Source organism: Drosophila elegans, unplaced genomic scaffold (genome assembly GCF_018152505.1).
Source record: "Drosophila elegans isolate 14027-0461.03 unplaced genomic scaffold, ASM1815250v1 contig_476, whole genome shotgun sequence".
Taxonomy (NCBI): domain Eukaryota; kingdom Metazoa; phylum Arthropoda; class Insecta; order Diptera; family Drosophilidae; genus Drosophila; species Drosophila elegans.
This window is the reverse complement of record NW_024545863.1, coordinates 20,715,416-20,848,633: the sequence shown is the minus strand read 5'-3', so window position 1 is coordinate 20,848,633 and position 133,218 is coordinate 20,715,416. Positions and strand designations below refer to the sequence as shown.

At 40.6% G+C, this 133,218-nt stretch overlaps 8 protein-coding genes and 1 non-coding gene across 10 annotated transcripts in view; 2 read left to right on the top strand and 7 right to left on the bottom strand.

The window, feature by feature from the left end:
• Nucleotides 1-2,804: 2,804 nt before the first annotated feature.
• Nucleotides 2,805-6,648, bottom strand: LOC108147108. Its single transcript, XM_017273397.2, has 3 exons — nucleotides 6,632-6,648; nucleotides 4,555-5,207; nucleotides 2,805-4,273 (listed from the first exon to the last, which is right to left on the bottom strand). The coding sequence occupies exon 3, from the start codon at nucleotides 4,266-4,268 to the stop codon at nucleotides 3,069-3,071; it is 1,200 nt and encodes a 399-aa protein (XP_017128886.1). The 5' UTR covers nucleotides 4,269-4,273; nucleotides 4,555-5,207; nucleotides 6,632-6,648; the 3' UTR covers nucleotides 2,805-3,068.
• Nucleotides 6,649-14,710: 8,062 nt separating this feature from the next.
• On the top strand, nucleotides 14,711-27,974 carry LOC108147296. The gene is made up of 6 exons (XM_017273718.2): nucleotides 14,711-15,133; nucleotides 20,651-21,348; nucleotides 22,249-22,384; nucleotides 23,928-24,061; nucleotides 26,479-26,707; nucleotides 26,764-27,974. Exons 1-6 carry the CDS (start codon nucleotides 15,079-15,081, stop codon nucleotides 26,868-26,870), a joined length of 1,359 nt encoding a protein of 452 aa, XP_017129207.1. The 5' UTR covers nucleotides 14,711-15,078; the 3' UTR covers nucleotides 26,871-27,974.
• A 7,302-nt stretch (nucleotides 27,975-35,276) lies between these two features.
• LOC108147114 (nose resistant to fluoxetine protein 6) lies at nucleotides 35,277-37,901 on the bottom strand. Its single transcript, XM_017273404.2, has 9 exons — nucleotides 37,611-37,901; nucleotides 37,191-37,554; nucleotides 37,065-37,138; nucleotides 36,802-37,004; nucleotides 36,637-36,749; nucleotides 36,356-36,566; nucleotides 36,117-36,298; nucleotides 35,585-36,050; nucleotides 35,277-35,525 (listed from the first exon to the last, which is right to left on the bottom strand). The coding sequence occupies exons 1-9, from the start codon at nucleotides 37,858-37,860 to the stop codon at nucleotides 35,313-35,315; spliced, it is 2,076 nt and encodes a 691-aa protein (XP_017128893.1). The 5' UTR covers nucleotides 37,861-37,901; the 3' UTR covers nucleotides 35,277-35,312.
• Nucleotides 37,902-38,802: 901 nt separating this feature from the next.
• On the bottom strand, nucleotides 38,803-41,703 carry LOC108147302 (nose resistant to fluoxetine protein 6). The gene is made up of 9 exons (XM_017273725.2): nucleotides 41,423-41,703; nucleotides 41,003-41,360; nucleotides 40,876-40,949; nucleotides 40,622-40,824; nucleotides 40,452-40,564; nucleotides 40,179-40,389; nucleotides 39,938-40,116; nucleotides 39,205-39,667; nucleotides 38,803-39,151 (listed from the first exon to the last, which is right to left on the bottom strand). Exons 1-9 carry the CDS (start codon nucleotides 41,691-41,693, stop codon nucleotides 38,909-38,911), a joined length of 2,115 nt encoding a protein of 704 aa, XP_017129214.1. The 5' UTR covers nucleotides 41,694-41,703; the 3' UTR covers nucleotides 38,803-38,908.
• Nucleotides 41,704-44,321: 2,618 nt separating this feature from the next.
• Nucleotides 44,322-47,090, bottom strand: LOC108147306 (nose resistant to fluoxetine protein 6-like). The gene is made up of 9 exons (XM_017273730.2): nucleotides 46,820-47,090; nucleotides 46,431-46,758; nucleotides 46,305-46,378; nucleotides 46,045-46,247; nucleotides 45,893-45,984; nucleotides 45,624-45,837; nucleotides 45,252-45,433; nucleotides 44,706-45,180; nucleotides 44,322-44,645 (listed from the first exon to the last, which is right to left on the bottom strand). The coding sequence occupies exons 1-9, from the start codon at nucleotides 47,088-47,090 to the stop codon at nucleotides 44,409-44,411; spliced, it is 2,076 nt and encodes a 691-aa protein (XP_017129219.1). The 3' UTR covers nucleotides 44,322-44,408.
• A 3,337-nt stretch (nucleotides 47,091-50,427) lies between these two features.
• On the bottom strand, nucleotides 50,428-50,548 carry Trnal-caa. Its single transcript has 2 exons — nucleotides 50,511-50,548; nucleotides 50,428-50,472 (listed from the first exon to the last, which is right to left on the bottom strand). It is a non-coding gene; the product is annotated as a tRNA-Leu (tRNA).
• A 1,051-nt stretch (nucleotides 50,549-51,599) lies between these two features.
• LOC108147100 (probable low-specificity L-threonine aldolase 2) lies at nucleotides 51,600-54,943 on the bottom strand. 2 transcript variants are annotated; one of them, XM_017273387.2, is made up of 6 exons: nucleotides 54,852-54,943; nucleotides 54,253-54,463; nucleotides 53,176-53,250; nucleotides 52,698-53,106; nucleotides 52,078-52,214; nucleotides 51,600-52,018 (listed from the first exon to the last, which is right to left on the bottom strand). In XM_017273387.2, the coding sequence occupies exons 2-6, from the start codon at nucleotides 54,458-54,460 to the stop codon at nucleotides 51,699-51,701; spliced, it is 1,149 nt and encodes a 382-aa protein (XP_017128876.1). In that variant the 5' UTR covers nucleotides 54,461-54,463; nucleotides 54,852-54,943; the 3' UTR covers nucleotides 51,600-51,698. The 2 variants fall into 2 exon arrangements, with proteins under 2 accessions (XP_017128876.1, XP_041565554.1); XM_041709620.1 differs by lacking the exon at nucleotides 54,852-54,943 and having other exon boundaries at nucleotides 54,253-54,759.
• Nucleotides 54,944-55,156: 213 nt separating this feature from the next.
• Nucleotides 55,157-123,219, bottom strand: LOC108147175 (extracellular serine/threonine protein CG31145). The gene is given in 17 exon segments (XM_041709111.1): nucleotides 55,157-56,391; nucleotides 57,166-57,306; nucleotides 58,008-58,120; nucleotides 58,343-58,423; nucleotides 62,471-62,714; nucleotides 64,952-65,044; nucleotides 65,690-65,768; nucleotides 66,737-66,861; nucleotides 73,504-73,782; nucleotides 78,465-78,535; nucleotides 78,537-79,293; nucleotides 83,237-83,913; nucleotides 84,210-84,377; nucleotides 86,874-86,914; nucleotides 106,344-106,373; nucleotides 121,596-121,724; nucleotides 123,158-123,219. Coding segments are annotated over 13 exon segments (2,883 nt in total). The 5' UTR covers nucleotides 84,234-84,377; nucleotides 86,874-86,914; nucleotides 106,344-106,373; nucleotides 121,596-121,724; nucleotides 123,158-123,219; the 3' UTR covers nucleotides 55,157-56,192.
• Nucleotides 123,220-132,472: 9,253 nt separating this feature from the next.
• LOC108147176 (GILT-like protein 3) overlaps nucleotides 132,473-133,218 on the top strand; it is a 1,775-nt gene continuing 1,029 nt past the window's right edge. Inside the window, exon 1 of the mRNA XM_017273515.2 lies at nucleotides 132,473-132,832. Within this exon, the coding sequence (XP_017129004.1) occupies nucleotides 132,548-132,832 (285 nt within the window). The 5' untranslated portion in view covers nucleotides 132,473-132,547. The remainder of the gene's footprint in view (nucleotides 132,833-133,218) is intronic.

The following is a 133,218-nucleotide window of genomic DNA, read 5'->3' as shown; positions in this document are numbered from 1 at the left end:
GCCACTATCGCAATGATAATAAATTTTATTAATCTGGCCGTCGCCCACACGCGGAGTGAAATGGATGGAGGAAGCGCCCACGCCCGACACTCGCTGATCAAGTGCTCAACTAGTCGAAGGCATTTGTAAGGACGAAGGCGTCCTGCCACTTATTTCCATTTACATTTCGTGGCAGTTGCCGCCGGAAGACACCACAAGCCGATGTTGCAGCTGCAGCTGGGTTGGCGAATTTATTATGTAATTATTGTTGTGCACTCTAATTGCGTGGCGCATCTATTTGGCTTTCATTTCGCCCGCTCGAGGGAGCTTCTTGCAAATTAGCTGAGCGCCAATTAGCGACGCTGTAAATTGGTAAGTACATGTTCCGATTATCTCTTCAGCTGAGTTTTCTATAATTTAATTTGAATTTGTAAAAAATTTAAAACATTTATTTGGTACAGCCAATTAATATTTATGTTATTAATTTTGATATTTAAAACAATTGAACTAGTGCATTGATAAGAATGAGTATAGGGGTCATTGTTTATTTCAGGGTTGATAAGGGTTAGTTTCATTCCCTATTGTTTTTGTTTGATAAATGTTTTAAAAAGTTGTACTGTAAAATTTTGTTTTAAAATAATAGTAAGAAATACATTCTTCAACCAACTGTTTTAGAAACAAGATAATTAAAACTGTTCTTAATTTAACAAAAAGAGACTTTAGGATATTGCTAAACGGGCCTAATAAAGGGACCTCATTTTTCTTCCATTTACTCTGAACTTAGCTAGTGCAATCTAGGCTACCAAACTAATCAGCCCACTTTCAAAGCGGCCACTAGAAAAACAAAGTACCACCGCCCGGAGCTCAACTTAATCCCAGAGAAATCTGCTCGTTCAGAAAACCAGAGTGGAGTATATATATTGTGGCTCGGCGAAATTCGTGCAAAAGCGGAACCAACTGGCTAATCAAAAATTTATTTAATTTCTTGGCCGCTCAAAGGCTGTCCGCAGTGAAAGTGCGTCCGCAGCCTGGCAGTCCAGTATCCAGTATTTCAGTATCCCAGTGTCCCAGCAACCGGGCATCCTGGCACTCAAGCCCCCGGAGACGGGGGGCCAGTGGATGTCGGGCATCAAATTTGATGATGTCAACCATGAGCCGCTGCGATGTCCATGTCCTGTTTTGCAGCCACTCTGACTGCGGGAAATGCAGTCTAAAATCCAACAAATGCCGGAAATGCGCCGCTGCAGCTGCAGCGGCAGCCGCAGCCATTGCGATTAAACTTTCCGCATTAAATATTTTTCCCGGACTCGGACCCGGACTCGGCAACGATGTTGGCTTGCTGGCCAAGTGGAATTGGGACGCCAGGCGGATGTTGCGGCTGCCTTTTCGCCAAATCTAATTGCAAATTTCATGTAGCCACGGCCCAGAGCCACGCCCACGCCCACGTCCCCGCCAACCCCGACAACTATATAAACATTGTGGCCACTGGCAACTGTCATTTTTTCCTTGTCCACGCTTCCCGTATGGCTGCAGTAAATCATGAAATTTATTTAGCAACATGCGCGCGCTTTGAGAAGCGCCGCAAAAAACTGGCTAAATAAATTGCACAAATGTTGTCCGCACTTCGAGTGGCAAATGGCATGAGGCAAGTGGAAGGTGGAACGTGGGGCGGCGGCAACTTCCTTTCGGTCGTTCGGCCAGCTAAACAATATTTCGGCTTCCCCCGGGGCGAAGTGTCATTAATTTTGATGTGTTTTTAATTCGGTTTAGTTGAACAAACTCATTGACAAAGCCTCGAAAACAACACACACGCCTCAGAGAGTGCAGCATGGAAATGCTGTTTGGGATTTAATTAAAACTAATGAAAACTTTTCGCCCACTTTCCCCACTTTCTCGCCCATGTAGCCAGCAGTCAATCTTGCAATTTGCGCCCAACGACAAATGACAAGAGGCAGGACTGTTTTTAAGGTCCTGCAGCAGGACAGCAGGACAAGAGGCAGGACTGCCTACCAACTGGGCCGACATTTCACCAAATCCGGTCGAAAGGGGGGTGTGAGTGGGACGAACTTCAGATTCGACCTCGGGCCGAAACGACAGAGGAAAGTTGAAAAACACTTTGGCCACAATTGCGCAAACCGAACAAAATGAGCAGCAACCACGCACTCGTGGGCACCCCGGAAATGAGCAATGAAAGTGCGTGGCCATGCAATTAGACAACTCCTCCAGAGATGCAACTTTTATGCCAGGAAGCGGGATCCAAAGGTGCACGAGTTGGGTCAGCAGTTAGCTCTTAAACGTATTAAAATCTGTTTAATTGCAAAAATGTAAATTCCAATAAAAACGTAATTGTGAGTGCCATAATTATGGCGCTTTTTGTGATTAATTTAAATTGCAAATAAATAACAAACTACTTCAATGTTTGTCCTGAACAAAGAGTAAAAACAAACAGCAATTGAGCTATGCAAGTTAATGTTTAATAACTCAATTGTATGTATAATATATTGATGAAGTGTGAACGAAAACAAAACATTGATCTTAACATAATTGAAACGCAGCTTGCAGTTTGTGAATGCATTTTTAATAATTCAATTTGGCATTGCATTAATTAAAGTTTTTACGATAAAGTTAAAGCTTGCCGATATATGAACTTTACCAGTTCTTAGGCCCTATTTATATATCAGAAATAAATAAAATAACTATTGATTTTATTTCAGGTTTATATTTAATTAATTAATTAATATAAAAATATAATTTTATCACAGAGTATTTCATATGATTGCATTAAAATCAAATATTTTTAGCTATGAATGCCATTCGATTGCAAATTTTAGGACGAATTTATTTTTTACTCAGTTAAGAGGTCCTTTTTTATCAAATATTTTAAATTTTTGGCTAATCTTTAACTATTTTCTTACACTTAGTGAACCATCCTTCCGTTTGTTGCTTTTGATGCCTACAATGGCATCATCACTGGATCAACCAACATTTATTAGCGTAAGGCTCAAAAAATATATATTTTTATTTAACTTTGAATACCTTTCAAATAAATGTAATACCCGGTTACTGAAGTCCTGTTGATAGATCCCATGTTAATCTCTTTTCATACCGTGGCAATAACTAGCCGGGGTAGGCACTTTTAGGTAGGGGCTTGGCCTTTTACGCTGTAATGGCGCCTTGAGTCGCGTGGATGGGGATTCGGGACGGGACATTGGAAGCAAAAGGTTCTCATTTACGTAACTGGAGCTCAAGCGTAACTCAGAAGTTCCATTAGCAGGAGAGAAAATATTGATGGATTGTTGGCTTATTCGGGGCTGCACAGTCGCCTTCATTTGGCGGGGTTTTAGATCTGTTAATGCATGCACGGAACAATTGGAGGCCCCGTCGGCCGGTTTGATGGTCACCATGTAAGAGTACGAAGATCCCTCATCCAGATTTGAACAGCCGCCGCGTTGAATCTGCAATTTCATGAGGAGGTCGCCAATCTGGCTGATGATTTGCTGAGTTCCTGAAGAAATCTTAGCTCCTTCCCTTTTTCTCGGAGCGTCGCAGCTGGGCGTTTTGGCCATTAAAGTGGACTTTACCTTTTCTCGACGAGTATTTGACAGTGCTCGACTTAGTGACCGCGTTGTTTGAACTTTACAAACTGGCTGGTCGCCTTTTTTCTCTCCCTCGCGCTTGATGTCGAAGGTACCCTGCCGACAAATGCTTGGACGTTCGGGAACTGGGGATGGGGCCACCACCTGCGGTGGATTGGATTCCGCCGACAAGATCTGCTCCTGCAAGTCCCTCAGCTGCTCAAGTTTACTGCGAATCTGGTCCAGATTGTAGGTGGTCTGCAATAGAAGCTTGCCCTCATTCAGTGCCAGTTCGGATATGGCTTTGGTGGCGTTAGAGGTGACTTTCTCATCCTCTTCCCTCCCAAAAATGCTGAGTTTCCGCAGATCCTCCTGGAAACGGCGCTCATCCTCTGCAGCTTTCAGCCTAGCCAGTTCCCTGGAGCCCAGGTTGATGGGCATATTCAGTTCTGGAGGTGGCTGCACATCGTCCAGCTGAGGTACATGCTGGCCGTCAATATCCTCCTCCACCTTCTCCATCCTCTCTCGCTCCACTTGGCTGAGAGCTGCATCCAGATCGGAGCGATCTGCTAGGGGTATGCAATCCACCAAGATGAAGGGCACTGCCTGATCATCGCTTTCCGATTGGACATCCTCCGTGTCGACCACACTCGAGGATCCAGGTTGATCCGGCCCAGGCAGGGAAACTGCGCGGATTTTCTTTTTTTCCTTCATGACGGCTGGATCAAAAAAAATAGCAATGTTTGAACTAAGCTAATTAACTTTTAAATAATATATTTATAAAATAAAAATTTTGCCTATTACGTAAAACTAAAAATTAAACGATAAAATTTGAATTGAAAAAAAATAATCAAAATATTGCTTTTATCAAGCAATCTAATGTACTTTTTAACCAAAATCGCAAGTCAAATTGGCCGTCGAAATCGCATTGTGCTGCGTTCGATTGTGGCCAAGTCGGCAAAGTCGGCAAAGTCGTGATTAGGCCAACAAAAGTACTCACCTAGTCGCCAGCAAGTCGATGTGGCCGCTCCCACGGTTGTTTCGTTGTTGTCCCTGCAGCAAAAAGAAATTTAAATCCCTCAAAAGAACTCGGCAAGAAAAAGGAAATTGAAAAGGATAAAAGTTCTGCGTGGCCCGGAATCAACAGGGACGAGCCTTCAGCCCCTGATCCAGCTCCTGCTCCAGCTCCTGTTCCAACTTCTGACTTGCTCCTGCTCCTGGGCACTTGTGGCTGCCTCTGACCAAATAATGGGTTAGGGCGGCAGGCAGGCAGAAACACAATCCGTAAACCAAAACTTTATTTTGTGCTGATAAAAACTTAAATGTTGCTGCGCTGCCGCAGCCACGCAATCGTAAATGTTTGATATCCCCAAAGGTTAACAATTTCCGTTGGCGCTTGGCTCTGCTTTGCTCTGCTCTGCTTTGCTTTGCTTTGGCCCAAGTTAGTTCTCGTTGTTTTCTTTATTTGGTTTTGCAAGAATTTTGCGGTTGGCCAACTAAACCGCATATATAGGAATCTACACGCACACGCCCTCCTTCTGGAGGGGGAGGGGGTGTCTTTGGGCTGTCTGTTCGACTGCTGGGAATGGCTTTCGGTTGTGTCTGGATATGGGACGGGACGGGATCCGGATCTGGATTCGGCGACGGCCACTGCTACTTGGGGAAAGGCGTACTCAGTTCAATTTGGACATTGGTGGGGAACCGGAAGAAAGGAATCCGGGAGCTGGTGATTCCAAATTTTGATGTTTAAAAGTTGTTTTTCGAAAGCCACTGCGCCTGACAAATCAGGCAATGCTTCTGGGTAAAAAATAAACGTGACTGGACTCAAAGCTCTTCCCAATGCTCTTATTGTTAAAAGAATATTATTTATTTTTTTTTCTGAAACATTGTATCAGCATTTCACCAACTGCATTTTAACTTTCTATTTGGCGTAAAAAAATTGTATTTTTTCAAAACTCAATACTTAATGCAATGCTTTTTATTTTTCCATTTATCGAGCCATAAAAAAAAAAAACTAGGGCAATAACCGCTACTTTTACTAATTAAATTCAGCGCTTAACTCCTTTTAATACTTTTTAAAGTGTTAACCCGAAAAAACAACCCCAATAAGGTCAAGCAAAAGGTTGCAGCTTGCCAAATCGAATTCAAGAATAAAGCATTTATCCTGTCAGGGAATGCATTCCTGTTTTTTTTTGCGGGGGAAGCAAAGAGGGGAAGATGTTCTCTCTCTTAAGCTTACGATATTCGCCACCTTGCTCAGTGGACTAAAAAGCTCTCGTTCTCTCTGTGGCCCCGTCCACTAAGCTCCGAGGACTCGGCACGAAGGACTCACGACGGGGCATAAACAAACCACGCTGATGCCGTCCGTAGCCACTCAGTTGAAATCGTTGCGAGCTGGCAAAAGGACGTGCCAAGCGGTCGGTGGGCAAACTAAATAGCAATCACATCGAGTGGCAATCGAAGTCGTAGGTCGAAGTTCGTGTGTCGGAGTTTTTTCTCAAAGACTGGGAAGGCGAAGGCGCGAAAACACATTTGCGGCGAGTGGGACTTTTCCGTGTTTTTCTCCACCCAACCCCTTAACGAGTGCGGGCAATTAAAGTTCCGGGCGGCCCACTGACTGATGGCTGCGCAAATGGCCATTTCAAATTGCATGTCGTGGCCGCAAAGTGCATGTCGCAGTATGACAGCGAGCTCCAATTGCATGTGCGCCAGCCGAAGAGGGCAGAAAGTGTTTTTTGGCCAACTCTTGTTCGCCTAAGTGGAAATAGCCGAAGGGAAGACTAGCCGCATATAAAGCCGGGCTAATGAAAGCCCCATCAAAGGCAAGTGCTAATTAATCCCAGGAAATGGACAAGAATAATAATTAAAATAGATATGCAGGAAATATTTGCAAACCGGAGGTGAAACCTAGAAATAGCATTTGTTTGACCAAAACTAACCCCAACCACAAACCAAAGAGAATTCGCATGCATGTCGAACTTATGAAAGGTATCCTACCATCCCTGCAAAAGTTTGCGTGTGTGTGTGTATGTGTCCTGGCCAGGACTCAAATTTATTTATTTGTTTTCTTTACTTACTGGGCAGAAACCAGAAACGACAGCAAAAAGTACAGCTACTACGCTTGTTGGGGGAACTTAGATAAAAACAAATGTTAGACTATCAGCTGGTGGCAATTTAAATTGCTGAAATATTATATTTTCACTCATATCAAAAAGAGAGCCACCCAGAAATATGTGCAAATAACTAAATATTTTTATATATTGTAAACAGAATGGTGTGGTGAGAGCTTAAACTCCAAATTTGTGAGCTAGACAGCATAACATACATAAATAAATCAGTTTACTGCAATCTTAAATTTTAAGGTCTCCAGAAGGGCAAAAACTTGCAAACTTTTGCAAGCTTTGATTTATTAAAGGTTTTCCTTTTTTTATTGTTTTATATGGCTTTGTATCTCATTGATAGAGAGATTAATATGAATACATATTTCTGAAATGCAAATATCTAAAAAAGTACATACAATCTTTCTAGACCAACATTAAAGTAATGGTTATTATTGAACATCCTTAAACAGGATTCGATCCCCGACACCGCTGGACAGAGGCCCCCTGGGTGGTCGCACAATGCGTGTGCTGGAGTTGGGCGCAAACAATGCATATTCTAATATGCTAAATGGTTGCCATTGTGAGCACCCCACCACCACCTCCTCCCGGGCACCCTCTGACCACAACTGAAATTATTGCCGGGCCGCGCAAACAAAGCACTACGGTTAGGAAAACAATGCTTCTGTGCGACCCAATTGAGCCCGGCTCCGTGGAACTGGGAGTCGTCATAATTTCAATTAAAATTCAATTGAAATTATATGCAAAAACAAACAATGGTGTAAATTGTTGGGCTTGCCGGCGCACCCATAAAAGTCAATTAAATTATGCATTCGGCGATATTTATCAATCTGGGCAGCCAGCCCTTACCCCTTTTACCCCTTTTTGTGCTGTTCTTTTTCCATTTCGATTGCGGTATTGATTGGCTGGGGAAAGGTAATCGACATTCCAATAACTCCATAAATAGTTAAGTAACTACCCACTCTCATCTGACCCTGTTTCCTCTATTCCGCCCATTTACCAAGTTTTTATTTTCGTATTTTTTTTCAATTTAGTTCACGCCACTTGAACGAACTTAAATATTTCTTCACACTTTGCCTTGTCGCCATCGCCTTTTACCGAAAGTTTTCCAATTATATGTCGCCTTTTTTTTGCCAAACATTTTTTCCGGGCTTCATATTTGCTTTTCCGCCCCCCTCCAGTTTTCTCTATTTTCCGCTCTAGCGCTGGAGGAAGTTTTTATCGTCGAGCAGAAAAAATTATGCTGGCATTGCCTTCTCTCATATGATTGGCATCGCGGCGGCCCGAATGTTTTCCCCTCCGGCAAATCGTTATCATAAGCGAAATCGCAGCACAACTGACGTTGATTTTTCCGAAATGGGAAATTCAGCTCAAACTATGTAGTTTGAATAAATGTCACTGTCTGGAGCTGGAAATAAAGTTCAATATAGGCCTAGCTAAAAGTCAGGTACAAATTTGCATGGGACTTGTTGATATTTTTTTTTTTTGCCCGATGTCAAGCTAACGGTATTTGCATTTGCCACTGTATCTGTATCTCCAAGTCTAGAGATGAGTATCTGTATCTTTGTATGTGTATCAGTGTTTACTGCCATCCGCATGTTTCAAGATATGGCGTACACGTTATTTCACTTTAGTACATTAGGGCAGACTTCCTCCTGCCGGTGCGCTTAATTTCCGGCGCAGTCAACAATACGAATCGGTGTCCCCGGAGAGGGAGTTGGATGGCTCTGGGATTAGGTACTGGTCGGTCCTCGCTCCTTGTTTTATTTTCTCGTCATGTCTTCGAGGGAAGCGGTGGGGAGAAAGAAGGAATTCAAACTGAGATAACAATAATAGAAAGTTGAAGCACCTTACCTTACATTTAAATGAAGGACTTTTGCTAAGAATATACCCTCTCCACCAACCACATTCGTTTGGGAGCCTACACATGTCACAGGCGACCCTTTTCGCCTTTGTTCAATTAAGGGGCTTAAGTGGTTTGCTCATAATTAGGTTATCCGCATAGCTGGCGCGCTTTTGTCTCCTCAAATATTTATGCTCTCTCCCACTTCATTTATTAAAATGCAATTTAATTATTTCAATATTTATAGTACCCCCCAGGAAAACATTCTTCCCTCAGGAGGTCCAATCAATTTTGAGTTCATTCGCGGCACATGTAACATTTATTTTTCTCTTTGCGCAGACAGTGTCGGTGTGTGGATGCACGTGTCCTTGTGCGTATCACTCATACGCTCCGGTGCCCAGATCCTGCAGGTTAATGCCGAGACCTCTTGGGTGCCACATTCGCAGCCAACAAATCCTGCGTATAGCATTTAATTTTTTAACTTCTCTCGCGGCTCACGCGCCAGTATTTGTGGGTGCTCTGGTTGAGGGGCACATTGTGGGCGTGGGCCCTCACGCTGGAAACGCTTCAAATGGGTGGTGAGTGGGCGTTCAAGCAGTAGGCGTGGTTGCGGCTACCATTCCGTGGGCCTTAAGGTACTCGGTGGCTGTAGCCACAATGTTGCCTTGGTAATGCTTGAATTGTTGTTGAGGAATGTGTAAACTGTGAGAAATTGAGTCGTAATAGTTGGAAAACGTTTGAATAAACTTTTAAAATTATTAAATGCCAGATTTATATATTTGTATAAATATATTTATATATCTTCTCAGAATACTATACAAAACGATTTAAAAGCTTTTAATAAAAAGGTATAAGCTTGAGTTTTTAAATATTTGTTCTCTACTCTAACATAGCTTACATGCACCTCTGAGCGTGAAATTGTTTTAACAATGTTTAAATAAAATATTAAAAAATTCTATACTATTTAACTAGCTATGAGTATGTAATGACGTTTTGAGATAGATTTGAAAGAAACGAGCAATTTTATTTTGTTTTTTCCCCCGTGTAAGGCAACTAGTTATAGAAGTGGCACTGATGAGCTTGGCTTATTCGGAACTTGCCACTCGACTAGGGAACATGCAAGCCATTGGAGAATTCCATTGAATTTGAATTCCGTTTGCTGGTTATCCCTTAAATATTCGCATTTCAATTTCCATTACTCTGTCATATTTCAGTCGCTTTGGCTTCTCTCTGTAAATTGCCTTTCCCCTCCGCTCTTGTGAAATATTAAGTTCTTTTTAATTTCCTTTTCCGCCGTGAATCCCTACGCCTTTTGCCTGTGGATCCACTGCCTTTGCCCACGGCTCGATTTCTGTTTGTGGCGCCGCGAGAAACAAAAACAAAATTTGTTTGCCATAAAAAATTGTCGCGAGTTACGCGGCTGGGTGACAAAATTTGGAAGGCCGCCCCGACAGTATCCCTTATCCCTTAAAGCCCCCCCCTGTGTTACCCACACAATTGTGGCACGCCGTGGCTTTCCACTTATTTTCCACGCCAAACAGCTTTGTATTTCGCTGGGCGCTTGTATTTTTGTTTGGCTTTCCTTTCTCGCCGCTTTTCTTGTACTGTGCTCATTTATTTTTTATGTGTCTTGCACCTGAACCGACACACATTGAGCGCGTTGGGTAACAAACCAAGGGAGGGGGTGTGCATTAAAAATTTAAGTTTTATGTCAATGAATGTCCTCCGTTCCGGCCTTTGTTTGCCGCTTCGACTTTCTTTATGGGCATTTTTCACGGTGTTTTCACAGCGATGTTGATTTAATTTGAGCCCCAAGTTAAAGCCGAAATTAACATGGAACTGGCAAAAGGCAGTAGGCAAATGGTTGCCGAAAAAATAATGATGCCCATCAAACGTGTCTTCGTGTCGGCTTAGGCAAATCATAATTTATTTATAATAGTTTGGGCCTTCTGCTCGGTAACGAGTGCCATAAAAAAGAGGGACCCATAAACACTTTTTAGTTGCCCTCAACGCCTCCATATCGCATGCCTGGTGGGGGCATTCCATCTTTTTGTACTCGCTCATAAACTCATTTTATTCCCAGCATGTGATATTTGTCCACATATGCGAAACTTTATTAGTTGAGCACTCAATGAAAAGGCCATCAAAGAAAACACTCGCCAGGGGCTGCCAGCTGTGCGGGGGAAATAAAATTTACAACATCAGCAAACATTTCCCCAATGAATTTGCATTGTCAATCATACGGAGCTTATTTACTTTTTTAGCAGTTGGCAGCTGCACTTTATGAAACACATTTACGACTCACTCTTGTTTCAACGGAACCAATTCCAAAAAAGTTCGAAAAATAAAATGTGCCGCCATCAATTGTCATCGATATCCTAGGTCCTAATCTGTCAAGCGGTCTGGGATTTTGCGAGTATCTGTGCGTGTTTATACTTGCCACACGCTTAGCCACAGAAAAGCCACATGAATTTATGGTAGGAGACGGCATTTAATATATTTTTCAAAAATAAGACAGATGCTGAAGGGTCCTTGGGGAAGAGCCTTGGTTGACTTACTTTATCCGCACTGATTGTTATTTAGTGACTGGCAGATTTAAAGCTCGCCATATACCCTACACAAAAGATACATATTCTCTTGAGACTTGGCATTTATCAACATTTGATCTTGTTTCCAATTTTCAGCTCCAACGGAAATACAATTAAATTTGTAAGTGCTTTAATTAGCAATTAAAAGCTTGGATGTATTTAGTAGCATGAAGTACGTAGTTTTATGCTTTTAGAGCATTTATAATTTTTGAATTAAAGTAAGTTTAAATGTTTAGAAAAATATACATTAACTCCACAAACACCTAATTAAAGTCCCGCATAGATTAAATCCTCTGAGGTTGCCCTGTAATTCCAGCTCGACCATTAGTTTCTACCTAATTAACTGCCATGTCGAACTTCTGCGCTCTGGATTTAGCTTCCAGCGCTAATGCAAAATGTATTTTAAATTGGATTAAGTGTCAAACATTTTGACTTTGTGCCAACAATAATTTAGCCTGTTGAATTTTAATGCGATTTTTGGTAATGTAACTTTAGCCGCCCGTCCAAACCAACACACCTGGCCTGCGCATATACAAATATATAGGGACAGATGTGTGTGCGACCCATGTGTCAAACGAAAAATCAATACTATTACAGACACAATGCACATACGGACACAAACATGTGTACAGAGATGTAAATAGCTGGTTGACATTCTGACATCGACAGCAAAACGAACGAACGGGGAGCCTTCAAATGTGCCCCCCGACATTATTAGGTCACTTGTGGCCACATTTTGCGAATGCATATATGCACATGGGGAAATGAAAATCTGGCCGGAGGAACAAATTTAATTTGCCAGCCCATCGCTGTTTCGAAATTATAATAATTGCTAAAATAATCGATTTGGTCCGGGGACCTGACATTGGCTAATGCATATTAAATTACCATTATACAAATGATATCCCGGCCACTCGCACATACACATATACAAACACATCTCTCCCTCGACATACCCTACAAAAGTTGTGTCAACAATGTGAAAGATAAACAATGCCAGTTCCCACATGTATGCGCGTGTATCTGTGTACAAGAATACACAAACCCAACACATACACACACACACACACACACAGTGGTAAAGGAAAACTTGGGAATCAGCTCCTTGCTGGTGGTGTTGTTGTTTCGGGTTTTGTTTCACAATAATAAAGTGCGGCTGCAGCTTTAATAACTTCTGCAGTCAACAAAAGCGACAACAATAACAAGCACAGTCCTCGATAGAGACAAACAAAAAATACAAAGGGACGCCGAGAGGTCGGGAAAGCTGGGATAACTGGCAAAACACACAGAAACTGTGGATCTACAGTGGCGAAAGTTCAGCAGAGAGTGGAGCTGCATTCTAAAATGATGGGACCGCAACTAGAAAAGTTGCCAACCCAGTGGCAGCGTTGCTAGATGAGTGCTCAAGCAGGGTTTTCCAGGGTTTTCAGGGGTTAGGGGGCCAACAGGGCAGCACACAATACCCGGAGACGAATTACATTTGTCGCGCCATGTTTGCACATATTTAAGCAACTTAAGAATTACCCAACTTTGCTGGAAAATGCAGCGCAAAAATGCTGGCAGCCAACGGTTCTTTCGTTCATTTTTTGTCTTCTAGTCACACTGAAAAAAAATATGTAAGTAATATTACAAATTCTTAAAGCTAAATACAATCGAAAATAATAATTAAATAAAATAATATGCTTGGCAGTGAGATTTAACTTTTTCCTATTAAAGTTTCTAAATTTACATAAATATTTATTTATTTGTTGGTTTTACTTCATAACTAATAAATTTATTTGTTATCAGTTACCTAAATATATGTGTACAAATGGCTTTTTGTTAGTCCAAGTTCTTTAAAGCATTGTTGTTAATGAAATTTCTTATAATCAAAATTTAACTTGCCAATAAAGTATAGATTTTTCCGATCACAGTTTCTAAATTTTTACTTATTTATTGGTTTCACTTTGTAGTTTATAAATTTATTTGTTATCAAATAGTTGTTAGTATATGGCTAAAATCCAAATAAGTCTTTTTGTAATACTAAGTACTGTCAAGGAAAACTAACAAAATCCAGTTATTTTCAAATTGTATTTAAATATTGTTTCCTTGCTATCACATAAACATTAAGTTAAGAAAAAACGTGGTGGGCAATAAATTCCACGTTGATCATTTAGTACCGAATTTATAGGTTTATTTTTCTTCATGCAGTCAGTTTCTGAGCCAGCCATCCAATCGGGATAACTCCAGAGCAACCCAATTTGAGTTGCCCGCGCTTTGCAATGCAAAATGGCGCCGCTCCGAAAGTTTTTGCTGCATAATCGCAGGCGCAGCACTTTGGGCCAGGCCAAGCAAAACAAAAGTCCATAGGAAAAAGGAGCAGGGGGGGAAAGCAAACTTTGCCGGGACTGCGCATAATGAAGCAACGCAACAGACAAATCCATCTCCGAGTGTGGACAAAAAGTCCGGGTTTGGAATACGGGTCGGGCAAAGTTTCTGATTCTGTTGCCAAATGCGAAAAGAATAAGACGCGACGAGCGTCACAGTTTACTTGGCATTTACATTTCCGCTCTGCCGGCTGCCACCCGAAAGTTGTTTTCCCTCCATCTTTTTTTTATGATTATTTCAGCTTCATTTTTCATTAAGAGCCAGGCAGCGGCAAAGCCACAGGACGAGCTGCTGGCCTCCTTGATTTATGCGCATTTCATGAGCATTTCGACGGCTGGGGGCCGAGGCACGTGTCCTTGAGCATTGTTTTTTGCTAAACAAATGTCCATTAGCTGAGTGAGGGAGTGTTGGACCCAGAAACCAGAAGCCAGCTACCAGTTTTTGTTCTTAGGGTTGCTTGACTAGGGCATCATTGAGACGACGTATTATGGCTTTCCTTATGTCTTTCGTTGTGTGTTTTTCTGGAAAGTTTTGCCTTTTTATTCGGCTTTGATTCGCTTTCCATATGAATTCTTAATTTTGTTCGATTTTGTAAAGCTTTGCGGCACACACACATACACACACAACACCTGACCTATGACCTCAGCTGCGGCATTTGGGCACAACAGCTGTCAAGGCCCACGCCCTCACAACGCCCACACATTAACCTTCGTCCTTTGCCGGGGTTCGATATGGAACCTATATTTATAAGTTTTGTTGGGGAAAATCTATTTCCGTGCGAACATCTGACGCGAGGCAAGAGAAGTCTTGTGGCAAAAATAAATGACAGCCAAATGCTGATGGGAGTGTTATGTAATGAGTTCTCATTTCCATTTCCCTTTCCATTTCCATTTTCATGGCTAACCAGGAAACAATGGGCGCAATCAATAAATTGTCTCTAGATTCCGGTCACCGAAATCATTTGCTGTTGGCCAACAAATTGAGGTTACTGCCATTTACGAAAAGAGAAACAGATAGCGAAACAATGTCATTCGATTGAGAATTATTCTCCGGGTGCCCTTGTTTGTGCTCCGACCTGATGAGAAATGATAGACCAGAATAGGGGACAAATTGAAAAGACAACTTTATGTGAAAAATGGCAGCAGCAGCTCAAATTGAGGTCTCATTGAGAGGGAAACTTTACCTTTACCAGCCACATCAAACTTTATTAAATTCCATTTATTGTGCTCTTCCTTGCAGGCTGCACAACCAAGACAAAGCCGAGTTTAATGAGTTGGCTGCAGCTGAAACACATGAGACTGCCGCAGCACTTGTCCCTGGCCAACGGATCGAGGCAACTATTAATGGCAACAGGCTGGAAGTTTATGCGAAAAGTTTCCGAAAGTAATACGCAGAGAAAACACAAACCGAGCTAAGTCCCATCAAGCAACAATAAACGGGAAAACGCGCTGTGGAAAAACGCTTAAATCACCACAAGAAATAAGAAGGCACGCCGAAAAGTTTTCCCGCAACGGATTTCCATTCGCCGAACAACGGCAGCGTCATCATCATCATACCCTCGATTCTATGCTATTGTTTCGCCAAGGATTACATATTATGCGATAAACATGAAATACACGAACGATACACGAATCATTGTGCTCATTTGCTGTTTGCTGCAAGGTGAGTGCAAAAGTGTTCAATGCTATTTTTAAGGGGGGTCTGAGTGGGTGAGTGGGCGAGTGGGCGATTTTACTTTAACCCAGCATTTCCAGTTCAGTGCCTGCGCGTGTCGACACCTTGCCAGTCAATAAAAAGCAAATTGTAACTGCTCGACAAAGTCACTTGTGGCGTTTTAACACCCAAACGCACATATGTAACTCTGTGTGCGTGTCGGCAGCCCAAAAAAGGCCATAACCGCCCACTAATCCCCGACATACACATCCCAACCCGCCCGAATCCCCGCTGACGACCCGCTCGTTTCACTTATTTCAGTTATTTTTCTTGTGTGCCGCATGCGGAGCGCATACAAATGAGTGCGCCACGACCCACGACCCACAAGCCACAGCCCATAGCTCACTACCCTCAACCCGAGGTGGCCCGGCAATTTTCGCTTTATTTTAAATAAACATGATAATTTTTTTAATAGAATTTCGCAGTGCTTAATGTTTGCGAAGGTTCTAGCAGCCAGCCTGCTGAGTGAGCTGTCAATTTGCGTGCGGGCCGGAGTTGGCCCGATATCCATTCACATATACGGCTGCATCTGCATTTGCGTCTGCGTCTGTCAAGTGCAGCCACATGAACGTGACGTCAAGTAGACATAGTTCTTCGGCTTTCCGGTTGCCAGGTGCATGTTAACCTCCCCGGGGGAAATCACTCACACGTATTAAATGCCAGCATAAACACATGGAGGAATTTAGCCCCCTTAAATTCCATTTCATTTTGCAAGTATGTAATCGCACCTAGAGTGCACAACACGACCATCGATTTGCCGAAGGGCAAACTGCAGACGCTCGCAATTCGCGCAGCTCAAAAAAAAAATAATTGGGTAAAACTTTGGCAAATTGTTTGTGGAACGTGAGGAATTCGTCTTGCGACAGCTTCTTGCCAATGTTCCACGCATTTCGTTCAACTTAAAGTGCCCACAAATGTGTTATGGCCATGTGATCAAATATGGCGCATACGCCGTGTGTAACGACAGTTTACATGTTGCGCCATCGCCTTGCTTTCCTCCATTGTTATTCCTCTTTTCAATTACACGCCAGCTCAGCAACTGTTTTCCCCCGTTCCCCTCCCCTTTCCATTTTCCCTTTTCCGCTTTCCTTTGCTCCTCCCTGTTGGCTCATCACCTGCGGTTATTTTGATTTTAATTTGCTCGTTTTTCGCTCGTCAGTTGCTGTCGCAGTTGCTTGTGTTGTTTCTATTCTATTCATAAATGTTTTGTTGGCTGTCTCACCAGTCTGCATGTGTGTTAGTTCGCCTTGTCAGTGTCGCTTAGGGTGGAGTGGCCATTTTGCCTGCGAGAATGTGTGTGTTTGTGTGTGCGAGGCTTTGCGACAGATTTGTGTCAACTTGAATACATCAGAAGCGCTTGAACAGATTTGCATGCTGTTTCTATTTTTTTGTTTTTTTGTTTTTGTTTTACTGTTGTCGCTTGTGGTGGCTGCAAGCAACAACAAAAAGTGAACACGCAATCGCGCAGCGGCAACGGGGCGTATGAGTACTTTCGCCTTCCCTCCGCAAGCCTTTCAAAACTGTTGCATACTTTTTTGCGCCGCATTGTTCTTTGTTGTTTTGTTGTTCTGGCTTGGCTACTGCGCAAACTAAACTAAAACTATCCCAAAGGCTTTTCATTACAATTTCGTCTAGGTCCATTTTTTTTGCGCCCCCGTTTGCATTTCGCTTTCGCTGTTTTTTTAATATAATTGTTTGCGTATTTAGCACAAGGCCGAGCCCGCGTCCAGCACCCACCACCCACCACCGCAGTAATTGTTTTTTAAACGCATTTAATGAACAACATTAAGGGGAGTTTAAGCTGTCAATGCCACAATAAATATTCATCAGGGCGCGGCGGGCAACAGCAGAAAATAAAAAGTGCGAAGCAAAAGCGAACGTCAGAGTTTTTAATGAAGTCTAGACGCCGCAAATAAGAAACACAAACTTAATGAGCCTTTGATCGGCTTCAACTTGGCTGGCATCGCACCACTATCAATGGCAGCCGCCAGTTCTTGTTGTGTCTTCCAGTTTTTTGACACTTTTCGCCAACTTTCTGGCGGGCCGAACCTATCGCATTGTCTGCCAGCCCAGCTTTGGGCCAACATTTCCGAGCAAAATGATTTACTAGATAGCAAAGTTTGCCAGCCTCTGCGAACGGGCCGCATAATTGCTGCGAAGGCGCCAGCTCATTAGTGGTATAAAGTTAAGGGCCGTTCAACGAATCCCACTCCCACACCCCCAGTTCGCCCATCATCGATAGCAACTAAGCTGCTACAAGCGATTTTTGTTGCCAGCTTTATCTCCTAATGGCGGCCTTCATTATGCGCTATTTGGCAGCGCCCAGTGGGTCAGTTTACCTTGGGCCACCACCCTTCCCTTCCGGAGGTGCCAGCTCCTCCTTTGTTTGTCTTTCTACTTTCTACTTTCTACTTTCCACTCTCCACTTTGCTGTCCTTCGCCTCGCTCCCTTTCGTTCTGTTTGCCAATTTTATCGAATTATGCTAAACACCAGAAAAGTTGGGGGGACGACCGGAGGACTTATTTAACCTACAGGTGAGCTGTAAGGCAACCCAAGTTCGCCACTCGAGTGGGAGGCTTGCCCTGTTTAAATATGCGTTAATGAACGAAATTATCATGCATACTGAATGAAATCCCCCCCTTCTGCCGCGACTTCAGCTTATGCATATTCAATTTGCATGAAGTGCGCCGCGTTGCTTTGCGGATACTTAACATACTAATTTAAATATGGAACTTTATTTTAGAAAGTTCGGGGGAAAGCGTTGCGATAGTCAAGTGGAGCTCGGAGTTTGAGACAGGCGAGCTGATAGGCAGACAGTCGTAACTTTTGCTCTCTTGCCAAGTTCCACAGTAGTCTTCGCCCCGGGCCACAGTGGTTGGCAAGTGGAAAATGCCTTGTTAAGTTTACATTTTGATCAGTTTAAGAAAGTACTTTTTTTAAGCGTGTAGAAAATAATTGACGGTCAATTTGGTGTCTGTCCAAAAGTTAAAAAATAATACGTTTCTCATTTTTACGAAAAACTACTCCTACGATTATTTCTTTCATACATGCATTATAATACAGTAATAATACTCCATAACGCAAACAATCAAATTTTAAATTTAATTACCACCCAAATTCGTCATAAATGGCTTAGAAAAGCGCAACGCATAACGAATTTTCATACAAAAGCTCTCGTAATCCTTGTTTGCTGGTTAGTTAACTTGCACTGATCTACCTTTTTGTAAAGACGGGCCATTTCCATTCGCTGCGATGCATTTAGACAACGGGGAAATGATGCGCTTCTGGCATGTTTATTTGCGTTTGTGTTTCCACAAGCTCATTGAAATGGAATCCCTTTCGGGGAACATGAACTTGTAATTTAATTTCGCATCTGAACGTAAGCTTTCGTCGCTCGACTCGACTTGGCTCTTATCAATGGCAAAGGAGGGGGCTGGGAGGGCTGTCATTTCGCTTGGCTAAAATTCTTTGGAAGCAGCCCGCACTGCAGGCAATTTTAATCAGCTTCCATGCAACTTTTACCCATTGTTCGCTCCTCTCCATCTGATCCAGGCAGCGTTATTGGGATGGGACTTTGCTGTTTTTTAATTAACATTAAGACACTCTGTATGGTGGCCTAAACGACATGTGTTCGCAGGCGGCTTTGTCTTGGCTTGTCTCGCATCTGCACTCGTCTTAATTTCATTAAGCCCATTTTCCATTTTCCATATTCCGTTTCCCAACTGACATCAGCAGGTGGGCGTGGAGCGCCGAGCGGACGCACCTCAACTCGTCCATCAAAGTCGCTGTCATAAAAATTGGACAATTAAACAGCGTGTTTCGCCATTAAAGCCCACGTCAGGCCCTTGAAATTCCACGTTAATTTATGGCTAAGTGTAATTAGCTCAAATGAGTGCGAGGCAAAACGTTAGAATGCAAGAGTCTGTCATTCTCGAAACGGAATTAAAAGTAATCTAATTCCGCTATTCCGTAATTAAACGCCAGTTAGGCTAATCAAAATTGTTTGCTGCACTCGAGCATCAAGTATCCGCCACCGCCACCGCATCCTCATGCTAAAGTCCATGCCAATTCAATCAGCTTTCTGGGCCTCTGTGGGAGCCGGAAAAGTTGTGCAACTGCAATGGAAAAGTTTTGCTCGCCCAAGTCCCAGATCAGAGTCTGTCAATCTGTTTAATACCATTCAATTGCTGACGTCTTTAAGCGGCTGCCAAAGTTTGCCAGCTGCCAATGGCAGTGCCAAAGGCCAATTAGCCGACAGCCCTGCTCCTAATGGCCAGAAATTCAAATATTTATGACTACTGCGATTCTAATTTAACGCTGGCTGAGCAGCTTCGCCGAAATAAACCGCTAAACGGCGCATTTATTCCGGGGCTGAATGACAGCCACGAAGTGTATAAACGACCAATATCCTGTTGGTCGCCGTCCTTGGCCTCCCGCTTCATAATTTGCGGCCCTGGCACAGCGGTGCTGTAATTTTACAAAGGATTAAGCCCGATTACGCACTCATTTATTAATATTTACGAGCCGGCCGACACGGCAAAACAGCCAGCGCCCAGAACAATGGACACACCACCTGCCGCTAACCAACTCCTCAGTCTCCGCCTGCACATTTCTGAATTGCTACTCATAAATAAGCAATTGACGATCAAACCTTGGGTCCTTTTTAATTAAAACAATAATTGTTTGTCCTGGCCAGGGATAGTGGTCTAGTCCGGAGCACAAATCAATTATGCAAATACTTGCCCAACGAAGACGGAAAATTTGCGTTGTCATGAGCAACAAAAAGTTTACTCGTCTTGACGGGCCCGGAAAATGCGAGAAATATTTTAATTTTCCACTGGCGGTGTTGCGACTAGCGTAATCCTTGGCGAATGCCCAGCGGGTCGACTGAACTCTGTCCTCCCACCGGCAGCTCGCCCCTTTCTTATGCAAATATTCGTTCTTCAACCCCGGGCGTCTTGCCAGTTTATTGATTTCCCAGACTCGCTGATTTCAATATTTGTCGTTTTCATCTTTTGCATGGAAAAAATTATTTTCAATATTTTTTATTGACAATATATTCGATTGAATGTGTATGGTTTGAGCTGAGCTTTGAGTTATACAAAACTTTCAGATGGTATATTAATAAGTGAGTAATATATATATGAGTATTTGAGTATTGAATGAGTATGAAGAATAAATGCCCCAAATTAATAGAAGACCCGTCTTAAACTGTGCATTTCAATCTGGCATCCCTTCTAGTATTCGAAAAAAATTAGATTATCAAAATGAACATACAATAACGATTTTCGTAAAGAACTCATTTAGCTGAGCTTGTTTACGTGCTCAATGCCACATGCACATTCACATCATCACAAATGTTTTAATTTTATATTATACTAACAAATATATTACTAAATCACAACACAATATCCAGAATAAATCTCAATATGGGAAGTGATACATGTATTATTTTCTGGTTTCAGGCTTAGCCGTGGGCCTGCGCATGATCAAGGTCTCCATTCCCGCCTACAAACTGCGCGGCGAGTCCGCCTTCCTGGAGTGCCAGTACGAGCTGAACCGAACGCACCACGCGGTCGCGGGTGTGCAGAGCCACTCGGACCATGGCCGCGGACACCAGACCCACGGAGGCGGCAACGGCGAGTTCCATTATCCAGATGGCGAGGCCCTGGAGGAGGAGCGGTCGTCGTACCGCTCCCGGATGCGCCAGAATCAGCGGCAACATGGCCAGCGGCCGAGGCAACGGGAGCTCATTGCCATGCGGCAATACCAGAGCCAGCAGAGCCATCAGCAGCCGCCAGCTCCGCCGGAGAAGTCACCCTACGGGCACAGTGTGTACCGGGGCAGTGCCGCCTCCGGCTATCTGGGTGCCGCCCACGTGGGCGCCAGCACGCACAGCGGATCCGTGACCGTCGGCTCCGGCGGAAACAACGGCAATAGCGGCGGTCCGGCGGCTTACATGCCCGAGTTCGACCGGGCGGACAGCTTCGACGACAGCATCGATCGCGAGGAGGAGGAGGAAGAGGACGAGGAGGAGCCGCTCGAGGAGGGGGAGGCCCTGTACGCCATCAAGTGGTACAAGGACAACGAGGAGTTCTACCGCTACGTGCCAAAGGCCCGGCCGCCAAAAACCAGCTACCGGGTGGATGGCGTGAGAGTCATTGTGAGTACACTCTTTATTTTAGTTATTTATAAACTACAGCCTAAAAATTAAAGACAGAGAGTATAAACTTAATTTTAACACTCTGAACACACACTTCAAATTGATCAACAGTTTGTAAAGCACTTATTAGATTTTAACTTGCTTGTGCAATGTTTAAATAACAATTGAAAACAACTACTTTAAAATTGATTTTTGAGTTTGGACAACCAGTTATAGGTTTTTGTTTAATAAATAAAACCACTTGTGGCACATTGTATTTGCAGCATCGTTGTTATTGTCATTTAAATGATTTTAAAATCTAGTGCCTAGTAAATTTTTCTCAAAAGCTATAAAGGCAATAAAGAAGTCACTTCCGATACCATAAAGTCAATATATAAATATTGTTTGCATTTTTCGACCTACACTAGCAAAAATATGTAGTTAATATAAATATTATTTGCTCATTTTGAATAATTTTCGTATTGAGTTTTGTCAACTAAGTAATAAAATAGTTATAATATTTAAAAATTTAATTGAATTTGAATCAAATAGGAACCGTTTTAAATCCTATATTTTTCATATTTATTAACATATTTTAATATTAACCGTGCACATTTAATATTTAGTATTTAACTTTATAAAACTTGGAATCCTGCAGTAAGATATTGTTTTTGACTATTTCATCTTTTTTATCAGTGTTGTCCAAATTTATTAATAAAATGTGCTCAATTCCGCAATACGGACAAAACAAAATAAAATCTTGTCTATGTAGAATGTATTTTATTAAATTGAAAGAACATTTAAAAAGTGTCTTGCCGAAGTAAGCTTAGTTCCTTATTTTCGTGCTGTACATTGTGCAAATTTTCCCACTGTTGATTTTTAGTTATGCTAATTTTGACTTTTTTTGTTTTTACTTTGCAGGAGGAGCTCTCCGACGCAAGTCGCGTGCTCCTGCGGGGCCTGACGCTGAACTCGACGGGATTGTACCGCTGCGAGGTGTCCGCTGAGGCACCCAACTTCTCCTCCGTGCAGGGCGAGGGCCGGATGGACATTGTCTGTAAGTACCCCGAGTCCCAATCAATTCAAAGTCACGTTCCGCATTTGCCTGCCCGATTTTATTATATTTGTTTCACCCCGCAAATAGCACACAACCAAGCAAATGTTTGATCAAAAAATTGCACATCAATTACAAGCAAATATTGAAAGTGTAAATAGGGGGCAAGTGCGGAGGGTGGAAGGAAGATCTGGATCTCTTTCCGTATTGGCATCAAACAGCCGGAGCTTATTTGCTTATTTGCTCGAAGGCATTCCGATACAGACGGGGGATTCCAAATTTGAACAGTATTCATTGCTTACGATTTTTAATTCAATCTGCAAGTCGCTTCAGTGAGCGGCTAAAGATTCACATTCTATCAATACATGCCTGAGTTGAAATTGGTATGGAATTTTAATGAAAATAGTTCGAATAAATAAAACTAAAACTAAACAATGAACTTGAAATTAATCCTTGTCCTTCATGCTCCGCTGCGAAAAAGTTTTATTAAAAGCTGGAATTATTTCTCAATAACGAGATCCCTACTTTAAACTTCATTTGGACTCCTTTATTATTCTTATATTTTGGTAAAAGCTTTAGCTGTTTTAAATTGAATATTTAAAAGCCCTTCGGTGGTTCTGTTTACAATTTCTGCGGTCCATTTTCCGCCGCAAGCTCGCCCACCCACATATACTGGTACAGCAATGTACATTCTGAATCGGATCGAGTTCATTTTTGCAGCTTCTGCCGGTTTTCGCTTTTGGTCGACGTCGACTAATGCGACTGCCGCTGTTGTTTGTTTTGGGTTTTTTTATGGGGCCGTGCGGGCGGGCGGAAATGCTTTTAAAAAGTCATTCATAAGCTTTAGTTTCATAACAGCATATTTTTGTAATCCAAGCCGGATCCCTGCATTTTTTAACGCTTTACACACGCGCTAAACTCTGCTCGTCCCCTTTGCCCATGTTTTCATTTCCTTTTTTTTACTATTTTTATTTACTTAAAGCCAAATGGCCAGCGGCAAAAGGGAACACATAAAATTGGTAGGGGCTTGGACGTAGACTGGCTGAGGGGACTGCGGGGGCCACGCCAGCGATTTAGAAGTTAAAATGCCATTTTAATGGATATTTCCGCAGTCTGGCCGCTTACAACATATTTTGTGTTGTGCCCCCAGAACATCCAACCTTCTTTTCTATTGCAGTTGTTGCTTTTGCTGTTGGTTTATCTGTGTGTTTTATGTTTTATTTGAGCAGCGAAAAATATTTATTTGTATATCCCATTGAAATTGTCTGGCCAAAGGGGGAAAATTCCCCCGAAAACAGAGTGTGTGTGTGCCGAGTACATATTTGCCGGGCAAAGCAACACAAAAAATTGTTAATAAATTACTCGACCGAGGGGCGAAAGCCGCTGCAAATATTTATTGGTTACTGGTGGTTGCGGGCTTTTGGCCATGCAAAAGGGGGGTGTGGTGGATAACATCAGGGGGGATATTATCCGCCATTAATCCCCCTCATATTTATGCAAATCTTATATCCATAATTGATGTATACTCTATCCCGTTTTATTTCAGTTCTACCACGCGATGGACCGCACATAAGAGGTCAGCAGTATCAGTATCAGATCGGCGAGTACTTGTATTTAAATTGCACGTCGGGAAAATCGCACCCGGCCTCGCATTTGCAGTGGTTTGTCAACGAGCAGCCGGTGAGTTTGTTAACACCGAATTTATTTGCCCAGCCGCTTGCCGTTTGGCAAATAAAACGTAACAAGATTTACCCTTTTTTTTGTTTTTTGTTTGGGTCCAGACCTAAACGGTCTTTCACGCTCCGGCCCATGCTAATCAAGAGCCTGCAGGAAGAAAAGCGGGGAAAAAATGTAGAAATTATGCATACAGTAAATATTTAAGCTCCTAACAACGCGGCAGACAACGAAGCCCGGGGAAAAAAGAGCTCAGCTGGGCAGGTTGTTGAAATAATTTCATGAACAAAAATCATGTAGACGGGCAGGCATCGAATACATTTTTCGTGTTTCCTTCCCTGCCTCGCTTTTGGCTTTGCCATGTTTTATGGCCCGATGTCGGGGACTTAGGTGAGGTGGCAGGTGTTTGGGGGTTTTTAGGGGTTCTAAAACTGGGACTGGGACTGGGCCATCCATCTGTCCGAAAGCTCGTTACATGTCTACCCCCGGCCGGAACAGAAAAATCGAGAGGCGGCGAGTGGGCGGCACACTGCATTTTATCGTCGACGTCGACTACATGGCACTCAAATTGTGTGAATCGAGGCGTTAAGGTACGAGTTAGTTCATTGTACCATGCTGACTTCCCCTCATCGCAGTGAGGAGGGTTCGTGCCTCTCGTTCGCTTTGTATAAATACGAGAAAAATCAATAAGTGCGATTAGGCACGATTCCCGGTTTATTTGCCTTCCAACAATGGCAGCTGGAAACATCCCTCTTTCGTCACCCTTCCTGAATAATAAAAACCCCGATCCCTAACCCCTGCCCGTCAAACTTATAAGGGCAGTCTGAAGAACAATGAACGTTTATTTAATAACATTTGTCTGGCCGTATAACATGTCGTATACTTTCCTTCTTCTGCGCGGCATTCGTGCAATTTACAATAAAAGTGTCCATCAGCATGGGGCAAATATTTCTGCAATTCCACGAAAAACTTATAATACAACAGCTTTCGGCCAGGCCGCAAAATGCGTGGAAATAAATTTTGGCGGCATCTTGGGGGAAAGTTTTCTGGAATGCGTCAGGCATTGTAAGTGCCCCCATTTTATTGCCAGCCTGCCTCATTTCCCTGTTTTTGCTTGTGGCCGGACAGGACAGCTGACGGCATTTTCAGGATGTTTGTTGTGTCAGAAGGGAACGCTCGATTTGGACTTCGCCGTTTTAATTTATGCCCTTAAAGTTTAAACGCGAATCACAATGGAGGGTCGGGCAAACCAATCGGCTAACAAATGGCAACAATTTCGCTGGAAAAGTGCTAACCAATCCCCCATCCCCCGACCCCCAGGATAGACCGAATTCGAATTCCCATTCCGATTACCCCCGCAGAACCCAATTTCGAAGCAAATCGAAAAAAACAGCAGGAAAAAGTTCAAGTTATTTATTTGAGCGTTTCACATTTTTTATCAGGTCTGCACATTTTTCTTATTTATGGCAAATGATTTTATTCCTTTGCGAGCCAAGTTTAAGTGCGGATGCCCATCCCCCATCCATTTGTCCGCACCCCCCGCACCCCAAGCTCCATTTCCGCCCCTCATGAAGGCAGTGCACTCTGCTGACAGCAGCAAACACTGAAAGGGAGGAATTATCAAGCTCTTGTAATTGTAACCGTTAGCGGAGTCTGAGTCGGAGATTGCGACTCCAACTTCGAATCCTGCTTGAAACACAAAAGCGTACCCTCAAGCATTTTCCAGACATGTAGCAGACACGCCCATTGCCAGTCCCGTTTCCGTTCTGTTGCTCATACGCCGCGTGTGTCAACCCCCAGCACTTGATGGCAGGAAGCTGCCGTTGCAGACTTTTAATTCCGCTCATGCACCGTACGCAACTCAGACTTCACTCTGGAAATTTAGAAAGGCGCTGAAAATTAAAGTTGAAAGCCTAAAAACTCAACTCTCGGGATCTTAGATTTCCCATAATTTTTTATTCGATATAATTGCTTTATGTTTTCAATAGCTTAGTTATTAATTAATTGCAGTTTAAAGATATAAACAAGATATATGTTAAGAATCGTAGATAAGTTTTACTAAATTATATAAAATATATATTAATCAAACATGCTATTGCATTCTTTATGAATGTCGGTTTGCTGAACATGAGTGCTAAATTCGATTTATAATTATCAAATAGAAAAAAAAAGGTTGAGTGTTGATTCAAATTCGACAGGAAACATTCTAATATATTCATTTGTTGTTGCTGTCCCCAAATTTAAAAAAACAATTCATCTTTTATTTTTAAGGAGAACAAACAACTTTCATTTCTTGCTATCCAATATAAATACCCATTTAAAGAAGGTTAAGTGCTCCGTAGGGATTATATTTTTAAGAATGTACTCCATCTTCTTTGCGAATTTTCCGCACAGTGCAGCATTTAAGCTTCCCTTCGTTTCAGATCCTCGACGAGCACTACCTGCACAAATACAACGACATCGTGCACAAACACGGGCTAATCACCTCGACTTTGGGCCTGCAGCTGCCGCTGGAGCCGCGCCACTTCCACGACGGCGACATGCGCGTCAAGTGCCTGGCCAGCATATCGCCGGTCCTGTGGAAGGGCGGCAAGGAGAGCGTCCTGCAGCGGCGGCCGGGCATCATCGACAACCGCGAGGCCATGCTGCTGGGTGAGTGACCTCGTGGTCAATTCGTTTTGCTCCCCGACTAACTCGATTTTCCACAGTGAAAGGAGCTGCCTGCAACTCGCAGAGCAGTTTGCTGCGCACGCTGACCATCGCCATCATTCTGGCCAGGACCGGCCAGTGGCTACTTGGCTCGGAACTCACCTAAGCCGGCCCGCGAAGATGGCCAGCACTCCATTCGACTCGTTTCAATTAACAAGCATTCATTTCAATTCAATTCAATTCAATTGCAATTGCAGAGCATAAATGGTGATTTTGTATACTTTAAGTGTAATATCCTTAGTTCTTAAGCGAGAAGAGGAGCAGGCGATGAAGAGCGGTAAAGTAAAAAGAGACAAAATGGGTAAATGTGTTATAGCATGTAAAAATCATAAGGCAACGCGAGAAGAATCGAGTTAAATAGTATTAAAGGAGGACCAACTCCTCCTCAAAACAAATAACTCCTGTGCAGAGAGAGACACACAGAATTCAATTAGCAAAATTGTTAAGTAACTAAATTGAAACCCCATATATATGACATATCCCCCCGCCCATCGTCCCCAATCAAGCCCGTCTAAAGGGTTCGTTGTGCGTAATTTCTGTGTAAATACTTGAATGGAAACGACAAAGTCTAGGGCAAACTTTGGACTTTTGTCAAATAATGTCTGAGTGGCATCAATTTCGAATGGTAGCTGGAAACTTTGCCATAACAGATGCTAAAACTACATTATTGCAAAAAACAAAAATCAGAAAACAAATGGGGGCAAAGTAAGCTGGGAAAGGATCCTTTTCCCCTCTTTTAGTTACGATTCCGGCAAGTATTTGCTTTCTGACTCCGAAAAGTATTTCCAATTGTATTTAGTTCTGTAAATTAAGTCTGTAAGGGAGAAGGATGCTCGTAATAAAATTATCTTGTTGAAGGATCAATTACTGTTAACTCTCCGGCTAAAGTTGAGACATTTTCGGTTGCCGCACATCCTAGTTGTATGAACTGTATAAAAGAGAAAATGGATATGTGTCATATCTGTTTAGGCTAAGAACCTTTGCTAAACTAGAAATATAAGCTAGGTGTTTAAGCTGTAGTCAAACTGTCCCCCCAAAAGATTACCCCTACCTGTATGTAGCAATACCTAGAAGCTCCCCAAAGATATAACTACAATATATGATACGATGATGCGAAATAACGATGATATGTATATGTATACAATAAATGAGTACGACAAGGCCCTTTTTCCCCCAGAGTGTTTAAACAAATATAAATGTGAAAGCAAACGCCGAGTTGTCTTCTTACTTTTCGCGCTGCCCGCAGATTCCCATACAGATACGCAACCGGATACGGAAATGTTATCTGCTACACGCACACGGGCCTTGCAGCAGACATTAACACCTGAAGGACCAAAGTTGCTCCTCTTCTGCTCTTCTACTCTTCTCATTTTCCAGAGGTGTAAAAACCGTGGTTGCCTCTGCAGCGCCAACAAAGAAGAAACAAAAAAAAAACAATATATATATAGAACATAAAAGCGGCAAAGTTAAAATAACACGTACAAATTTTGTATGCAAACAAACCGCAACACCCACACACACGCACGAGCCCGCTTACCCACACACACATACATACAGGAGGCGCTCACACACACGCACGCGAAATGGCGGCGGGTGAAAAAATTGCGTGCAGCCTTTTAGGCGCTGCCGACTAACAACACAACTCGCTTCGCTTTTATATGCCATTGTAGCCGGCTTCTACTCTTGCTCTTCTTGGCCAACATTTTGATGGCGCACTAAACTTTATGCGCGGCACATAAATAGAAATGCACGCAAAAACTTTTACAAAGCTAGAACCGAAATATCGACGTGGAGTGGGTCTGTGTTTTCTGGAAGGAAAGGCAAAGGCAAAACCGAGGGGTGGTCACACGAAAATGGTTCGTGAAATGGCAAGAGTGGAATTCATGCGTGGCCTGCGGCAATTGAAGCGATCTGTTTACCTTGGGTAAGGCAAGTCACCTCTGAACCCACCTACCTGGTCAGCCACCCACCATTACCACCGAAGAGGTCAATCTAATCTGCTTCTGCACTTGCCCAGTTTGGTCAAGATTTATGTGTGCCTTGCATTGCATAAGCGGCGCCATTTAAATGTCTGGGTTCAATTTGGTACACTGAAAGAGTTTGCTTTGTACACCCACAGAAAAACGGCATAGTAAAATTGAACATTAAATGTTTGAGCATTGTTTTTCATAATATTACTATGTGACAATTAACAATATTTAATTGTTTTATCCCATAGGAAAATCTTAGATTATATTTTTTAATTTTAAATCTAAATTTTACATTACTTAATTAAAAAGTTATGTGCACACACTTTGATTTTGACTAATCCCCCAACGGGTCTATATCAGTACCCAAAATATTTAATTTAAAATTCAAATATTTTGATTTGTGAAGATTTTCTTTATTTGGGCGTCCAATTATACGGGAGTACCGCTTAAAAGAAATTCATTGTGTTAATCAAAAAATATAGGAACAAACATTTTAGTTGTTTTATTGAACTTTTAAATTTTTGAAAATATTAAATAAATGCTAAGGGTCTTAAAAATTACTTTAACGCTGGGAACCGATCTTAATCTCTCAAGAGTAAAAGAAAGACAAAAATTTGTATAAAAATGCCAGAATTTCCTGTGTACCCAAACACAACAAATCAGCCAAAGCCATCATATGTTCGGGCTTGTCGGACAGTGGGCGTGGCCAGTTGAAACAGGGCGATAGAACGGTGGGGGTAGCTAAAAATTTATTGCCGCCGACTGCATAGCTGATAAATTTAGTTTGCACTCAACTGGGCGCGGTCAGAGCCTCACAGCGATGGTGTTGGAAATTATGACGCGTCAATTGGCGGGGGCACCGCCCAGCCACTGAGCCACCCAACCACCCAGTCACCCAACCACCCACTTCACCAACCAAAGAGGTGCGTGCGGAAGTGGCTGACTAAATTGCAGCGGCGCTTAAAACAACAATTGCTTTTGATTTAAGTTGCCTTAAATTAGTTTCCACATAGCGGCTGATTAATGAGTGCAGCGAACTTTCTGACAGCGCCAAGTTGCCGTCCAGGAAGTGGGCGTGGCACGATACGAAGGTGCGCTCCTGCCGCAGACACTTTATCAAAAAGGTAGCGTTTGGCGAAAGAAGGTGATCAGTGGACACTTGGCAGATGGCAATTTATGACCACGTTGGGGTCGGAAATTTTAAGTAAATATTTTTACGGCAACACTTCAGCATTCCATTTGCAATGGTTTATGAAAACATCGTTGATTCCATGCCGTAGTGGTGCGCAGAAAAAGGTTAAAACACTGTCCATGCATTGCCATGCATAATTTATTACGCCACTCCCGATGCCTGTTAAAGGCAAATCAAAATGCACTTCATGGCACGGCCAACGGATACGAAATGCAGCAAAATAATATGCCATTTCCATCATTTTCTCGTCGATTGAAATGCAGAAATGAAATGGCTGGAAGGCCAGTGGGTGGTCTTGACCACTTTGGCAATTTGCATAATATTGATTCCATTTGGCCAGCCTCGCAGCCTTCGAACACGGCCCGTAATGTCATTGCGAGTATTTCATGCCCATGGCTTATACCATGGCATCGCATCAGCATCCCCATCTTTGACATGGACTATACAAATAAATTCGGCTCAACGAATTGGGTAAATTGAGGTCCCCTGCCTGCCTGAACCGCACAAGCATATGAAAGTCATGAGCCGCCGTGCTGAAAATTATGCTAATTGGGACAGAGGCTGATGAACTGCCGCCTCAAACGGTTGCCAGTAGAAAAACGCATTTAGCCGATGTTTAGCAATTAAGCGGCAGTGTCTGCCTTGGCCCGATAAATGCTAAAACGAGAGATGCCAGTTGCAGAGCAGTCCCCTGCTCTAATGAGATTTGGCTCTCGATATTCCCAAAAACCGAACACCGGAATCGAGTGGGTTCGCCTTCGCATATGTCGCTGCTGCCATGATGATCTTGCACCCACCCATTTGGCTATCCACAACTGGTGGCATTTGCATGCAAAACTGGCCCGTTACGTTATGAATACCAGAGTTTCGTCGAGCCTCCAGAGAGACCAAACACGAGGTCAGCTGGAAACTGCACTGGATCGCCTATTTAAGGCCCAAATTAGCGGTCGAATGATGCACTTTGTGCCGCTCTGGCTCTGACATGCTTATTCGACTGACAAGGGAGCTAAGCCCGAGCCCGTGCCTCGCGGATATTAGGCCTTTGATTGATGGCCGCGAAATGTGGTAATAGTTTTCGGCCAGCTCTGCTCGAAATAGGGGGTTGGGTGGGACAGCACTGTTTCAATAGGTCCCTACTGGCGGGTCGGCTGCACAAAGACATACACATAAAGTGGTTACAAGTATGCGGCAATTAGCATTAAACGAGCACCACATGCCAGCCACAATGCCAGGACACGGCCCAGAACAAGGCAGTGTCCTTAGGACACCAGAGGCGGCAGGGGGTCCTGTCGACATAATAATATACACACAACTACGACTAGCACACCCACACATTTTCTATGGTGTTTGAGGGGGGGATGGTGGTTGAGGGGGCACAACAATGTCATCGACAAAATACAAGGGCCAGCTCACCAGTCCCCGGGCAAAGAACTCTTTTGTTGTCCCAGTCAACAATTTGAACCCCCATCCAGAACACCGCCCACAAAAATCCTGATTACTTAACTAAATATGGCAGCTTATGGCTGGACACGGCCCGTGGCCAGTGGCCAATGGCACTAAACTCTCTGATTTACACGATTTGCATACGCTCAGCCAGAGGCAGAGTGCGAGGCTTTAATTAGCAGTCGCGGGCCTTCATCAGCCAGCAGCTGTCCACCTGAACCCGAACCCAATCCGCCGAACATCCAATGAAGGCCGGGACAATGGCCAAAAGCATTGGTGTGGCGCCTGGAGGCTTAAAGTTTCATTAAAAACACAGAGGCGGATTTTCTGTGGACACTAAAGCTTAAGCGTGTTGCATTGTATCTAGTGCCCCATTTAACGATTTAATCACCAAGTCATGCTATTATCTTAAGCGGAATTAATGACCAAATATTGCGGACACTTAGTCAAAGTGGACAGAAATTAAAGATTGTGCAATTTTAATGTTTGAAAGCTTATATTTTTTAGCTATATTTTTTAGCTTTATAATATAAACAAAAAACAGCTAAGCAAATTCTTTTTTTGTAATTCTCTACTACCACTCCCTTAAGAAAATCTACATTTTCTGCAACCTAAATCTAGCCAAATAAACTCGTACGTTGGAAAGTGAAAACCCAAACTCGGCTAATTAAGTTTTTCCTGCCCCGAAAATAAAACTTTCTTTTGTGTCCTACTTGGGGCCCATTCCTTATGGCGGGTTCATTAGCATGTCGCGTCTTCAATAATAACTCAGGCCAAAGACAGGCCAAGGCCCTGGGATCTATAGTCGTCTTATCAGTGGACTCTTATCTGGGATACATAAATTCCAGCCTCGACTTGGCGTCGGCAAAGTTTCTTGGGGTCCCGTTTTGCGGGAAGGATGAGACTCCTGAGGCCTGCGATGGGCGGTGGTGGGGCGCTAATTAAGACACGCAAAGTGCGGCGTTAAGACAAATGGTTCCGTGGCACGTAAGCGGCGCGTCAATCTTGGCCAAGGGCCACGGGACTTGGGCCATGGGTCGGCGCAGCCCGCAGGCTCAGACATTTTTTCAGACTTTGGATATAATTTTGTGCTCCCAGAAAGTTTGCCACCAAATCCCCAACCGCCGATTTTACGGCTCGTAAAAAATGTCAATGAAGTGATTTATAAAAAGAAGGCACCGAACAAATATGCTAATGCGCCTCCGCTAATGAAATGTTCAAGTGGTCATCGCTGGTCAGCGGCTTATTAGCCAGCCTATAATATAGGCTCGAGCATAATGTCTTCATTTTTTTCCGATTTGGTTTTGCGTGCCTAAAGTTGCACATTAAATTGTAATGCCATATTTTATGCTGCCAGAATTTACATAAATTTATTGTGTACATGTGTGTGGGGTCTAATCAAATCAAAAGAGTGACGGGCCTTCCCGACCCTCTTTTCTTTGAATTACTAAATAGACATGCAAACTTCTCTGGAGGTTTTGACTCGAGGCAAAGTCGCTGTCTCCCCAGCACTTCAAAAAACACACACATCAATACACCCATACAGCTGTGCTTAAAATAATAGTAATTATAACAATGGGATAAATGTAACCAAAAATCATAACATGCAAAATAAGTTATTCAAAAATTATATTTGCTTGCATTTTGAGTAATAATCAACAATTTAAGAGTTTCTTTTATTTTTTAAGTGAATTGGCATTTATTTAATTTGTGAATAAATTCAACACTATTATTTTGACCATAGCCGTAGGTGTTTAGATGTGGTTAGAAAAAAAACTGGCCACGTTGCGCATACGACGCGTTGCCTGGCACAGGGCCAACAGACTGGCCAAAAATGCAGTCTCAGCAACAACAATAAAAATAACGAGCCCAAAACTCCATTGTTGTTCTTCCTTGGCTTTATTGTGCTGTTTTTCCCTCTGTCCGACCGACGGAAGGCGATCCGAGGAAGGCGCATGTATAATTAGAGCTATGAAGCATGTCCGGTGAAGTTTGGCATTTAAATGTGGCAATAACAACAATAACAACAGCTACAGCAACGGGCAGCAGAGGTAGCCAGATCGCCATTTTGCCATTACCAAGTTGGAAATTGGGCATAGCCCAGAAGAGGCGGCATTGTTGTTCCCCAGATATATTTTATAATGCCAGAAACATGCACGAGATTCCGAGCCCAACATGCGACGGTGTATGTGTGTGTGTATGTGTATGTGGATTTCGTTTAGTTTACGTACTGCGACTCCGCATGCAAGCAGGACCGGGAGAACACGAGGGATACGAAGGACACGGAGCACCCGGAAGACACCCAGACCGGCTGGGAGAAGCTAACCAACCAACCAACAAACCAACCAACCAACCAACCGACCAACCGAATCCCGGAATTACCCGGCGGTGGGAGCGGAACAGGAACTTTGTGTGCAACTTTATCTTTTGATTTATACAATAATAAACACAAATGTGCACAAAAGTTCTTTGTACTTTGTTCTTTACTCTGGCAAAGTTAAATCGGGAAATGTTTACATGAGCAGTTGACTCCTGCTAATTGGAAGTCCTGTCAAAAGCGTCTCTCCCGGGGAGAGTCCTTCGCCGAGCATATTACAGCGGCTTATAGCAGGGGATTAAAGCGAGAAAAAAGAGTCCAGCTGACCCCCTTAAAGGATGGACCCAAAAACAGCAGGGATCCGAAAGACTCCGCTGGCCGGATCGATTTTCAATTGTGGCCAACTGGAGTCGGGGCAATTCAATGAATCGTAAGTGGCCCGACCCACCCACAAAAGTGTGCCTTAACCCATTAAATGCAAGCAACAGCAATCGAACACGCAACCCTTGGCGCAGTCACAAAACGTTAATGCAACCGAGCCGACCAGCCAACAGTGTTGTCAAATTTGTTTTCCTTCTAGCTATTTTAAAACCAATTTTAGTTCAACTTAATGAGTAGCTTAAATAAAACTGTAATACAATACATAAACTTGTATTAAACAAAAACCTTTTAAATGACATTTATTGTGTTCTCTTTTTCAGTGCTAAATATATTTTTTGTATATAACATAAAACACAGATTAGGAAGGGTTAAACAAAATTTTTTTTAAGTCTTACAACTGGGACAAGCATTATATTAAACCAAGTTTTTAGTTATAAAAAGTTGGTACGTAGTTGAGCCATCTTCGATACTAATACTTTTTGGCTTGTCTGTTTTGGTGACATCGACACCACTGCCGCTCAAAAGTTGGAGTTGAAGTTCCATGTTCCATGTGGCGTCAATGTGGTGCACATTAAGCTCAACACCGCTTTAACGCGAACAGCGTCGAAGCGCCACTTTAAGGCGCTGCCTGTAATGGCCGGCAAACTCATTCGGTATTCGGCAGAGGCGCCGCGTAATAATGTTAAATGTCAGGTGCAATGCAGCTGTCCCTGCCGCAATCGAAGTGGAAGTGGCTGTGGAAACGAAAGACGAACCCGGACCCGGACCCGGATCCGGAGTGGAGGCGCACCAGCAGGCACTAATTAAGTTGCCCGGCAGCCGCGTAACTGCCATAAAATATGCGCAGTGGGAATTCGAATTCGGATCCGGATCCAGATCGCTTTGTCGGCCCAGCCAAACACTCATTGCAGTTTGCAATTGGAGTTGCAATGGCACTGGCACTGGCACTGGCAGTTGCACGTAGTTTATGGCATCGGGCTAAGCGAAGTCGACGCAAGTCAAGAAGTTCTCCATTTGTTTCCAGCCTTAAATTTACACGAGACATGCAACCAGAAAGTGATGTGGGTGTTGTACCATCAACCGGAAGCGGGGGAGTCGTAGATAAATGTCTTACTCAGTCAGGAGCAGCCAGGAGCAGTCAGGACTCAAGCTGGTCATAAAAACGAACTACCACTTACTTTAAACTACAAACCAAACACCTTTATTCTCCTTACTTTAAAATATAAAATACTAAAACTACTGTGCCTATTCTGCAGCAGGAGTTGGAATTGTTACTCTGTGCTCCTTCACATTACTAGACCCGTTATCATCTATCTGTGATTTCTGTTTAACGGGAGGAGGGCTTTTCCCTTTGGGTCCCAGTAAAAGATCAAGCCCACCAAAAGGTGCCTCCACTAGCAAGTACATTACATAGGCAAACAGCACGGTGAATCCAAAGGTCGACCAGAAGTTGAGCATCTGCAAGGTAGGAGATATGAAATATATTACCAAACAGATTTAAGCTTGTTGAAACCCACAATTGTGTAGTCCGAGAAATACGAATTGGTCCTAGTACTTCTCACGTTCAGCTCCTGGCAGAACATGTGCCAAATGTAGACGGAATAGGAGAGCCTGGAGAGGGGTTGCCACAGCGGGGAGGATAGGAAACTGTTGGCCAGTCCTCCGTATCCATGCATGCAGGCGAAGATCACCCAGCAGAGGGCCATTGACCATCCCACTCTCGTCAGTGTGTAGTACGAAGACTCCGCCACGGTGGACAAGGCAGGAGCACTCCACTGGGACGCCGGGTAGAGGGCAAAGATTGAGGTAAAGATCATGGCCAGGCAAAGGATCCAGCCCCAACAAACGGCAGACCGGCTCAGCCGGACCTTTTTTCCCTTATTTATGTGCTGGTAGTAGCCGAAGAGAAAACCTACCAGCCAAGGCGTGGCGTGTGTATGGGTACTGTTGTAAATTTCCTTCATCCCCTCGGGAGTGTACTTTCTGGTAGTTAAATAATTAGTAACAACAATTGAACAATGATTAGCATATACCAGTGGTCATACATACTTGTACATCAATGAGTATTCTTTGACCAACATGGTGGCAAAGAGACATCCCGAAAGTAAAACAATAATGACGACTATACCAGCTGCTGCTTTCTTACCCCATTTATAGAGAGCAATGAGTAAAATTGGGGATATAAGGAACAACTGCATGTCCACTGCCAGATACCACGAATGACCAAGACACTAAAGTCCAAAGCAATGCGATTAAAACTTTTTAGATTAATAACGACTCCGACTTACGTTGTCTTCTGTGTAGTTGTTCACGAAAAGCAAAGTCAAATACCAACTTCTCTCACACTCACTCTTTTGAGAATAGCCGTCTTCAAAAAGGGGTCCGTCTGTTACCATAGGCATAAATTTCATATACACGACAATGGCAATTGCCAGAAGCGGAACGATACGGATTAAGCGATGCAGATACATCATAGGTACATTTAGTTTGCCTTGGGTTCTGTGAAAAAACAAACAATCCAATGTGTCACATATATGTGATTGCTTTATAAATTAACTCTTTGCCTTACCTATCCATTAGTCTCAACGGAATCAGCGCCACCAACATTCCGCCCAGCACGAAAAACGAATCCACTGAGAAAAGCCCATGAACAATTAAACTGGCATATGGTGTCTGCACCCACTGTAATATTATCATTTATACAAAGTTTTTACAGTGCAAGTAATGCGCTTACCGAAACAGCATTGAAAATATTAATATTCGCAGCAAGTAAAGACAATACGTATTGGTGGCAGAAAACCACCCATATAAGAGACAGACACCTTATTCCATTTAGACACTCGATTACATTCGGATTGGCTCTGGCATCAACAACTCGGAAAAGAACACGAGAGTTGGCGCGGGCTGAAAAGACCTTGACTAACGCTGGTAGACGTTCTATGAAATACGGATTATTCTGAAATTTCCATGGCACACTTATAATGTTTGGCTACTCACCTTGATTTTTCACCAGACAGTAGTCCCACAGAGTAAACAAAGCTACTAGGGCAACCATCAGCGATAAGAAACTTCTGAATTCGGCAAGCGTTAGCACAAAACTAACTAAAGGTTCAGTACACTTACATCATAAAAATGGTGAGTCCATCCCAGGGTTCCCTTTCACTTGTCTGGCAACTGGTATCGCTGATGATCATGGCTGAGCTGGGTATATTGACGTTGAAGAACTGCTTCATCAGTTGACCCACAAACGTGTTTATGTGAGCTGCCGAGCAGGAAGCCGGAAAGCATGTGGCAGTTTTAAAGTTTCCGATCCCACTGTCGACACCCAGAATTTTGGAAGGAGACACTGAGAGAAAACAGTACTTTCCCTGGATAGTTCTGCCCTGGCTGACCTCCTTTATGATGTTAAGACACTCGTCGAAGTTTCCCAGGTCGTACACGTTACCGGTAAACAGGCCCGATGGAATAGAACCCCAGGAATCGAGCACTGACATAGTACAGATTACACGGTCATAAAAAACGTATTCAGTGCCCAGTACTGACCACTTTCCAGTCCCATCATTACCGCAGTCAAGTCACTGAGGCACAGAAGATCCTCCTGAGTTGGCACTCGCGTGTCAAACAAACTTGTCTCGTTCAGTTCGACATCCTGAAAGTGTCCAGCAAACGCTAGTCCTAGCGATCTGAGTTGCTCAACCCGCTGAAACTCCGGCCGGACAGCTCCTTCAGTGAATGTATCCGCACTAACGAGGACAAGCCCGCAGAGGAAGACCACTCCGACTATGTTGACCATGCTGGCTCAACGCCTATTGATTGCTTTATGTCGAAATCGCAACCTTTTATATGCGAGTTATGTTGTGATAAGCACCTTCTAAGAAAACAGATTGTGACAGTGATATGATAATCAATTCGATTGAAGAAACCTAATAGGGTAATCTTTTAACTTATCATTTTTAATCGCTACTTCATAACATATTTAAACAAAATATTTAATAAGATTAAAAAGCAAATAATCTTAAAATTTCTTATAAGTGCCATTAAAAAGAGTAAAATGCTAATAAAGTGTATAAATTAACACTCTTATTGCAAATAGTTAAAATAAATTAAACCAAACAAGGAAGCAAACTTCGGCAAGCCGAAGATCATATACCCTTGCAGCTATTTAAAAATGAAATATTGAAGCTATGATGATTTGCAGCTCCATTATCCGATAGTTCCTATGACATCAACACCATATCGTTTTCCGATTTTAATAGAATTAAAAGAGTAATTCTGAACTGTCACATTATTAATAAGTTAAAAAGAATTAGAGCAAAAAATTATAAAATAGAAAAGATAATTTTTTTAAAATTTATTTATTGTTGCCATGGGAGCATTATTTTATAGTCGTCAGATTTTGATGAAAAATAATGAACAGCAGAATTATAATTTCATTTATTTTTCCGATTGTTCCTAAGGGAGCTATATGTTAAAGTCGTCCTATCCGGCTCGTTCCGACTTATGTACTACCTGCAATAGAAAGACAACTTTTGGGAAAGTTTCATGCAGTTCGCTTTAAGTCTGAGAGACTAGCTTGCGTAGAAACGGACGGACAGGCGGACAGACTGAAATACGGACAGACGGACGAACAGACGGACGGGCGGACAGACGGACGAACAGACGGACTGACAGACGAACGGACAGACTGACAGACGGACAGACGGAAAGACGGACATGGCTAGATCGATGCTGATCAAGACTATATATTATATGTAACCTATAGGGTCGGAAATGTCTCCTCCACTGCGTTGCAAACTTCTGACTGAAATTATAATACCCTCTGCAAGGGTCTATGAGAGTATCTAATCAGTTGCTGTTTGTGTATTGGATTCAGTTGCTTTCGGCTCGCTTTGACTTGTTGAATTGTCGTCATCAATTTGATTCTTCGTAGTCTGATCCGATTCCGTCGGCGTTTTAATCTCAGATGGTGCCCTCCTTTGAGGCCGTAAAAGCATATCCAGACCACCAATTGGCGCCTCAATAAGCAGGAAAAGTAAATAGGAAAACAGTAGTGTGAATCCAAGGGTCGACCAGAATTGAAGCATCTGTAAAAATTGCATTAAGGCATGTATGGACTTAAAAAAATCTGTTGGCATACCACTTGGTAGTCCGAGAAGTACGTGTTTGTCCTGGTTATCCTTTGGTTTATCTGTTGGATAAAACTGTGCCAGATGTAGGCGGAGTATGATAGTTTTGAAATGGGTTGCCACAGCGGAGAGGAGAGGAAACTGTTGGCCAGGCCTCCGTATCCTTGCATGCAGGCGAAGACCACCCAACCGATTGCCAATGGCCAACCCACTCGGGTCAGGGTATAATACAACGATAACTCCAAGGTGGTCACTTGCGGAACAAATGTTTGAAGTGCCGATTGAAGAGCGAAGATCGATGTAAACAACATGGCCAGGCAAAGAATCCATCCGGACCAAACCGCAATCCAACTCAGCTGGAACTTCTTGCCCTTACTCAAGTACAGGAAGTACCCGTACAAAAATCCAATCAGCCAGGGAGCAGCATGAGTGTGTGTGTAGAAGTACATCTGCTTTTGCAGACTGAGATCAAGGCTGTGGAGTGAAAATTGTCGTGTCGTAAATATATTATACCAAAAAGAAGAGAATCACTTTTGAATCATTTCCATGGCAGCTTTGTTATACATTCTTTATCTTTTTGAGTAAGAAACTAAAACATATTGCTTCTAGGGACCGAATGAGGAATTGTTTACAAATGTCTTATTTTATGTTAAAATGTACTGTTAACTTTTTGCATTAAAAAGTGTTTTTGTTTGACACTTAATAGGGCTGCAAATTTAATCACTAAGAGTATAAAACACATACCTCGTTATTGAGTAGTGGTTGACCATCATAGTGGCAAAGAGGCATCCAGAAAGCAGTACTATGAGAACAACAATACCAGCAGCAGCCTTTTTGCCCCATTTGTATAGAGCGAACAGCAGAATCGGAGAAATGAGGAACAATTGCATGTCCACCGCCAGATACCAGGTATGATCAAGACACTACAATTATAGGATTGAGTTATTGTGTTTCAAAGTAAAATGTATCTTCTGATCAATATTACCATGTCGTTCGCAAAGTTAACCACAAAAAGCATAGTCAAATACCAGTTTTTTTCACATGACGCTTTTCCATTGTATCCGCCTTTGAAAAGAGGTCCGTCTCCGAAAACTCCTGTAAGCTGAGTGTAGACTAGTATAGCCATGGCCAAAATGGGCACAATACGAATCAAGCGGCGAAGGTACATCATAGGCACATTAAGTTTGCCCTTAGTTCTGGAAAGAAATGAATTAATATTGTATGATATATCCCCCATGGAGACAAGTCCCTAACTTACTTATCCATTAACCGCAGCGCAATTAGAGACACTAACAATCCGCCGATAAAGAAAAACGAATCCACTGAGAACTGTCCGTGCAAAAAAAAATTCGTGAAAGGCCTTCTAAACCACTATAAAATATTAATGCTGTTCAAAATGTTTGAAAAATGTTAGAGTCTAAATCATACCGGAAGAATACTAAAACGATTAATATTTGGTGAATAGAGCACGTTCATGTATTGATGAAGAAAAATCACCCAGAAAAGAGACATGCCACGAATTCCATTAAGGCAGTGGATAACATTCGGACTTGACTTATTCGGCACGATGCGGAAACAAGCACGCGAGTTGGCCCTGGCCGAAAACACCTTGACTATCAGGGGAAGCTGATCTGTAAAAGATATTATTAGTTTCGGAAATCAAAAATTTAGGTGTTATTCACCTTGATTCTTGCACAAGAAAAAGTCGTACAGCGTGAAAAGAGCCACAATGAACCCCATCAATGATAGGATTACTCTGTAATAAAAAAGCTTAGCAAACTATTGAATTACGAGTAAAGAAGAACTTACATAGTTAAAATAGTGAGGGCATTCCAGGGTTCTTTCTCATTGGTCTGGCAAGAACTATCGCTGATACTCATGGCTGTGCTGGGAATGCTCACGTTTAGAATTCTCTGCACTATTGCACCCACAAACTTGTTCATGTGTGTGGCTGAGCAGGAGGCCGGAAAACACGTTGCTGTCTTCATTTTTAGAAATGCACCTATGGCACTCTCAGAGCCCAACATTTTACTGGGGTAAGCTTCCAAAAAACAGTACTTTCCACGAATGTTGTCCTTTTTAATATTGATGCACTCGTCAAAGTTGCCCAAGTCATAAATGTTGCCCGTAAATAAACCAGAGGGTATCGAGCCCCAGGAGTCAATCACTGTCAACATATAGATCAGCAAGTTATATTTTCACAACATATTAATTTATTAGCGTACTCACTTTTCAGTGCCCAAAGTTGGCCAGATCGAAGAGCCATCATAAACTGAGCCATATCATTGAGGCACAGCAAATCCTCCTGAGTTGGCAATGAGGAGTCGGAAAGGCTCAAATCGTTCAGCGTTACATTTTGAAAGTAGTCGGCAAACTCAATACCTAGTGGCTTGAGTTTTTTAAGACCCTGAAATCCTTGAAGGAAACTTTTATCCTCGGGTTGCTCTGCGCTAATGAGAACGAGCCCAAAGGGCAAAATAAAACTTACTAAATTGACCATGCTAACTCAAACTGTACTGAACGCCACTATGAAGTTCGTTCGACCTTATATACGAGCAGTTATCATTGATAGCACTGTTAAGCGTTACGAGCAGTTATCATTGATAGCACCGTTAAGCAAGGTTGGTCGCAAAAGTCGAGTAACGACTGTTATATACCCCATTATAGTTCCAATCACAAATGCGGTAATCCCTACTTTCTCATACTTCTATTATATATATGAATTTTATTAAAAGTTAATTTTTTTAATTTGCGTAAGCCTTTATAAATCAAAGAATACAAAAAGCCATAGATAAGGCCCACAACCTCTGTTCTTATTGTTACATACATTAGAAACCTTGTGTATATAAAACTGTGAGTACTGAGTATCAATCTCTTGACAGTTGATAGGAAACATTCAAGAGCCTTAATAGGGTCGTAAAATAACATCTGGTAACGGTGACGAGTCAATCAGACCAAGTTTTTTTTTAGAATTTGACAAACGATTTCTTTTTAAAGATTTGTAGATTGTTAATCATTTCGTAAGACAATTTTTTTAATATTTTGATAGTGCAGTGGAATGATACTTATGGAATACTATTTGTTATTAAAAATGCTATGTTTATTAATTTTGACAAATTTTGAATGGCAAGTTTTTCCAAACTATGGATGAAAAATAAATTCTGTCGTTTAATTTGAGTTGGTTATGATATTTTTGAAAATATTTTTCAAGACATAAGCTAAAAAATGTGGTGTGTTTTTTGATAGTTAAATATAAGTTTTATTTCTGTAACTTTTTTCAACGAATGCCATTTTTTTGAGTGTGGTTTGTATTTTAAGCCGCAGGAAATAGTTAATTTTTAAAAATTAGTAGTTAGTTAGTTGAATAGTTTTATTCAATATTATAATTAATATAGGGCTTACTAACCGGTCAGCTAAATTAAGTTGCCTATTTCTTACCGATAGTACGTTATCTTAATAATTCGAAGAAGTCCTAGAAACGTTCAGTTAGAACTTTAGCTCACTGATAAAGTTAGAATTCGTTATAAAATCGTCCACTTTAGTATTCCTGCATGGCAATCACCCGCTTCTGGGGATTTTATTTATTTTTGGCGCCTAATAAATTCAACAGAAATTTTCTTTTTACGAGATAAAGAGCATTTCCTTCCTTATCATCAATACAAATTGAACACATATTTGATAATTGTTGGGAAGTTTACTTTGGAAATTATTAATCACGTCGCATAAAATATAAATCTTCTGTTTATGCTGCTATTTTCGAATAAATTATTTAAGCTAAAGTTATTTAATTGAAGACTAAAATAAACACAGTCTATTAGATATTTATATTAAGAATAAATTATTATATAATTACATTTGCGTAAGTGTAACTGCCTTAAGTTAAATTTCTGGACAACCAATATATCAGACTGAATAACGGGGAAATATATGAGATGGAAGACTGAGGATCTCTTGAGGATCATCGGACACATGACATGTAAATGAGAATGGCCTTGGCCAAATCGGGTAGGATTCTTATTTACCGATGCAGATACATAAGAGGGCCATTTAGATTTCCCTTGGATCTGTAGTACAACGACATTTAAACTATAATATATTCAAGAAATATTGTAAAGCCTACTTGCTTTTCTAATGAGGGCAATCATCGCTACCAACAAGCCACCCAATAGGAAAAAGGACTCTACAGAGAACACACCTTGAAGGAGAAGAATTTCTCAGCCCACTAGAAAATATGACGTTATTTTGTAGGTTAATGTTAGGCATGGTGACAAGGGAATAGACTACCCAAATATTTGAGCCTCTCAATTCCTGAAGAACTCGAACCACAAATCTCTTCAAAGCCGCAATGACGAGCAGTCAACCAAGAGATGCGGAGAGAAAACAGCACTTTCCCTGAATTCAATGTGATCTGCTGACTGATCTTGAGGCACTCATCATAATTGCCCAGGTCGTAAAAGTTTCCATAAAGCAGGCCCGAGGGAATGGAACCCCAAGCATCGATTTCTAAAATATCAAATATAATAACAACAATTTCCTATTTATATCATTGAGAGCCCAAAATTGTACAACTGATAAGCTTTTAATAGCCGTTGTCATGTGCGTAAGGCATAAGAGATCCTCTTGTCTCGCCAATTCTGTTTTGTAATTCAAAGCCAAATCCTTGATGGAAAGATTTTTAAAGTATTCCGCAATCTCTTCACCCAAAGGACGAATATGCTTTAGTCGCTGAAATAGCTCTAAACGATCTGTTCCCTTCAGTTCTTAGCCCCCATGAGAACCAATATGCCGAGCAAAAAAATGGTAAAAACTTTAGCCATGCTCCCTCGAATTGATCTTTTTGGCCACCTGTTCTTTAGGGTAAAATTGGTAGATAAGCGATAAGCTTGCGGTTTAGTTGTCCAGCCGATTAGACAAAACAATTTTAAACATCTAGACGGGCAATTCCGCATTTCAAGCTTGTCGACTTCCCCGATAGTTAGCAATCAGTTAATCGTCTGGTTACCAGAAACTCTTGACCATGCAATGTGTATGTTATCTGCTATCAGGCTGAGCTAATCATTGTGTCAGCGAGCTGATATTGAACTTCTGCGAAACGGTGAATGAACCCACAATTACAATAACATACAGATAAGTTTGTTTAAGGTCTAATCGCAATACCCAAATCCAATTCCATAAAATAATAAAGATTATTTAAATTTACAAATTGATTAACTAATTATTGAGGTAACGTAGCATTTTCAAGTGGGCTCGTTTCAGACACACTTTGATCCTCTGGTTTTCTGGTCTCTAAGTCATCATTCTGATTTGAAATAAGTGCTGGTGGATTGGGGGCAGGCGGTACCCTTCGTGTACGGATAAGACTATCAAAGCCACACAAAGGAGCTTCGATGATAAGATACAAAAGGTAGGACATCAACAGTGTAAAGCCAAAATCCAACCAGAAATGCTCCATCTGTTAATAAAAGGGGAGGTATAACAAAAATGATTTATTACAAGTAAAAAGACAACATACCACAGAGTAGTTGGAGAAATATGTGTTCGTCCTATAGTTTCTGCTGTTCACTTCTTGGACGAACATGTGCCAAACATACACCGAGTATGAGAGTCTTGAAAGTGGCTGCCACAAGGGAGTGGAGAGGAAACTGTTGGCCAGACCACCATATCCCTGCATGCAGGCGAAAATCACCCAGCAAATGGCCAAAGGCCAGGCCAATCGGGTGAGGGTGTAGTATAGGGATTCCTCCAGCGTGGACAGAGCCGGAGCACTCCACTGGGCCGCCGGATAAAGGGCAAAGATTGAGGTGAGGAGCATTGCCAGACTGAGGATCCAACCCGACCACACAGCCAGCCAGTTCAACTCGAACTTCTTGCCCCGATTCAGATGCAGAAAATATCCAAACAGGAATCCAATCAGCCAAGGAGCAGCGTGAACATGCGTGGCCAAGTACAACTTCTGGCTGGGAACGCCGTCGTCCTCAGCGGTATTCCTGCGTAAAAAAAAATATATATATTATATATATAATAGTAGTGCATACTATTTTAAATATAAAACACATACTTAATGAGCAGCGAGTAGTGGTTGACCATCTGGGTGGCAAAGAGGCAGCCCAAGAGCAAAACCACAAGTACTGCGATACCAGCAGCCGCTTTTTTACCCCATTTGTAGAGAGCAATTAGGAGGATTGGGGAGATTATATACAGCTGCATGTCCACCGCCAAGTACCAAGTGTGATCCAGACACTTAAATGGTAAAAATAGTGCAGACTATATTAATCAAATCTCTACCAAATGCATTATCATTATTTCATGCACTGCCCAAGCTTTGTCAACCATTTCCATTTAAACATTTTGATAACGTTATTTATCTGCTTATCTCTAAGTACCTACCATTAGAAATTGGAGTTCATATTACTCATAATAAAGTACTCACAATGTTCAAGACCGCGTAGTTCTGGATGAAAAGCAAAGTCCAAAACCATCCATTTTCGCAAGCCTCTTTGCCGTGGTACCCACTTTTGAACAATGGCCCACCACTGACAACAGTCATCATTGCCATATAGACAATTATCGCAACTGCTAGGACTGGCAAGATGCGTATAATCCGATGCAGATACATCTTTAGCGGGTTAAGTCTTCCACCAGATCTGTTTGGAACTTATACGTTTAATAAGTTTTTGAATATATATACCCTATACCCACTTCTCCATGGAACGCAGAACAATCATTGAGACTAGTAAGCCTCCAAGGACGAAAAATGAGTCTACTGAGAAGTATCCATGAAGCACAGCCCACTGGAAAGCGTATAGCATATTGCTTATGAACATAAGTTTGTTTTAATGTAACATGCTTACCGAATATAATTCCAATTTATTTAAATTGGGGGATTTCATAGTGAATATATATTCGTGGGAGAAGATGACCCAAATAAGTGACATGCAGCGGATGCCATGGAGACACTCGATCACATTGGGGTTCGATTTGCTTGGCTCGATACGGAAAAGTGTTCGGGAGTTGACCCGCGCGGAGAAAGCCCTTACCAGAGCTGGAATTTGATCTGAAAAGCAGCTATGAAAACTGAAGTGAGGAAGAAGGTTTTTAAGTTCCAACTCACTTTGATCCTTGCACAAAAAATAGTCATAAAATGTGAACAATGTCACAATTGCACCCATCACGGATAGAATCACTCTGAAATTCCAAAGTTAAGCCAAACAACATTTTACGAAATAAAAACACTTACACGGTGAAAATAGTCAGTCCATCCCAAGGTTCACCAGCACTTGTCTGGCAACTCGCCTCACTGATCTTCATACTTATGCTAGTGCTATTTAAATTGAGTTTTTTGTGCACAAGTTGCTTCACAAGAAGTTCCATTTGAGTGGACGAACATGAAGCCGGAAAACAAGTGGCAATTCTCAAGCTATTGGCAATGAGAAAACAGTACTTTCCGCTTATTTTCTGACTGCTGCTTATAACTTGGTTAATTGACAGGCATTCATCGAAGTATCCCAAGTCCCAGATATTGCCGGTCAGCACTCCGGAGGGAATGGAACCCCATGAATCGATCACTGGTAGATAAGCAAATACAAGCACTTTGATAACAGATTATTTTTATTTAGGTTGACTTACTCCTAAATGCCCAAGACTGGTTGGATGAGAAACCATTTATTAAAGCTTTCAAGTCCGCTAGACATAAGAGATCCTGTGGACAGCGAACCTCGGACTCGAATAAGCTCAATCGCTCCAGAGTAACATTTTGGTAGAACTCAGTAAACTCCTTTCCCAGCGTCCGCAGTTGCTTCACATATTCGTAGCTTTGCAGGACATCGGGATACTTCGAATCCGAGGCAATATTACCGACCAGCCCGAGGAGCAATAAAATACTAATAACATTAACCATTCTATTCTGATTTCGATTGTGGCTCTTAGCAAGCCGACCGTGATTTTATATGGCAAATCGCTATTTGATGATAAGCGCTATCTAAAAATGTGACAATCGAAAACCGATAAGCATTTACTTAATGTGACATATTCATAAGAAAACCTCTGATAATATAATATTTGAATCACATACTGTCCGCCAAAAACTAATCGATAATCTTGAGCACTATTTATATACATATATATATATATTTTTTTTTAATAAAGCTACTCTCTAAAAAAATGAAAAAAATAGAGTATTTTAATATATAAATTAGTTAAATATACAAATTAGTTAAGTTAATGTACTCAACCATAATTTTTAGTTTTAATCAGTTCATTCTTCTGCTTTATTTTTTTCATCACTGGCACTAGTCTTATGCTCCACAACTTTGTTTTCCAAAGATTCGATACCAGTGTCTAAACTGCCAAAAAAAAGTATTTGTCCTGGATCGCTTGGCTGCTTCTGATCTCTTGACGGATGCTGAGACACCCATAGAAATCGAATCGAATCGAGCACTAAAGGATTAGGAAATGGATTAGTTTGGTTTTCTATTAACCAATTTGATCAGACTTATTTTTAAGGGCTTAATAACTGCCCGCTTAAAGTCCTCCATCATATCCGCCAGGCATTGCGAATAATCCGAACTTATAGCTTGTATATCTATTTAGTGTAGTCAATATTTCGGGGATATATCGTCATGAGTAAGCTTAGGCCGTGATGGACTAACTGGAGCTCGTCCTTCGTCTGACAGCCACTGAAGAGTCCCAGTCCGAAAAGGACCAAAATGGCAATACCGTAGACCATGTTAATTCAATTGTATTTGATTGTCTTGACCAGGTCCCAAATGCTTTTATACGCCAACAGTCTTAGCGATAAGCACTATCAACGGGTATCCCAAACCAGTGGGCTGGGACCAAACTCATGGGAACATCCCTGATAATGAACAATCGTTCTAATTTACAGATATCAAGAACTCAAAATGATGGAGAGTAATGCTATTTGAAAATTTTAGAGTAATTATAAGTAACGTCGTCCCATTTACTCCACTTGCTCGCACCTGTACTTTTTTTGTTCGCAGCTTGAGCTCGACATAAACCTATTAAATATTTTTTTCCAATAATTTTCAAAGCATTAGCTCATCATCAATTTGCTGCTTTGTGAAAATTGGCAGCAATCACGTTATGCTCACCCAGCCACGCCCCCAAAAAAACACACATACATGCAGGGAATGAGGAAAAATGGGGAAAAGCAAAGACATACACTGGGTATACACACACCCACCTATTCTTAAGCACATTTGCTTAATTTTCGAAATGAGTTCGCATGACTTACAACCACCCACCATCCCGCATCTATCATCCAGTATCCTTTATGGCCGACTCTTCTTTCGCCTTTGACGCTGGGTCTGAGTCATTCGTTTGCTTTCTCGTTGATTAAATACGGAAATTGTTTGACTTTAGTTAGGCGCATGCAATTAATTAAATTAGAGCACCCGAAAAACCATCAAACGAACGGGACATTAAATAAACAGTTCAAAGTTGAAAGAAAATATTTTGAGACAAAAAGTACGAACAAAAAAAGGTTTTAGAAACATCGACACGTGGTAAACAATTACAATCTTATTTTCGGAGAATAGAATCTTGAAACCATGAGCAGGTTATCTGCAATTGAAATATATATTAAATTTAAATGTGACCAGCGCAGTAAAAACACCTGTTTTCAATTTATAAACTATACATTTTAAAAGTACGTTCAAAATAAATGTTTGTTCCCTCTTTTGTCGATGTATCTTTGCATTAAATCTTTTGTTTACGCCTTTCACAGGCGAAAGAGCGAGCATTGAAGGTTTTAGGGTTGGATTTCAAGGCGGTTATTGAAATTGAATAATCATTTTGTTTGAGGGGGCTGGACTTCATGCAAATTTCAATTTAGCTTGGGACCAGAATAATCCCAGCCAGCTCCTTTGGTCTCCGCGGTTTACGACTTTATTTCATGACAGATTGTCATTTTAGTCGACGAAAAGTGTAACACGCCAAGCCCCGACTGGCATAATGAGGGAATGGCGTTTTTTCATCATATTTTATTGGGCCAAGGAGCTGCGCTATTCATCATGTATCCGCGCATATGAAACCCATTTGCCCCAACTCATCCAATCCTGGCAGACGCGGCACGTGCCATAAAGCGGCGTGGCCAATAAAGTCGGTGCCGTTCGGCGCGATAATAAACATGCTAATGCTCATTAAGAGGCGAGTTTGAATTGAAAATCCCCCAAAATTAATGCCAGTGTCGACGTAACGTGGCTTTAGTTAATTGAACATGTCTACCGTGTAAATGCATAATTAAATTACTTCAACTTTAACTAAATCGCACACACGGTGGACCAGCAAGGTACGCTTAAATACTTCATTAGAAGCAATTCATTTGTTTAAACGGTTGGGAAAAGAGCGTATACCACATAATTGAATGCACTACATGCTGCACATCTGTCTACAGGGCCATGTAATTACGTTAATTGGCCTCAAATGCTATTAAATGTTTGCAAAACAGAATAGGCTTGCAATTATGTCAAGAGCTCGCACTTAATATAGTTTAAATATTATGCATTATTTATAAATAAAAAACTGGTACATTTGCATTATGCCTAATGCAATTGGGGATGGAAATTTATTTCAGCTTTGGAATATATTATTAATAGTAGAAATAAAATTTCATTAAAGCCAAACTTTTCTGTGTGACATTTAATTTGGCTAATTATAAATTGTAGAAATATAAGACGAATTAATGTTTACTGCATTTTAAAGAATTTATAATTGAAAAATTCAAGCAAAATTGTTAAATAAGTAAGTTAAAAATCTTGCAAATGTAATTTTTATGTGACCAAAAAAAATGATTAAAAAAATGAAAGCGATTGATGTTGCTATAAAAAATAATCGTCCCGCTGGCGAAAAGCAAACACATTTATTACTTATTGTGTTCATTAAACATTAAAAATGCAATTGCACAGAGTAAAAAAAATTATTTAAAGGCCTAATTAATTATAATGTTCTTGTCATATATTGTGTTAATTAAATTAAACGAGTCCGTTACTAAGTATTTTGATTTCTTTAAAGTTTTTAAATCGAAATCAAAATTAACTTAATCCAACAAATTAAAATAAAATTGTTCATTGTTTAAAATAAAATATCTAAGAAAAAGTCGTTTGTAAATGAAAAATAAACAAAGCACATCCCAAAAAAAATTGTAAAAAAGTCATTATAAATCGTCCATTACAAACAAACTAAAAAAAATTAAAAAACAAAAATAAAAAAGATTTTGTCAGAAGTGGGATTCGAACCCACGCCCTCAGAGAGGACCAGAACGCTCGCACGCCCTTCTGCGAAGGGCAAAGCAGAATGCCTTGAGTCTGGCGCCTTAGACCGCTCGGCCATCCTGACACGTTGCAATCGCTTGCGCAAAAAGCTGTTGTTAAGCTACGTCACTGAGTTCTGGGTGAAAAGTAGGGAGTTGGGAGTTCCGTTATTAACTTCTGCTACTACGATGCCATGATGATGACGATGATGATGATGGAGCGGTGGGGCTAAAAAGCAATACCGCAAACACACATTTTCACACCCATCGTCGCATGTCTAGAAGCTATTTATAGACTGCCTCCCCTTCTCCCTTACACACCCTGCCCACCTCTGGCCATCTCCCTCTCACAAAGCTCGCGTGTGTGGGCTTTTGGGGAAAGAGTGAAAAGTGGCTCTTTAATGGGCGCATTGCATACTTTCGGGCACAATTAGAGTTCATTGTTGCAGCCGAAATTCGATCGAAAAACCTTCTTTAATTACTTGCCATTTGGCCAGATGACTTTTTGTTACACATTAATTCGCCCTGAATCTGCGAAGGCTCTGCCAGACAAAGAGCAACTTTGGCCAAGTCAATTCAATTTCAATTTATCAAATGCTTCAGCAATTTCTCTAATTGAATTTCGTTTCATTTGGCATGGCATAATTTATAAAATATAACATTTCAATGCCGAGAGCCGAGAACCCAGCCCTCTTATTGATGCCATTCACTCAGCCCGAGAGGAGCTCTCTAATCCATTGTACGGACCCAGAGGCCCAGCATCCCGGCCATCCAATCATTTTGAGCGCATTCCGCATTCGCCGGCCATAAGTTTGCTTATAAATCACAACTGTCCGATGGCCGTAGCATCGAGCATCCTCAAGGCTTTTAAATCGATGAGCACATCGTCGGATTGACAATAATATTTTAAAAATAATTTTATTATTTCATTCAGCCGAGCACTCATGCAGACACACAAGGGAAAACTTCTGGCGATTAAAGAGGTGGAGCTGGAGGTGAATAAGGAGCAGCCAAATGGGAGGTGGGAGTTCGAGTTGGGGGGTTATGTCCATCGGGCATCGATGGAGCTGTGCCCGGTCATGCGTGAATGTAAACGCAGCGCGGACCCACTCAAGGGGCAATAATACAAATTTGAGCTTTTCCTTCGCTTCCCTCTATCTCTTTAATTAAACGACAAAAAGCGAAATCTAATTGTGTTTGTCATTTTAGTAATATTCAAAAGAACAAATTCCACGCCTATTCGCGGGGCCATCGCAGGTCGTACTGCCCGATGACGTACTTCAGCTTCCTGATGGCCAGTTCCACCTGCCCCTCGTCCACCTGGTGGTAGAGTACCAGACGGGCAAAGGCCCAGTCCCGGGCACAGGCCTTCACCACGATTCCGGCTCCGTGTTTACCCGTCACCCCAGCTTCCAGTTCTCCGGACTCCACGGTGCCAAGGCGGTCGGCGAACTCACTGGCCAACAGTTTGGGTTGAGTTATCTCCACCAGAAGGATATTGCTCTGCACAGTCTCCAGGCTCACGGTGATATTGGGACTCTGCAGTTCGAAAATAGCTGAGGAGAAAACCAATAATAAATTTGAAATCCAAATAATTGGGCTTGGCACTGCTTACCTTTCGCGATTTTCTTCGTACGCTCGTGATCTTTGCCCAGCAGCGGCACCACTTCATCCAAGGCCACTAGTCCAGCTGCTGCAAGCACGCCCGCCTGCCTCATGCCGCCTCCCAAAGCCTTGCGTAGACGGTGTGCTCTAAGCATTGAAAAAACAGATTACATCAGGGTTTTATATAATTATAATGAATTACAAATTTAAGCCCCTAATGCTATTCTATTTTTCTTTATTTTGTAAATATTATTTCTAGCAAAACAGATGAACATACGAGAAAATGTAACTATCCAATTGAAAATAAAAAAAACTTTAAATTTTTATTTTGAAACGTAATGTGACTCTTGTTTCACAAAAGATATGGCTTTTTTTGGTTTTAAAGTCACGGATCTTAAGGTTTTTCCACACAAGCCGATTTTGTTTAATTGATATTAACAAAAATAAGGATCCCCATTCCATTAACTTAAAATGGACAAAATAGAAATCAACAGCAAAGCTTGAAGAGGCAGCTTCCACAATTATATTAAAGTGTGGCCTCCCACATCCTCCCAATCGAAACTGGAGAAGCAGACAAGGACCTGGCAGGCAGGGAATTAGATACTCTGGCCGTAGGCGGGTCAAACTCACTCGGAAATGAAGGCCTTGGAGCCGACCAGTACGGATCCCACTGGGGCCGATAAGCCCTTGCTGAAGCAGATGGAGACGGAGTCAAAGTCGCGGCAGATGCGCTCCACGCCCACGCCCAAGGCCGCGGCCGCGTTGAAGACCCGCGCTCCGTCCATGTGGAGGGCGATACGGGCTGAGCCGGTGCCCACTCCCGGCTGTCGCACCAGGGCGGCCAGCTCGTCCAGGAAGGCCAGCGGCACCACCTTGCCGCCGCAGATGTTGTGGGTGTTCTCCACCACCACCAGCGAGGTGATGGGCTCGTGGCAGTCCTCGTGTCGGATCCTGCGGCGCAGCTCCTGGAGGCTGAAGGTGCCGTCCTGCTCGTTCTTCAGCGTGGCTAATTGGACGCCGGCCAAGTGCGAGGCGCCACCTAAACGTGATTAATGAAAACGCTCCGGAGTCAGTGGGCCGGAGTGCGTGTGCGGTTTGCTGTTCTCACCTTGCTCGTACAAAAAGATGTGCGATAAATCGCCGACCAGGGCCTCAGCTCCACGACGATGGCAGTGAACCATAACTGCGGGGGAATTATCAAGGGAAACGTTCGAGGTCAGTATCACTTTCAAGCTAATCTAAAATTTTCTAATCATATAAATTAGGTTAACGGAAGTTTAATTATTCCAAAAAAAATTTAACGAAATACCTCAAAAATGTCCCTATATACATCTTAAAGCTGGCTTAGATTTCAGCTTAGTTTCCGGAAACTTTTTTAGGTGAAAATCATTTAAACATTTTTATATCTCATAAAAACTTTACACCTGGTCTTCTTAATTGGTTTTTGATTTACTTTGAAGTGTACTTAAGCTTGTTAAGATAAGGGAATGTTTGTATCAGTAGCGACTGCCACAAAATCATAACTTATAATATCACCAAAACTTATGAGGTGTGCTCATTGTTATTTAACCTAATAAAAAAGAGGGATTTCTAAATATTTATAGATATTTTTTCCATAAAATTTCAATTTTAATGAAAGTCATTCGGACCAAGAAGTAATTTCATGAATTTCACCTTTAACTGAAGCAACCCTCGTGAAAAATTAGCACAATTGTAAGTCTAAGTAAAGTTTCTTTTTGAATGAAATGCAAACTTCGAGTTCCATTAGAAATATTAATTTGAGCGAATGCATAAATTACTCGAAATTGCGATGCCCGGAGCGACTGCTCCCTGGTCTTTCGTCCTTTATCCAAAAGCCTTCTGCTTTTCCGTTACCAGCTCGACTGTGGCACACGTCCACGTCTAATATTAAAGTCTATAAAAATTAATGTTATGTTTATGGGCGCCCTTAGCCTTTACGATAATGTACCTGATGCATGATATGAGCTCTGCTTTCTTGTTTTTCTTTCACCTTTTTCTTTTTTTTGTTGGCTCACCTTGCCTTTTGTAATCTGAGACGACTACTGGCCTCGGTTTAAACTAATAAACATAAGCGATTCTGCCCACTACCAGGGATGGGGAAGGGCAATGCCGAAAATGAGCCAGGGTTTATTTATGTGCTAGCTATGCTATGGTAGCCACTCACTTGCCAGTAGATTTCCCATGGTGCCGCTGGGCACAAAGAGACCCGCCTCTTTGCCGAAAAGGGCCGCTGTCCGCGCCTCCAGTTCCTTGACGGTTGGATCCTCGCCGTATACGTCATCCCCAACCACGGCGGAGGCCATCCGGTCCCGCATCTTGTCCGTGGGCTGGCTCACGGTGTCCGAGCGCAGGTCAACAATGGAGTGGGACATTTTCTGGAAGTTGATTAGCTCGGATATTTGCATAAGGTGGGCTATGTCGATTTTCCTTCTTTGTTGGCCAGTCCCCGATGGAATCGCAGATTCCGCTCATTTACGTTGAGACACGTCAGTTGCACTGCCTTAAATAATTGATACGGGCACTGGGCGATAGGCGGATTGGGACCTTACACCAAAACAGACAATCACTTCTCCGTCAGCCGCCGAATGCGGCCCGCTCGACATTGGAATGCGGCCCGCCCAGCGATTGCATAATCGTCATATTATTTATAACACTTGATCTCTCAGCCGAGCTCCTATATTCAATTATGTTTTTATAGTCTTAATTCGGTTTGCGAAAAAAATAAACTAAATGAAATAAGCAAACAACCATTCATCAACTCACTTGGGCACTTAATTGATAGATCACTCGACAACAAAAATCACACAACGTGCTCGGAGCAGAGCTATCAGAAAACTGACCCCAACAGCTGCTATGTGGCCGGCATTAGCTTGGGTTCTTTGTAGAGGGGCCTCCAGCAGTGCGAAATATCAGAGAGCACTGATATTACTGTTCCCAATTGGGCAGCGATTGACTGAATTAGCGGGAGAGCCAGAAATACTTACTCAATTCTCTTCGAGTACCGATAATACTCTTTATTTCTCCGTAAAACCGTAAAAGAAAGCTTTCAAAAACACACAATACAGGCATTTCTTTGGTACTTTTTTTTATTAATTACATCTGAAATTTTCACTAAAATTTTACTAATTCTAACACAATTTAGTTGTTGTCTCTGCATCTTTACATCTTGGCCAATTAATGCTCTCTATCTCAACCACATAAGGTACAATTGAAAAACGTTACAATAATAAAAACAAACATAACTTAGCTATATACTCAATAATAGTAATAATTTGTTTGTTAACAGTAGTTTCTTTCTCTTTTGTTTTGTTTCCCACATGGTGAAGTACATGATTCTCGCTGGAACTGATTGGACTAACTAATAAGACGATCCTTGAATCGGATAAAGCTACGCCTGATATCGATCATAAAGTTAGGTCAACTTACAAACTAAACTTGCAACAACTTTACTTGAGAATGAGGGCGGGAGGGGAGGGGTCAATTTGCATACGGGAAAAGTGTATGCACATAAAAGTCGTAAATATGTATGAAAAAACTATAAATAAATATTTAAAAAATAGTTTTTAATTTTTTAGTTTTCCTTTCAGTTATAGTTCCTCTTGTTTATGTTTTATAGTCTTTTGAACAAGTTTCCTTCTGGCGCACGCTGGCAAAATGTTGAGTTTTTGCCCTGTTTTCACTATCTCCTTCAGGTTGTTTGCACATTGTGTCTTTGTTTACTTTTGGCACCCACTGTAAGCGTACGATACTGCTCGGTGTGATTTGGGTGTGCGATTGGGTGGGAGGTACTCAATTTTCATTGCCAATCGATGCTTTTCCAGCTGCCCGACAAACAATCTAGGTGAAAGTATAAACATTAGAGTGAATTCAATTCCGCCCCTGGCTCTTGGCCTTCTTCTCTCATTTCTTTTTGGTATGTGCAGACAGAGCGATAGGGGTTCCTTCACATAGGACGTTGGTCTTTTTCAAAGACCGATTGCCACCAACATTAATGCTAATTATTTTGTTTTCAGTTTCAACACACAGGACACGCGACTAACAGCTAGGGGTTTAAGCTAATGCTCTAGGATGATTTGTGGGTTCCCTCTGGCCGCCTCCTCATCGCTATGAGGAGAGGTCCGTCTCGGATCCGTCCACATCGCCCGGCGGATTCCGTTTGATGCAGTCCCGTATGCTCTGCAGGATTATGCCGGTCCGCCGGTCCAGGGCCTCCAGGTGCGGCTGCCAGAGCACCGGACTGACGGGATCCAGGCTCAGCGACTCACTCATCAGCTGCGACAGCGGCTTGGGGCCATTGTGGAACCTGCAGGTGAATTAAAATGTTTCATTAGTCCACTGAAGCTTTGCAATTTAAGCCTAATCATCTACAAATTAAAAAAATAATCCTGCTAGTCATTATAATAAATCCTTTAAAATAATTGACGAGATTGTGGGCACTTCAAAAAGCAAATTGATGTTTGAATATCATCAAGTTATCAATCTTGTATTGTTCGGACCATGAAATAAGCAAATACAAACAAATCACAAAGGATTATAACATTATTACACTACAGAGCATTTAATAACTCAATGTTTGCATTTATCATTCTACTATTCAAGTACCATACAATAATCTAAACATCTTAAAGACCAAACTGCAGAGTCAAATAAGCACATAAAATCAGCTTAAAATAAATCAATATATGTTATTGAATAGTCAACTCTTCTTTCAAAAACTAATTCATCATCATATTTATATTTCTGATAGTATTAATTAAAGATTAATTAATTCAATGATTTCCTTAATCATAAGCACATAAATTTAGCATATTAAATATTCAAATTAAAAACAATATTGATTTACTGGCTGTTTATATGTTTGAAATGTAGTAAAGTAGCAGTTGTAATTCAATGATTTCCTTAAGCATTGTGATATTAAAATAGCATACGCTTGTGTAAGTACTGTAGAGACAATAAAGATGTGAGGTTATTTATTCTTTGAGGAATAAACTTCGTAATAGTCAATTTCCATTATAATAGCGAGTAGCAAAACTAGCCTGACTACGTAGATTAACTCTTGATTCAAGGCAATACTCACTCCAGCAGCTTGACGAGCGTCGACTTGCGCACCAGGCAGCACTGCAGCACGGGCGCCAGGATGGAGAGCTCGTCGTGAAAGGGCCGCCCAAAGCCACGGCCGTGGTCCAAATGCAGGGGGAACGTCTCATTGCCGTAGACCCTGCGAGTGCAAACAAGAGTCGATCCAAATTAGAGTGAATGCGGCAATCAGGCAGGCCCCAGCCCAAGTCTGCCTCGGCAGATTGGCGGCATAATTGCCTGGCATGGGAAGTCGACCTGGAAAAGACCAGGCTAGACCGGGCCAGGCCCACTATCAGGGCAGGTGTTAGCTGGGTGCCAGCGATGACAGGTCGTAAGCCCAACAAACGCTTTTGCATAACAAACAATTTAGCAGCAGGCCGGCATCGATGTGGGGTGACAGCGGCGGTGGCGGCTTACAAAGCTGAGATGTTTTGCAACCTTTTGCCGGCGTGGTTCGGAAATATCTTTCCAGCTGCTGCATCTGCCACATCGACGGCGGCTGGTTGGCTTGGCTGGCTGCTTGCCATGCAGGTGCTGGCATATCCCTGGCAAATGCAGGTGCTTAGGAGCACACGGGGCGCATACGTAACGCGCCAAAGGCAGACCAAGGAGACGCAGGCAGGAAGCCAACAAAGCCATGTGTGCGGAAATAAACCGATCGCATTAGTTACCCTGCCAAGGACATATAGACACTTACACCCACACACACACACACACACACACACACACACACACACACACACACACACACACACACACACACACACACACACACACACACGCTCGCACATCCGGCTTAACCCCTTAGGGCCCGTAGTCCTGCCTCGCCCCAATACTCACTTGAACGTCTCGTAATGATGACGATCCATGTTGCCAGTGAGAAAATCAAAGACGGCCATGTCCATGAGGTCGTACAGCCGCCTGCCGTCATCGTAGGGCGGAATATCCCGGACCTAAGTGGATATTTTGCAGAAGTGGGAAAGGGAGAGAGAGGGGGAAAAATCAAATGCAAAATTAAGCTGCAGCTCGGCCAGCAATGTCTTAATTAAGTCAGCTCTCCCTCTGCTACGACCACAATAAAAACATTTGCATTTCAATCGAGTTTAAATGCAAATTAAATAAAAGAAACCGCAGCACAAGGGGCCGGGGCTGGGCATCAGTTGGAGGATACATACCAGGGCACAGTAATTGGCATCTGTCTCCCATTGGGCCTTCTTCCTTTTGTGGTAGGAGCGTCGCCAGGGATGCCGCCACAGCTGTTGGGGTGAAAAGCAGAGAGGGAGGACCGGAAATCAATTCGGATTCTTGCAGGCAAACAACGAGCGGCCAACAGAAACAACCGAGGTATGCCTGTCTAAGCGGTGAAATTTACACTCTGAAATATGGTTTTCTTAACTTCGAGTTATGAGGAAAACGTAAGCAAAATGTTACCTTTTAAAATATTAGGCCCATCTATTTTCAAATTTATACAAAATTATCTTTCTAAACTATATACAAATTTTACTTTGTTTTAAAGGCAAAAAAGCTTTTAAAACCATGCCACTTTTTAAGCCAAACCACTCACAAATATTTTTATTTAAACTGGAGTTTTACATCTTACAAGAACTATGACTTAAGCACAGACAGGTCAAAAGGCTTAGATTAGCTTGCCCCTTATAATAAAATATTCTAATTTCCAATCTTAAGTGAGTGTAACCTTGACAAGTTTGTTCTTAAAACGAAAACAGGAGTTTTTCCTGAGTGTTATAATATCAGTTTTGCTTTATGGCAGCCCTCACTGTCTCTCTCGCGAATTCTTTTAACTGCAGGCTAAATTAATTTTGCTTAAATTAAATTATTTGCCCAGCGCTGGCCGAGGCAGGCAATAAAACTTTTGCGCAAGCCCCGCGTTTTCTTGCGGCCACCGCAACTTACCTTCCGTCCCTGAGTTGCGGGGTCAGGGGGTCAACAATAGCGACAACAACAAGAGGTACAACAACGGCGGCAACAGAAACAGGAACAAGAACAGGAACAGGAACGGCAAAACGGGAGCGGGAGTAGCAACAAAAAAAAATGTATATGAAATATATAAAAGAATTAAAAAACAGGGGAGCGGGCGCACAAAAATGCATAATAAAAGCTCGGCGCGTTGGGCGTTTTATGCTGAGTGGGCGTGGCGGCGGCGGCGGCGGAGTGTGTAATGACCGGAAGCGGGGGCCAAAAGGGGGTCTCTTCGCGGGGGGTCAACGGTACGGAGAATGCAGCAGGCGGTGCAAAGCAAGGCAAGGCAAACAGAAAGCGGAAAATGCAAACTGGGGGAAATGCAACAAACTACACAAAAACAAGAAAGAAAGCAAACTTCGGCAAGCCGAAGTTCATATACCCTTGCAGCTATCGCAAGATTAAATATTTTTGAAAACATTAAAATTATGATTTACTTGCGTATATGTTTAAAAACATTGAAGCTATGACGATTTGCAGCTTAATTATTTGATTGTTCTTTTATATATTTTTATTATTTGTATGGGAGCTATATGATATAGTCGTCCGATTTTGATGAAACTTAAACCATAATTCTGAAATATTTAACCATTGCTTTATGTCGAAGAACAAAACAAAAAATTAAAAAACAGCAAAGTTATAATTTTTTTCAATTATTTTTCCGATTGTTCCTATGGGAGCTATATGCTATAGTCGTCCGATTTTGATGAAATTTTAACCATAATTCTGAAATATTTAACCATTGCTTTATGTCGAAGAACAAAACAAAAAATTAAAAAACAGCAAAGTTATAATTTTTTTTCAATTATTTTTCCGATTGTTCCTATGGGAGCTATATGCTATAGTCGTCCGATTTTGATTAAATTTAAACCATAATTCTGAAATATTTAACCATTACTAAATGCCGAAGAACTAAACAAAAAATTAAAAAACAGCAAAGTTATAATTTTTTTTCAATTATTTTTCCGATTGTTCCTATGGGAGCTATATGCTATAGTCGTCCGATCCGGCTCGTTCCGACTTATATACTACCTGCAATAGAAAGACAACTTTTGGGAAAGTTTCATGCAGATAGCTTTAAAACTGAGAGACTAGTTTGCATATAAACGGACGGACAGACGGACAGACGGACAGACGGACAGACGGACAGACGGACGGACAGACGGACATGGCTAGATCGACTCTACTAGTGATGCTGATCAAGAATATATATACTTTATAGGGTCGGAAACGTCTCCTTCACTGCGTTGCAAACTTCTGACTGAAATTATAATACCCTCTGCAAGGGTATAAAAATGTGAAAGAAGCAAACATAAAGCAGAAAACTCAGGTAAGTTAACGCTGCCATGGTGACAGCGGTGGGGGGGTTCCCATAGCGCTCTTTAGCTCCCCAATTCACCTTAGCTTAGCCAGAAAAAAATGCATAAATCAAGCCAAATTAAATTTTATGAGAGCAGCGGGAAACGAAAAAGGGGCCAAAAAGATAGAATGTGAGGCAAGCAATTTGCAATTTTTGTTAGCTGCGCGTTAAATGCACTTGATAAATTCGTGGAACGCAATGGAAATGCTTTAAGATGAAAAGAACTTTATGAAAAGTGCTTCTGGAGTCACAGATTTTCTAAAAATTTTATATTCTTAATCGAAGCACTTAGTAATTAAAAAAATGATGATGGCATTAGTTATGTTGTTTCACAATATATATATTTTAGTCATTGGGATGGAATCTTTCTTAAAATTATTGTTTAAAGTAATTTTCTATGTACCAACTAAAGCTTAGATCAAACTGTTATTAAAATTTATTCTTATAGTATCTGTAACTATGCAGTGATATATTATTATTATATATGAAAAGTTTTTTGACCAATCTCCCCGATTTCTAGTAAATAATAATAAGCACAGTAAAATATGATTGAATTTCACCTTATCCTGGCCATTATATAACAAGTTGTTCATTTATAATGCTTATTCTTGGCTTCCCCTTCATTCGCTGCAATTCAGTTGCCCATAGAACCCTCTTAACTGAATTCCCAAAGCATTTAACAAACGTGCAAATCAAATTTGCAACTTAATTAAAATTCTGTTCAGTTACAAAAAAAATGTGCTCGTTGTTTACAACGCAAGGGAACCAAACTTGGCCAGGCCGGAAAAAGAATGTAACAAAAACCTGAACAGCAAAAAGAAAGGGTTAAGGGGAAAACGAAAATAAAGGAAAGGAAAGGAAAAGAAAAGAGAAGGGGCTGTGGAAAAGGAGAAAGAAAAATGATCTCTTGTGCATAATTTACAGTTTTGCCTTACGCCAAATCTCAAGTATACACTTAACCATTTTCTACTTGTAAACTGTTTGGAGAGCGAGCCGCCGCAAAAAAAGGGGGAAAATAAAGAGAATTATTCCTTTGAGGCTTCGGGGCAGGGATACTAAAAAAATATATATCTATGTACAAAATAGACTAAAAATAAAATGCCTCTGCTGCGGCGCAAATCTGAGGATGAGTTCGGATGAACCCTTTTTATAGCCGCAACTCGCCAACTGAGACAGTCGAGTCCTGAAGTGGACAGGACTGGGCTTTAATTTTTCGGTAATTTGCATTTAAAAGCTGTTGCCCTTGTCCCTTTTTTTCTGGTTTTTTGTTTTTTGGTTGATGAAGTGGACTCTAGAATTTATTAACGCCAACGACTGAGTCCTGGGTTCCTGCATTTTATATTCCATTTTACGCTTTACCAGTCGCTGAAGAACTGATACAATATTTCTGCTTTTAATTCAACAGCCAAACGAACTCGAATGAATGAATGAAAATGGGAGTGGGAACGAAGTGGCTCACTGGGGAGGTAAAAGGTAAACGAGTCCAGTGCACAAACAAAGGATAAAAGGCATGCGAACAACAAAAATTATGCAAATTAAAAGTGAGTTCTTTTGAGCCGGCGCTATTTAAAATTCTCTCTAAGCCTTAAGTGAGTTGTTCGGGGGTTCAACTGACCACCAACTGACCCACAGGAAACCTCATAGCTCACCTGTTGCGAAGCACAATACCACCCACACACACACACACACAGTGCTTACAGACTAAGTAAATAAAGTGATTTGTTATTTGGCCCAGGCGCACGAAATTGGTAATGAAAGCGAAGCGGGCGGAGCATAAATTGTAATCTGGCGCAGTGTTGAAGCTGGTCGTGCATTAATCAAAAACCACTTAGCCCGGCCCACAGACATGATCCCCATGCCCATCCCCATACCCATCCCACTGGCATGCGTGCTGGATGAAGTGTCAGCGTCGTAGGTTATGAAAATGGATGGGGATACATGGGGGCGGTGTTCAGATACATACCTTGCGATTGCCCGACTCAAAGTTGGGCAGAAAGGCGGCGAAGGAGCCCTCCAGCAAGTCCGGGTTGCCACAAATGGCATGCGAGGTGTCACAATAGTACGAGCACTTGCCATGGAAGCATAAATTCAGCGATGGCGAAACAAAGAACGTCTTCAATAAATTCTCCTCGGCCAGTTGATAAATTTCGGTCGTAATGTTCAGCGTACGGCCGGCCACGGGCATGGCACGCCGGAATCCCAGGATTCTGAAACCGGAGAGAGGTGCAGAAAAGCGGTTAACGAAATGCCAACAAAAAATTAAGGAAAAAAGCTACCGTCAAAGTAGCCGACTATGAGATTCCCAGTTACAAAGTATACACAAATATTTTCCAAATAAAAGTCCTATATGCCCCTATATTATCTTTACTTTAAAAGTAGATTATGAATCATATATATGCACTCAAAAATATAGCAATTCAAGTTACTTCTGGTTATTTAATTACTTTTACAATCTACCTCATTTCCCCTAGAAGTACCAGGTATGAAAAGAAACATCCTACGAAATAACAGCTCACCAAGGAAACTTTTCCCTAATGTTTTTTGTGGGAAGCTGTGGAGAAACACTGCGTGTGAAACAGAATGCGTAGGCAAGGACAAGCTAAAATATTTGTGGACTGTTGTCAGGGAAATGGGAGGGCATAATACAATAAGGAAAATAACTCCTTGTTTATTTAAGGAAACCCAATCGCACAACAATTGCGCTAATTGAGTGAAACCCGAGCTGTATTTTCATCAATCAAATTGCGTTGGTCGAGTACAAAAAATAGATTTCCCATCGAATCAATGAGTGAATGAAAATTTCAGCAATCTTTCCGTCAAGGCACGGCTAATCCCATTCGATCTGAAAGGGTTCACATGAGATTTATGGTCAAGGGTGTGTGGCGGCTGATCAAAAAATATTATCGAAATTATTTGGCAACATGTTCATTGTCTGGGGGTCGTCGGCAGCCCGAGGTCAGTGGGAAAATGCCGTAAATTTATATCGCCCACTCACTCCAGCCACTCCATCACACACTGCACTCCATTAGAGGGCTGACAGGCCGAATTGGCAGAAGTTTGCCAGCAGGGCAATCCTGCCAATCGACAGGAGAGTTGGTCAACCAACTCGAAAGGGGACGGCATGTGCGTGCTTTTGGCAGCCACAACAATTACACAAGTTATGACGCCTTATCTAAATTCAAAAATCCCCCCGGCAATTAACCTGGCCATCGGAGCTTTGTCAAAGGCAAGCAGCAGCAGCTGCTAACTATGCAGACAATTCCAGTCTAAATGACGGCAGGACATGTCAGGCTACTTGGCCGAGTTAATTAGCCATGAAAGGGCGCAGATAGCTGGCAGGGTTATATGGCCACATCATTTACATGAGCCAGCTTTTTGCCTCATGAAAAATATTCTTAAATATCATTTAATGGCACCCTTTGGCCTTGGCCTCCACCGAACGGGTGAATGTATGGACATTTTTTATTATATATGCCCCGACCATCATAAATAATGAACATAAATTGACTGCGGTCTGACCTCAGCCTGTGTTTGTGTGTGTCAGGATTATAGGGGATTCTAATCGCAGAGGGTCAGGCATCCAAAAGTGTTATAAATTTGAATGCCGAATGTAGGCCCGGGGACCGGTTCACATGGCCGACAAATTGGTTAATTTGATTGCTTTGTCATGCACTAAAAAAACGAATAATTTTCGATGGGCCATAAACGTGAAATGTGGCTGTGAAATATATTGAACACATCTCCCAGGAAATGTAACCATTATCGGGAAAAAAAATGCTTGATATTGGTAATCCAAATTCTAAATATTTATACCCTTTTCAAGGTGTTTTACTGAAGGTATTTAGGATAAACAAGGCTGGATATGGTTATAAAAAAACTTTTATTAAAGTGTTTTATTTTAAACAAATGCCTTTAAAAAACAATTAATCAATAAAGTTAACTTGACTTGCTATTCAACCTATTTTTAAGTTAAATTACACTTTTCCCTGCACTAAATTAACAAGGCTATGTAAGAACTTGTTTTACCATTGGTTTCTGATATAATGCCTATTTTGTTAATTTCCTTACAATAATAAGGGCATTACAGCTTAGCACTTCAACGCAGCTGTTTTCTTGTTCAAAATTAAATTTAGGTGATGTCCAGCCAGTCCAGAATGCAGTCTGGTTTGCCTAATTGAATATTTCAAATTGATTTTGCACAATATTTCCCTGATTTCCCCGCCTTTGTGCTGCGGTGGCCAATCCATTCGACGCTCACCATAAATATTTACGTATAATTGAAAATTAAATTAAAAATAAATAAGAGTATGCCAGACATTTGCACGATGCCGGGGCAAATTTAATTCAATCGAACGATATCGCATTGGAATTCTTATCCACTCGAATGCTCCTGGTGCGAATTCAGCAGCACGACATGGGATTGGAAGGGAAAGTTTTCACTCACCTGTCCAAATGGAAGGCGGCAATCTCGGCGTTGTGACGCTCGTAGTCCGTGAAGTAGAAATGGTTGGGCAGCGTTTGCTGGTCCCGCGGAAACCTGTGGAAATGCAAATGAGCGGGATCAGAGGTGCGGTGGCAACATAACGAAATGAATAGAAACTGCGGGCTTCTGTCACCAGCTTAATGCATTTGCGTGGGGCCACTTTGAATTTTCCCACGGTGAACAACCTGCATTGCTACGTGCCAGCTTAATTACTTACACGAAAGAGAGTGCTATTTAAAAAAAAATATACATACATACATATAGTAAAAAACACAAAAAAAAGGGCTTTCATTTAAATTGCAAATGAATGGCATTATAAGGACACTTTGCACTTTGGCAGTTGCGCCACTGTGGCAAAAGGGAGAATGGGAGACCAGCACGTTGAGTTGACCAAGCCAACGCGTTTAAATCTCATTAAAAAGTGCATGAATAATTTTTTTTTAAATTCACCAGCAGCTTCAAGTGCCACCGCAAAACGACGGCAATGGACGTGGAATTTTCATCGACAGGCCGCAGGAAAGTCAGCGAATAAAAAGCGCAATTTTATTTACTCGGCTGCGCGAAAAGTGTTGTCGACAAGTGGGCAAAAGTTGCATTCATTACGCACGCGGAAAATCGGAGACGGACGACGGGACAAATGCATTAAGCGGCGACAGACTGCGAAATCTTCGAAAACGTCCATCCGCTGGCCAAACTTACCGCATCGGCTTCATTAAGGCCTTGATATCATTCGGGTACTCGATGATCAATTTCAGCTGGGTGCCGCCCTCCTTTTGCACTGCGAACGACACGAAGGAACGAATGAATGAATGTAAATTAATCAAGCACTGGAAATTAATTGAAGCAAAAACGGAATTCAAGCAGTTCTCACTTCAGTGATCAGCTTTCGTCCGTAGTCGGCTTTTAAAATTCAACCAAACCAGACTGCAAAAACAAATTACACTCGACTAAATACCAATTAAAACGCATTCAAAAAACACACAAATATTGCGTATACGCACAATACCACACAAAGGAGCCAGAATTAAAACCCTTCTTGGCTTGTTTTCCATACAGTGTGTGAAGTGAACTGAATAGTTTGATCATTGCAGGCAGAGCTTTGCAGCCATGATTCCCACTGACCATAACAGGCAAAAACAAAATAACCAAACTACTGCCACACGCATACCGTACCGCATTTCATTAAAATTTATTCTAAAACAAACAAATGAAAATTGGCCAAGCCCTTTATTACTTATGAATTATGTCTGAAAGTTGCTCTAAAACCAAAGTCCTGCGTGTTTTGGTCTGTTTGCAGAAATTGCCTTTGTACGCGGCGTATACGTGATAAATGCCAGCGTCACAATGCTAAAGTTGCAGCAATTATGCTGCCACAGTGTCATTGTTGCCCGCGTCCCCTTTTCAACCCCGCCGTCTCTCTCGGTTTTCCCTTAACTGCAAATGAGTTTTCTTTTCGCAGCTCCGAGCTGCCGCTGTTAAAAGTTTATTATTAATAAATTATGGGTTTAATGAATGCGCTGGAAAAAGTTTGCTATGAAAATAGTTTTGCAACGGCACCTCAATAATACCAGCCGCCAAGCTCCACATAATTGAGTTAAATGTGCAGCTGAGTCCGCCCTTCCCTGCGGATGCCCTCTAGTTCGGGCCAACAAACTTGGCCAGTATTTATGACTTTACAAGCCCACAAGCCCACAATCCCACAATTCCACAATTGCACAACGGCATGGCGGAAGCAGACTGTCTTACCAACATGCTGTATTGGCAGCTTGATCATGTCACGTAGCACCGCATCCACCAGAGTGTCCTGTTCACCGTACAGCTCCTTCTTCGTGATGCGCAATTGGAAGCGCTCCAAATTGCTGGCATTTGCACTGCAAAGAGATGGAGGAGTTCGGGTTCAGATGGAGTCGGCCAAAAGGGAAACAAAATGATAGAAATGTAAGTAAAAATCGAGCATCGCAGCCAAGAGCCAGCTGTCGTTTGCAGGCAAAGGAAGCCATAAGGACAATCAGCCTGAAGACCTACACTTGGAAATATATATATTTTTTCTTAACTTTAGAACCAGGAATGTTGAAACCTTTCTTCATATTAACTTTAAACTCAATTTTTTTAAGGACAAACAGCCTGAAGCCCTACACTTGGATATATATGTTTGTCCTAGCTATATTAAAAATAAAGTAAAAGCCGCATAGATATTAACTTTTTTAATTTTTACAACATTTTCTCCTCCCTGAAGCTGTATACTTACTTTAATCAAACACTTTAATTAAAACTGATACAAGTAAAAGTGTCTCATTATATAAATACAAATTTTTCAGCTTTAAAAACAGTTAAGTCAAGTATTGAAAGTATTATTTATGTAAGATAAAGTCCCCTAGACAGTTTTTTATTTAAGTTTACTGTAGATACAAATCGAAATCCAACTATTTGTGACATTAAAACGATTCTAGATGCTGAGTGTAGGTGGTCCTTTGGGCTCCCTCATAAGTATGCCATGCTTTGAGGCTGCATATCAAGATTTCTCACATTGATTTGTCAAAGCAATGCCCTACTCCTCTGGCTTTCTTTCTTTGCCGCTGTCATGACAATTTGGCTTGCAAATGCCAAGACCCCCCCACACATCAGCCGTAATCTTTGGTGGTCGATTTTTCCTGTTGCTGCCAGACTGGCAATTGTCGGAAAATATCTTTTCCTCTCCGATTATGCTTTGCACTTATCCTCCTCGTATTCCTCTTTTGACATATGCCGCTCACATGGCCAATGCTTTTGTCTTAAGCTCTTGCAGTTACGCTTTCAGATTTTGTCCAATTTGTGCTGGTTAAGCACTGAGAGCCCTTTCAGAATTTCAGCTTCAAAGTGCTCTTCTGTGGCATTAGCCTTCCCTTTGCAATGCACAACAATTTATGCCAGCAGTCGGGACAAATTGAAATGCAAAACTCCGAGTGCTGCTCGGTGGGTCAGTCAAAAGTGAGGTACGAGCTGCCTTGTCTGATCCATTGTGCAGCAAGTTTATCACGATAATGAAGTCATATCCGTTGCTCCCCTTGACTGCTCTCAATGGCGTCCACATAACTCATTGTCCCCGTACTTCCACCATTTCCACCCACCACCCACTGCCTTCCTGCACAGTCATAATTTGCCCGCTGACTTCTGCCATACTTCAACGCCTAACCCTTTTTATGCCGGCTGCGTCTTTGCCGTTGGCCTTTGTGCGCAGGAAGGAAACAAATGTCTGGCAGACAACCTTCTCGTGCCCCAAATGACTTTCAATATATCAGCGTTGTATGGAAATGGTGACAACTTCCCGACGGCCCCAGAGCTCAATCCCCTCTTTTACCTGGCCGTATAAGAGTGGCCATGCAATCCGGTGACAATGACCAGGATCTGGGGGCCAAACAAGGGCCAGCTGAAATGACGAACCCTCGTCATCAGGTTCAAGTTCAGGGAAAAGAGCTACATCAGAAATCCAAAGCGAAAAGTTTAAGTCTCGAGGATTAAAGTCGATCCAAGGTTTTGCAAAATTTAGTGTAAGTGCTTTTAGAAACCCAATTGTCCCTGTCACCTGTTTTAAAACGGGTTTTGAAAAAAGTTAAATATCTAAAAAAAATTATTAGAGTTAATTTTAAGCAAATATTTAACATTTTTAACTTTTGACAAATGATACTGAACATGATTTTTAAAACTACTTTTATTTAAAAATACCAATTTTTTTGTAAAGTTTTCAGGTTGCTTTGTAGTAAATTAATGAAATTAAAAATTCTACAATTTTTGGTACAATTAAATTGATTTTGGCCACTGTGAATTTTTTTGTGAACAATTCGTTTGACACTTAATAGTTTCGTTTCTTTTGGCAGTGTGCCGAAAAGTATGCTACGCAGCGTAGTAGCTTGGCACAGTCAAATTTCAGCTCATGCTTCATTTGTCAATTGTGGTGGAGAGCGGCCGAGTGGCCATGTGGCCAGCGGCTACTGGAGCAGGAGCTGCGTAATTGATGAAGCCGCCGGATCCGGACACTGACTAAGCACTGGCCGCCTGCCACAGAATGGGCATGTGTTCTGCGAGTCTGCGGGTTTGGTCTTGAAGGACCAGCTGTTGCACTTTTTGGGGCCTGGGACTAAAACAATGCAAAAGCAGCAGCAGCAGCCGAACCGAATTCAAATCCCTCTTGTAATTGAGTCACGTAAATCAGTTGCAGCGGCCGGCAGTCAACATAACCCAAAATCGCATTACAAAAGAAAGTGAATGTGGTCTACGGAAAGGGGATTTTGGGAAAAAGGTCTAAGGGGGGATGGGGTAGACTCAAAATGAGGGGAATGCACGCCAAAAGCGCACGTGACATTTGGCTGACAACCGCAGTGACAGCCAGCCACCAGCCACCACCCAACGTCCTTCAGCCCACTCCACAAAAACACTACCAAGCCACCCCCCTTTTACCCCCTCCATCACTGGTCTAAGCCCGCGCAAAACTTTGTTATGCAAAGCGTTGACAGCTCGACGACGATGACAACAACGTACCGCAGCGCAAAAACAGAAACGTTGCGATGGAAAAAAAAAAATAATTGAAAAAGAAATTTTCATATAATTGGTGGTACACCCCGCGCCTTCAAACTGTCCGCTCGGCAGTTGCACGTTCCTGACGGTTACTTGCGTCAAAAGTTTACTTTGAGTTATGTTTAGCGGAAATTAAATTTATTTATGTCAGCGGCGGGACGACGGACGAAAGCTCCTCTGAATGACGTTCACTAATCAGCTTAATTGCGCTCGGTTTGATGATTTGACAGGGCAGGCGGAATATAGAATACAGAATATAGAATACAGAATCCAGAGTCCCTGGTCCTTGGTCCTGCAGCACGAGTCCTGCTAGAACACGCTGTCATGGCAATGGCCACGAATAAACTTTGCTTACAGCTGAATTATTTTGCGAAATTCAGCCAAAGATAAACGTGGGAAGCAGCGAAAAGATACTATAAGCCAGGTTTTTGTTTACCGTAATCTACATTATATTATGGAGTGTACACTATTGAAGGATGCGGGCTCTCAAAATTATGTAATAATTGGCTTTTATATTATATATTCCGCTAGTGATTTAATAAGAATGTTTGAATTGAATTGAAATGCTAAACATGACCTACAGTTGCCTGTCAATCACTTTTTAGCTTACTATTCAAATTGTGAGAACATGTAATGATAGAATCGGACTATAGATTTTAACTTATTCGCTTTCGATGCACTCACAACTAATTAATGAAATATTAAATTTCATTTGCCACACAATTGGAGCTCACCCCATGGAAATCTGGCGGTTGAGTGAAACTTTTTACCCTGGATTATGAGTGGCCCAGAGAGACTAAGACTAACTGGCTTTCACTTGTTGTGCCCGCTGCCATTGTTAGTGCTGTTATCCCCGGTGTTTTACCGCCGTTCGAAGTGGCCACTATAATAACAGCTGTCAGTCGGCATGTCCTGGCCTTTGCTTAAGCCCCGCTGCCATCCACCCACTCGCAGCCCGCAATTATTTCGCCATAAGAAAATGTCAGTAAAGTTTCGCCAGCGCAGTTTTCCCACATTTCCCGCTTTTATCCCGTTTTCCACGAGCAGCTGCGTCCTGGCCGCGGCCACAGAGCCGCAAAAGTGCTGCTTAGATGGAGCGGCGGAAAAGTTTGTGCGTGTGAAATTTTGCGGCCGCCAAGACCAGCGAGGAGCCAGAGCCATGCCATCCAAATGGACGGACCCGGGACTGCAGTGCGGACACTTTTCAGCCAAGTTCGCACAAGAATGGGCATAAGAAGCAAAACAAGACGACGACGGCGGGGCGGGGCGGCGCGGCAGGCAAAAAGGAAAGTGAAATTAAACTTATGTTGTAGCCGGGGATAAAACTTCAGCGGCAAGAGCGCGCGAACATTAAAACCAATGACAGCAGACCAACTGCAGCTGGGATCCGAGGAAAGAGCTGGGGCAAAGCTGATGGGGCGGAGTCGGAAAACTTCCACTTCACCATCGCCGAAATGTCAGCAAGCTTTCTGAGTTTTACACACTCGTCGACATTGAGCACAGTCTTTTATTACCCAACCTTCGCAGGATTCGCAGGATCCGCAGGATACCCATCCTGACCGACAGCTGGTAAAACTTCTGGTGTTTCTCCCTCTCAACCGGGTGTAATTCGCTCGAAATAAGATTTCTGTCGCCGCCCGACGCGGTCGCAATTGCAGGCTAATTAAAAATTTGTCATACTAATTAAACGCAAGCGGGCGCGAATAGGACTCTGTCACGACCCCAGGACTTGGGCTGAATCAGCAGCAACTTTGGCGTAATTATATACCCGGCTTATGCCGGACAGGCCTTCGTAGTCCGCAGTTCCGTGTACCATGCACCTGACAACTCTTCAGCAGCCGCTGGTAATAACTCATCTAGTAATTTTAGGCGCATTTGCATTTTGTCACATTTTTTTCTTTTCACCCTGCACTGGCTGCATTCTTTGCCGCGTTGTTTTACCTCAGCTTTCGGACAAAAAGTGCTGACTAAGCCGGAGTGATGTTGGCCGGGAGATAAGGGAGCATGTCGAGCATATAGGGAGCTCGGCGACAGAATTTTAATGAGATATCGCCGGAAACGAGCGACAGCAGACAGCTGGAGTGGAATCAGGACGAGATGGAGTCCCAGCATCTGGGCTCGTGTTTCAGCTAGCACAGATCTTTCAATCTCTTTAGGTGGATTACTTGTAAAAGGATGAAAAGAATGTACACTGCAATTTGTACTAATAAGCACCAGGACCGTGAGATGGAATAAAAAAAGCTTAACGAACAAATAAAATTTTAATTTTAGGGAATGATTTGTTTTGTATTACTATGAAAAAACTTAAGCTACATAAAAATACAAAATGGTGTGATAAAAGCTAAGAAAAGGTAACAAGATTGTAAGAATATTTCATGAAATGTATAAGCTTAAATGTAATACATCAGACGTCCGATATTTTCAGTTAATTTTAAGTACTTAAAAATTGTTAGGTGATGCAAAAACTAATTTTATAAAGCCAAAATTTAGAGTACTTAAGAACTTTGTTATGTTATGCAGTAATCCAATCTATAAAATTTGCACTTTGCCAGCGAGAGCATCCCAACTTCTTGTGGCAGCTAACCAGGTAAACCTACTGGCAACTTTTTTACCCTGCACATTTACTGGCAACAATTTCGCTTGTTAATGAAATTTGCATTTTGCTACGTGCGACACACCAAAAAAAAGTAGCAAACTTTCTGGCTTGCTTTTCGGTGATGTGCTATAAATTAGAAAATCAAGCATTTTATGCTAATGCCGACGCCCACACTTAGCCGACTCAGACAAAACCCACCCACTGCTACCGAAACAACAACAAAAACATGAGTTTGACAAGTTTTTGCCACTTTGCATTTTGACCATTTTCGATTTTCTTTACTTTCCCGCTTTTACCTCTGGCCCAAATTTTTGTGCAACTTCAGCTGGGGCAATGTTCGGCAACTATTAAAGCATATGAAATTACTCATACGCTACCTATTCAGTTTTGATATAAACTGCCAAAACGACTCGGCAAGCGCATTGTAAAAGCAAAGGAAAATCGTCAAAAAATAAACGTGCGGAAGATGGAGAAAACTAAGCTGATTACCGAGCAAGAAAATCAAATGAAAACTCTGCGAAATAAATTTCATTGCTGCCTCAAGTGTTCGGGAGGAAAACCCGAAGAGGAAAAGGAAGAGATTTCGCAGATAAGCGAGGGGCGGTGTGGCAAATCCACATTGATTTCTTTATTGCACTTTTATTTGATTGTGCTCGCATGAAATTACGCATACGCCATGTGGAGACAAAGCAAACTCTCATCAACGTTATCGGTGTTCGGCATCCGGAAGGAACAGAACAGAATCGTTGCCACCGGCAACAACAATCAGGCAACACTTATCAGCGACAAATAGACACATGCCGTAAAAATGTGGGCATAGAGGAATTTCTATGGGCTTACAGTCAGAGAAAATATTTTGTAGTCCCAAACAAATTATACTTTATTCAATAAATATATTAATTGTTGAGCTTTCTGTTTTAGAAATACTATATTAAGTTTTTTTTTTATTTTTTTGTATTGCTTTGAAATGCTTTTCAGAAATATTTTGTCATTTTGATCATAAAAGTAATACAAAATTTACAAAGAAAAATAATATTTTATATTTATACTTTTGATTTTTTTTGACTGCACAGGCTAAATGTCTAAAACGTAAATGTGTCACGTAAATGGAGCGTAAATTTCAATAAAAATCATTTCAATTCCGTAGAAGCCCGAAAAGTGCCGTAACTGCTGGCCGCCCTGCTCTACCCTCCCCTTTTAACTATCGTTTCCTTTATGGAATCGCAAAGGGCCTTCCCCTGCCACTATCAATTACCACGTACCCGGGCAAAGTGGCTCGGGGCCCGGATAAAAAACTGTAAGCATTATGTCCTTCCGCTTAGGGGAAATTGAATTTTTTCGCTACCGGTTTGTATGTGCCACTCACCTGGCCTTGCGATGCAGCATCTCAGCCAGCGTGGGATTGTCCCTGGCCACATCCGGCGCATTGTCCACAATCACATGCGAGTACTCGTCGCTGAGCAGGTGCCTCTGCAGATCCGCATAGCGATCGTGTGGGATGGGTTTCCGCGTGGATATGTTGCCCGACGTCCCAGGACCTGCTGCTCCTCCCGAGGCTCCGGCAGCCGCGTCCTGGCCACTGGCCGCCCCACCGCTTTGACTCGCCGCTGCCTGCGTGGAGGCCTCCTTGGAGCCCGAGGAGTTGCTGGAATAAAAGCAAAAGTTACCGAGAGTAACTGTGTTAAAAGGAGCTGCATAAAAGAATATTAAAAGTAAAATGAAAAAAAAATGGCCATAATTAGCGGAGACCCAAAAGCCGGGTGCACTTGACATTGGTCTGGGTGGCTCTCGTTGCTAATTGCAACTGCCAAGTGCCCCAGTGGCTTTTAGTGGCAGCCATCGAGCTGAACTGAAGATGTCGAGCCGGCTAAGTGCCCCCTGGCCAGGCTCCCAAAGACACGCACCTGCAGGTAAGCTACTGAAACTTTGTCAGCCCGAGTTTTAGTTGCGTTTATCTAAGACAAGGTCGACCTCCCATCCTCGATTCACCCAACCCGAAAGCCTTAACACACGTGGGACTCTTCACTTGACTGCAATGTACTTAAATTGCGGACCCAGCCACATTCCACATAAGACTGCACAGTGACAGCAAAGCCTATTTATCAAACTGTAATATTTACACTGCCCTGGTAAATATTACACATTTCTTTTAACTCACTTCTTTTGATCAGATGTTTTTTAATTTAAATTTAAATTGCAATGATTAACTATTTTATTAATCAATTCAGTTTAGTTAAGTTAAATCAATTAAGTTAAAATACAGGCCATTTATTTTTGGGTAAAATTTGAATAGGTCTATATCTATCAACCTAGCGAAATTGGTTAAAATCTAACAATTTTGTCAGAAGTTATTATGAAATTAAGATAAACGTTTATATTTTGCACAACAGATATACGCTTTCGACTTTATGCTTTGCAGTGAGCATAAATTTGTTGGCGTCATCGGGCGGAGGAATATTTATTATAGAGTATAGAATACCCGTATCTAAAAGTCGAAGCACTCGTCATTATTCTTTATTTTATATTGCATTTATTTCTTTGGCTAAGCAATTTTCAAACTAAACTGCAGAAATTTCTTCGTCTACCGTAATTATATTTTATCCTCATACTTTGCACGCAGATCACACTGTCCTTGTGTGCTGGTATTCAGCAGCATTTTAGACAGCGTCTGCTTCAGACAAAAAGAGTGCTCGAAAAATGAATTAAAGTTTTTGAATTTGTTGCATCCATTTTGCTAGCCTTGACTCTCCACAGCGCTTAGCGAAATGCTTGAGATATAGTATATGGAATAACCACCAGATCCCCAACCTAGCTCGTTAGCATATGTCCCGGGAAACGGGAGTGGGAAACGGAAACCCAGAATTATGTGGCAGTTGTGTGGCCATTAAGCCGAATGACACTACCGGCTGCCAACGAGCACTCGTGTTTGCTGGCTGCACGGAGCTCACATCATTAGGCCATAATCTCAAAATTTGACATTTTCGCAAATTGTCGTTCTGTAGAAATTTTTTAATTGTGGCCCAAGAAAGAAAGAAAGTCCTGTTGTCGCCGTGTCTTATCCATCAGCCAGAGAGACAGATAGACAGCAAGCCAGGTGTGTATGTGCACATGTGTCAGGAGAATGCAAAACTTTTTCAATTAACAGTTGCCAGCCAACGTCTGGGGCCAAGACGGCAGATAGGAAAACGCAGGCAAGAGTGTGCAAAATTGCAAAATGGCAACAGCAAGCCGAGAAGCTGTCAACATATTCTTGGGCATGAGAATGAGACAATATCTGGGAGCCAAAGCGGCTTTCACCTGCCGCCTGGAGGACTTATTAAGAATTTTCCGCCGTAACGAGCCAGGTCGGATTTCGCGCGTTTTATTGGCAGCCGCATAATGCCACTTTATGTGCTAATAAGTATTTAAATCCCGCCATCCTATTTTGCACCCACTTGCAGGATGGGTCCTCACGCTTTGTTTCGTTTATTTATGGTGCTCGTTCCAAATTGATTCTGCCACAGAAAATATGGTCCCGCTACTAACGCTTTGTTCTCGCTGCCGTTCCGACTGCACTGATCGATGTGGCGTGCACTTAATTACACTTTCGCGAAACTTTGCTCATTAAAGTGTCACGTGGTGTGCGTAACGCTGCCCACATAAGCTCCCATGTGCTGCGGTTAATTAACCAGTCAAATGCAACTGTAATGACAATAGACGGGCCGGCGCACAGAGTGGCGACCACAGGATCATAGGTGAAAGTTTATGCAAGTCGAAAGCGATGTCGCTGCCAGGGGTTACGGGATGGATTTCACGAACTGCTAATTGGATTTTAGGGGGGCATTTCGATTTAATAGCACATACAAACATGTCAAGATCGTCGAACGTGCTACAAACTGGTTAGCATCTCCTTTTTCTGTTATATGCCTACTAATTATGCAACAGAAATTCGCCTTTGCCAATTTAAAACATACTTTGGCCGAATTTTTACTGTAATGTAATGATTAATTAGTTAAATTATAAGTAAAATACTGATACAATTTAAAAAAGTTTAAGTTCATTTAAGACCATTAAAAATCAAAAACAAAAAAAGATAGAAAAAAGGTGATAAAATAATGATTGGTACAAGCCCATTGAATATCTAAATTTTAAAACAATCTCGATATAAAAAATAAACAATTTAAATTTGTAAGCACATAAATAAGAAATTTATTTATAGTTCCAAAGATAAATCAAACCAAACAAACAAAATGATCCCACATATTTTTTAAAAATTTATTATTATCTGAATTTAAAACAATTTGTAACTTTAAAATTCTGAAACAAACATTTTATTATGATCCTAAAGATTGGATTTAAAACAAGGTCTTTAAAGGTATTTCCCCAAATATCTGGTTAACTGCAATCATTTTAATTAAAGGGTTAAGAAACTCTCCGAAAACAAAAACGAAAAACAAGAGATTGATAACAACCCAAAAATGAGAATCATCTCTGAAAATGAGTTTTCCCTCAGCTGCTTTGGACGGCGGCGAACACCATTTGCAGCATTGCCAAGTTGCTGCCTCAGTTTTCAGTTTTTAATGAAATAATTAAAAAATTATAAAGCAAGCAGGCGGGATGGAGGGGACAAGACACGAAATCAGGGGGATCCGGGGTGTCCGGGGTGTCTGAGGATGGAGACGGGCAAACATTTGATGCTTAAATAGAATTTATTACGCTTCACAGACGCGCTGCACGACTCAGTGCATGGAGGCATCATAATTTTGCATTTGCCATGGCGCATAAGTAGATAGCAGGGAGTTTGTTATGGAGAAGCGATGGCGATGTGAGCTCTCTGGTACCGAAACGGGAAGAGGTATCCCTCAGACGCAGCCAATTCGAAGGAGCGCTTTCAGAAGGCATTCATTTTACGGGCTGGTGGCAGGCGGCTTATGAACTAATTAAATATTTACTGGCTAAACATTGGCGTTTTATGTTGCCGGAACGCGAGCGAGAATGGGAACAGGAACGGAACCGAACCAGCCAGGATCGGGATCGGGATGCGATGGTACCGGGAGTCGTTTGCTGCACCTGAAGGCGGAGGTCTTGGGACCTGGAAGGATGGTCTTAACAGTTTCCCTTGCGTCTTGCTGCGTCATTTTGATGTTTTATTACTCGACTTCCGCCAGCCGCAGCAAAATGGCGGCGATTTCACTCACCCACATTCTGCACCCACTTTTGCCCACCGCACGCAACACAAAATGTGGCAAACAAAAAATGAAGTGTTCAAAGGTAAACGTAAACCGACTCGGACCCCTTGCGTCTGTATATATTCTCTATAGCACGGCATTAACATGGCTCCTTGTACTCCTTGTTCCTTATTCCCTGTTTCGGTTCCCGTTTCTGTCCCTCTTCCTTGTAGTTCCCAAGAAGTTCGCCCTGGCCTGCGTTTATGTTTTGTAGCAAATTACGTTTTAATGCCGGGGCCAACCAAGTTTTATTGCAACTTTTGTTGCATTTCAGTTAAATTGAATTATGTACCCTGCCGTGTTCAGTCGCCTCGGGGTTTCTTTGGGTTGTTTGCCGGAGTCAATGGCCCGACCCCGTTTGCGATTTGTGCATAATTTTTAATCCCCCGGAATGGCCAGCGGTAGCCGTAGCCTGGTTCCTTGGGTCAGACTTGGGAGTTGTAAAATTCAACACGCTGCTTTGGCTCCGTGGGGGTTCAGAGCGAAACGGAAAGAAATGTTTTCAGATACCTTCAGGTTTGACTACACGCTTTATGGTTTTCCGGAATTCGACAAGTTTACTTTTTGACTTAATATTAATTTTAATACGTCATTTCAGTTTTTGTTGTATTTTAGGCGATTTAATATTTAATCTGCTTCACTATCAGAATTGCATTACAAAATCAGAATTTTTAAAAAGGCCCTTATCTCAAAGATTGACGATTATTCTTTTTTGAAATCTTTAATTCGTCGAGATTTTTTGACTGTAAGCATTTTAATTTATGCCTTACCTACCATTTCCAATATATTAATTATATATATATTAATGATATTATAAATATTATATTATCGAACGATATATATTTGTTTTCCTGTTACATAAGAATTTGTATTATATCGATACTAATCTTCATAAGTTAAGCTGTCGTGTTTTAAGCTAACTGATTAAAGTTCAAGGCACCTTTTGCTCTCACTAATGCATCGTTAAAGTAATGAGGGTCAGTAATCGCAATAATACTCGCTCCAACGTGCTCATTTCAAACCGAATCCCAGTTGCAAGGTTCTTCGCTGATTAATGGCGAGTACCGAGCAATAGATGGTTCAGATTTTAACGTGTAATGGCACCGGAAAGTGAACTCACCTCTTCTGCAGGAATTTGCGCTTGAACTCGTGCAGCATTCCACCGCCGCCGCCGCCCCCCGCCGCCCGTGGCATCGTAGTCGTTGCCGAGGCGGATCTTGTGGTGCTGCTGCTGCAGCAGATGGCGATTGGCCACCCCAAAGTCCATTTGCACATCGACGATGAGCAGGAGGGTCAGCAGGACGAGGGTGGCGCCCAGACTGATGACCAGCCGCTCCTTTAGTTTCATAGTACGCAGGACGGCCATGATTGGGTTTGTGTTGCAACTGGAGTTGCCGTTGCCACCAGTACTTGCTAGTTGATTGCCGTGTTGCGATGTTGCCGATGCGACACCAGCCTGATTTTTCCTATTGCTCGACCCGAAGCTGCGCAGCCTGGTCAGCCAGCCAAGATTCCTTTCCCCGTTGCCGTTTCGTCCAGGACTTGGGCCTTCGATGGCCTTGGCCACCGCCGCAGTTTGCTGCGGAGTGGTGCGGGTGGTGCGCACTATGCGCCGCCTGATCACAACGCGGCGTCGTGGACCAGTCTCCTCTTCCTCCGGTTCCGAGTCTGGATATAGCACTCGATCCGGCGGCAGCTCCTCCTGCTCCGCTGATGGCTCAGCTTCAACTGGCCCAGTCTCAGTCCCAGTCCCGCCAACTGGCCTCTCGAAATTCCCTCTTTGCCAATTGGCTACGCCTATTTGTTCAGCTGATAAATGATCGGCGAAGGGTTCGATACCAAAGCTCGGCTGTTGCTGTTGCTGCGGCTGCAGTTGCAATTGCTGGCGGTATCGGAATCGCTGCAGGCGCTCTGCCAGCGGCGTCGACTGAAAGGCCGCCGGTCGATATCTGAAAATAAAAAAAAAAATTGTGGAAAATTTCATTAAAAAACCAATACAAACTCAAGGCTGGAGGTTAGTAATGGGCAATCAAAATTCAATAAAGTTTTCATGACTTGAAGGGTCGGAAAATGAATAAAAAGAGGTCGCAAAACAAATCCCACTTAATCCTTTCCTTAATCAAAACTAAAAAGAACACATACACTTCCAGCTTTGTGAAATATATTTACAATTTTACAAAGAACATTGAAATAAAAAACAGACAAAATATAGAAAAAAAAAATTTAATTAAATTTATAATAAAAAATATTATTAAAGTTTTAGTAAGTCGAATGTATTTCTCAGAGTTTTGACTAATATTTACATTTTTAAATCAACACAATATTGTGTGAGCAAGGTAGAAAGTCATAATGGAAAATGAAAAATATATAAAAACCTGTTCGAAAAAGTTAAGCTTCATAAAATTTTAATTATCAACTTATTAAAGTTTATTTTCACACTGCCATTTTCCTATGATATCATGAAATGATTTTTCACTATTTATATATTTGTTTTATATATTTTTTCAATACATAAACTGGTATTGTTCAAGGTCCCAGTCATGTTTATATTATTATTGTTTGTGATAGGCTATTTGTGTTTATTTTTCGATTGGCTGATTCTCCTCGCTCGCTCTACATTTCGCATTTCTGTGGACCTGCCCTAACCATAACGAGCTTTAAAATATGAACCTTTGGCCATTTTGTAGTTCCTATTTTGTGTCTGGTTATTCATAAAGCGGCGTCGGCAGCGGCGTCACGGCATCCGCCATGTTGACTGGCACCGGAAATGCGACAGCAGCCATTTTTTTTTAGGTTTTGTTTCACTGGCCACTGTTATCGCTGTTCTAGAGTGTTGTTGCTATTGCTGTTTTTTCTGGTGCCATCAAGTTGCCTGTTGTAGTTCTATTTTATTGTCTCCATTTTTATTGTTCATGTTTTTGCTGGCCCACGTAGCATGAAGCATATTTTGCAGGCAGCTAGTTCGTAGCCAGTTTGAGTCGGAATTTGAATTCTAACTGCAACAGGAAGGGCTGGTTGGTGCCAGGATCTCGAACAGAACCTGCAAAGTGGCCGTTGTCTGTTTGGACGGGTGGCAAGTTAACGAAGCTTGTTGCTGCCGCCTGCTGCCCACATGCAAAGTCAACACGGGCGGGCCGCTCGACGACCGAATATTGTGGGCAAAATGTTGAATTGCCCCGGGCAACGAATGCCGTAACTGCATTAAATGTGACCAAAATATACTAGCTTGCATTCACACTCCGAAAAAAAAATAGAATTAAGACAAAAATTTAATTAATATTTATGTCCAGAAATGATCAGGTGTAGATGTTTATTTATTAACAATAATATATTTGTTAAAAAATAAAAGGGAAGTCCCAAAACATAGTATGTATAATAAAGCACACATATTAACAACGCTTACCATTTCAACATGAAAAAATTATTTCAAACAAAGTTTTTTTTTTACAAAAAATCCCAATTTAAGTTTCCCTTCAAAATAAATCATTTTAATAAATGGTTAAAATTTTGTCAAGTGCAATTTGGTATAGGCTGCAAATTGAATGCAATCCCCTTTGATCGACAGGCCTTCAGATATGTTGCTGACGTAACTTGACTCAAAAATTAAACGTCAAATTCGTAGTCAAAAATGCTGATTACAAGCGTAGATGATGGGAATAAAATGACAGGAACGGCACACTAAATTGGCAAACAAAGTTCGGCCGAAAAGGCCTGAGAAGCAGTTCGACGTCAATCAAATCACATATCATGCCAATTTTCTATGCAGACCTACGCTTTTGCAGGATGAAATCCTTGGCAATTGCTCATATCCATGACGAGATGATTTGACAGTCGCAGAGTGGTCGTGGGCTTCCGTCTGGGCGAGGGCGTGGGCGAGGGCGTGGGCGTGGGCGAGGGCGTGGGCGTGGGCGTTACCAAGGGGTTAAGGCCAGACAAAGTGGGCGAAAAGTGGGTGTTGGGTACGTGTACAGTACTTGTACAAGCAACTCGACTGAAGAGACCTCCGCCTGGCAACACAATGGCATCTATCGCCGTCATCAGCGCTTGCAACATCAATGGGCAGTCAAATGCAAAGCACATACGTAATCCAGCCAGGCGGGAAAAGTGTGGGGTGGTGTTGTGAAAAGCGTCATCCACACGAGTTTTCCCTATCACCCGGTGAGGGCGATAAGGGCTATGCCAGTGACATGGCAAGTGAGATGGGAGATGGCAAAGTAGAAGGGCGAACGCTGTTAACAGCAATTGCTGTCGTCGCACTTTGTTGTTGCTTGATAAAACTGCTGCGTTGCATTAAATTAAACTCATGCGGTGTATTTAAACGCCGCATCGTCGAGGGTCTGGAGTCAACTAAGAGACTGGCGGAACAGCAACACCAAAAGCAACACCACACAGCAACGGCATCGTTTTAATGCAATTGCTGACAGCAGCAACAACAGCGCCAGTGAGTGACAGCAATTTCCTTTCCAATTTGCGCTTTGTTTTTATTAATCAGACATAAAGTCAGAGCAAAAAACAAAAAAAAAGACTTAAAGAAAGCGAAATGAGGCGAGATGTACTTAAATGAGCTTGGGGGCAATAAAGTGCAAAACAATTTAGAGCCCAAGATCGCCAAGGGTTGAGAGCAGAAAGTAAGAAAATATTAATATCCCGCTATGTAAATGATTAAACATCAAAAGGCTTTCAGTCAAGAAAGTGGAGCAAAGTAAATGTGCAAGAAAATGTATTTATAAAAAAAAACAAATATTATTAATGTTCTTTTTTTTTAATAATTATCTTATCAGTTTGCAAACATTTAAAGAGGGGGAAACTTCAATATCGTGTCAAACTGATATTAAAATAATTGCACTTTTTTTGATTCACTATTAATTGAGGGATTATTACCTGTTTAGCGGTGTTTTTTATTAATTTTTTTAGTAAATCAAAAAGTTGAAATTCGCCCCTAAAAATCATTCTTAATCCGATTTAGAGCAGTGGAAATCAATCTGGGTTATCGTAACCGCTTATCGATGCATTGCGGTCGTGGCAATAAATCAAACTCACTTTCAATCAAACTTGACAAATGCCTTTCCGCTACCTTTCTCCAGCTCGATTAGCCTTCGCCGGTCAACGAACTGCATTCTGCGTACTCTCGTTCACTACTTAGTATTACAAAGTTGTGCCGCACTTGCATCGCAGAGCTGTGAGACCCCCTCTGTTCACTTTTACCCCGATTCGAGCTGCTTGATTGCACTTGAGGCCCTTGTAACCTGTAATTTTGTTGCTAACAAATGCGTAACCCGCCTGAAACTTAGCTCAGCTCAGCTCAATTCGTATCAAATCAGCGATTGTGCAACAGCTTGAAATGACACGCTCAGTGCATCTTCATCCACATCCACCCTGCTGCCCAAGCTGCTGGCCACGCATCGCTAGCACTCTAGAATTCCGCTGGCCACTGGGTTGTGTGCCGATTTCGATTGCGACTCCGATTCTGACAAAAGACCCGACTTATTGATCGATTTGTTGCCACACTATTAGAGCGGTTTGCACTTGAACTGCTTACAACTAGTATAACTTTGCGCCTTATCGACCCAATCGAACGGGCAATCAATCGCGATGCCATTCGATTTGCAATTGGTGGCCAAACTGTTGCAGCCACAGCCACCGTGTTGCCAATTCGATCGAATCGAATCGAGGGTGTCAAGGTTAGTTTGGCTTACACGTTTGGCTCATTTACATGGCTCCTCCTCCATCCACTCGCTAAACTTCAGCAAATTGCGGGTGTACGAGGGGTGGATGATGGTTCTGGTAAATGGAAAATGGAAAAGCTAAACGCAGTTTGGGTTAGTTGCCTTTCTGGCTTTTCCTTTGCCAGTCGCTGCGCTCCTTTCGCTTTTTGGCCCTTTGTCAATTTACCTTTGGCTGTGCAAACTTTCGCGTTGCTCCAGCGGCTGCAAGTCCAAATCCCACTGGTCGTCTCCGGAAAATCCAACTCCTTGCAGATGGTGATTCAATGGCAGCGATTTCTCAGCAGATTTGCCCCAGGTCATTTCATTACCAAAGTCAACACAAGTGTCCTGCTCCGGATCCTGGTCGTACTCCTCCTGCTGCTTCTGCTGCAGCTGTTCGTTGCTGTTAATAAAATTTTCCAGTTGGCTCGTTGACTTCCAGTTCTTGTGCTCGGCCGGAGTCCGGCTCATTGGCAATTCAAACGATGCACTCTGATGCCAGCCATTGTGCGAAGTCCTGGGAATTACCGACGCAGGAGCATAGTTACTCAGGCCAAGCTCGTTATTGTCCTGGCCATTGTATTGTCTCGCTGCCGATTGATTCGTAGTCATTGGCAATTGATTTATGCCCAAGGCGTAATCGTTGTAATCATCGAAGCTATTGGAACTGGGCAGGCCCATCTGGCTCCGGCTTCCAATTCCATCAGGCAGGCCGATTCTCTGGAGCGAAAAGCTGCTCTGGCTGCGGCTCCTCTCACGACGGGCTTCCTTTTTTTTGGCCAACTCCGCCGGGGTGGGGGCAAAGAGATTCCGGATACTGGCATTCCGTTGCCTTAAATCCACTTCGCTGCCGCCCGACTTAACCTGGTTTGGTGGAGAGACGCGTAATTGTAAATGGAAGGCTCCTGGCCAATTTCGAGTTCATGCTCAAGCAATAAGGCAATCTTTCGGGTTAGTAGAATCGAACGGGGGGCGCAGAACAATTGTTATCTTACGGGTAGGGCTAAAACCAACAATAATTTAAGCCATCAACGCAACTCAACGGAACTCAACTTAACTCAAGTAAAAAACAAACTCGGGGGAAACGCTGAGGACAATGCGCTGGGTCAACTTGGCGCACTCTCATAATCGGATGAAAACATTTGTGGAGTGCTACTTACACTCGTCCTCGAGGCAAGTGACATTGAATGAAGCGGACTCGAGGAGGCCAACTAGGAGACTTTTCCTCCCTCTGCCGACAAGGGTCATCAAGTGGATGTGAAGCCGGAGCGTTTGCCCTGCCGATTTTTCCTCGCCTTTCCAGACCAAGCGAGGCGAGCTTCTCAAAGCTGGTTGAGTCCATTCAATGGTAGATGTGTGTGTGTGTGCAGGAAAGTGCAGGAAAACCGACAGAGAGATAGAGGAGGGCATGAAAATTTCAAAAACGTTAGACGGATTAGCATAAGCGGATAATTCCGGAAAAACACAGCAATGGCAACGGCAACGACAACAACAGAAGCGCAGAGGCAGAAATAAGAAACCGTTTCGAATCCGAAGAGAAACGGGCAGGCAGCATGTGTGAAACGTTTAAGTGCTGATGTCGGTCGGCGTTGAGTATAGGAAAATTGGGTGGGAAACTAAGCCCAAAAACGAGAGCTCTTCTCCGGCATTTCTTCCAGCTGGCTGGCAACTGCAAGCGAAAAAAAACAAAAGCAAAGAAATATCCGGCCATATCTTGAAGCACAGATATTTTGTGTTTACCAAATACCAACAGCAGTCACATGTGGAAATGCGTGGAAATACAGCTTTCAAACGATGTTCGACTGTTGGCTGCACATTTTCCTATTTGCGCTGAGTAAAATGTAAACAAAGCGGATCAGCAATGTCACAAAAAGTTCAACTGTAGTAATTTCAACGCTTGGCGCAAATATAATTATTTTATTAATTTTACTTTATTAATATACTCAATTCCATTGAAGAGACTGCCTGAATTTTAAGGCTGTTACCCTTTTCTACCCATATGTGACAAGCCGAAGAAGCTTTAATGATGAATGCCACCAAAAATGCATTCTGGATTCTGGGCCAGGCTGGCCATGGGGAGTTAATCTGCCCTGGGAAAACGTTTTTCCACAGCTTTCCCTGTCCTGGGAAAACGTTTTCCCCCAGCTTGCTTTCCCGCTTCATGTACTCGCTCCTTGGCATTGACATTTTTCAGCTGCAAGACAGGAATACTTTCCATTTTTTCCTTGCAGCTTGTGTGTGGTTTTTCAGCCAAAATAATCAAAAGTGGTTGGGGATCTCATACACATGGAGATGGCGAAAGGAGAAGCTTCCTATCCGATGCAGCGTTACATCTGTTTTGTTTGTGCTGAGAGGGAAAAAGGACGACAAGGAAGGGGATATGCGGAGAAGTCCACAAAAAATTGCATGTCAAGTGAAATTACTTGTTTGCCAAAGAGAAACGGGTTAGGAATAGGGAATGGATGCGAAGGATACGGCTTGGAATGACAACTGCAGCTCACGTACATTCACGCACTTGCACACACTCATACGCACACCCATACACACACACACCCACACACACTCATACGCTCACATGTGTGTAGCAACAATACGTCCTGTGAGTCCTGGCTGAGACTTTGATATATACGCAGACGACACTTCGATCTGTGAGGATATGCGGCTAAGCTCGATAAATTGAGATGAATGTCTGGCATGCAGCTAAGTCTCTACAGCTATCTGTCTATATATCCATTATCTATCCGTCTATATATCCGCCCGGAATGCTCAATGCGAGTCATCTTATGCTCTCCGCACTTGACACAATCCGGGGAAAGTGCATTTGCCTGTTGGCTGTCTATCATTCTCTCGCTCCTGGCCAAACGATTTTTTTAGTATACCCTGTATTCGCAGGTTGCAGGTGTATAATAGATTCTTAGCAAGGTACATTGCTACATCTAAGCAACTAAAATTGAAATAGTATTAAGTCTAGCATGCATTATAATTCTTTAAGTTTAAATCTGAAAATCAGTTTCTTTTTATTTAAAAAAAATTAAAATCTAACTTCAAACTGAAAAAAACTTGTATAATTTTTTTACATAAATGAAATTAAGGGTTGTGAAATTCTAAAGTAATGGAATTGATATAACTAAGCCTAAGGGTCCCTTTAATTTGCTGTAAAGCCAAGCAACCAACATAAGGCAGGGTATTATATTACTTAATAGTTTTTTATTTCGACTTGAAAGCACGGTGGTCTAGACACATGGCTCCTTAACCGAGGGTGGCAGCTATAAATATTCGAAAATGTATTCCACTACATATGGGCCATAAAAATCCACTCCCAAGCATTTTAACTTTTATTTCCATTTGCGATTCCGTCGGGAATTCGTCTTCGACTCTCGGCGTGAAGCCATTAAAATGCGACACGCATTGGGCCTGCGATGGCAATGCATTGCATTGCATTGCATAATTTGGGGCGTGCGGAAAGCTGGCATAAAATATTCATTTAAAATGCAGCACGCAACACTTAGCCGTGACGCATTGCTACTAACCCAACGCCCACCACCACCCACCACCACCCACGCATTTAATTGCGGGCGTTGCAAATGCAAATGTCACAGAACCAGTCACATTTGCATGCCGATGACAGGGCTCCACTGGACGTCTGCTGGCCATTCCAATGGAGAAAGCAAATCCTAATCCCCTGCTGCGCTATACTGGGGAGCGGGGGCAAAGTGACAATATGACAAAATGACTGACTGACTGACAGCCTTGACACGTGCTCGTGTGCTTGAGAGGCGTAACAATTCGAACTGGCAAACAATGAACTAATAACGAGAACTTACCCAATTCAAACGGCCCGCCGGAGTCCTTGCACATTCATCAACTGTAAAATAGAGAAGAATCATTTTGATTAGCATTCGGGATTGATAAACGAGCATTTATTATAGTACAACATCAAATGGCAGATGGAAATCGAATCGCTTTGCATAATCAACGCTGGGAGCAGTAAATGAAATGTTAGCCGAGCACAACAAGCCATTAGGTTTGAATTAGATTGAAAGACAACAGTGAGCGGTGGAGCGAATTTCAATTAAATGGCGTTCCCAAAGACGTGAAATCGAGGTCCTTGTGGATCATTAGTAGGGTAGGGAACTGAGCTTTTGATTGTATCATCTGCCGCCATGACTTGGCAGGCCCAAAGGCCCCAGATAATGCACAATGGATGTAGGCGAAACAAAAGCATTCACAGATGGAAACGATACGATGACGATGCAGCTGACGGTACAATAATAAGCCACACATTAACACACATTGCGATTTAAGAGGAAAACCAGGTAAGGAATGCCTTCCAGACATCGATTGCCGTTCGATCCATTAAAACTATACGCAATTATCCAATTCACTCAACTGTTGCATCGTCGTTGTCATGATTGCCTTGGCTATCATCCCCAGCATTACTTGTATTTTTTGTTTTCTACACCGAAAGTAAACGCATTCTGAAACGTATTTTTGTGCAATCCACCAACTTGTTTTTGGGTTCAAAAATACACCATTAAATTGAAATAAAAATAAAAATCTGTCAAGGCATTTACACATTTTAATATTATTTACTTATAAAAATGTATGTTCAATTTTCTTATAAAATAAATATAAATATATAGCAAAAATTACTTTTTTTTGAGTGTTTAAAAAAACAACAGAAAAAATGATGGCTTGGAGGGCTAGGCTATGCAGCTAACCATTTAGTTGGCCAGGCCGAAACTCACGTTTTCCACAGATTATGAGGCCCAGGCAGCAGTCTCTCGAGTGCCGCACGTTTTGCAATAGGAAAACTCAAGCAGGGGAAGCCAGAAAAATAACAACCGAAAAGGGAAATTTTCACGGTGCTCACGTAATTGAATTGCAGTCGGCTAAATTGGCATTTATTATAATAAAAGCAAATATGCAATTTCGCTTTCCACTGGCTGGAAAATAAATAAACGAAACCTAAGTCCCGAAGAAATATCAAAGGCTATGGACAGGAATAAGTGAGACGAATAGGAAACTTATTAAATAATAGAGTGCTCCTTGAGGAGCCACTGAGCTGCTCAAAGAAAGCACTTGAGTTCTCAAGTCTTTAAGGCTATAAACTAAATTGCAACTGGGTTTAAGCCCATTCCTGTGCTCTGTTTTATTTATTTTTATTCGTTCTGTTGGGCTGGACTTCCCCACAAATCAACCGCAAAGGAATTAAATTTAAATAAATTATTTTACAATATCAAACCGCAATGCAAAAAATCCAAACCATTAGGTAAACATCGAGATTTAAGTATGGGGAGGCCAAAGCTGCGAGTGCATTGCAAATGCAAAATAAAGAACATTCATATTTTATAACTTCCATTGAAATCGAACCTCGTAAATGCTCTATAAGCCGGATCTTTTTGCAAAATAATTAATTCGCATTTAAATATTAGTTTGCCATATTTATAAATACATCTCCGGTCATTGTTAAAATTTAATTTCATTACGGAGCAGAGACTCAATTAATAGGATTTGCATTGGCTTCCCCGCTTTGCTTTATATAGTTTAATATTCATAATGTGAGCAAAAAGAGATGCATCGCGCATTGATCGTTATAAGTGACTATATCGAAATTAAACTTAATCTACTTTTCTCGTTTTAGCGCTCTAGCTATCTTTCTATCTGAATTTCCATTTCAGTTTCGAGCATTCAATTTGTAATTTTCTAATTATGTGGTTGAACATTTTGGTATATTGAAAATTACGCTACATAATTGCACATTCCCGTTGCGTGTATTTGCGAATAGCAGACAACTTTACCCTGCATTCTCCACTTTTTCAGTTTCTGTCTATAAATAAGTGATGAGCTTTAGTAGTCACTTATAAGATTTTCCGGGAAATAAAAACTAGCTTTGAAGACATGTATTTTCATGCAAATATTTGACAGAGGAACATATAAGATGTCATTAAATTGTGGATTAAATTTTAAGGGTAAAACTTTTGTGTTATGCTGAACTAGTTTTATGGAATTTGGAGATACTCAAATAAAAGTAAAAGATGTACAAAAAAACTGGGATAAATTATATGGATATGGATATGGATTTCATGAAACATTCAGTTTAATTCAATGATTAACAATATTAAGCCTCTGTTGATGTGAAACCCGAAAAAAACGCCAACCATTATGTTCATAAGCTTCATATTTTTAAAGCGTGATAGAATGTGGCAAAGTCCCAGGCGGAACTCGTTGGCTTGCCTAATGACAACGTCGCTGGTTTCGAGTTCAACACTGGATATGTAGCTAAAATGGTGGGGCGAGAGGATTGGGGCTGGGCCTGTTGATGGGGCTTCAATGGAAGCGTTTACGTCAAGCTCCAAATCAGTTTTGCACTGCACCAAACAATTTCCGCATGTAATTACATTGATTATGCAGCCAAGGAGCGAATCTGGCTGTCAGTCTCCCGTCTCTCTTATTTTAATTTTATTTCAGAAACTTTCGCTCCAGCATTGAACTTGATTTTGCAACAAATTGCTGAGCTACTAGTGGATAGGGTGAAATTGATGGTGTTTAAGCATTTGCCCAACGAGCTTGTCATTGTTGTTGAATGCTTTTTGCGGTGACAACACTCAACACTTTCATGCTCTGTCAGTGCAGAGGCAAACAAAAATGCGAGGAGGAGTGGGCTAACATGTGGTGGTTGTCAACACTTCTCGTCTTGTTGCAAATCGTAATAATGCAGTGAACAATACGAACAAAAAAATGAAATATTAAACAAAATCCATTAACTCATAATTTTCTGCTATGCTGAACACAATCCAGAACCCGCGCTCAGCCCAAAGTGTTCAGTTTGTTGTCGTTAAGCCAACATACTCGTACTCGCACAAACAAAAAACCCAATTGCGCGCAATTTTACGGCAGAGCGCATTTCGCCACCCACCGAACCACCGAGGCTCCCAGCCACCCACTCAACCGCCCAGCACCACCCACTCGCTCTGCTATGAAGAAGCACGTATGCGTGAAATATTGTGCAAACAACAACTGCTACAATAGTTACAGCAGCAACGGTTCATTGCACTAAAAAAAAAACACTACCTATAAATAAAAGAACCATATAAAAAATTTGTTTAAAATATTTTATTTTGTTCATGAATTGTAATTATGCGCACTTTAAATGAAGATTAATCAAGATTAAGTTAAACAAAATAAACACGTATGCTTTTTCACTTATCAATTCAGAATGCTTAAAACCTTAATATAAAATCTAATTTTACTTACTAGAAATATTTAAATATTTTATTATTATTATAATGAATTAATCTATCATGTTTTATTGATTCGGTTTACTTATTTTGGGGTGCAACATTTTCAAAAGTTCTGCCAGCAGTTAAGTGCAGCGCAATTGCAAGCTAACAAATAGAGGAGCAATAATGTTTTTCTTGAGACGGAACTTGTTTGTAACCGAAAAATAAAATTCACACGACGTCGTCGTTGCCGTTGATTATGGGAAACGCTCAAAACAAGTTTGATTGTTGTCGCTGTTTGTTTGTTTGTTTGTTGCTTGCCTTTGTTGTCATGGTTGTTGTCATTGTTGCGGCGGTAATTCATGTGTTGCATGTGACAGGCTTTGTTGAGGTGATATCAAATACATGCTCGACATACACAGGGCTATATCAAAGTGTTTCCATAAACCTACGATACAAATGGTAGGGGCAATAAATCACTTAGCAGCGATAGATAACTGAATCAAATAGATCGTAGATGGGACTAGGAAAAAAGGGACTTAACTCAAGACCAATTTGCCACAAATATAGCCGGAAATATATGCACCCAATAGTTAATAGAAAATTAAATTATACGCCATAAAATAACTGGCATGCCAGGGAAATACTTGTGATTACTGTCATTGCCAGCTAGGCGATTTAATCAATAAGCTATTAGATATTAAGATTATACTGTATGGAATTCGAAAAACTAAATGTTTTGTAGAAACTGAGTTGGTAAAAACTCTAGTTTTAGGTAAAATATGTTATAAAATAACTAGTTGTTTCATATGCATTTGATTTTTTCTTGTTTAGGGGCTTAAAAATTAATCATAGGGTATTTTCCAATTTGAATTATATTAGAAATTGATAATTATGCTAATGGTTATTTGCATAAAACTTCCTTCCTAATTTACACCTTGCGAATTTTGCCAAGGCAGCCCACACATTGAATTTGTGTGGAGCTTTATGAACTGTAAATTGGTTGAATTATAAGCTATTATATATAATGGCATTGGCAGCAGCTCACACGATTTGCGCCGCCGTGGAACGCATTTTGCCAGACAATTTCATTAACAGCAATTGCCGGCGGGTGTTTGTATGTGATTTGTGTGTGCATAACCGCTTCATTTTCATTAGCAATACAATTTGATTAAGTTTCGAGTGCGACAGAGTCGCGTCAGAGCTCAAATTCAAGCCAGATTACAATAATTTCTTTATCAAGCCAAACAACCAGACACGCAACAATAATAACAATAACAGCACGAACCACCGAAGGCAGAAGGTCGTTGCATGTCCAACAATGGAGAGAAAACCTTAATTTGGCAGGGAAATGGGGAATGGGAAGTAGAGAGAGGGAGGTGCCCCACCTCCCAGTTGGGTTCCTTGTGCATACGCCGATGGAGACGTGGACAATGACAACGAAACGGAAACTAGCGGAAATCATTAGAGTCTGCACAAATGGCTTCAAGATACTTTTGCCCAGCCAGCCCCGAGCACTTTCTTCCTTACTTCGCACAGTGGGCCGAAAAGGCAGGAAGACCCAAATCAACGTCGCCAGAAAAAGGCTGTCAGAAGTGGGTGACTTTCGACAGCACACACGGACGGAGAGGAAACTATTTGCGAAAAGTGCTGGTCATCATTACAAAGTGCATATTTCGTTGGGAATATATTTAAACTTTAGCCAAGTCAAGTGCAATTCACCACAACTAACCGTTTTCGTTTGAGCAACATTTTCATTTCAAAGCGATTTCGTCGGGAATTCATACACCAACATTTTACAATTAAAATGGTTTTATGCAATTTCACAATTACAATAAAGGGTGCAATAAAATATGGGTTGTGTCAGATTTTTTGTGACATGCAGTCCAAACCAACAATTTGGTAATTAAAACCTGTAATTATATTGAAATACAAATAAAATAGTTGTAAGCTATTAAAATGAAAATAAACGTATTTAATTGAAAAATTATTATGTTATTACAAAATCCAAATAGGAAAAAACTTGATATTACTTTTTAAAGAGGTAATATAAATATAATCGATATAAATTCAATAAGCAGCTAATAAAGCATTGCCATTAAAACCAAATTTACCAACAAAGTTGTTTATTACAGTTTTATTTATTTTAAATTTATAGTTTGTTGGGATTTTTTTAAGTAAACAAACATTTTTTTTCTGCTTTTGCAAACCTAAAGAAAACCAAATTTCTTGCCACCGTGCTTCCTTTTTCTATAGCTTTTGTTCCGCGAGGATATGTATATATAGTTTATTTTTTTGGCTCCTCTCTCGCCTGCCACAAAAATGGTCAAAAGATGGTCCGGGCAGATTGTAGTTCTTGTTGTGATTTTGTTAGTTGCCAGCAGCTTGTGCCGGCATCTACTTAAATATCCGGAATCATTATTATAAAAATCAAGTTGGGAGCCAAGCGGACGCACTGGGCCAGGAAGCAATTAGGGCTGCAGAGCATAATTGGTCGAATTTTTTTGCAGCTTTAGCAACGGCCAAGGGTACTGGGTCCCAGGTCCCAGGTCCCAATTAACAGGGATTAAAGGTGTGAAAAGCTTTGGCTTTTGTCTTGTGATTAGCCCGGAATATGGCGCCTGAATGGAGCAAAAGGAAGGCGAGCACAACAAACTTGCACATTCGCCAGGACGAAAAAAAATGTGAAGGACCCTAAATAAAAATCAAGCAGTCGTCAACGGGGCGTATGCGCCACGTGCAAATGAGATGCCAGGTGCTGTGGAGCTCACCGGGAATGGCAAGCAAATAAAAAGCAGATAAAAATCAAATTAACAAAACGAAGTGAAGAGAAACTGCGCTCAAGTAAATAAAACTGCCCCACTTGGCCAAGGCGGGGCCGATAATAAATATTTTTCCGCGCAAGCGAGATGCAAGGACCCAATTTATATATTTCAGCATTTGTTATGGCTCCGCTCTCGTTGGCTGATTGCAAATGAAATGAATTCGGCCACTGCAAATTTAGCAGGAGATGGCACAAGGACATTGGATGCGTGGCCGAATAAAAAAGTACACAATTTCACAATGGGCCACTGGGACATTTACAAAGATACATTTAATGACTTTCGCCTGTCCACTGAGAGGTAGATAGATAGCGCGAGCGAGAGAGAGCGAGCCTGATAAAAGGCCAGTCCCGAAAAAGGTCCTTGAAATGAGCAAGGACGACAAAAATGTGTCCTTAATCTGCTTAAAAGCCCAGCTACCTATCAGACAAACGGACGTGTGCCGCGAGCATCAAAATTAACGACAAGAAATTTAAAATGTAATTGACAGGCCAACTGACAGCGCCAAATGGCAGAATGAACGAACGGCCTCCGGCTCGATCAACAGCCAACGGGCAGTTATTAAAACACGCGCGACCAGTGACACACACTGCGTATACGCAATAAGGCAATGAGGCAATGAGGAAACGGAAATGCAGCATTAAATGAAAATAAAACAGCCTGCCAGGCAAAACGCGGCACGACGCTTAAGGACACTTTGGCAGAGCTCGCCGCTCGTTGTGGTTCGCTCGGCGTAATTGCTCTCAGCGGAGGGCTTAACGCCCGCACCCCCCACAACCGCCGTTGTCCTTGGTCCTGGGGTCCGTTTGTCAATGCTTTATTTGCGTTTATCGCAATCATTTCGCCGCCCGCTTTTCGCCCTGTTAATATGGCAATTTACATTTACATTATTTTTATTATGCCGCCGACGAAGCCACTGCCGACGCCAACGGATCCACAACTGAAATCCGTTTAAAAGGGATACATTTATAAGCATAAATACATACAATTTCGGTCATAATCGAGTGTGTGCACTTGTCAGGCTCTCTGCGCTTGCGGTAATCGCATTTAATTGCTGCCACCTCCCATCGCGAACGAAAAAGTTAAATATTTTAAACGAGCAACAAATGCCAGCAGCCCCTAATACTGAACGCTGATGCTCGGGGGCCATGGCAATTAGAAGCAATTGCTACCTCTGCCAGCTGGCAACCTTGCAACTAGCAAACTACCGACTACCAACTACCAACTACAAACTACCAACTGGCAACTGCTGACTGCCAGTGGCTGCAATTTCACTTATTTCACGTGCAACTTGGCAAGCGACGAGCGTCGACGACGGGCGACGTCAACGATGACGGCTGCCACTGCACTTGGCTCCCAAGTAGCAGCCCTAGCACTAAATGTTGACGGCCCAGTGAAAGGTAAGGGAAGGATGGGGAGCTGAAACTGGTCAGGGAGCTACTATACGTTGCAGATGGAATGCTGCATGTGGATGAGGTAACAATAAACGTAAACCCCATGAATGGCTGCTGACGGAAGCAGCGAGGCGGCTGCATGCGAAGATTTCACTTTCATGTTTAACTTGGACCAACACACTTGTGAAAACAGTCCAGCTCGCTTAAGCTCAAACTCTTTGCAAAGTTAGTACCAACCATTATTTATACAGCCAAGGAACAATCTGATCTTATACATTTCTATTGGGTTTTTTTATTCAATAAGCCATCTTAAAGACCTGTATTATTATTTTATTTTGTAAAACATAAAAATAAGCAATAAACTATTAGATTTAACTAACAGGAAATAAAAAATTCATTTTTTAAGAAAATATTCCAAGCATTTGTTTAAATTATTTTTATTTTTAGCACTTGGAGGTTTGAATAAAGCAAGTTTGACTGTAAGTCAACATATCTCCTCTCACCATCTGTTTGTCTCCACCTTCTTGAGTTTCTGCCTCGCACGTGCATTTGTAAATTTGTTTGGTTGGGGCAACAATGCGTCGGTGGCTGCAGCTCAGCTCGACTCCTCTTCCAACTTTGGCGACACACTTTGAGTCTCGAATTACCCTCAGGCATGCGTGGCGTATTCGGTTGCCGTTTGACTCTTTTTTTTTCCCCAGCGCGCGTTTTTCCCTGGGAAGCAGGCATTATGTGACAAACTGGGTTGGGGGGAGAAGAGCGTTTGTCATAAGCAACGGAAAGCAAACGGCGAAATAAAACAGGAAAAGTGGAGGCAGTCCATGCAGCGTTGTTAAAGAAAAGTGCAAGCGACACAGTGTGTCCACTTAAAGCAGGCAACAATATGTGCCAGCTTTGGAACCCTCATGACCAAACGGCAACGGCAACCGCAACATCAACGGCAGCATCAGCAGCAATTTTGAGGCATTGCATAAGTGGCTCCAAGGCAGCGAGGAGTCCACGATCCACGAGATCGAGCGTGGGAGAAGCGCTTAATTATCCAAAAATGCAAAACAAAGTCGGGAAGAGAAAAAAAGTTTGCTGATATGCGATTACTTTTAATGGACCCATAAAGTTACCTGATCGTCTCAATGGATGCTCAATGGGAGTAATCTGATATGGGGGAAAATCCTTAGGATTTAAATAGCGTTTGCATTCTCTATTCTTATTTCATTATTTTCTTAACAAAGTTGTTTGCCTTTCAAGTGTGTATATGAAAAGGTGTAAGCAAATATTATCCTCCAACATAAATGAATAATTGAACAAACAAAAAGCCTTGTCTGTTGTTCAATATTAATTCATATCAATGTGCCTAAAGCTGATCATTAACGAAATACAAATAATAGATAAACACATAACTCAAACCTCTGAGATGCATCGCCATGCATAAATGTTTATGTAAAATCTACTTAGCCACAAACAATGCAATTTGTAAGCCACATGTTTTATGTGTGCTTGTAGTCAACATCGTATTTGATATCTGTGCTGTGTCAAAGAGTTCATCGCTAAAACCGAATGATAAGCAGCATAATCAATAACTCAAGTGAACTTTTTGTACACTTTTCATGTCAGAATCCCTGCTGAATGGAATTGTATCGCCACAGCAGCCAGAAACAAACCCAGAAGCCCAGAAACCCAGCAACATTCACGTCCAGCAGCCGGCAAGCAAACAAATGGCAAACAAACAACAACAACTGCAATCAATTGCACCTTCTGCCGCATGAATGCGTGACTGAATAGCAGCACATATGCAGCAGCGATGGACTCATCGTTGGAGGGGTTAGCAAACGCACCATCCCCTTTCCCTTGGAAATCCCGATCACCCACATGGCCCCCGTTTCGCCCTTTGACCCCCACCCCCTCAGCTGACCAGTACTGACCACTGAAAGGGCAGTATCGAGTCGGATTTTATTTTTCTTTCGCCGCACTCAATTTTTTGTGCAGCTGCAACTGCAATTCAAGTGCATTGCAATGCACGATTGACTAACTCTGGTGCAGTGATACAAAATTCTATTTTAAAATATTCAGATAATAAAAAGTGAAACAAAATTTTATTTTACATTTATATTTATTATTATTTTGCAAAATTATTGTGAAAAACAACATATTTTAGAGCAGTGTTTAATTTTAAATGCACTTTAATTTACAATAACACCAGTACCTAATATAAGACTTCGAGTTAAGAAGTAGTAAAAAACTATTAAATAAAACTTATATTCTTATATACTTGCGATATATCTAGAAGAAAAATTTTTTTTTTTAAGTTTTTCATACTATTTAATAAAAAAAATGTAGTGCCGAGTATTGATCTTTAAGTATCCAATATCAAATCCAGTTTGTTTTCTGTGTGGTAGTAAAAATGAAAAAGGGAAAGGAAATAGGAAAAAGGGGGCGGCAGTGAGTGTAAGTGAATGAATATGGGGGCGTGGCAGGTGAGCGTATCCGAAGGGCGTAAACGTAAGTGCGCGTTATGTTTGCCAACGCCAAATGAAAAGGACCGGAACAGTGAAAAACAGAAAAACAGAAAAGCCGGGTAAATGCATATCACACACACACAAACACACCCGCACACACACACACAATCGCATACAGGGTCTCAAAATGTTGGACAGAGAGGGATGGGGGGCGGGAGGAAAAGAGATGGCGGCATTACAATAAAGACTCTTACTTTGTGGCTGGTGTGGCCGGGCCCTCGGGGAACCTTGACAATGATATTGATTTGCTGTCATTATTGTTAGTTTTTGCCACCCTGCGGGCCCTCGGTCCGGGTTCCGGAATGGAGCGTGTGCGAAAACTGTTTGTGCTCACTGTCGCCAGCCATCGATCCTTAGGGCTGCCTTCGTCCTGCGGCGCAAAAGTTACAAAATTTGAATTTACGCTGCGCTCGATACGCGAAATTGAAATTGTTATTTGTTGAGGCAACTTCTCGTGGGATGGAGGAGGGCCGGCGGAAAAAATAGAAAACTTCGCTGCCAGAGTTGCCATTGCCATCGTTGAGTTGCCCAAGGGGATGACCACTCAGCATGGCCACGATTCGTGTATCTCGCACCGAAGACTTTTAGTGGAATATTTTTGCACGGCAACCCCGGTGGAGCGGACCGGGAACCACCTCCCAAACAATTTCCCTCTGTTAGTTTTCTCTGGCAGTTATTGACTTTTTCCAGCGGCAAACAAATGCAATTTGCATTTTGATAACATTTCCCAGCAGCTGTATTTTAATTGCATTCGTTCAATGCAAGTTTGCTCCACCTTTGACGGTGGTCCGGATATTCGGTCCTCAAGAGTCCGGAGTCCCGAGACGGGAAAGACGTAACGAAATCAATTGTCAGGTCATCTGTCAATTTGTTTGTTATTTCCCGCCAACTGTCAGCTGTCAGGGCTGCACGAAGCCGAGCCGAAAGGCAAGGTAGCCAGCCAACAAAACAAACACAAAACGTAATGCATTTAATGTGCCAAGCGACTTGCAACAAAATTACAGTCCCGGACAGACGAACAAGATGTCGGTAGCGCCGACCAAACAAACTCCCCGATGAACAGTGTATCATAAGTGTGCGGAAAATCATTGTCAGTAAATTTTGCAACTTATTTAATACTTTCTCTCATGGTCATTTCCAAGTACTTTAAGTCATTCCCCGCCTTTGGCGCTGTCCAAAAAGTAACTAAGGATATCAAAATATTTATAAACATACACCCAAAATAAAAATTATAATAGAAACCTTACTATTTTTACATGAATTTTAAAATATTGGGTATGAAACAATTCTCAATGAGATAAGATAAGTATTAAATTAAAACTACGAAAGATTCCAAATAAAACTAACGGGGTTTAAAATAAGCGTTAAGACTACAGTTCTAGATTCTTCGGTATAGAAATGAAATTAAAATTATAGGAGTTATATTTTTAAGTATTGAATTAATACTTTCTAAATCGAAGCTTTCAGGTTTTTTTTTATACATATAATTATAATAGCATTCGTTGTTAAATGCAGTCTTATATGATTTTCTAAAACATTTTTGATTAAAAAATGTAAAACCATTTTTCTTTCGTCACCACTGTGCACTTTCGGAAAAGTTCAAGAGTTCGCTTTGTCGCGCTTGTGCAAACAAATGATTTGCTTTAGCCGCTCTTTCAACTCCCCCGACCCCTTTTACCGCCCAGGTGTAATTGCCACACGACCAAAAGGCGTAGCGAAATTAAGCAAACGTTTTGGCCAAGTTTGTTTTCCCTTCGGCCGGTTTGTTTGCCTTTTGCCATTTACCATTTGGAAATTATCGAGTTGTCGCCCAGCTGTGTTCGACGTTCATTGGAAATGCAAATTTCCCGACCAGCAGGAGAATCTCAAGTGCCTGGAGCCAAACAAATGATTCGCATTATGTAGTTTGACCTTAATTAGTTAACAATGGTAAGAGGCTGCCATTTTTATTTGGCAGGCCGTGGTTGTGGGCGATTTGGCAAAATTAACCGCACCAATTACACGCACAAAATGCCAAACAATTAATAAAAAGCGTGGGGGGGAAATCTGAATTGTGAAAATCTATTTGAAGGCGCCGGCATTTTCAGTTTGGCATAAATCAAATTAATTGAAATTAATGGTTCACCTCGCTTCAAGTGCGCTCACGCAAATATTTGCCCTGCAGATTTCGTTGGCGTTCGTGTTTTTTTTCCCCCTTTTTTTTGGGTGTCGGATGTCGGGTGGTATTTGCGTTGCCAGGATTGGAGACTGAATGGTGACCATTAAGCATCGGGGGCTGGCCCACTAATTATTTTGGCTTACACTCGGCCCGAGCGTTAATCCCTTTGAAGCCCAACGAGAAAAAAGAGATAAAGCCAAGGATTGGAGAGGTTTATGCGGCTAATTAATGTGACATCTGATAGGACTTGTAATGGCAATTGCGATTGCTTATGCAAATTTTCTACAATACCGATGGATTTGCTCTCTGTAAATGTGCATTCAACAATTGGCTGTAAATTAAAAGTACATTTTAATGAGACATTTAACAATTAAAATGCTGATTTATTAGGGGCTGATGTCAAGCTTTTAAAATATGCTAATTATTTTTATTTTTAATTTTATTTGTGCGCGGTTCTATAGAATTTAAAGTAAAATTGTGTTTTCTTTTGATTTTTTTAATAGGCGACCAACTTTTTGTATTACATGTATGGTGAAATGTTGCCTCATTTTAAAGTCAAATTTAATTTCTGTTTAACTTATTTTTTCGAATTCAAAATCTTTAATTTCCTCAAATGTTTTATAGTTAATTTAAACTTGATTCATGAACAGACTCCACACATAAACGATCTATGCAAAGCTACATCCCTTTTATTAAGCTCAGTCCCGGCTTTATTTGAACTTCAAAGGAACGTTTGTCAAGAGCTGGCTCTGGCGGTGGCAAATTAATGAAATGTTTGTCAAGTGCGGTTTTCTGGCTGTTTGTCCCATTCCACGGCTTTAGTTGACTCATTAAAATGATTTAATAAGGCCATGCCGAAAGACCGTAAACCGATTTCCCCGTTCGATGGAAGTAAGCCAAGTTGGAAACATACTGACAGCGACAACTAGCAACTGTAATTCATCAGAAATAAACGTGGTCATTATGTAGTTACATCGGGGGACGCAGCCATGAATAATGAATAAAGCCTACAAACAGATTTGTGCCGCTTTGCCAAATAATTTCTGGGTCTATTTACATATTCAAAAATTCATGGGACCGCCAGTCACATCGCATTGGAATTCAAATTCATATGCCATAATGGCAAGACATATGGAAAACTTGTGGGTGAGGTCGTGCCCACAAATACTTATACATGTTCTCGAAAACATCGCATTTTCCAATCAATTGAATTTCAATTTGCATAATTTTCTGTATGTCAAAGTAATGTGTGCGAAATTCGATTATTTTCCATTGAATTGAACTGAAGACATTAGGAGTGGACTTAAAGTGGACAAAGCGGAGACCCAAGAAGCTCCAGCTCCAGACAAAGGACGTCGGATAGGACACAGGATACAGGACACGTGAATGTGCCAACACACAAATGGGTGTGTCATGGAGTGGACAAACATTATTGCTGAATTTATTTGTATTTCAGCTTGTGCGTGGGAATGGGGGTGGGTGTGAGTTTGAGGTGGGTGGCTGGGTGGCTGGGTCAAAGGGCCGACAGACCACCCACCCATACATTGTGACCTCAAAGTAACCCAAAACTCGCAAACGTATAAAATGCAGAAAAAGGAATTGTTGGATTTGCGTGAAAATGTTAGGGAGCGAAGCGAAAAGTATCCAAAGGCGAAACAAGCAATGAAAGGCAGGGCCGGTTCCGTTCGGTTCGTTTCAACTCTGAAAAACTATCACAAATGCCATAAACAAACACAAACTGGAGAAATTCTAAATAGGCGATGGGGCAAAATCGAACTGAGTATGCACTACAATTTCAAAATTCTTTTTACAATTAGCTTACAAAAATTTAGGAACATGTTAATGAGTTAATTAGTTAGTTGAGTTAAGATACATATTTATATATACGCTTTGAAGGCGTTCTTGTGAAATACTAAAATATCTAGAAACCTATGCCAAAAGAATTTAAATTATTTGACACAAAAAATCAATCATTTTTTTAAACATATTGCATATATCCCCATAATATTTTTAAAGATATACAGCAACATTAATTGTAATATCTCTATACCTCAAGAACACAATACTAGCCTCTGTCATCAAGAACTTCCAATGATTTCATCGCTGCCAGGACCACTTCGTAGTGAAAGTGCTCCAAGGACCTCAAAGCACAATCAAACAATGTGCGTGTCCCTTTTATTCAGCATTTCACACGCCCACATGGCCGGGACCGACTAAAAAGAATTAAATTGGAAAAGAGTCGGAAAACGAGACGAGTGAAAAAGGGTTCAAATGTATTTACAGTCGGGTGTCCAGAGGGAATCCAGGGGGCTTGGCCGCCCCCAAACCCCCTCCGCCAAACTTTTTTGAGCCTATGTGCAGGAAAATTCAGAAAACACGCCAAGCAGCCCGCAGCGACCAAACGGGCAAACAACACTTTCTCCCAGACCTATACAAAAACAAAAAAAAAACAAAAAAACCATAACAAATAACAGACAGAAAAAAAATTCCAGGCAGAAGTTTTTCTGGCACAGCCGCAAGATTCAAGTTTTGACCGCTGCCCATTTGAGGCTTCTTTTCTCACATTTTTTTTCTCCAGGGCACGCGTGTCGTAAAAATTTAATTAAAAAATAATTTTGCTAACAATAAAAATCAACACTGCGGCAGTAGATGATGGTGATGACAAAAGAAGTTGCCAAGCCGCAGGCCAAATAATGATTAAGCATACGCCGTGGTGTTCGGGGCGATTGCCACGCCCATTAGCCGTGTCAAAATGTGCGAATTATGTGCCTGAAACAGCGGGCATTTACGGCACGGCTTTTACTTTCGGTTAAGTTGGCTCTCGGCCGGATTCAAGGCGAATCTGGCCACTTTAGTGTCGGGCTGAACGAAATTATGATGACGACTTTTTATTGGGCCCAGAGCCATTGTCTGCTCCTGCCGTCCTTCTGCTCGTTGTCCTTGTTGTCCTGACAGCTGAAGTGGCCCGCCCGGATGCCTTGATGTCTGAATGGCTGGCCGCCTTGCCGCCTGGCCGCCTTTCCTCCCTGACTACTCTCTCCGCTTGTCGAGTCAATAAAAATTCAGTAAAACGCTCTCGACATAGGCTCAAGGATTATTATTGCTACTTTATGACAGTTTATGTATTTTTCCTTTTCTGTGTGTCCTGTGCTAGTGACAACGCAGATTTAAAAGGTTATATACACAGGAATATGGTCGTGAGTGCAGAGTGGGTGAAGGCGGCCCAACTTGTAAAGTGTTCGAAACGCAAATTGCTTCCCAGGGACGACTGCCAGTGGAGCCAAGTGGAACGTTTTGTAGTCAATTAATTTCCCAGATAATTGGTACGCCAAGAGAAGCCCGGGGTATGCGACTATGGAATATTCAACAAATCATTCGGTATTTTTTGTTTCGACCGAAAATATGTTTCGAAATATCTTAAACTTCTAAAGTGAAATTACATTTCATCGAAAATATTTTTATCAAAACAAAAGCTCTGACAAAAAACAAACCATGTGTCTCCTGATTTATGATTTTTGATAGTTTCATAAGAACTTATTATTTAATGCTTTCCTTTCACAAATGGCCTCTTTAAATTGTCTTAATGTTTTATGTTAATGATAATCGTTAAGAAAAGAATGGACATAATTTTGACTAATATAAGCCCATTCTGATTTAAAATATTTAAAAATTTGCTATATTTGTTATCAGAACCAAAAAAGGCGCAATTCCTGGAAAATTATATTTTTATAAACCAAGCAAATGCAGAGAGAAAATTACCAACACTTGCAAATATTTTAAGCTAGTTTCAAATGCATTGTTCCAGCCATTCCAAAATTCGAATGTGACTTTAAGCTCCATACAACGACATTACCAACTTGTTTAGTTGGAAAAAGGATTGCTTGACAGCTTTATGCTAAAACTCAAACAAAACACAGCTTGAAAACCGAAAGCAAAAAAACTTCTAGCCGATCAAAAAACTCAATGACAACAAAGGCATAACCCGCACAAAAAAATTAACCAAACTCTGGCAAACTTTGCCAACAACCGGCAATAAATGCAACCAACGTGGCCGAGCTAATTATGTGCTTGGTAACAAAAACAACAGAAACGGGACAAATCTGCTCGGCAAGACAAAAGCTCCTAACCTCAAACTTTGACTCTGACTTTTGGCCCAATTATGGCCACGTTTCAATGTCGAGTTATAAAATTAGCATATTTCCCCGGCCAAAGCTTTTTAATGCTGTTTGCCGTTCATTTAGTGCGATTTTTTCTCGTCCGCAGTCTTGTTATTTTTATATTATTTTGCAAGGGAAAACTTAAGCCGGCCAAATACGTTGACACCTTAATTTTGATTCGGAAAGGGGCGGCCTCGAAGGTTGGCCAGAAGAAAACTCGCTGCTAATTGCAGTGTCGAGGCTCAAAGCAAATGGCTTAATTACCTTGTATTCCCCTGTTGTCGTTTGACCTTTGGGGGGCAAAAGTTCATTTGCATAATTTGGCTGGGTTTTTAATTTTCGGCATAGCATTTCCCTGGCCATTCTGCACGTAACATTTGCATAAACAGAATCTACACGCGAGGCAATCAGCATAATTCCCCCTGCAAACATATTGAGCCGAAAATCACTGCAAAACTCTGCCACCACTGGAGGGAAAACACATATCTTTTATCGCATTGAACTAGCTGCTCGAACTAAAAAGCTGGAAAAAATATGTAAAGAATCGACTTCAAGCAAAGTTTGCTCCTAGCCCTGGCCAAACGATATTTGCTCATCAAATTAGTTTTCTTGCACACGTTTTCAATTTTCGACAAACGCTAAAAGTTTCCTGCTCCACTCAATTTTGGGGGAGTTGAGGGTTATACATATTTTCCAAATATGCGTGCGTGTAAGATAACGTGCATACACAAGAAGAAAATAAAAGAGCGTTACAATGATTGTTAATTACATTAAACTTATACTTTTTAAATTTAAAATATGTTAAGCATTCTTAGTAAATATACTCTTTTACCACGATTAGTAAATTAAAGTGAAAAAGCTATTTAAAATATAATTTTATTTCTATGACAGCATTTACCTCATAGGCATTAAGATTTTAAAATGATTTTTGTTTAAGCCTAAGCCCTTTTTTTAACAGGCAATGTTTTAAAAATATTAAAAATAGAGTTCTCTTTAATAAGCTTAATTTCCCCAAGTGTAGGCACGCACAGCCAGAAGCGTGTCAATTGTGGCAAAGGTTTTAGCATTTGAAATTTGAATAAACTGGTAAGTACCTCTGAGAATTTCATTTTGAATTCCGGTAATACCACATCCATCCATCCACCCATCCATACACCTGTCCAAATCCAAACAACAATAATGAGACTGTACAATGGCATGCATAAATCAACTGGCTGGACAAAGCCACATGGTAAATGTTGCCAAAAACTCTATTGTCTGCTCATAATTGCCAACTTCCTTTTTGACATTTCCCCCCACAACCTTCATTCCTCCATCATTGTCGTCAAAGTGGGTCAAATGTGCATAATAATTACCAACATTTACAGCTTTCAATTGCAATTTTACCTCTCTGAGTATCAAAAATAGATTTTTCCATATTTACATTTGGACAACATTGCGTTTGGCAGCCATTTCAAAAGGCAAATAATATGAACAAATGTTTATACGTTCCGTCGAATAATTCGCAACTGTTTGCGTTTGCTATTGATTTCAATGGCCCAGCTAGCAGAGTTTTAATTAATTGTAGCGCATTTAAATTCAATAGATTTTATTCGATCTTTTTCATAGCAATTTGCTCATTTGTGGTATTAATTAGGGGTTTTGTGATAAGCAATTTGCATTGATAGCGTAGCACGTGTAAATACGTTTGTGTGATTGATTAAGGTATTTATAATGGTGCCGTAATGGATTCTTGGGTAGGGAAAACCATGTCATCTTTTATCAGCGCTTTGAAGTACTCGGGCCTCATGTGCATTGGCCGGATTAGATAACAAAGATCCAGAGTGCTTGGTTCGCCCAGTATCCGGTTGGCTGTGAGCCATTGGCAAACATTTACTTAGCTCTTGCCCCCTGCTGAAATATGCAAAGCCAAACAGAGATAGCAAATTCAACAATGTTTATTTGCGACTCTTGTTGGCACAAATGTTGTCATTGATTATGCATGATCCACATACGCAACAGAATATTCGTAGACGGGTTTCGTCAAATTTTAACCCAATTTACAACCGCTTTATGGGCCCAGCGCACACATACATACATACATTTTTATAAGCAAATATTAGCCAATTGACAAAACAGCCACAAATATCTAGGCAAATGTGCTAAGTAAAGGTAAATTTATTTGCACTAAAATTAAGCAAATTTGTTGATAAATAATTTTTGGTGTGTGTTACAGTCAAGCACGAATTGGAGGAAGACAGCTTACTTAATATTGGCCTACAAAATTGCCATCACAAAATTAGAATATGGATTAGGATAATAGTTGTATATAATAAAAGTTTAAAATAAGTAGTAAAAGTAAACTTAGTTTATAATATAATTTACCTTTAAATCGTTGTCAGAAGCTTAAAGACTTATACAAAAACTGCCTTTCCAAAATTGATACATAAGTACTGACCAAATAAATGCATTTAATACACAAAGTTGCCTTTAAATAAAGGTTAAGTTTACTTTTTTAATTGCCAACTGTTTCATCGCTTTTTATTTCAAATTTACACAATTGTTAAATTTAACGTTATATTTTATGTGCATTTTATTCATCGACGATTTCTCGCCACAGCCACTGACAAACTTTGCAGTACTTTTTTGTTCTCGTTTTAAATCAATACTTAGTCGAGGTGTTTACATTTGCATGTGAGAGATGTGGAAACTAAAGGGTTTCTATTTTGCGTTTTGTATATATTTTTACAGTTTGGAATATTTTTCAAGTGTTTTTTATCCGACAACGACGTGCCAAAGCCCCGGCTGACACACAGAAAAGCCATGAACCCCAAAAATAGTATGTAGGGTTAACAAATTATTTTTTATTAGAGCCCCGGCACATGACCGGGCCTTAACGAGACTTTGGCCAATTATCAGGAGGTTGTTGATAAAACGGATTGTGTGAAAATTTGGCGTAAATAATGGGAGCTAAATCTGTTCAGTGTTTGTGTGTGTTTTATGTTAATAAGAGACGCAAATCAAAAACAAAATTCCCACTTCACTCACCTTGGCTAAATGTCTCTTCGGGGAATTCGTCTGCAAAGAGAACAAGGAAATTGTAAACTTGATTAATATGCAAATGCCAAGCGGGTTTTGATTAACTGCTTAACCCAATTTTGTTTGGTTTTCGTTTTGTTTGCGCCTACCAACCGTCACCAACTTCCGCCTACAATTGGGCGGTGGAGAAACCGAAAAACCAGTTTAATGCACTTGATGTGACAACGACTGACAGCCTGAGATTGAGTTTGAGTTTTTGAATGTGTTCATTTAGCATTCGGCAGATGTGTGCCAACCGGTTGGCATAGGGAATTGCACAACATTCAATACATTTAAAGTGCATACCTGGCTAATTAAGATAACATTAAATTCAACCAGTTGTGGGTCACCCTTTAAAGCGGCTTAAAGCGGACCCAAATGGGTGGAGGTTCTGAGGTTCTGGGGTTCTGAGAATATGGCAGACTGGGTCACTTGATGATGTTAAGCGGCTTAGACGTTAATTGAATTAGTTTACAAGTAGCGCCCAACATGGTGTTTGTGTTTGTATTTGCCAGCTCTGCTCGATTCATTGAGGCAGAAGCCCAACCCCGCCTCTTTTGCCCTCTTTTACCCCCTGCTGCCCGCTTAACCCACTTGTTCAATTGCACTTGCACTTGATATACAATTAGATTCTTTGTTGCCGCAAAAGGGAAAAACAACTGCAGCTGCTTATGCAGCTTTTCTCGGTTTTCCACAGCCATACAGCCCCACAATCCATCGCATCCCGCTGTAATGAAATTTTAATTGTTGGCATCTTGGCAAACTGCTTACATAATTGAACTATCGTGGTGCGTCTGGTTAATTGTTTAATTAAGCCATTAAAACGCCATAAAAATAATAAGACGGCCTAAGCGAAACTAGAGAGGCTGCTTTGAGCTGAATTACCTCAGTTGGCCAGCGAAGTTCAAGTGGCTTTTGACATGCGACACTTGCACCCAGAAGAGGGTCTTTTAACTAAAGCCACTTCGAGTGCGAGTCACTTGCATAACGCTAGTTGGTTAAATACAAATTGCTTAAGAAATATCCCGAGGCTCTGAATTTTAAAAAATTACAGGTTGGCATCAGTCAGTTTATTTTTCTCAATATTGAAGAGTTAATCTTAAAACCCAATAAATGCGACTTACTCTTTTGCTTTGCATTGAAAATGCTTAATTTAACATGATGACATTCATCAGAATAAAAATAGAATTAAAAGTTTATTAACAGAACACTATCAATAATAATGCTATTTATTTCGGTTACTTATTTCGGTTACTTATTTCGGTTGTGTGTTTTTGTTTTTATAAGTCCATTCTATTTAAATATGGGCTAAGTGAAAATAATAAAACAAAATTTAAATTTCTAATTCTAATTTATTTAAGATATTTTAGCGATAAATGATAACTTAAATTATCTCCGAAAATAATTATAAAATCAAAGCTTCTCCTAAAAACTTTTAAACCGATTTTATTGAAACTCAACTACGCTTTCATAACGCAATGCCTTACCTAAACCAAAAACCATTTCCATGATCCTTTAAATTTCGCCTAAAGGTCTCAATTAACCTTTGTCAACTTCGGCATCATTTCCTGCCCCTTTTTGCCATCACAAAACCATTAGCTCCCTGCTCGTAGGGTATTATTAACCCATATTCCAAGTGCTCTGACACATCTCCCATTCGCGTGACTTGTCAAATTTTTGACAGACAATGGCTGTGGCAAACAACTGGCATTGATGCGACAGGGCAACTGTAACCAACAATTAGATTGCCCGGAGAAAATGGTATCAGTAGTGACAGTGGCAGGGCTAGGGAAATGGCAACAATTGCTGTCACCATGACGATAAACGATAACAAATTCATTAATTAAAATTTAAGTGCACAACAACAAAGGAAAGATTGCCATGCAAATGGCTTTATCGCTCTTCTGCGTACACAGAATTGATTTGCAATGCCGCAAAAAGAATGCAAAAAACAAACAATAACGTGTCATGTAAATTGCTCACAACTGTACATCAATAAATTCAAAATGCTTATATATATATATATATGTGTGTTAAAAAAAAACTTATGTTAAGAGACGACTATGGCACTTACAAGTTATTCACCCATTATGGTAAATTTTAATCATTTTTCAATTTGTTTTACCGATAATTTTATTTTATTTAATTTTTTTCCTCTCACTTTATTTGTCAAGCAGTTTATCGTAATCACTTTGTTTTTACTTTAATTAAATATTATAAACATCAGCAATATATGACACTTTTTCTATATCAGCATGGTGACCACAAAAACAGCCAATCATAAACTGATTACAATCGAAAAATGATTAAGAAGGGGAAATACAAAAGCAGAAAAGCTGCTTTTTAAAAAAAAAAAATTTTGGTAAGCAGACTTACGTTAGCTAACATATTACGTAAAAGGGAGAAAATTTTTAATTGTTGTTAAGCTCTAAAATAAGTCTATGTAGGCTACCATCAAACAAGGAAAATAAAATAAATTCTAAAGTGAACAATAATTTTATGTCTTTAAAACGGCCAAAATTTTTAACTAGTAAAAGAATAGTTAAGAGAAGATTTTTTTTTTTTATAAATTGACTAAGTCTCTTTGTCCAGAAATGTTAAATAAGCCTGAATTCTCTCAGCCTTTTGGATCGAAATGCCTCTTGTTTATTCAACCGAAATGCCCTTTATTGCTTAACTAAACACATAACATGGCAATTACTGCATTTACCTGTGTAATGGCTCCATCTAACCTCTATTAAAAATTCATTTGCATATCACTCATACGCCCCGTGTGACAATTTCATACAACTTACAACCAGAACTGGCAAAATAAAAAATAAACACAAAAACTACCATTTGTACACCCAATCCCAAAGGGAGAAAATGAAATAAAAAATTGGAACAATAACAACGGATAAACCAATTTAAAAAAATACAATCTGCAAACCAAATCTGCACACACAGACGACATGACATTTTGGAGAGCGAGGCAGACAGACAAGAGATGGCTACATTTTAAATAACATTCATGCCATATAGTTTTTGCGAATTTTTTACTTGCCAGAGAAAATGCAATGCAAACAGGACTAGCCGCCCCTCTCCCCCAAACAATCCCAATTTAATTGTTTAAGTGTCAGCAAAGCCAAAATAAAAAATACAAAAAAATTGGGAAAACCAAAAAAAGATTAAATAAAAATCAAGTGGAAAGGGTGCAATGCTTTTAATGAATTCAATAAAAGTCAGATTGAATGTGCACCAGTTGGCGGATGCGGAGACACATCCTTTTTTTCTGGCATGCCGCAAGGCCAAATAAATGTTAATGAGGGACCCAAAAGAATCCGCTTATGTTCGATACTATTGGAAGCGGAAATGAGCGATAAAAAGCGTAGAAAACTCAGATGACCGGGGAGGACAAAAGCCCTTAAGTACGACCAGATATATTTACTGTTCCGCTTTGGCCTTTTTTTCTTTTTGCCACTTTCTTTGTTGTGTTGCCGAAAACTTTCGCTCTGTGCACACACTAATTGAACTTTCATTGAAACGCAAGTCATTAGAAAGCAAAAGCAGAACTGATTTTCCACAGCATCGATAAAAAGGAAATTGAAACAAACAGGCAGCCGACAAATGGCAGGCCAATTCAAAACTTGACAATACGCTGAATGAAATCTAATTAAATGCTATTATTTTATCGCCCTTTGTGCAGCTAAATGGGTTAAGTGCACTCTGCTATCGACATTAAACTTTCTGTGACTAATCAATCAGCAAAAATATCTACGCATAAATACACACGCTCACTGCAGTTGTGTAAATTTGCACATGTGCATACATATCTAAAGATATATTCACACATTGCACTGCAATTAAATTAGAGCAGGGCAAGCAGAGAGATAGCGAGCGATGGAAAGGGAGCCTGCAGAATGTCTAGAAATTGAAATCGACGCTCCAATTCAATTGACAACATGATGGCGGTTTTATTTTCGGCATAAGCTAAACAAAAATAGCAATGCCAAAGATCTTAACTAAGGGTTATTTAATGCCCTGCTTTTTGTGTGTAAAATACTTTAGAAATAACTTACATAAGCTGAAAAAAAATAAAAGATAATATTTTATTACAAATTTATTTACTCAGCATTCTTTATCCAGTACTTTTCTTGAGTGACTGCTATACATTTGTGTTATCATAAGTTTTATTTAACAGATTTTTTATTGAAGCAATTTTTTAAGAAATAAATATTTAAAATTTATTTAGTTGCATAGTTAATTAAAGCAAAATTGCATAAGCTTGTAAATTGTTTTCAAGGGCTTATATGGCCATTTGTTTCTTTTATTTATTGATTTTTATATGATGAAATCAATATTCAAATTCAAAAATGAATATTGCAAATAACTTTCACTGGGGCCCACTGTACCCATGCCCTAGTCCAATCGACCAAAAGCCCCCTATTAATAGCTGCTGAAATAAAAAAAAAGAGCAGAAAGTGTGTGGTGGCAGAGAAACCCCGAAAAATGTCACCTTGCATAGCGCAAATATTTGTGTGTATTTCTTCCTATCGCTCGCACTGCTGTACTATCCAACTCCCCGCCCTAGTTGCCCGAATCCCCGCCAGGTGGCTCCCCGCAGAGTCCGAAAAGGTGTGAAGAGCGGAAAAGAGCGGCCACAAGGCAAACACAACGCAATCGCTTGCACGGCGTGGTGTTGTGTGTATATTTAATGTAGCTTAGCTAAGCCCAAAACGAAAAGAGCAGAGTAACAGTAACAGTAACAGTAACAGCAAAAACAAAGACAAAACAGCAAAGGTCAATATTGAAAATTGATAAACAGCAGAAGCGCCAGCAAAATCACCAGTAGCTGTGGCCGCGGCAGTGGCAACGGCAAACAAAACTAAAATAAGAAACCTGAGCTCTATCAGCTTCGCTCAGTCCTTGGTGGTGGTTTCATAATTAAAAGTAAACAATTGCGTTTTTTATTCTTGTCTATCTCTCGCTGTCTCGCTTCCTCCATTCCATTGACCACAAAACCGAAAATTCAATTTTGAATTAATTTGTTTTGCAGCAACTTCGTGGCAACAAAAACAAAAAAAAAACAAAAACCGTTAGCAGCAAGTGTGGGGTAAAAATAATGGGAGTCTTATAAATAAGGCGGCTATTTTTATATCGGAACAGACCCAAAACGAAAATTGCTCTAATTCGGTTATTTTTAATAATTTACCATGATGGCAGCGCACACAGATAATCAGCATAATTAAAACAGTCAGAACGACTTTGTTTTTCAATAATCGGAATTTTAATTAATGTAATTTGCAGCCCTGCAAAGTTTCAATTACTTTTGGATGCCCTACGACTCTCGAAGTGAATCGGTGTGGAAAGGGTTTCGTTTTCCGATCAACAACTTTTCCACAACTCAATCACTCGTTGAACTTTTCAAGCTTCTTCGACAGAAATAAAATAAACTATAATGTTCAGTTGGTCATGATTCGAGGCCGTGCGTAAAATTAATTTTACGGCATGTTCGGACCAACACATGTGGATTGGCCAAGAGGCCGGATCCGAAATGAAATCCAACTCAACAAAAGTTTACTGTTTGCCTTTCGAGTGCTGTTCATGTGTTCAGTTGTTTTCGAGCACCAGTTAAGCGCATTTATTAATTTACTTTATTTTCAACATTTATCGACATTCTGCACTTTTTTTCCAAACCAAATCCGCAACGGAAGTTGCAGGCAATCAGCAGTTTTATTTGTAACTGAAATTGCAATAAAATATATTGTATAAGAAATTTGTAGAGCTATAGATGGAATTGCAGTAATGCATTTTGAAAATTTAATTTTTAGCTTGGTCGCGTCACGCTTCAGCAAAGCCAAACAAAAACAAAATGCAAAACAATCAGCTCACTGCTACTTTTTACTTGGCATATCATGCGATGTACTCGTACATTCCCAACAACATACAGCTTATGGGATCTGGCATATCTGTATGTCAGTGTCGTTTGCCGGACACATTTATTGCTTCTAGCTACTAGCTGCCGTTCTAGCTCTCAATAAAATTTTATTGTATCATAGTTTCGGTTGCCCAGAGAACAAAATTCGAAATTCAAAAGTTCAACATTGAATTACATTTGTATTTGCCAGAATTCTAGTACCTGCCTCTGCCCAACAATTGTTTGTAAATACAGATTTAATGGCCACAACAAACTTAATTACATCAACGCAGAAGGAAAAATTTTAAATGCACTGGGGCCAACAAATATTGTTTAAATTTAACCTGAGACCGTCAAGACTTTATTTTAAAATAGCTCAATTGAATACTAAAAAAACCTGCAGTCTTAATTATTTTTCTGTGCACCCAACAAAATGCATTGCCTGAATGGGGAAAGGTAATTCGTATCGGATTTTGACTTTGAAATGCTATACTTTTAATGGCCTAATAAATTTGCTTACATAAAGGCCTTAAACACTGAATGTCTGTTTGTCAATGCATCCATTAGCCGCACCTGGCGGGAAATGCAAAGTAAAAAGTAAAATAATTTACAAAAGTTTGCAAAAATAGCATAAAGCTAGACAATAGTGATTACCTCTTTCAGGCATTTTAAACAAATGCTGTTTTAGTCTATTTATAAGCCAGGCATTGATTAACCAATTAAAAGGATAACTGCGCTGTCCATCTTAATATGTTTAATTTGGGTAGATTTCATTTCGAGAACGCACCGTCAGAAATAGCCCAAATGGCAAAAATAAAACCTAAATCGCTTTGTCTGCAACCCATCAGTTGACAAACTGACGAGCCACGCCATTTTATTACTTCTGAATCTGGTTTGGGGTGAACTGTCAAACTCAATGCAGTTCGCTGAAAACACACTTGGAAAAAACGAGTTTCGGGAAATTACGTGCCTTTTAATACCCTAAACTTAAGGAAAGTCTTGAAATTAAGTTTAATCTTCTGCCTAATTAATAAAATGTATAGAAATTCTATATTTAAAAGTTTATTGTATTTGTCATATTAATATTAATAAACATAATTAAAGCTTAAACACCAAAACCTCATTAGCTAAAGCACGTTATCCATGGGTAGATTCCTGAATCTTTATAGAGCTAATAATAATAGATGTGCTTTAACCCAATAGTTCTCATTTATCACGTTTGACATTCAGACACATTAAACCGAAAACTCATTAAGGGGCTACGTGGAGAATAATGGGTATAAATAAAATATCAAGTGAAATAGATAACCCCTTGGAAATGTTTAAAATACTTAAATTTTCGTTTTCACTTAGCTTCTTTGTTTAGCTCTGACATAGGTAATGGTATGAAAAGACGCCTCTAACCATTACTCATTAGGTAAACCCAACTGGAATTGGCTCCAACCGAAAGTGGCACCTCAAGGTGGCCCCCTGTCTGCCCTTTGTTGCCACACACACTCTAAGCGTGGGGTGGGTGGACGGATGGCAGGGGTTAGAGCTCTAGCCACGCCCATTTAGGGCTGAGCTGCAGCTGTGCCTGTTAAGTGGATATTTTAAGGCTGGGCTTTGGCTATGATGCGGTTGGGCTGTTGCCTTTTTCAGTACGGGTTTTTCAGAGCCGAAAAAAATAGCAAAAAAGTTAAAAACCGAAACCCAAACGCAAACCCAAGCCAAAAGCGAAAACAACACAAAAAAATCGAGTAATATTAAAGAGAACTGTAGGAGCAACTCAAGCATGGCCAAAACGATGTTGCTGCAATCGGACACAAACGCACGAAAAAGAAAGGTGCAGAGCCACAACAGTGTTGGCTTATTCTCGTGTGTCCGGACATTCTATAAGATTTAATTACAACCAGCAACAAAAAAAAATACTAGAATGGGAAAAGAATCTGGCTGCACAGTTACGCTTTTGTGTTTGCAACCTTTTGACTGCCTAAATACTGCCCCGTTTGTTGGCCCCCATTTTCGTTGGCATTGTTCTGTTTCTGTTTCTATTTCAGTTCTTTTTCTGCTCGACTTCTGCACTTCTCTCCAAAAGGTTTGACACAGTTTCTGGGGCCATTTCGCTCTGCTCTTTAAATGCCATTTAAGCCATGTTCTCCTTGGCGACCGCTTGCAGATGTCTTTATTCATCAGTTAAGAAAGCTGCTGCCGTGTGGAATTAGGCAAGAACGAAAGCTGTGCCGAAAATTCCGAGTCATGTTCTGGAAAGCGTAACAAAAGCCGCAAGAAAGCAACGGGCATAAAGACAACTGTATCTGTATCTGTATCTGTATCTGTGTCTGTAGCGGTAGCGGTAGTCTACTAAAGCCAAATTTTATCTGACACACGAAAATTACACACGGCAAACAGTAGACAAGAACCACAGACACGCATAAAGGCATTTTAATAATGCGTATCGTTTACACTAAACAAAGTAAGTGCCATAAGTTTTATAACTCATTAACCTTTCCGAGCGGACCAGAACCGAACTTTCTTCCCATCTTCCAGATGTGCTTGTGCTTGTGTTTGTTCGAGTATCTGTGTTTGCCCCATCGTGTGGAGTTCTATGTCACTGGCTCAGAACACAGACAACAAGCTGACAAGACCAACAATGGCAGCAGCTAAAGTCTGGCCAAGTATCTACAAGATACAGAAACACACACACAAACGCACATAAACAACCAAGCTCCGTTTAATGCGCTTCATTAGCTTAAGCTACAAAACACATTGAACAATGATTTTCACTTTTCCATGAAAACGCCCTGCTAAAATTGTATTTCTGATTAATCACGCACTTCAATGATACACTGTATATATAGATTGTATGGCCAGTTAATGAAAGAATCTTCACAATATGCGATAAAATTCCGATGCCCCGTTAACGGTCAATGCAGTTCACAATAATGTGAGAAACGGAATCAGGGCACTGACCGATTAGAAAACACCCAGTGATATGGCAGTTTTAAAAGCCGGGTCAGAAATTGGGTGGCGCAAGCGGCAAGTTATGGTTATGACTAGGGCTTAAGTTCAAGACTAGACGAGTGTGGGAAAAGTATATCAGGGAAGGATTTTATTAGTGATTTAATTTAAGCTACCAAATTAAAAATGTGAGTTGCTATAAGGAATGCTTAGTCACTCAGGCAAAACAATTAAGTTTTTAATTGCATCCTACACAAACAAAACACGATTAACACCTATAATTCAAAAAGAATAATTCAATAAAAACAATTCAGTGCGAATAATGTTATAGGAGCACCACAATTAGAATATAGTTGGGCTATGTAATATAACTTTATCATATATAAAACATAAGAAGCCAAAGGACAAATAATAAAATATGAATAATTATTTATATACGTTGATGATATGGTATAGTCTCAAAAACGATCCAACTATTTTTGGAGGTTTCTATTACTTTGTTTTAAAGTAATACAACTAAATACTACCCATAATTTCACATAGATCCGTTTGTTTTCTGCACAATTTCTCGAAGTGCATTCATAACTGGCGGTAATCAAAACAGACATAATTCCAAGCTGGAAGTTCTCACTCTCCCATATATGATACAACAACTTTTACCTCACAACAGGTCATCCATACCAAATAGCACCTCTAGAGCTGGAAGCCGTGTGGCATGTGCCGGGTGTAGATGCTTCCTGCTCGTCGAGAACCCGAACCCACGACTTCAGACGATGCTCTGCATATTAATGCCTAGAACCAAAGAGCTATTTCAAAAATTTAACACCGTTTTCGGAAGAATTCACTTTGGGGAGTGTGCGCTCTCAGCTCAATCAAATGAGTGCCAAAGCCACAGCCACAGCGACAAGGCGACAAGTTTAACTTGTTTCCAGTTGAATATTTCAGCATAATTAGCGAGGCAAACGAACAAACTAATTATTGAGAAGATACTCACAGCTCGTTCAAAGTCAATGGGCCTCGAGGCGGTGGATCGAATGGAACCAAACTGCAAACGAGTTCATGAATCACTCGGATATCAGCGTCAGACCAGGCTAGTAAACTCCGGACTAAGGTTTGCCTGTTGTTTTATGGGCAGCAATTGTAGTTTACCCCACGACACAGTTTTTACTTTGTAACAGCATTTTATTTACTTTGTGTTGAACTCTACACTGGCACGTCAAGAGATGGAAAATAATTGGCTTTTGTGTTTTACCCATTTTAATAAAAAAAAAAACTGGTTTGATAACGAAACCTTCAGGGTACTTTTCCGGTCTTGACTATAAATAAGGGACAAAACAATACATTTAAATTTAAATTACATTTATTGTAGTTGTATTGTGTTTAGGAAGAAAACCATATTTTTATAAAATTAATTGTTACTTATTGTAAAAAAAAGTTCAAAGTGTTAGCTACCGTGTTTACAAACAAATAATACCATTAATCCTACAACGTTTGCATTGTTGCAAATTTATCCATTCAATTCCGTTGGTTATCTCATTTAAATTCAATGCCCATCATTGATCGCACGTTTCTATGTGGTTTACATATTATTTGCATTCTTTCATGTTTGTTTTGCATTTTGCTTTAAGCGTTCGCATTTTTGTTTTTTGTACCTCCGACAATTATTCTGATGGGTCTTATGTACGCAGTGGGTTTTTTAAACTTTTGACAAAATTTAATTTCCTGATGCCGGTAAAGTCATTTTAAAGTCGATTTTTTTTATGAGAAGTAATTGTCATTTGCCTTTGTGCTCTGTATATTTTAATTTTTTGTTGTTTTTTGGGTATGCAATTTTTATTAATACGGCATAAATTTATTTCGTTCAAACCAAAATGCAATAGGTAAACGAAACTAAAACAAACGAATGTTACATAAAACGTGACATTTGTGAAACTCATTTCGTTTATATTTCATTTTGGGTTGTTGAGTGATTTCTGTACTCGTGATTGTATTAACTATTGTTGTTATTTGTGATTGCTTGTGCTGTGCACGTTTTGTACCACGCGACGTATTTTCCATACCTTATTTGCACGAAAAAAGTAAGATCACTGTGAACAGCTAAAATCAATATTAAAATTTACTTTAAGAAGTACCATTCCACTTTTTTTAAGGCTATTTAAAAATCTTAAAATATAAGTGTTTTAATATATTTGTTTTTTGCAACTGTTCCTATAAGCAATGAGTAAGCAGAGTCAAAAGCGTCATTATTGATTTTAAAGAATTACTTATCAATGAGCGACTTCTTTCCATAAGAAATAACACATAAATTATTTAGATTTATAACACAGAATCCAGAATTTTTTGCAACAGTCCTTAAGCTTTTAAAAGTCGAACTTATCATTATTTATTTCAAAGAATTCATAATATTTTGTTATCAGTAACAATTTCATATCAATAGGCGGCTCAATAAAAGCCATCAGAATCTGGAGAAATACACAAAAAGTCAGCATCTGTTTTGAACTTTTACTCAGACCTAGAAAGGAGCAACAGGTAAGCTTTTCGAAGGATTTCAGCTTCTAAACAGGACAAAGCTCTTTGTGAACATTAGCGCCATCTGGGCAAAGCTCCTGGAAACAAAGATAATAAAAAGCAACTTTCTATTCCACTTATAGAAAGTTCAGGTGCCATAAAATTCCCATTAACCATGCAACTGAAATAAATAATTATTCAATTTATTAAAGCTTACTCATGAAGAAATATTTGTTAAAAATAAGCTGGCCTCTTAAGCAGCGAAAAAAATTAATTTAACACACTTTTTACGACTTTGACAGTTTTTTTGTGTTTACCGGACAAGTTTCACTCGCTCACGTCCATTTTTATATTTCATTTTATGTACCATTTATTGTATAATAACCTGGCAGTGTAATTGGCCCGTTAATAATGCAATAAAAAAAACAGTTTGTCAAACAGAACAGAACGCGAAAAAAGGGGAAATAGAGGTGGTCAAAAAAATATGGTAATAAACTGGTTCGCGGGTGGGTCAAACTAACTGTAAATCGATCTACAAAGGAGGACGTTTAATAAATATTTAATAATTGGCGTGATGCATCGGCATCAGTATGTAAGAGAGTTTGTATTTTTAAATATTATATGGCGTGCTGTTAACAATGCCGGAGCTTCCCCTTTTTATTTACAAAATTTCCAGCCATTACATAAATAGTGGCCAACAACTCGTCAAATTGAATGCAATTAAACGCTGCCCAACAGCATTAACTATGATTGATCAAATGATATATACATATAAAAACCTTTTGATGAATGGATGACAGATACCCCACCGATTATACGATAAAAGCATTGCGTGATTCAATGTTATTTATGGAATGCAAAAAGATAATGAGTTGGCCAAAACGGTAAGTTATTTAAATGAAAAAAAAAAACCGGATATAAAACTGAATAAATAAAAAAGGCCTAGTGGAAGGTTTAAAAACAAAAGGCTCTTTTTAAAAAATGTTTATTATTGAAGTAAATAAGATGGCATTTATGGCATTTCAATAGAATTTAACAAATTAAGAAAAGATAAGGCATAGCTTCTTGTGGGGTCTATTACATATTTCAACATTTTCTTGGAGACAAATATGTAAATTATAATATAATATACGTAAATTAGTTGTTGATTCTTTTAAAATTATACCATAAGTCGATTCAAAAGCCGTGACAAACTCAGATTTCCCACACGATCTCGGGCTCTGCACTCAATAAGTATAGAAAATTATAATTTTTTTTTTAAGTTTATTTGGTGGTATATTAAAAAGCCATTAGGCAAGAAAACAAAAACAAGTCGGATAGCAAAACAAAAAGTACAAGCAATGCGAACTCTCAATGGGTCGAATTGAAATCGAAATCTGAAATCCGAAATCCGAAACAATGCGGCAGTTTCACGCGATATTTATGGGCAAACTGTCTTCTTGTGTGAGTACGAGTACGAGTTTGAGTACTCGACGACTGTTTGTGTTTGCTATTGGATTTTTGGTTTTCAGACTGCCGCCGCCGGCATTGGGCATTAGACTGAAGTTGTGCATGAATGCCAGTGTGTGTAAACAAAAACCCCGAACGGGTTGAAATCGTGCTGATTAATGTTCCCCCACTTGCGGCGGCGGCGGAGAAAATTGCAAAACAGCAAATGGCATAGGTCAGTTACACTAATTGAAATAGAATGTTGTCGGTCAGTGGTTTTTCGTGGGTGCTGCTCTATATAGTTTTATAGTACCATACAATGTCTGGCCAGCGTGGGCAATTGTGAATGGCAAGTGCTTGGGCTTAAATGATCATCATTTAGAAAGCATCGCAGCATCAACTCCAAACCAAGCACACACTTCCTTTCACTTTAGAACGCGGAGTACAGCAGCTCACAGAGATTGGAGTGAAAGTAAGGAGAAAAGAGTTATCTAAATGTGAGGAAAACCCACAAAGAGGAATTAAAAAAAGCAATTGTCATCTTGATTTTTCATGAAAATAAATGTTTCCCAGATTGCCAACATGTCATTTAAATATATCAAACGAAATTGTAGTTGTTAAAATTCAAACGATTTTCGTGTTAAGAAACCCTTATTATTAAGATAATCCAGTCCTTTAAATCAAGATTTATACACCAAGGCCTTAATTATGTTTGCACTTTAGCAAATGAGTTAGTTTGCCCCAAAATGATACATAGAACGCTCACGTCATGAGAAAATGATTTTTATGGTTTCTTTTTGTGCTATCAATCTAAGATCTTTTTATAGCTACAAGCATCTAAATTTGCATAAATTCTTAACGCGAAAAGAGACTTTCTAAAGAAGTGAAGAACCTTAAACATGAGATCAACAAGTGGTCAAAGACATAAGGGAAATATATATAAAGGCAGAACCAAAGAGCTTTAGGATATGAAAAAGCTATGGACTCAAGCTTAATGTCTTTGGCGCCTGCGGCAATTTTAATGAAAGTCAAAGTACAGATGATGACAGCTGAGCACAGTCACGTGGTGAAAGCTTTTGGGAGAAAAATTGAGAAAGAAATGTCGAAAGAGAAAATCTGCACAAGAGAGCGCTCAAGGATACGCATGTCCTGGAAACGTCAAAACAAGCAAAAGCTGATTATATTTCGGCTTGGGTTTGGGTTTGTTATTGCGGCCCGTGTTTCCTTCACTTTTGGCCTGATTAGATGACTGTCTGCCACTCCCCTTTAACCCCCCTTCACCCCGCCCCCTGTACATTGCACGCGGGGACTTCAACTTTGATTGACACGATGAAGTAGCAAATGCATCACTTGAGACAATCAGCGGGGCGTGGAAGTGCTAGCGGGAGCGGGAGTGGGAGCGTCTGTGGGCAGCGTATCCCATGGCTGAGACTCGGGCAAACAAACGGAGACCGGGAGGCAAGCTAATGAGGCGCCAGGAAGCCAGGCCAGCGCAAACAAAAACAAAAACAAAAAGAAAAACACCAACAAACCGCTCGAGCGGAGAAAGCAATGTTCCCACCCAAGGAAACAGTAGGGTCTCTGCGGAAGTGAACTAATCAACCCACTGCTGAGAGCGAGGTGAACTTTAAAATTTATCAAATGTTTAACTGAATTTCGTGCACAACTTCAAATAATTAAATATTCTGATTCACTTAATCAGAATAAAAATTCCTAAGTATTTAAGTATTAAAGAAATGTTTGTTAAAATCTGAGTAGTTTTAGCTACCTGTTTTTAGCTTTAAAATTTGTCATTTAAATTAACGTATGTTTATGTTTTATAACAACTGGGGTTTGTAGCCCATTAGCCCACACTTTAACAAGGGGCCAAATTTATAGGAAACATAACTCCAATTGAATTCTCTTATAAGCCTGGAAAATGTAATTTGCTTAATAATTATATTTAAGAATCCCAGATAGTTCGTGATCATTCATAATACAATGTGTTAAACAATTATTAAAAGGCTTAAGATAACTAAGCAAACTAAATTTCCATAAAGATCAAAATCTTAAATAGTGCGGTTTGTGAATTGAGTTTCCCAGCTTGTGTCCTACGTGAGGTGTGTTCACTGTGTGTGCGAAGGCGTGCCAAGGTTAAGCGTCCGCTTAATGAAGGTGCGGCGGGGGTCGGAGGGAAGGTCCGCTTCGGGGGGAGTGGCACTGGTCAGGGGCAATAGGTTGGAGAGAGGGTGGGTGCAGCTTGTGCAATCAGCTGTTGCTAATGAAAAACGTCGGCAAGTTCAGCCAGGAATAAGCAAGAGTCAAAGCTTATTGATTTTCAACTGCGTAAGTTGGCCAGGAAAAAATTAGAGGTACAAAAAAGGTGGAAAGGGGAGTGTATACAATTTCTTGGAAAGTACATGGAAACAACAGACAATTTAATTAATTTGCTTGACTAAATGGAAACTTACCCTGGCCTTTGATTGTATGTTAATTCAATAATGGTGTAGTTTGTTTTTACTTTTTAATGGCTTGGCGTTTTCTCCTTGTTATGTTGTTGTTATGGGAAAATCTCTTGTTTGTGGCTGTAAGTATTTCCGCTTTGAATTAAATGCAATTATAACAGATACAATTATAAAGATGGCAATTATTTATGCACTCGCGTTTTCTTTTGCATTTTAATTACAAAGGCTTTTGCATATTTGATAGAGTCGCACACAAAACACTTTTTCCGACGTTCAGCCAGGGAATCTAATTTATAGGTGAAGTATACATATATAGCTGGGACAATTTAAACGCGCAAAATGGTGGCAAAAAATTTGATTTGATGAAGTCTAAGGTCGCCGGCAAAGACAGACATACGACAAAAAAACGCAGAAAAAACGCTGACAAAGCAGCGAAAAAATAAAAACAAAAATTTAACGCTTGAATTCAACGCCCTGAGAGAGCGAAAATCGGGCGAGATAGTGAGCGTTTTAGATGGCTTATCAGTGCTTATCAGCGCGACCGCCGATGACGCCACGAGATACAGATGGACACCCAGATAGACAAGGCAAATTGAACAACACCGCAATCAACTCCTGTTTATCTTCCTCCACATACGTGTGTGTATATAGCAACAGCTTGTTCGACATTCGGATACACGGCCTGTATCTGTATCTCATAGTTGGCCGTGTTTGGCGCGCTGTAGAACATCTTTCAAGATTGATAAGGGCTGAAGAAAATAGGGCAAAAACTATTTTAGCGAGGGAGTTTTTGCTGAACACTTTTGTTTTGGTTTTTATTCGATGTTGATGTGATTATTATTTGGAATTTTTGCGAAGAAACTTTCTTTGTTTCTTTTTAGATTGATTTTAGCCAATAAAGTTTTATTTATCTTTTTTGAGCACCGTAATGGGGATATACCCCTGAGAAAAGGTTTTTTTTTTATTAAAACCTTTAACTTTGAGATGTACAGAATACTTGTGTTAATACAGAACCATTTTCTAGGTAATTATTTAAGAGACTTTTTTTGCATTGATAGGAAAGATTGATTTATAGACCTTAAATGCAGCTTTATCCCTGAATTTTGATTGGTTGCTTTAGCAGATGAAAATACTAATGCTTTTTAAGAATTATGTTAAGGAATTTCACTACTAAGTTTAAGTGCTTTGTAATTTATTTATGTACTTTAGTTGTGGATAAATTATTTGCTGTACAATTTCACTTAGGAATTTCCCTGGTCATTTTTTGTGTTTGTTGTTTATATTATTGTTGTTGACAACCAAACAAACACCGTGAACTTGAGCACAGGCACATACGCACACACGGTAAGCTTCTTGATTGCGCCAGTGTATCTTTTTTGTGTCGTTGATTTCCCCGTTTGTTTGTAGATGTATTGCACTGCACTGCGATTATTTCGGGATTATTGCGCTGAACATTTGTATTTTCTTCGCTACTTTTTGCGAAATGCCAATTAACGATTTATTCTGAGGGAAGAGCACGCGTGGGAGCCCCAAAAAAGAGAGAGCTCGCGGAGAGAGCCACAACCCACCGAAAAGCAAGTAGAGAAGAGCGACCGCGTCGTTCAAACTTAACAGCGCCAAGTTTCGATAACAAATGAATGCTGAAAGCAGAAAACGGAAAACTGAAAGCAGACGTCTGAAAACGCCATGGCAGAGCACGGGCAGCGCTGCGGCAGCGGGAACTACAAAATACTCTCGTTCACAGTTAAAACGCGCTCTCCAGTTGCCGTTGATGTTGATGTTGATGTTGTTGTTCTTCTTGTTTTTCTTTTGTTGTTGTCAAGCAATTGACAAAAAAGCGTCGTATCAACTAAAGCTGACTTCACAGTTACATCCTCTCAGCCGCACTCTCTCTCTGTCTTTCTCTCACTCGCTGCTTAGTCGCTCTCACTAAGCTAAAACAGCTGATTGAGCTATGAAAAGGTAAACAGACAAAAGAGAGAGATCAAAGCTTGCTCTCCTCTCACTTTTAGCTTTTGCTTTTGAGTTTTCGCAGCGGGGGTGTTCCCTCAATGAGCATGCATAAAAAAAAGTAATTGACTAAGAAGCTAATAAGAAACAAAGCCAAGGTGGACGGAAACGAGTTTCCAATAAGACCCTGTTGCACTCTGGGTGGAAATAGGGGGTGCAGAGGTGTGCCCGCAGAGGGGAAAATACACGGCGATTATGTGGGAAGTTAACAGATTTATCTAGCCCCAATTTCAGCCCACTTTGGCTGACACATTTTGGATACCCTTAGTGGATAAGGGTTATCATTATTATTAATACCTATAGTGTGGACAAATAACTCATAAGTTTTCATTAATCATGATAAGCAACAAAAACATTAAAGGTATAATTGTCATTATAAACCATAGTTGTTAAACCTGCTCAATTTCTTACGTGGAACTCATAAAAAGTGGGTGCCCATAAACACAAAATATTTTAGTATATTTTTCAATGACTTTCTAAAATATTTTAGTTTTTAAACCTGATAATGTAAATATACAATGTTTATTTTATTGCCCGCTTCTAACACTTTAAAATCGAAATGGTTAAAGTTCACTGTTTTTCTTATCAACGCTGTCTTGCTGTATTGAAATTAATCTTTTTCAGCACACCCCATTAAATCTCTGACTTCCCAGACATGAACAAATTGTTTGGCGGGCATTAACTTATTGTTAACTGTCAAAGATCGAACATCTGGACTTGCACAAGGGTATTTAGATTTCGTCTAGCTAATTTTTCTAGTTTACTCGTCTCTGGGCAGAGGCGTCAGGCAAATTGCAATTGCCTCAATACTAATAGGCACGCCGGGCCCAAAAAAGTACGAGTATATATAGAGCCAAATATATATGTTCTACGTACGACACACAAACCGCAAAAGACAACAGAAATAGATGGCAAAGAATTTCTAGCTGACTGAACACCGAATGTGGCCGCCGCGCCATCAGCCATCAGTCAGACAGTCCGACGACCTAGACCCAATTGCCATATAACTAGATACCAGATGCCAGATGCCAGATCGGAGGCAGAACTTATAGCCAAAGCTATGGTTAGCGGAAGCTCGAAGGCGTCATAAATCTTGAGCAACGCCCCATTGGCATCGCCGACGGCTGGGAACTACTGCTCCGGCACCAAAGTATCTGATCTATCTAAGACAAAAAAAGACAATGCCCATTTGCATGGGTCACACAATTATGCACCATCATTCCGATGGCGATTTGTTGGCCACTGTGCTAACTGTGATTAGAGGCTGAAGTGCTGATGTTCTCTAAAGTGGAGGAGTTCTTGGCCACTTGTTGCGCCAACGCTTCAAAAGGCCAGAAGGAAGCTTCGAGCGTCGTAAATTATTCGCTCATTGTTTCCGCTTCTTCTTATCAGATCTGTGGGAACAAATAGGAAACAGAACTACACTCGGAGAAAATTATATGAGGTTTGGTGTAAAAGAAACGTAATTTATATAAGTACTTTTAAACAATTTTTAAACAATTAATAAAACACCAAATAAGTTAATATTCTTTTTACAATTTGATAATATTTTCAAATTAATTAGCTAAAACTAGACAACATCCAAAGCTAACAACGAAATTAATGTTGTCGTTCTTATTTGGATGACCATATGTGAAACCAATTTTGAACCTTAAAATCTAATTTTCATTAAATTATAATGTTTTGAAATGTATTGTAGCAATAAATTAGTATATCAATAGATTGACATTTGCTGTTTTTGGTAGACTGGTTTCCTGAATATCTATAACTTTGACCAATTAAGATCTAGCTCGTTGGTAAAATACCAATAAGAGTTTAATAAGTTTACGATATACAGAAAATGAACAAATATTTAATCAATAAGAGAGCGACCTAAATTTTGGTTTCTGGTGAATAACTAAAAGAAAGTAGTTATTATTTAAAATAACCAAACGGAAATAAGAATTCCAAGGCGTGAATGTGGGTTAAATTATCTGTGCCATTGCCTAACTTCTAAGGGCTTACGTCAGTACTTATTTCTAAGTGTGGGTAATGTTTTCCATTTGCTGTTTGCTTTTCCACTTGCTATCCACGTTTGTATCTCGTAGAACGCTTTGCCCACCGCTCAATCCAATTAAAAGCCGAAACCATCTGTCGGCGGTGCCCTGAAAAAAAAAGTTTGGTGCGAAGCCCCCGGTAGTACTGCCCCAGATTTTTGAGTCAAGTGTTATTTTGGGCGCTTGCTGGTGCCCCACAATTATACGACAATTATAAATAAATACTTAATACCTTTATCTACGCGGCGACGTAAGTCAGTCGAGTTTAGAAGGTGTCGCAGTGCCGCGAACGGATATCTTTCTCAGTATCTGTATCTGTATCAGTAGCTGTATCTGGACAGCGGCCAATATTTACGATTTACACTTGGTGGTGGGTCATTTTGCCGGGTTTGCCGGGTTATTGGCATCGGAACTAACTGTTTTGGGAGCGATCATTGCCGCTCACCTTTCGGCCGGCTATTGCACTCAATTACCAGGTGGCATAAAGAATGGATATGGAAGTGGAAATGGTATTTTACCGCAAACATGAGAATCCGTTTGTTACCTCCCAGATTGCTAGCCCTCAACTCATCTGTCGGCACTTGGTCTAGATACATGCGAAAAAGCGCAAAAGAAACAAGATAATTTTGTCTCTACGCCAGATACAGATACAGATACAAACGTTGAACTGGATCTGTGCAAAAAAGAATAAGAGTTGTCATTTTTTATGAATCCCCAAACCTATTCGGCGGGCAATTCGGAATGTCAAAGTTGACAACTGCATGGTAAGTGGAAAACTATGAGATTTATTTGCCTGCAACGGCATGTGAAAATGCATTTTCGGCATACGCGGTATTGTGGCGTCATTTTTAAGGTCCATGCTTGGTTGCATGTGCGGCGGAGCTTTGTTGACGATACCCTATGAAATGCGCAAAGGTAGTTCGAACATCTTGTTTTTGCAACCATCAAATCACGCCAAGAATAACTTATTAAGTAAATTATTTAACAGGCTAATAACCGTCGTCCACTTATATAAGGGAACCCTTTTAGTTAACAGGTAAATTGAAAGGGTAAGCTGAACAGGTTCGTTGACCAAGCTAGTTGGACCACTTGCTAAGCCGATTACTCAAGCCAATGTCAAAGAGTTGGTTGGCCAAGTTGAAAGTTGAACCGGACACATTAACAGGATTGCCAAACAGGAAAATAGTCATGAAAAATTTACAACATTTTACAATTTTACGGGAGTTTGATGTAATAAAATTAATCGCAAAAAAGCCATGCCTATATAATTGAAAAGATTGTATTTCAAAATGTTGAATTAGCACAGAGAAAAATATTTAAAACTGAATAACTTTTTAGAATTGTAGACCTAGGTAAAATTAGTTTTGGAAGGGATTAGGAAAAATGCTAGGGGATTGTTAAACTCATTATAAAGAAAGACACAAAAAGCAGATGAAAATGATCAGAATCACTTGGGACTCTAGTGTTTTACTATTTAATAATATTTCAAAAATAGTTTTGAATGCCTTATTACAAAAAAATAAAAATAAAGTTTGAAACACTAAAAGGTAGATAACACAAAAATCTAATCATATTTAGTTAATTCAAAATGGAAAAGTGAAGATGAAACCGCTAGACAAAAGTGCTTAAAAAACGTAATTTATCGGCCTTGTAAGGTATTTTAACAAAGAGCATATAAAAAGCCATTCCAAGTGAGTCGGAACAATTGAAAACTCGCTCAACTGGCAATTTGAACCAACTTAGCACCGCTGGTAATCTCGTGGCAACCATCTCGCAGCGATTCTCAGTGCAGACCGCAGAGCATCTGGCATTCGATTGCCCCAGCCATTCGCATAGCACTCTTTATAAGGCTCTTGCACGCGAGCCAAGACGAACCAGACGGCGATGGATATCACATCATGTAATACCCGAGAAATGTGTAACCATGGATGAGGCAATAGGCCAGCCAGCAAACAACAACCCGGGGGTTATGATATGCCAGAGCGTCGTGGAAATTGACAATGCTAATGGGGCGGCGGAAATCGGGCATTAGCCCGACGTAATTTGCATAAGAAATCGGCTTGCATTCGGGATGCGCAATTAGATGCCCAGACACGTTCCCCAGACGTGGACGCTGAGAAAAGGGTACCGCTTAAGTGGCGGAGGTAGAACCGATTTTGACCAGCATCTTTAAGTAACGGGGGGGGGTTGCGGGATTCAATGGAGCCGCTTTAGAAACGCCCGATCCGCATTTGTACTGCGATCCGACAAGACGGAGAAGGGCTACGGAAAACCAAAAAAAAAAAAGAGAAAAAGTAAGAAAATAAAAGAAAAGAAATGATATGCAACGAAATTTCTTCCTGGCCGGTCTGGTCTGGCAAAAAGTGCAAAACTGGTCCACCGTGACCCACTAAGCCTCTCCTTACTTTTTGCTCAAAAATCAGCCACCGAATGTTGACTTTAACACTAACTCTCGCCAGAAGGTGCAGATGGACCCACTCTCTTTTTTTTCGAGGCACATAATGCTTCCGTGAGTCACGTTCACTTCTTACTTCCGTTAATTGATTTTAAAATACAACGAGAACTCATCGCAGGTATTTTTAGACCATGTGCACAAACCTTAATTCGCAACTTTCACTTTGCTGAATAAGTTTAATCGAAGAGGGAAGAGAAGATTATTGAAAAATAATTAAACACTCGTTAACACTGAGATAATTGCGTATTTTTTTGTTAAGTATAGTATACTTATACAAAGTATAAATACTTTGTAATTTATTTAACAACGTAATGCTTAAATTTCTATTCACCCAAGGGTTAAGAGCTGTGGCCCAATGCGTTTTCGGCATCTTAACAAGATCAACAAAAAAGACAACAATAAAATACAGCTAGCACGGCTTCATTGGTTTTGCGGTTGAAATGTTGCAAGAAGAACCGGCAATGCCACAAAACTTGGACAGCAAAGAAACACGTTAAACTTAATGACGTTCAAGTCGAAGCTTTAAACACTCTTAACAGAAATTTAAGTTAATTCTTGTTTGTTTTAAATAAATTAACTAAAGTGACATAAACCATTTCAGCAGAAATATAAAATACATTAAAATGGTTTCAGAAAGTTTGTTAACCAACGTGTCTTTCATATTTAAATTAAACAATTATTAAAAGAAAGAACAACAACAAAAATAATATAAATCTAGCCACTTTAATCGGATTATATGCCAAACCAATTTGAATTGAAGCAAACTTTTATTAGAAACAAACAAACGATTTAGATTCGCTTGTGGTCGAAGTTTAAAATCTGTTTTTGCATATTATGACTATCTTTAGGGAGTTATCAAAGAAATTCCTCAGATGAACGAACAGCTATAAAATCGTCTGCTCCAATTTCCCTAGATTCGTTTTGAAGAACCTATCAAACACTCATAATCATTGGCTCACCCACTTTTCGCAAAGCTAATAACACCCCTTTGAAACCAGCATCAAAACCACGAAAAAAGCGACATAGACCAGCGAATCTATAAAAATGCAAATCAGAAGAAGCAAAAAATCAAACACAATAAACGACTCCAGAAACTGGAACGGACTTGTACCAACGGATTGTGATTCAGAGACCTCTACTCCAACTCCAACTCAGCCTAAGACTCCGATTCGGAATCAGATCGAGGGGCCGCGGATAAACGTTACTCGTGCCATTGCCTCTGGGCGGCAAAAGCGTTGGCCAGGCTCTGTGATCTATGGGCCGACCAGCCCAATTGGTCAAGAAGCAATTTGGGTTAACTGCAGCTGCAACACGCCGGCGATCTGGAAACTTTGGCCAATTAATTGTGCGGAAATCTGCGAGGCGCATCATAAAATACTGTCGCTTTTTCATCTCTCTTTCAGCACCGGTCTTTGATGGCAAGTTGCAACTCTGGAGTGGAATGGATAGTGCTGATGTACGCGTATAAGTTGCACCTGCACAATAAACAAAGCCAAAGTGCACAGAAAAAATTTTAAATAAAAATAAATAAAAACAAGAAAGAAGGCAAACTTCGGCAAGCCGAAGTTCATATACCCTTGCAGCTATCGCAAGAATTAAATATTTTTGAAAACATTAAAATTATGATTTACTTGCGAATATGTTTAAAAACATTGAAGCTATGACGATTTGCAGCTTAATTATTTGATTGTTCTTTTATATATTTTTATTATTTGTATGGGAGCTTTATGATATAGTCGTCCTATTTTGATGAAATTTAAACCATAATTCTGAAATATTTAACCATTGCTGTATGTCGAAGAACTAAAAAAAAAATTAAAAAACAGCAAAGTTATAATTTTTTTTCAATTATTTTTCCGATTGTTCCTATGGGAGCTATATGCTATAGTCGTCCGATTTTGATGAAATTTTAACCATAATTCTGAAATATTTAACCATTGCAGTATGTCGAAGAACTAAACAAAAAATTAAAAAACAGCAAAGTTACAATTTTTTTCAATTATTTTTCCGATTGTTCCTATGGGAGCTATATGCTATAGTCGTCCGATTTTGATGAAATTTTAACCATAACTCTGAAATATTTAACCATTGCTCTATGTCGAAGAACAAAACAAAAAATTAAAAAACAGCAAAGTTATAATTTTTTTCAATTATTTTTCCGATTGTTCCTATGGGAGCTATATGCTATAGTCGTCCGATCCGGCTCGTTCCGACTTATATACTACCTGCAATAGAAAGACAACTTTTGGGAAAGTTTCATGCAGATAGCTTTAAAACTGAGAGACTAGTTTGCATATAAACGGACGGACAGACGGACAGACGGACAGACTGACAGACGGACAGACGGACGGACAGACGGACATGGCTAGATCGACTCTACTAGTGATGCTGATCAAGAATATATATACTTTATAGGGTCGATAACGTCTCCTTCACTGCGTTGCAAACTTCTGACTGAAATTATAATACCCTCTGCAAGGGTATAAAGATATCCAACAGAGCTGGCTTATCGATGATTCAATATTCAATATTCTTCTAGTTCTTTATACAAAATTTAAAAGGCATATATATTCTATAATTATCCTATAAAATATAAAATTATTAAATAAATCTTTGTGTAAGCAATTACACAATAAATTGATACAAATTCTTGTAGACCTTTTATTTGTTTAATAAAAAATTATTACAAAATTGTATAAACCGCCTAATTACGTTTCTTATATTTTCTTTTATATATTTTTTTTATTGTACTTAGTGCCAGCCAATAACCAACAATTTCAAAATGTACTTTACCTCTGTTTTAAGTTGAAAAATTTGGTGTGTGCAATATATAAACTTAACCTGCCTGTTATTTTCAAACTATAGTTATTTCGTTAATCATTGCTTGTTACTTGCTTTTATATTAGAAAGGGGACAATTAATAAATATTCATACCTAAATGATGGCAAAATATGAAAATTGTTGTAACTTTTGATATGCCAATATCTAGTTAGACCTGATCTGTTTGTTTTTTTTTTTAGTTTTTTTGCTGTGCAGGTGGTAGCCGGAGGCATTCTTGCATGCAAACCTTGACCATGAAACACGCTCAGCGATGAGATGACGTGCCCATAAAAGTGGCCGGCAACAATGCCAAACATTTTCCTGGCAATTAAGAGCCACAGAAAATTAGTAAGAAATTGAAATTGCTCAACTGCCGGGCCGGCCGGCCACGTTTGCGATCACGTTTACGTCGGTGGTGGAATATGGACGATGGTCAATGGCATTCGCCTTCGCCTTCGTTGTGCAAGCCAACTTGTGCGACAGTTACATCTATATATGCGTCGCCAACTGGTTTGCCGGCCAAAAAAAAAACATACGAATATAAATAAAAAATGATAAACAAAGCAAAAACACCGTTTTGGACCGGCCTCCAAGGCACGCCACTCAAAATGGAGCCATTGCCGGTCTGTCAATTAGCAACATGACAGTGCGATGAACTTGTTCCGCTTAAACTGTTGATAAAAGCCCACTGTTTATGATTTGTCAATGCCCACTGGCCACATGCGACACATTAAATTGTGGTAAACGCACGGCATTGGCCATTAACCCATTTCCAGAGCCTGGTTCTGAAGAATTTATTTAAAGTATTCCTTCTTTTTTTAATTTTTGCTATAAACTTTTCCTTAGTTGCAGAGTCATGCTTTTAATGAAATTATCTGGCAATAATTAATTACTACTTAATATCTAAATTCATGCGCTAACCGGTTTAATTCAATTAGTTCAATGGCTGGCATCATTTAATTAGTGCCTTTATTTAATAATACACTACACTTGACTTTTCATGCAGCCCATAGTTAACACTTTTTTTATAAACAATTTAATTTCCGCCATACAATTTGTGTTAGGGAAATGTGTATTATTGTTTTCCAGTGATTGCAGCATAATTAAAGACATGCAAATATTTAACTCCTTGATTTAAAACTTAGGTAATGCAAATTAAAGAGGTTCAAACAGATTTGTGTATATATATGCCAATACATATAGTTTTTAGCTTAGAAATTCTGGGAAAATGGAAAGATCTTATCGTTGTGGCCCTATAAATAACCTAGCTTTCGTTCTCAAAATATATTTTATATGTATATCTTTCGATATCAGCATAAACTGTTCTCACATAATCTCTTCTTATCAAAAGTCCAGAAGTTCAGTGGGTTAAATCGCAGTTTAAGATTTCAGATTACAGATATATGACCATGAGATGCTATGATATTTAAGGAGAGCAGCTGCTCTTCAAATGCTAAGAGAAATGGGAGAGGAAGAACTATATGTATAATATATGTATGGGGAATACTATATATTCGTGTGGATGTGACAGATGTGCGAGATTGTTTATGTAGAGCGGCGCAGTGAGATGGGCAAGTCGAAAAGAGCAGTTGTGTTTGGTTTGTGAGGCTGCCAAGAGCGAAAACAGAGCCCGGACGATGAATAAAATATTTGGAATTCTATTGTGTGCCCTGTGCTGTCTGCTGTGCGTTTGGCCCACGGCCGGAAATGGACAATCCGCGGAAAAGGTCACTGAGGCGACCCCCGAATCAACTCCTGCTCCTGCTCCTGCTCCTCCAGGAAAACTACTGGTGGCCATCCACTACGAGGCCCTATGCCCAGACAGCATGTACTTCATACGACGGCGACTTTACGATGCTCTGCAAAACAATAACTGGTGGCCCGTCACCGATCTTAAGCTATATCCCTTCGGCAAGGCGTCGGTGAGTCTGCTAAACAATAATGTGTATAAATAAAAGTATTAACTCCTAATTTCGTTTCAACTTATTCTTAGATCAATTTAAAAACATTTGTATTTACTTAGTCTACAGACTTATATGCAAACAAACCATTAAACTCGAACTGACTAACTGAAAAAGAATGAAAAATACGAATTGATATTGTATTCATATTATCATAATTAGACTTTGTTGTCTAATTTAAAACTTGCTATAATTTGGTTAATATTTTTTTTTAATATTTATATATTTTTATAGGATATTTAATCCTATCAAGCCTTTGTGCTCAAGAATGTTGTGTTTCACTGATTTTCTCAAACAATATAAGTAATTTAATTACATAAAAGTTTAGAAAAACGTATTATTTTACT

What these genes read in the sequence shown, in the direction of transcription:
- LOC108147108 (XM_017273397.2), bottom strand. Translation starts at nt 4,268, where the DNA reads ATGAAGGAAAAAAAGAAAATCCGCGCAGTTTCCCTGCCTGGGCCGGAT.
- LOC108147296 (XM_017273718.2), top strand. Translation starts at nt 15,079, where the DNA reads ATGAAATACACGAACGATACACGAATCATTGTGCTCATTTGCTGTTTG. An exon ending in CATTTGCTGTTTGCTGCAAG is followed by an intron (nt 15,134 to 20,650) that starts GTGAGTGCAAAA and finishes TTCTGGTTTCAG; the next exon opens with GCTTAGCCGTGGGCCTGCGC. An exon ending in CCGCGAGGCCATGCTGCTGG is followed by an intron (nt 26,708 to 26,763) that starts GTGAGTGACCTC and finishes GATTTTCCACAG; the next exon opens with TGAAAGGAGCTGCCTGCAAC.
- LOC108147114 (XM_017273404.2), bottom strand. Translation starts at nt 37,860, where the DNA reads ATGGTCAACATAGTCGGAGTGGTCTTCCTCTGCGGGCTTGTCCTCGTT. An exon ending in CTGTCTGGTGAAAAATCAAG is followed by an intron (nt 37,005 to 37,064) that starts GTGAGTAGCCAA and finishes CGTATTTCATAG; the next exon opens with AACGTCTACCAGCGTTAGTC. An exon ending in GAATACTCATTGATGTACAA is followed by an intron (nt 36,051 to 36,116) that starts GTATGTATGACC and finishes TTTAACTACCAG; the next exon opens with AAAGTACACTCCCGAGGGGA.
- LOC108147302 (XM_017273725.2), bottom strand. Translation starts at nt 41,693, where the DNA reads ATGGTCAATTTAGTAAGTTTTATTTTGCCCTTTGGGCTCGTTCTCATT. An exon ending in CCAACTTTGGGCACTGAAAA is followed by an intron (nt 41,361 to 41,422) that starts GTGAGTACGCTA and finishes ATATGTTGACAG; the next exon opens with TGATTGACTCCTGGGGCTCG. An exon ending in ACTTCTCGGACTACCAAGTG is followed by an intron (nt 39,152 to 39,204) that starts GTATGCCAACAG and finishes CAATTTTTACAG; the next exon opens with ATGCTTCAATTCTGGTCGAC.
- LOC108147306 (XM_017273730.2), bottom strand. Translation starts at nt 47,090, where the DNA reads ATGGTTAATGTTATTAGTATTTTATTGCTCCTCGGGCTGGTCGGTAAT. An exon ending in TTTTTTGTGCAAGGATCAAA is followed by an intron (nt 46,248 to 46,304) that starts GTGAGTTGGAAC and finishes GCTGCTTTTCAG; the next exon opens with ATCAAATTCCAGCTCTGGTA. An exon ending in GTTCTGCGTTCCATGGAGAA is followed by an intron (nt 45,838 to 45,892) that starts GTGGGTATAGGG and finishes AGTTCCAAACAG; the next exon opens with ATCTGGTGGAAGACTTAACC.
- LOC108147100 (XM_041709620.1), bottom strand. Translation starts at nt 54,493, where the DNA reads ATGCAAATATCCGAGCTAATCAACTTCCAGAAAATGTCCCACTCCATT. An exon ending in CATGGGAAATCTACTGGCAA is followed by an intron (nt 53,251 to 54,252) that starts GTGAGTGGCTAC and finishes ATTCCCCCGCAG; the next exon opens with TTATGGTTCACTGCCATCGT. An exon ending in TACGAAGAAAATCGCGAAAG is followed by an intron (nt 52,019 to 52,077) that starts GTAAGCAGTGCC and finishes TTTTCTCCTCAG; the next exon opens with CTATTTTCGAACTGCAGAGT.